Genomic DNA, 128,805 nt, shown 5'->3' with positions numbered 1-128,805 from the left:
ATATATATATAGAGAGAGAGAGAGAGAGAGAGAGAGAGAGAGAGAGAGAGAGAGATTATCTAACATTAAATTAGTTGGGTTTGACATTAGTTACACCCAATCATATTAAAATGACTAAAATCTCTTAAAGGGATGGCATTTTTTAGAATGCATGTTTGCTTTTTTGGGCAAAATGTCTTTTTGAACTTAGAGAAAAATGAAAAGTCAAATACCTTTTTCAAAAAAGTAACTTTATGAATATATCATAGTTACATTCTTGACTTCAAAAGTAATTATACATTTCAAAAAATGTCAATTTTAAGGATATTTTAGTTACTTTAAATAACAGAGGTTCCAAAAATCCAAACTTCTGGAAAGGAAAATGGTTTGGCTTTTTTACTCTGCTACAACTCCCCGTCATTGCTCTGGTAATTCATTCAGTGTTTGTACTTATGTAAGGGGTGAAAACAACACTCCAGTAGGAATAAAATGACAAAGTACATGTATATGAAATCAAACATACAAGAAACATCATTTTTCAAACGTAAACAAAAATCATAACATTGATAAACCACAAACCCATTAAAAAACTATATTCAATACTTATGCATTATCAAGCATGTTATGCATGACCTATCAATGCAGTAGAGTATCTATCTATGACATGAGTGACTTAAAATTCTTTCATTTAGGTGATCTTTCTTAAATGATGCATGCTATGCTTTCACAAAATGTGCAATACACTTTTGTTCTTCTTGTTAACAATCTCTATGGGTACGATAGAGACAATATCTGGATTGGAGACATGATCAAGGGGTACATTCAAACAATTTGTGTCTTATTATCTTGGCCTTGCACACCTTTTGCGGCCCTAGATGAGGGGTGAAACTTATCGAGAGAGAAATCCCAACAACCTCAACCTGTCTAATGTTAAATACACTTAGTTTTAAGTTAGTGAACACACACACACATATATATATACATGGTAATGCATCCTTACTAAATGAAATATGTTAAATAGTTTTTTGGTTTTTATTTTTTGTTGAGCATGGTCGATTTACTAGGGATCCACACCTAGATCATGTGTTTTTGATGAAAAAATGATATTTGGAGCTTCAAAAATTTATAAAGATTTTGAAAAATTAATTTTTGAACATTATAAAAAACCACTCATATGTTGGAATCTGACCCTTTGAGAGCTGATCCTTATAAAATCAAGTACATAGATCACATTTGTATGCTCAAAGTTTATAAATAAAATAAAAAATGCTCAAAAAAATAATTTAGCTGGTGCACACACACACACACACGCACACACACACACACATATATATATATATAGGGCAATAAAAACCTCCACAATGAAAATGATCCCAAACCTACCCAATGAAAAATTATAGTGTATTTTTGGTAATTGTCTCAAAATTCTACCATGCAGATGTGATCTATATGCTTGTTTTTATAGGAATAACTTCTTGAAGCATTTATTTATGATGCATGGATAGGTTTTTATGAGGTTTCAAAAATCAATGACATACAATTTTCATAAAATTTTGAAGCTCCCAATACCATTTTTTCTATCCAAAATTCATGATCCAAGTATCTATTTTTAGTAAATCAATCATGCTGAACACATCTGTGAAGTAAGAATTAAAAAAACAGCAAAAATCCAATAAAATTTTCCATTGGGTAGGTCCAGGACCGTTTTCATTGGGAAGGTCTTCAAAATTCTATATATAAGAGAGAGAGAGAGAGAGAGAGAGAGAGAGAGAGAGAGAGAGAGAGAGAGTAAAGGGTAGGTGCTTGACGCTTTTTGTGCCTACCGTGTGCCTACCGAGCTTTGAAAAGATTGTTTCTATTTTTTTAAAAAATCTGACCGCATAGATGTGATCTACATGCTTGATTTTATGGGAATCAACTTTTGGATCATCCTATTCCAACAACAAGTTAGGTTTTTATATGATTAAAAAATCAATGGGGTATAATTTTAAAAATCATTCAATGCTTAAAATTTATTTTTTTTCTCAAAAAAACATAAACCAAGTGGGATTTCCTAGCAAATCGATCATGCAAGGTCAGATTTTTGAAAACAACCTTAAAACTGATATCAATTGGTGGTAGGCATGCGATAGGCACAAAAAGCATCAGGCATCTACCCATTTCTCTCTCTCTCTCTCTCTCTATATATATATATATAAATATATATATATATATATATATATATGGGTTTAGACTAGCTACAATCGTTTGTAGTTGCAGACAACCTAGCAAATGGGGTGAAACCTCCTTGTTTGTTTGTTTGGTTTTTTCTCACATCTAACATGATCTACAAGTTTTGTTTAGTGGGAGTCCCAAAGGGGTTTGGCATAGTGGGATGGGACCTAGAATGCTAGGTAGATGGTCTAGGTTAAAATCCCATGGGTGCCACCCTTTACACAAGCCAAAGCGTGGAGACTCCTTGGCGGAAAAAGCTAACCCCATGAAGTTTTATGCTGTCAGGATAACGACTGTAAGTACGACAAGTAGAGCCAACTTGGTTAGGTCTCTTATCTTGGGGTTGGTTTGTCCGTGTAAATATAAAAAAAGGTTTTGTTTAGTGGGAATTGGCTTTGGGATCGTCGGGATCCAACTTGTATGTAGGTTTTCTCGGTGATCCAAAAATCAATAGCTATGAAGGCATCAATTTTTCTTGACTCATTAAAACATGTTTTTCATCGAAAAACAAGAACCAAGAGTCTATTCTTACTAAATCAAGCATGTTGAACACATTTATGGGGTTAGTTTGTGCCAAAACAACTTGCATCATGATATTCAAACTAGATTATAGGTATAATCATTTGTACTATATATATATATATATATATAGGGAAGGAGATCATCCAACTAAAGGAAGGTCTAAAATCTCTAACTAATGACGATCAAACGACTCCCCTTCTATAATGCTTGAGTATCTCATCGGTTGAACTTCATATATTTGTTCTTTATAATTTTTTTAGTAAGAAATATTCTCTCTCTATTCTCCACCCTTGTATAGGACAATTCTCCTCTATTCTCCACACTCTTTCTCTCCATCTCGCCACTGCTACTACATGTAGCTGCGTCTCTAGCTTTCTCTAGCTGAGCGTTGAGGTTAGCAACAATCTCAGAGTGAGCCAGTGGCTCAAACTTCTTCACCACTGAACCCCTTTCACTACAAGAAACCTGTGGATTAGCGACAACCTAAATTCGTCGGTAATCCGACACTAAGTACCGACAAAACTTATTCGTCGCTACTTTCATCATGAATTTGTGATGGATTAGCGACAGATATGATCTGTTGCGAGTTTGTTGCTATTTTAAATTAACGACGGATAATATCTGTTGCTAAATTTAAAAAAAAAAATTTGCTCTCTGTCGGGCGGTATTCCGGCAGCAATAGGCCAGACTTGTACCGCACCACACATGCGTTGCACCCGAGCGGCCCAGCCCGCCACTGCGGGGTCTTTTGCATAAAACCGATGCACTCTCGGACGCGTTCTCCGACCTCCATCGAAATCTTCAAAGGCTTCCTCTTATTTTTATTTTCATGAGTTCCCAATGCTCCCTGCTAAGATCCACCATCACTTCATGCATAAGCCATTAATGCATCAACTTGTTGAGAGCTCTGAGTAGATCCTGTCTCCCCACAATCGCGTTCCTCTGCGAACTAAAGCCAAGAATCATTTAGCTCATCCTCAACATGTGCAGAGGCCATGGCTAATCCAAAGAAAAAATTGTTTTCTTCAACTGAATAACATTGAAAAAAGGAAGCACATAAAGAAGTACCATACAAAAACTAAGAAGGAACTAAATTGATCGAAGTTTGAATTTTCGCTTCTTGTTGTTACCTTTAGAGTTAATATAAAAAACGGCGAGCGTATTAGACGATTCATTAAACGATGGTCGGATTTGTCGGCGATACCATTTTCGGTAACGCCAAAATGACAGGATGTTGGCTGCCACAGTGATGGTGACCAAGACTCCGGCAAGCTTCATCGCAGAGAGGATTAAGCCAAGCACGGACTTCGGCATGCTTCATCGCAGAGAGGATTAAGCCAAGCACAACCATGAGAGAGAGAGAGAGAGAGAGAGAGAGAGAGAGAGAGAGAGAGAGAGAGAGAGAGAGAGAGAGAGAGCAGTAGAGCCCGTTATGGGACGGTTTAAATTTCTAACGGGGAGAGAGGAAAAATTTTGCGCCTTTGATGAGACTGTTTAAATCGAAAATTAGCGACGGAATCAGCGAGGAAATTTTTCCATCGCTAATTAGCGGCAGATTAGCGACAAAAAAATTTTCTCATTAATTTTGTCATTAATTGGCATTTTTCTTGTAGTGTTTGGAGATGAAAAAATTTCCTCGCTAATTCTATCGCTGATTAGCGACGGATTTAGCGAGAGAGATATTTTCGTCGCTAATTTTGCAAATATATCAAATGTTAGCGATAGAGAGTTTTCTCTCGTTAATCCATCACAAATTTGCGATGAAAAAAATCCGTCGCTAATTATCATTTTTCTTGTAGTGTTTTTCCTCTTTAGATGCTTCAGGGATGAGTGGCAAGAATTGATTTGTAATCTCATCAACCTTTTTTGCACCTTCAACCTTATATTTGGAAGACATTGAAAGTCTTTGTGAAAGTGTTAGGTACTGCGAGCTTGAGCATAGATTTCTAAGTCTTAGCTTTGTGATGCTGCATTTTCTGCGAAAAATGTCTGACACCCAAATTTGCGACCATAGAGTAGGCTCTTGTCCATTTTGGTTGATGCTTTAACATAGGAAACATCACCCAATTTGTATTATCTCCTCTTTGGCTTTTGTTGTTGTATTCCAATAATAGTCGATGGTGTGGGTGTGCCCCCCTCTGAGACAGTCTTCTCAGTCACCATTTTGTAATAAACAAATCAGAATTTTCTACAATAACAAATTGAGGAATATAAGTAAACAAATAAACAACAGCGATAGAGAATAGGCTATTGAAAAAGCATTATAAAAACAAAAAAAGAAGCTATTGACAATGCCAAAAAAACTTTAAAATGATGCAAGTGTTCCTTACTCATGATTATAATACAAGATACACAATAGATAAACAACCAATCATTAAGAGAATAAAGCGACAAATAGACACTCACATGCAAATATTTTAAATAAAGAAAAAATGGATTATGGTGTTTAACATGCACAGATAGCTTAAAAACCATGCAAAGTAACTGGCTCATGCCAATGTTTAAAAAAAAAACTTTAAAATGATGCAAGTGTTCCTTACTCATGATTATAATACAATATACACAATAGATAAACAACCAATCATTAAGAAAATAAAGCGACAAATAGACACTCACATGCAAATATTTTAAATAAAGAAAAAATGGATTATGGTGTTTAACATGCACAGATAGCTTAAAAACCATGCAAAGTAACTGGCTCATGCCAATGTTTAAAAAAAAAACTAATTCATAACAGTGTTTCAAAAAATAACTGATTTAACTATTAAAAATGTTTTCACTGAAAAAACTTATCATCGATGATTCTCAAAACTTATCATCATCGATGAAGGGACTTCGGTGAAGTAACACCAATGATTTGCTAAAAATAGTCATCGAGAACAGATGCCATTTTTTTTTGAGGAGAACGTTGGAGACCAAAACAAAACCTAGTTTATGTGAAAATAGCCTTGGGCAGAGAAGAGGTTTTAAAAAGGATGCTTCACATTTAATGCTCATACAAAATTTTGCATAAGAAAGAGAATTCTACAATTCCTTATTCCTAACATTTGTGAAATTCTGCAAAGTCCACAAATTAGTCATCAATTCTGCATATACAGAGTACAATCATAATTCAAACGTGAAACTCATACAATATATGCAAATTTAGTGAAATATTTGCGATGTTACAATTTCAGTTACAAGAAGTCCACAAATTTGGTTATGCGAATTTTGTACTATATATGTGAATTTAGTGAAATATTTGCAATGTTATGATTTCAGTTACAAAAAGATCATGAATTTAGTTACACAAACTTTGTACTATATATGTGAGACAAGTTTTAGTTATAGAAAGTTTGCAAATTTAGTTATACAAAATTCCTATTATATATGTGAATTTAGTGAAATATTTTTGATTTTACAACATGTGTTAGTTATAAAAAGTTCACAAATTTGGTCATGCGAACTTTGTACTATATATGCTAATTTAGTAAAATATTTGTGAAGTTACGATGAGTTTTAATTACAGAAAGTTCACAAATTTGGTTATGCGGACTTCATACTATATATGCAAATTTAGTAAAATATTTGAGAAGTTACATGTTTCAGTTAGAAAAAGTTTATAAATTTAGTTATATGAACTGCGTACTATATATGCAAATTTAGTACAAATATTTGGGAAGTTACGATAGGTTTTAGTTACAAGAAGTTCACAGATTTGGTTATGCGAAATTCATGCTATATATAAGAATTTAGTGAAATATTTGAGAAGTTTCAATATGTTGCAGTTACAAGAAGTTTACAGATTTGGTTATGAAAACTTCGTACTATATATGTGAATTTAGTAAAATATTTGCAAAATTTTGATAGGTTTCAGTTACAAAAAGTTTACAAATTCAATTATATGAATTTCAAAAAACATGTGAATCTACTTTTTATTGAGAGTTTGTGATACTCACATAGCGTATCGATATATCACACAAACTTTAAAAGATTTGCTCGTGCGAAGTTTAAAATGATTACAAAATAGTAACATGGGGAGGATTTCGAAAATTGTGGGACATTTCCAAAAAATACATCATTTTTGTTGTACACTATGATCATTTTCCGAAAGAAATTTTGAATTGTATATGTTTATATCATGGTACTTATTGATATCAGATGGGCTCATCTGACCATCTTGCAATACATCCAGCCGTAACATAGAATTTATATCGAGATTTAGCTAGATAGGGAGTTCAATTAAAGGCTTGATTCAGAGATTGGTCAGGTGCAGGTAGTATTGATTCCCAAACAAGCTCATCGGACCTGATCAGATGATCCAAATATAAAGGGAAGTGTTATCAATTGATTTAGCTAAAATACCTAATTCCTTGTTTTTTTTTTTGGGTGTATTCATATTGAAATTAGGATTTCGGATGTCAACTTCTAAATCTGAATTTGACCCGTTTGGTTACTCAGGTATGAATCCCTCCCTGAATCTGATTAGATGGCAATAGTCAGTCTGATATCTGAACCAAGAGCCAATAAGTATGGTTGGGAAACCAGATGAGTAGCTCAACAGCTCGGAAATTGAGCTTGATGATTTTAGGTAAATGAGCACGAACATGTCTCGGCTCGTTTTACATATTATATATTTTATAGATATATTATATGCCTTTTAAACATTTGTTTATATATATATATATATATATATATATATATATATATATATATATATATTATCGAGCTTAGAAAACACTTAAAAACAAATATTTTTTTATCAAAACAAGCCCGCTCGTGATCGTCTCACAAAGCTCAGCTTATAACGAGCTCGGAACGAGACCGATATGTCCCTATTAAATTTTAAATTCGAGCCTGGACCTGCTATGATCCGCGATAATTTGATCCGTTCCTAAGAGCATCACAGTACTTTCAAAAGGTCATGGGATACGATGTAGTTTTCTACAAGAGAATAGCATATAAGGAGACACGATACGACCGTAAGTTGAAGTGTCCCATGACATGGACGTATGGATTGGCAGTGGACCGGGATTGGGGACAAGGTCTCCACCTCTGCCCCGTCTTAAGATCCCCACCTCTAGGTATGGCAGTGGGGCGGGGCGGGGGACAAGGTCTCCACCCCCGCCCCACCTCAAGATTTTATCCTCCACCCCCTCCTCCATCCCGGATGGGGAATGAATTTTATCCTCCATCCCCGTTTCATGTCCTCCATCCCCAGTTCAAACGGAGATGAGGCGGGGCGGGGATATTGCGGGGAAAAGTGGTCAGGGCGGGGATGAGGCGGTGATCGTGGCGGTGATGGGGCGGGGCGGGGAAAAGTGCGCGTCCATCCCCGCCTCCATCCCCGTTTCATACCCTTCATCCCCGGTCCACTGCCATCCCTACCCGGCTCCGTTCCCGTGCAGGTTTTGATTTTAACTTCCATTTGGCTTTCATTCTTGTTGCATGTCCTTCATCCCTGGTTCAAACTGGGCTAGGTGAGGCAGGTCCCATTTTTCCTCGATCCACTGTCATCTCTAAAAAAAGATCGAGGACAGGGCGGGACAGGGCAAGACAGGAATTGGGGGCGGGGCGGGGCCGGGAAAAGCCTAAGTCGATCCTCTCCTCCATCTCCGCATAGGGTTTGATTTTAACCTCCATCCCCGTTTCATGTCCTTCATCATCGATCCAAACGGGGCAAGTAGGGCGGGGCCCCGTTTCCCCCGGTCCACTGCCATCCCTACTTGGACGGGACGGGAAGGGAAGGGACGGGACGGGACGCTAGGGTTTGACGCGGATTTCTGAGCGAAGTGTGGGACTTTGGGACTGTTGTCTCTCGCGTGTGAGCGGCTGCAAGTCGAAGACATTGCCCTCCACCTCCTCGGCGGTTGCAGAGAAAAAAAAATGGTAGCTATTCCTCTCGCTTTGGATATCTTCCTCTCCACATTTCATTTCCATTACTCTGATTCCGTTTCTCAAATTTTCTCCGATATTTTTTTTTCATGTTGATTTTTTCAGTATCTGCTTCTTTCTTTTTTCTCTATATTCTGGAGTGTAATTGCTCAAGTTCTTGATTTTCTTGGATGATTTTTCTCTTTGTATTCTTTGCTTTGACAGACGAGGGTTTGAGGATTTTCCTTTTTCTTTTTTGTTTTAGTACATTTTCCAGGTTGAATCTGAGAGTCGAGTGCTTGCTTGTTTGATGATTGCCTTTATAGGAGGAGACCAATTGGGTTTTCTGTTTTAGGCATAGTTAAAACCCTAGGCAACTATTTTTGGGTTGTCCTTTTCTGCAGTTTTTTTTTGTTTAGAAGTTGTTTTTGTGGAGCTGTGAATCATGTTCATGGATCCTTTGCGTTGCGTTCTTGTAGCGTGATGTCGTAGCCGTCGTTTAGGGGGTCTATTGGGCTTCTGACGCGTAATTCGTTGGTTATCCATCGTGGTCTACTACGTATGGTCTTCTCCTTTTCTGTTCAGTTCTGTAGTTGGCAAGGTTGCTGGATTGTGGCCATTCTTTCCAGAAGTGTTTATGTGGAGTTTTTGTTTTCATCTTCATTTTTTCTTTCTTTCTTTTTGGTTTAAGCCCCATCTGTGCGGAAAATTGGATAAGCTTAGGTGTTCTACAGTGGATCATATGCATTTTCCTGTCTCATCCAATCCTTTTGCAGACACAATCATGGTTTTCAACTATTGGTTGAGATGAAGTTGTAATTTGCATGTTTGCAGCTGTTTTTTCTATATTGTGGAGTGTATGTATGCATGTGAATGCTTTCGTGTCAGTTTCAGTTTCGTATTTCATTTTGGTTTGACGATGACCTTGTCTATTGAGTTTTTGGCCCCCGTGATTTTGGCATAGGCATCCTATGAGCTCGATATATTGGTGACATTTGCAGTCTACATTTGTTAGTATATATTTTGTGGCCACTGACAACTTTTGTAACAGATAACTTATTTTCTGCTGGTTAAATTTTCGAGTACACAAAATAGTGTTTGAGGCAATCATATGCTGATTTTGTGTTTACTTTGAATTATGAACAGTTGTAGTTTTTTGGGTCACATGGACTTTAGGTTTTTAGTTTTGAATGTTTAGCATTGGATACACTGTAATTGTTCAATGTTCAGTTGGTTTAATTTGTCGAATTTCTTCCTGGCACAAGGCATTCTCACAATGATGTCGAAGTGCCTCCTGGGCAGCGTAGTCAAATGATGCCTTTCAAGTCTAACTATTCTGCCTCTCACATATTCTTCGTCTTTTAATTCTCTCCTTTTTTGTTCTTCTTCTGTTACCATCATTATCATCACAGAGTATAAATGGGATATGCTATGGAATAGCTAGCATTTTTCTGGATGTAGCCTCATGTAATTTAGATTAGTTGGTCATCTTTTAAATGTGTCCCAGATTCATGTTAACTTTCCATTATGATAAGGAGTGTTCTTAGACAGTTGTTCTTCTCTTTCAGAATAGCAAAATTAGGAACGATTTTTCAGTTAGCCCTTATCTTAGTCTCATGGTGATCTTGATGGCTCGTCCAGTTTGTAGTCTCAAGATTACCTGGTCAGGCTAGTATTCAACTGTTGTTTTTAAGACTTTTCATATCAAAATTACACTCTCTAGGATTGACTAGTATAATGAGTAATTGTTAGGTTGAATTACTACGGCGTCACATTATAGGAATTCCTTTCTTGTTCTGTTAACTTTTTAAATTTTCATTTGTATTAATAAAAATTTGTTTTTTTTTTGTTTCATTTTGTTCTTTTAGCTTCTTTGTCTCTAATGTTCAACTTGCTATGTAAAGTTTGTTCCTGGTGCTTTCTTTTTTTCTTTTTAGTATGTATGGCTATGAATTTGAGGTGCATGTGCTTATTTCAGGCCTTCGTTAAAGCTCAGAAGACAAAATCCTATTTCAAGCGATTTCAAGTGAAGTTCAAACGTAGGAGAGGTATTTAGCTTCCCTTACAAAAGAAGTTATTATGTTGAATTTTCATTTATTTAAGAAAAATTAATGTGTAATGTGTGTTGGTATTGACTTTATCCACGTTATTGGTTGTTGTATCACAGAGGGAAAGACAGACTATCGTGCTAGGATTCGGCTTATTAACCAGGATAAGAACAAGTACAATGCACCTAAATATCGTTTTGTTGTTCGTTTTGTATCTTGTGATACTGATATTGTCCTAGCACTGTTTGTTTCTCAGTGTCTCTGTACTCACTTAGAATTTACATGATGGATATCGGATTATACCACAGTTGCTAAATATCATGATATTTTGTATTTAACTCATATTCAAATATTTTTTCTTGAAAAAAATAAACACCAAAATGTCATGATAATTTAAGTTTAGAAAATGAAACTATGATTATTTCCACCAAGAAATTTAGCTCTTTTTTATCATTATTGTTTGAAAATTCCCTCAGATTTTCCTGATTTTTTTGAGAAAACCCACTCTTTTTAATTTTCTTGAGGAAATCTCTTGCATATATTACAGTGAGGCTGATATTGGGGACTATAGTCTATACATATCAGTAACATATATCTATAGCGTTGGCTCTTTCTTTTTCCATGTGGAATGTTGGGGTTACCATTGTAAGATATAAATGGAGCTAATCATAATTTCTGATTCTTATGTCACTCAAGCATCTTCAATCGTTGTCAACTTAACTGCAAGTCTAAATTAGACCAACAAAGATGTTATAGCACAAGTCATATCTGCAAGCATTGCTGGAGATTTGGTGCTAGCTTCAGCATATTCTCATGAGCTGCCGCGTTATGGACTTGAAGTAGGCTTGACCAATTATGCTGCCGGTAATGTGGTTGCTGGTTGATTGTGTTGCACACACCTATGTATGTAGTATTCTAACAAACTTGGTTGCTATTAATGTTAGCCTACTGCACTGGACTCCTGTTGGCTCGCCGAGTCCTGAAAATGTTGGAAATGGATGAAGAATATCAGGGTAACGTGGAGGTAAGTTTTTAATTTTTATTTGCTATTTCATTTATGTGTTAAACATTATGAATGTTTCCCAAATCTTGAACACATGCTTTTAACATAAATACATGCTATGTGTTTATTGGTGGAGTTCGTGACTTCAAGATGTTCAATGTCAATTTTGCAACTGGATTTTGGTTCAGATACAGCTTTTTGGTGTTCAAAACTTAAAATTAACTGCCTTTTCATGTATAGTCACGACTTGATTTTATTGTACTTGTTATTAGGCAACTGGGGAGGATTTTTCTGTGGAGCCAGCTGAGAGTAGGAGGCCTTTCCGTGCTCTGTTGGATGTTGGTCTTGTGAGGACAACAACCGGCAACCGCGTATTTGGTTCCCTTAAGGTATGACTTAGTCAAAGCTTCTTGTGATTCATGACAAGTTGGAATGGAGCCGAGCTGAGAAGCAACAGCTGTTTTCTTTATTTTATTTTATTGTTCATCTATCTCTCGGTCATGCATCCCATTCTTCAGTTACTTGGTCGATTATCACTTCAGTTTTTCTTTATGGTATGATGTGCTGTTCTATGGCTTTCTTTTCAAACTCCCAAGTATTATTTTTCTCAAGTTAAAAAAGCTGCTCCATGACCCCAATATGCATATCCTTTTATCTGTATCTTTTTTGGAAACCATGTATTATTTGTTTAAGATGTAGCTTAATGCCTTATTTCCAAGTGGTGAAAGTTTTCTTAGAAAAGTTGAATATTGGTAGCATATGAAAAGCATGGGATGCATGGCTATGCAAGTTTTGACCACCATTTCACCTCCTCTTGAAATGGGGAAGTTTTTCATAAGCACAGCTGGTGCAATTGGTATGAAAATATGAAAAAGATTTCTGTATAAAAGTGTTCTCTTGTTTGAAAGTACATGGGAAACTTCCCGAAGCCAGGCGACTCCCTGGGTGCAAGGGGGTGCACACAGGTTTACACTGTCGGGAAGGCAATGTAAGTGTGTCAGGCTGAGCCAGCGCAACTAGGTCTTTGATCCCCAGGGTGGTTTTCCTATCCTTCATGGAAAAAAAAAAATTTTACTGGACTTGTTTTGACTGTAGAGATTAGGACTCAGCAGTCTTAATCACATGGTCTAAACAGAATATTCTGTCTAAGTTAGCAAAAGTTATTTTTTTCCCTGTGAAGTCATTTCGGCTATTTTGTTATATTTGAATTACTATTAATGTACTTCAAATTTGCAGGGTGCGCTTGATGGAGGACTTGACATTCCTCACAGTGATAAAAGGTTTGCTGGATTCAACAAGGAAGAGAAGCGTCTTGATGCTGATATCCACCGTAAATACATTTTTGGTGGGCATGTAGCCTCTTACATGAAGGTGTGTCTCGGAACTCTCCCTTGTTCTTTTGATTGACATTTCGCTTAGAATACTTATTATCTTGCAGACGTTGATGGAGGATGAGCCTGAGAAGTATCAGTCGCATTTCAGTGAGTACATTAAGAGAGGATTAGAACCTGATGACATTGAGGAAATGTATAAGAAGGTGCATGCTGCCATCCGTGCTGATCCCTCTTTTGTGAAGTCTGAAAAACAACCTCCGAAGACACACAAGAGGTACTAAGTCTTATTAATGGATGCTCTCTGGCTCTACTCAAATTCTCTTGGTATGGTGGATGTCACCATTCTGATTTCTAGGTTCCATCTTTTCTCAAATTTCTTTGCATAGATAATAGAAAAAAGCTACAAACTTTCAGTAGGTTGTCTTTTCCATAACATATTGCATGATCATGCGTGTCGGTCTTTGGTTTCTATCTGTACGATTTATCCAAGTGGTCTTCTTTCAAGCTATAGAGATCGACTTCTATTTTCATTATTTAATGGAAGACCAGAGGTCTCGTACGCTATTTGGTTGTTATCTTTCTAGTGTTTATGGTTTTTGCATTCGATGCAAGGTAGCCTCATGCCAGTATGTACTAAAAAATAGTTTCATGCCCATGTGCGCTTTTGTAGGTTCAACTTGAAGAAGCTTACATATGAGGAGAGGAAAACCAAACTGATTGAGAGGTTGAACGCTCTCAACTCTACTGCAGGAGAAGAGGATGAAGATGACGATTGAGGGGGAAGGAGGTCAAGATCTTTCTTACTCTAATGTCTATTAAAGATCTTTGATTGGTTTGCCCTTTTTTAATTTTACCAATTTTGTCAGGTGATAGTTAAATTTTTTGGTTTATAACTTGGTCGAGAGTTAGGTTCCCAGATCTGGATTTGTATTGAATTAAATTTCTTTTTGGTGTTTTTTGATATATTAATTCATGCCAGTATTCTAGGATGGTATGATCATGATAATGACTTGGCTACTTGGCCAATGCTTGGTTGGGCTGGGAACTCGTGTGAAGCAAGACGCTTGCTGTCAGGTAGAAATCTCCTACTCCGTTAACTTTACAGAGCTATAGTTTTGTCACGGGGATCTGATCAGATTGTCTGTGGGTGTTATTAAAGTGTTCACATTATATGCAGCTTTGCAGCATGGGGGGCATACCGCAGCCTGCTTGACAGCCACCCATCTTGGCATTTCTCGAGATGGGTGCGGTGTCCATCTCGAAAAATGCTGAGATGGATAGTGGAGCTGCAGCACCATTGCATAGAAGTGACCTCATCGACAAGAGCTCGAGACTTTTTAAGTGAAACTCGTACTTTCATGACATCGTGATACGTAGATACAGAGAGAATCTCCCAACCGTTTTAACTGGTTGTGAAAATCAATGTTTGAGCTGTTCGCTTTATTTGAAACGAAAAACTTGTATTAACCAACGGGGCCTCCGCTTGTCTGTCTGTCTAGATCTGTTAGTGCACGTCACCTTGTGTTGGGACGCTGCAGGTTCGAATCCCATTGGTATTAGTTGTATAACTGGTAGGGGTCTGCCTAACCCCAGCTTTCTCTTACAAAAAGAAAAAGAAAAACTTGTATTAGATTCCATATTTTCATGTTCAGATGTCCTTTGAGAGTGAAATTCGATGGCTTGTATTGTATTAAAATTCTTGGGAAATTTTCAAAAACAGGTGGTATGCGTTGGGCATAGTAAGACTATGTGACAAAAAACGATATTGGCGTTGGTGCGTGGCACACACATGGTGCGATGTTTTGCGTTATATTGGGCCAACAGATTAGAGGATGCCTAAGTATCTTTTAAGATTATCCCACATGTAATGTTGGGTACACAGCGTGTGGATTAAGGATAATTCTCTTGAGGATCAGGTGGTCCCAGTGAATGATTTGGATAGTGTTGCTCACTAAGACAAATAAATATTAATTGGCCTCAAGGTTGGGGTTTGGCAATTGACCCCAAGGCTAAGCTAGGTCTAATTCTCTCTAATATCATATGAGGTGGTTTCAACCATTCATGGCGGCACTGGGCTAGGCAAGTGAGTGTCTCGGCATTGGTGAGTGATTTGGGTAGCATTGTTCACTAAAATGTACAATTATCAACTGACCACAAAGTTGGATGTTTGCAACGACCATTTCCCAGTTGCGAAGTACCCAAAAGTATCTTGGGTGACATTTTCAAGAGACTAAATTGCTACTTTGGTGGTGCGATGTTGTTGAATTTTGTTATTAGTTTGGAGGGGCGTGAACATCATCCCTTATTTGAAACTCAAATGATAATTGCTTCTGTACATTCATGAAGAATACTATGACCTTGTGCATAAGGTGGTGCGCGAAGCCATCACTTGGACTAGGTCACTGCGCATGAGGTGGTGCATAGGGCCTAACATTCCTCTAGGCAGCTGCACATGGGATGATGTGTAGTGCCAACAATCGTTTCCACAGTTGCACATGAGGTGATGTGGGTCTAAGGCTGGCTAGGTTGGGTTTGCCTGATGCCACACGGGCTCGCGAAGAATTAGCCCGTGACCCTAGCTACCCCTTTCAAGTTAAAAGTTACATGGAGCCCGAGCATATGTAATCTGGCGAGATTCGGGGTGCACTCAGATGAATGCATAATGAACACATCAGCATCTCTATCTTAACGTTTGTTCCTTGGGGCAATTTTTCAGAGCCAAATCTAGAAGATACGGGGACATGGCCTTAGGCAAATTGGACCACAACCGTCTGGGTGGCATCCCAATATGGACAGCCCTCTGAATATCAAAACCTTATCCACTATCATGTATGGGCCAATAGGAAGCAAGTCATAGAGTCATACCTTCCATGACACTTAAAGACCATTTATCCACAACACATCAGCTGCATAGCACCCAAGAAATGGGAGCCATGGCACATGCAACACTGGCTTCATCAACAATGACAGCATCCCCATTCTCAACCAAGAAGCACACAAGACCAATGGCTCCAGGTTCTAGCAGAATTCAGTGTGCTCAGAGTCTCCATCCCCATTGCCTCGCTGATGACAACACCGCTCCATATAGAAGGCATGTATGCATCATGATGACCTTTCACTGGATTTCATGCCTATGTATCATCCCTTGCATATTTATAATTTCACGGCATATGTCTGTATGTGCACATCAATGCATTTCTACGGACATACCCAAGCCAAACCCTTTTCTTGGTTTTGCATGTTTTCATTCCCTAAGTATTAAACCCCTTGCACTACTACTATGGGCAAGGAATAAGTCCTTGCTCAGCCAACTCCCTGGGAGCAAGGGGTGTGCCATGGGTTTACACCACCGTAAGTATGACAGACTTTGCCAGCACGACTAGGTCTGATCCCGATGGCAGTTTCCCTGCCCTTCATGGAAAAAAAAAATTATTGACAAAGTTTACAAAAATGCTCTGGTTTCTTACTAAGGGAGACTGGGTTTATCGTTTGACATGGGATGGCCACAAGGCACGCCCTTTGCCACAAGGTTGAAGCTAGGTGCATTCTCTGTTGTCCAGGGAAGACCTTAAAGGATTTACCAACCGAAAGCTTGCAAATGTGTGATCGGTGATGGGGGAAGAGAGGGTTTGCCTTGGCCTAACACCCAAAAAAATACTGACAATGGTGATTCTGAATCATAATAGCGTAAGGTGCTATACTCTTTTGTTTATATAGATCTAGTTGAATGCAATTGATGAAGAGCGCCATAATCAAGCCCTGCACTTGGCTGAACATATGGTCCATAGTGTCATTCTTTTGCAGTCGAGTTGTTCCAAGAAGGCTATTTTGATATAAGATGTGATCAATCAAAACAAGTTATAAAGTGCCTTTGATGGTGGTGCAGGGGTTTGACTTGGGGACTGGTTGGAACCTTGCTGAGCCTCTCAATGAGCCCTCATGCTAATGCAGCTAAGAGGCGGCCCCCACCTCAAGAAGAGACGACACCAAAGAACGACCCCAATGTGAGTGGCGTACAAGCCAAAGTTCTTGCTAGCATCAAGAGAAAAGAAGCCATGAAGGAGGCCATGGCTAAGCTCAGAGAGAGAGGGAAGCCCATCAACCAACCACCTCCAACAGCCGAGCAACCCCAACAATGAGACGGTGTTGGTCGCTCAAGCAATTAAGACTACCCATCTCAGTATTCAGCATTTTTCCATAAAATAACAAGCAATCAAGACTACCTCATCCCCACCCTTTCTTTCTTTTTTTTTTCCTTTTTTTTTTGTGGCTGTTCTTCTTGTGCAAGACAACGTATTTGTTTCTTCCATTGTTGCGGTGGTTACTAGGGGTGTAATTCTGGCAGTGTACCCGACGTTACCCAATCTTTGGGACATGTTAGTCTGAATTGCAAAGCAGATCAGGGCCGAACACCTAACAAGGTGCTCAGCCCAACTGACTGACAACACTATTATCTGTGAACTACTGTACACTAATATGTGATCGGCAGAAAAATTGAGAGAAACTAATAGAGAGTAAAGGAAATAGTTGCCAGTAATTAATTACAAACCCCTGAACCTTTCACAAAGTATTTACAAACAACTATTTATAGGAGAAGGAAACGTTTATTCCAATATGAATCTGAAAAATGGTCCAATGTCCAAACTAAATCTAAATACAGAAAACAAGATGCATTTTCTCGCATGCAAGACAACATGTTCCTTTGGATAGTTGACTCATCTTTTCATAAAAGAGATAGTGAGATTGCACGAAGTGCCGGACTCCATTGTTTCTGATAGAGATTCAAAATTTACCTCCAAGTTTTGGCAAAGCTTTCAAGAAGCAATGAGAACTCAGTTGAAAATGAGCATAACTTTCCACCCACCGACGGATGGGCAGTCAGAAAGAACCATTCAGACACTGAAGGATATGTTGCGAGCCTGTACACTGGAGTATCGTAACTCATTGCACAAAATTTTTCCGCTAATTGAATTTGCCTATAATAACAACTTCCAAGCCAGTATTGGAATGACTCCTTATGAAGCCTTATATGAGGGACATTGTAGAACGCCTCTGTGTTGGGACTAAGTTGGTGAAAGAAAAACCTTAGGACCTGAGTTGGTTCGACAAATAGAGGAGCAGATCAGATTCATCTATGAAAGACTCCAAGCAACTCAGAGTCGTCAGAAAAGTTATGCAAATAAGAGAAGATGTGAGTTGGAGTTCGAGCTAGGTGATCACGTCTTCTTGAAGATATCACCGTTTAAAGGGGTAATGAGGTTCAAAAAGAAGGGAAAACTAAGTCCAAGATATATCGGCCCATTCAAGATTTAAAAAAAAAATAGCCTCTACAGCCTATCAGTTGGCATTACCCCCATCGCTTTTCAGGATACATAACGTATTTCATGTATCTATATTAAGAAAGTATGTGTCAGATCCTTCACATATACTGGATACAATGGAATTAATGTTAGACATCCAAGAAGATTTAAGCATTCGGAAAGAACCAATTGAAGCAATTGAATTTAAGAAGCACAAGTTCAGAAACAAGGTTATCTGAATGGTCGTGATGAAATGGAAGCATCATAGTAAGGATGAAGCTACATAAAAGAACGAGGCAGATATGCACGCACAATTTCCATAATTATTTTTTAGAAAGATTCAGGACGAATCTTTGTGTAAAGAGGGTAGAATTGTAACGCACCCCCCATCGTGGGGGGTTATGGAAGGAGGAGAAAACAATGCCCTTTCCTGTCCCATAAATCAGATCGTGAGAGAGGAAGAGGGGTGCCCCCATTTAATTCAGGAGGAGGGGAAAATGACACCCCATGGCTATAAAAGTCATGGGGGGGGGGGGGGGGGAGGGCTCCTCCGCTTTCCCAACTCAAGCACGAGAGGAGTAGAGAGGGAGCGAGAAGGGAGAAGCAGGAGAGGACCCACCACCGGTCACTGACAGGTAAGTCTACTCTTCCTCTCGTTGTTTTTAATATAGAGGTCGCCGACAACCTCACGGTTGCCGATGAGTTGTAGCAAAATGAGGACAGTGAAAACCCTGTCTCTGCATTATAGTTGAAGAAAGGGGGCAACAGAGGGTTCTCCCTCTGTTATTGCCACCCGTTCCCTCTGTTATTGCCACCCGTTGGTGACGAAAACAGGAAAGGAGGACCAACTACTGTGAGGAGGCAGGAGGTTTGGCCGCTGCCCTCATCATTGTAGGCACCGCAAAAAAAGGGGGGGGGGGGATGGTTGTCGCAGGCGATCAACGATCACTAGCGACACCGCCCCATCTACAGAAACTGCAACAGTTCGACAACAATGGTGTTGTTGAAACTGTTGCAAAAAAAAGTGCAAGGCAGACTCGGTCTGCGTTTCCTGCCGATCAAGTTAGCCACACTGCTCGCCTTGTGCATGACATAGACTGAGCCAGGTCAACACAAACCGAGTCATGAGTGCTTTGACAAACCGACTCAATGGACTAAGTCGGGTCTGTATACCGTGACAGACATACTCGATCTGTTAGAACCGGTTCGGGTCTTGTTGGACATAGCAGATCGACTCGGTCTGGACAAACCGAGATAGGGTTTATTTTCTTGATAACTCGGTATGGACAGACCGAGCCCTAATGATACTAAGGGTAGACCAACGTGGTCAAGACCAAGTCGGCCCTCGATATTGGTCAAATCAAAATTTGATTTTGGTATGTGTATATATACACATGTATGTGTGTATATAAATGTGGATCCTCATGAGTGGGCAAGTGCAGTAGAAAAATCAAGATAGTAAAGAGTCTAAAGATCTCAATTTTCCAATACGTACCAATTTCAACTTGCAAAATGCAAATTGGACTGCGGATACCCAAATGGATCAAAAAATAAGTGAACTTAGTAGAGTTAGTCCAAAATCCACGAATGTCCAACACGAATGTTATGCTTATGCCAAACCATCACAAACAAGTTTGGATCAATCATATTGGATCCAGGGTCCAAATCAGAATTTGGATATAAATTTTAAGATGACATAGCACCAATATGACAAAGATGTAGTTATGAATGGTTGAAAGAGTAAAAAGATCACTTTACCCTTGGTATGCCTACATAATAGATAAGGTATAATTTGGTACCCTGAAGTTGGATTCAGATGCTTTTGGAGTCCTTGGATTCTACTGCTTGAGTAGAATCCATTAGTAGGGAATGTAAGGACAAACTCTGAAAGAATAGAGATAGAGTTTAACATTTAAGTCTAAGAGTATTTTGGTAATATAAGGTATTTATTGATTTCAGATCAAAAGTTGTGTAAAACTAAGAATTTGAAATTTAAGCATTCCAGGTAAGTGAACATTTACAAATTCCTTCTTAGTTAATTAAAACACATGCTAGCTGGTTTAAGCATTCTTCAATATGATTTCAATGCTTCAAGTATACTAGTTTTGTTATTGTGAATAAACACTATTTTGCATACTTAAGAATCTATAAAATTTAAGTGTAATGCTTAAACCTGATCATGCATATTTTCTAAGTTATGAAATAAATGTAGCATGACATGATTGCATGTATGAGATTGATGTGTTACGTGAAAATTGAGGATAGAGTTCCAGAGTCTCAGGGTAGGTATTACCTTGGAGAATGTCATGCTTATGTCTTGGGAGGGGCATTGTAAGTGTCGTGAATTAATCTGTTATGGGTTGCCATCATTAACAATTCAGAGATGTGAACATGCGTTAAAAAGTAGTTAGTGAACATACATTGATGATTATATAATGCACTGACTTCAAGATGCGAATATTAAAAGAAAGTTGTGTATAGAATGACCACACAGAATATGATGGAAAAATCTATTAGGAGGCATGGTCTTGGGAAATGTTGAGGTGTGTACCTCTTGAGCAACTTGGAAATACCTTAAATGTTCCTAGGTGACCCTTAGGGGTTAAAACATTGCCCACTAGACACATGTAAGATGTAACATGAACTACAAAACCTTGGGGGCAGGTATAACTCATTGTGACACCTTGGGGGCAGAGATAGCTCCTTAAGACACCTTGGGGCAGGTATAGCCACCCTGGCTCTTCGACTAACTACTGTTTGAGTTCCTTCGCTCTTGGCTTGCAACTGGTGAGATGCTGTAATACCTTTGTTCGTAGTCTGGGCCGGTTTGGACTACGCTGTTATGAGTGGTTCATATGTCTGGCCAATATCGTAGACTCTGAGTTGTCTACATGGGTTGCTACGCCCGAGGAGGCTATGTCTGGAATAGCCGATTAGAGTAGAAGATGTGTTTGAGAATGATAATAGAGATGCTGTAAAGGGGGTAAAACTCATAAATAACATGTGTGCATAAGTAGCAAACTAAACTAAGACTAGGAGCTTAGAGTTCACTACAGTTGCAACGGTCGTGTCTACTTGTAAATGGAATCTTACTGTGTTGTAGACTCACCCCCTTCTTTTGGTTGCAACTGTAGGTTCAGGGACTGTTGCCATCACTCACAGAACTTAGTACGACTCAGCCACATCAAAGTATGGTTTGCCTCTACTCTTTTATTCTGTTTATGCATTTGGATGGTTATTAAAAAAAATGTATGTATGGATGTTTAATTATTAAATAAAAAATTTTTGGCATGATTTGGAGTTGTTTTTTAGATTATTGAGTAATTTCCTTCTGGGAACGAACGTCCATGAACTCGGGCTCGAGAGGCCCCGGATCAGGTCGTTACAGCCACAGAAAGCATTACCTGCAAGGCTAAGAACACAAAGCAAGGAGAAGTTGGTGACTTGTGGTGCAAGAGTTCCTTGCAAGGACATGCCTGTGAGGTTTAGAGCAACAACTCTCTACCTTCCTATGTCGCATAAAACCCCATTCCACCTGCACAAGGAGATGTTGGCGTTCCAATTTGACAATGCACTGTTGGGGTCTTTGGTAACCAACGAAGGAGATCAAGGATGACTTTGTTGGGTTTAGTGTGCGTATCATAGGAAGCTCAAGTCGAAGAGGAGAAGGGAAGAGGAAGCTTAAGTCGAAGAGAAAGGAATTGAGATTTTTGGTTAACGACTTGCTTCAAAGAGATTTTCTCGATTCGTTGATCGGGCACTCTTAGTCACGAAGAGGTTGGGATACTTGATGCTTTCTTAGGTAGTGGTTGCCTAGCCATAACTGTCTTATTGAAAACTCAATCATAATGTAATCCAATGTGATATGAGGCCTACTACTAAGCTCACAACGTAAATGACTTATTGAATTATTGGCTCACTATTCTGGATTTAATACTTAGATTCATATTTTAGATTCAATACTTGAATGTGTGAGACCCAATGATCACACTGGATTCATACCAGAATCCAACATCTCTCGCTTAGTTATATGGGATAAACAACTATATTTTATTATAATCGCTATATCATGTATCACACTTCTTTCACATAATTATATGAGTTTTGCCATGACATCATGAGGTTTTACATACACTAGTTGGATTTCTTTCTCATAATATATCCATATCATGAGGCTATTCATAAATTAAATTATTTTTTCATCATATTATATTCACTGCATATTGAGCCATGTAGTTTATAGTTCTAAAAAAAAGTGAATACATCATAATGTGGGTCTCATATAGTAATGAAGTTCTTGTAGCTCTTATATGACCATATCATAGGACATCATCATGTTCACATGCATATTAGTAGAGTACTATAAAATTTATTAATTCATAAATCCATGATTTTTCAAACATAGCAAATACTTTTACTTTTTAAACTTTTACCATTGTTTATACTCTCACTATCCATGTGCATTATCACATGTTGATTGTCACCTAATCATTTTAGATCAGCATATTCAGATCCAAATAGTCATAAATGTGACTGACTAACACTATGTTGCATTTTATATATAATTTTTTAAAGCATGAAAAAATATTTTTTCATGCATTCATACAAGCATACCATAGAGAGCATAATATATGATAACTATTTATCATCATATACAAATAAGCAATATTGTATTCATGTCTTTATATGACATACTGGATCAAAATATAATATGATCCGAAACATGAACAAAATATTAAAGTACACAAAAAATAATATGCAAACACAATATTTCAGGATCAAAGTCAGATGCATGTTAAAACCAACATCTCCCATATCAGGGTGGAGATCCAAAACATATTATAACTAGGTCTAAAAGAAATTTACCGAATCCAACCAGGTTTATAAGAAACTACATGTGCCAAATTGATCCAATTTAGATTCAAACTTATCTGGATAAAGTTCTGGAAGGTATTCCGCTAACCAGAGGCACTTTTCTGCAAAATCAGGAAAGTCAATAGGTAGTTCTGTATGAAACCAACAAACCTAAACCCTAAAATAGAATATTCAGTTTTTTTTAACTTAAATAAAAAAATTCAAGGAGTTTTATGAAAATTTAGAAAGATTGAAAATCTGTTTTGAGAAAAAGCAATACTAAGAACTTGTCTAGAGTATTTTCTAGAGAACAAGCCTTTTTTTAAATTACCCAAAAAATAGAGGCCTTGTTTTGAAAAGTAGGACACATGCGTAATATAAAATTACTCAAAATAGATTGGTAGACCTACCTTTCTCATTCTTCATTTTTTAATGTTTTTATTTTCTTTCCTTAATCTTGTTCCTCCCCCCCCTCAATTTTTTTCTTATTTCTTAAATTTTTTTTTTCCTTTTCCCTTTCTTTTCTTTGCTTTTTTTTTTCCTTTTCATTTTTTTTTTCACCGTCTCCCGTAAGAGGGAGGCATTTAGGATTTCCCCCTTTTATCAAAGGAAAAAAAAACTTAGAGGAGAATCGGGAAGATGGGGGCGACCACTGTCATCGATGCCTTCGTCACAAGTTCCAACAACTGTTCAACGGTTTTGACTGCTGCCTCCGGCAACTCTATTGCCTTCCCCGTTCATGGGAAGCAGAGGGTTCTCCTCCTCCCCTCACTTGAGTGCCACCACTTTCGGTGGGTCTTCTCCATCTTTGAATCAACATCACCTTCATCATCAACACCGAAATCGTCCTCCAGATCAAGGATGACATCCTCTTCCTTCCTGTCTTGGTCTCCTTCCTCCTCTTGGTCAAACATCTCTTCGACCCAGTAGTCACAAAACTAGGCAGAGGATTGGATGAGGTCCCATCACTGCTTGGAGAAGTCCTCCATTGCCCTGTACGCCCATAACATGGACAACAATGCATTCGGGTTTAGCGAAGACACTGTCGGCCTCTGTATCACCCTTGATCTAATCCCATAACATAGACATGCCCATGGTGCTCTCGCCAGCCAGGCTCGACGCCTACATCATTGTGCACAACATCTCCAAGTACATTAGTGGCGATGCAAATGTGATCATCAGGGCCGACCCAGCTCATCAACTCCTAGATGGACCTCCACCATGGGGCACTCTGATGGGCTTTTTTTTTTTTTTTGCAACTTCTTTCATCGTTGCCTCTATTCCGGCAACAACTCCGGTATGATGTTGGGCACCAATGACCGACAGACGGGTGGTGCCTCCTCCTCACTCTGTCCTCTCAAGAGAAACATGATGCCGAGAATGGCAGTCATAACGTTTTGCAGAAGTGCATGGATGGTGAACTCGACAACCTCTAGAATAGTTTTCTTGGATTGAGAAGCAGGGTTCTTATGTGCTACAATAGGGGCTCTGTCTTCAGATAGAGTGGGGAGGACCTAGTCCCTATCGACGAGGGCACAGGAGGGGGCCCACTCGAGGGCCCCCATGGACTCCCTTATGGCGTCCACCGCCACCATCACCTTCCTCGACATTTTGGCAGAGACTCGGGTGCCGTCACCAAGGTTTGATTGCTTGACGGTGATCGAACGACTGAGGAAGTCCAACAAGTTGAGGACAATGTTGATTGCGGCATCAATATTGTTTCTGGCGAGCTTGAGCACCTAAAAAAATATCAGATTCAGGTGAAAATGAACTGAGAATGGCGTGTATCGCTTCTATCCCTTCTGGGCTGCATCCCTCCGTTCTTTCTTTTTTGTTTTAAGAACAAAGCATAAGCAATTGGGTTCTGCCCCTCCACCTTGCTCGTCGTCACCACGTATGTAATAATGTGCGTCTCGCATTCTCATGTTTGTCAGCATTAATTAGCATTGGAGTTTGATGCGATTGCAAAGACTTAAGTACCCTCTCTTCCATTGGTGCAAAAAAAAATGCCGATTCTTGAAAAAGAGTGTTTGTAAAGACTTAAGTGCCCCGAAGATGATTATTTAAGACACATCTGAGAAAGAAACTTCCCTTGGAGGAGGCCATGAACATCAACCCTCTCTCTCCCTCTCTCTCTCTTCTCTTTCTGCTTCTATGCACATCCAACAGAAGATCTTACATTGCTCCATCAAGCACCAACTGACCTGCACATTGACTGTTGTGGAGTCTGATTCAGAGTTTTTACCCTTACAGGAAGAGGGTTTGGGGGCTCCTCCCAACGTAGGTAGCATCATTCAACTAAATGAGTTGTAGATCCTGATTCAGAGTTTTTACCCTTACAGGAGGAGGGTTTGGGGGCTCCTCCCAGCGTGGGTAGCATCATTCAACTTGATTCGTTGTGGAGCCTGATTCAGAGTTTTTGCCATTACAGGAGAGAGGTCTCGGGGTCTCCTCCCAACGTTGGTAGCATCATTCAACTTGAAGAGTTGTGGAGTCTGATTCAGAGTTTTTACCCTTACAGAAAGGGGGGTCTGAGGGCTCCTCCCAGCGTGGGTGGCATCATTCAACTTGATGAGTTGTGGAGTTTGATTCAGAGTTTTTGCCCTTATAGGAGGGGGGTTTGGGGGCTCCTCCCAGCGTGGATAGCATCGTTCAACTTGATACATTGTGGAGCTTGATTTAAAGTTTTTGCCCTTATAGGAGGAGGGTTTGGGGGCTCCTCCCAGCGTGGGTAGCATCGTTCAACTTGATTCGTTGTGGAGCCTGATTTAGAGTTTTTGCCCTTACAGGAGGGGGGTCCGGAGGCTCCCCCGGGCATGGGTCCCGGGTGTCGTGGTCAAAAAATGCACAGGGTATTGTGGTGAGAAAGACATATTTTTGTTCTAAGCAAGGTTGGAAGAAATCAATGGAAAATCCAACAAGGAGCATGCCAGAATCAAGATGTGGATGTCAAGCGAGAATGGTGTTGTGCAACTCAAATAACACAAAATAATAGGGGTCTGGTTTTTAGTTAAAATGAGGAATGAAATGACAATAGAAATCGCTAAAAATTTACAAAAATAAACTAGACTCAATAACGAAGACATCACTTTTTACGAATTTGGAATATGACCTCCGGTTAGGGAGATATGACCCTGACAAGTTTGTCCTAATTTGGGTAGCGATTTACAGCGATTTGTTTACTGAATAACACTACAAATCGCTATAGTGATTTGCGGAAGACACTACAAATCGCTATAGCGATTTGCGGAAGAATCTACAAATCGCTATAGCGATTTGCGAAAGACACTACAAATCGCTATAGCGATTTGCGGATGACACTACAAATCGCTATAGTGATTTGTAGTGTCTTCCGCAAATCACTATAGCGTTTCGTTGGAGACCCGAAAATACTACAAATTGTTGTAGGAAAGCCCGATAATACTACAAATCATTGTTGAAAAGCCCAAAAAAAATTGGTCCGAAGGGCGCTGCCCCCCGAGCCCCCCCCCCGCCAGGGGCGGCCCCCGTAGACCCTCGTCCGCTGACCGCGCAGCGGGATCCGCGCCGGAGGGGAGCCCCCGGACCCCCCTTCTGTAAGGGCAAAAACTCTAAATCAGACACAGAAGTAGAGAGAGAAGGGAGAGAGAGTGAGAGGGTTGATGTTCATGGCCTTCTCCAGGGAGAACTCTTTGCCTCCCTTGATTTCTTCTCTAGAGAGAGAGAGGGTTTTGCAGTGTTTTACGAAGAAGGAAGAAAAAAAAGATGACGATGGAGCAATGTAGGATCGTCTGTTGGATGTGCACAGAAGTAGAGAGATAAGGGAGAGAAAGTGAGAGGGTTGATGTTCATGGTCTTCTCAAGGGAGAACTCTTTGCCTCCCTTGATTTCTTCTCTAGAGAGAGAGAGAGGGTTTTACAGTGTTTTACGGAGAAAGAAGAAGAAGACTTTGAAGAGTCAACATCATCCTCCACTTTCTGGATGGAGGACATGTTTGTCCTTTTTTTCAACGGAGAAAGAAGAAGAAGACTTTGAAGAGTCAACATCATCCTCGACTTTCTGGATGGAGGACATGTTATCCTTTTTTTGAACTGTTTGTTGTTTCTTTTTTGAATGAAGGACATTTTTGTCATTTTCTCAAACCATCACTTTATGAGAAGAATAGCAAGAAAGGGTACTTAAGTCTTTGCAACAACACTAGAGTCCGATGCAAAGTTATGTCAACATACACGGGAATACGAGCCCCATGTGCTTGTATACGTGGTGCTCATTCAAAGCCCCGAACACAGACGTGGGATTCAGTGAATCATCGGGGGCGAACATACACCACCCTCTCGGAGAAGGGAATTGAGATTTTGGTTAACGGTCTGCTTTAAGAGGGATTTTTTTGGTTCGTGGATGGAGCTCTCTTCATCCTATAGAGGCAGAGGCTAGAATACTTATCCTCCCCTGTCGTTACCTAGCTATAACTGTCATATTGAATTCCTAAATATGCTGGAATCCAATGTGATATGGAGCCAACCACTATCTTAATGGTTCATAACTCAATAGCCCACTACATAAGTTATCAGATCCAACACCTGGATCCATCTTTGACTTATGGGTTCTATGTGTTAGACCCAATGGCCATAATGGATCCATACTAGGATCCAACACTGCCATTGCTTAGATACACAACCTCAGGTAACAATGATACACTCTCACCAGTAATGAAGAGAATGGCACAACAACACATGCCATACAACAGAGGCAAAGGAAAGGTGGCCATTAATCCTTTGAGTAAAGAGGCGATGCGAGTAGAATTCGAATATAGAGCGAATGCTAAAAAAAATGATGAGCCAGTGGCAAAAAGCACTCAACAGCTCCCCCCATCCCAAAGGGTTTTGCACAATGGGGGAAGGCCTTGCTTGTTACAGTCAATATTAACTCCAAGACTAAAATAAGAGTCGTTAAGCAATGGCGTTCTTTGCATGTGAAAACTATTGGGAGTATATTAATTTTGATAAAGTGTTTGGCTGGGATTTGAAAATTGCCCTAAATAATGGTCAATAATGATTTTATTTCTCATTTGTCTTAAAAGTTTGTAAATGTGATACTCAATTTTTTTCTAAAATTTATTTGAATATTTAATATTTCTTTTTTCAAAAAATAAGCAATCAAAGATTTTTCCTTTTACAAATTTTTTTTTGAAACAAGAGTTTCAAATCAGGACTTCAATTATTTAAATACTTTGCACATCTTTGCAAAATCATCATTTTCTTTATGTACTATTATGACACCGGTTATAGGCTATTACTATTTTCACAAGTACCATTTTGGCACCAACCTTAAGTCATTCTTAACATATCATTCCAGCACAGAGTCAATACCCAAGATACATTCATTCATTTTATAATGTATATGATTATAAAATACATCATCTGTTCACAGTAGAGTACCACAAATTAAAACAACTCCAAGAAGCAAGCACAGGTCCAAATACACAGATGCCATTGAGTCCAGCATGTTGTACCATCCGTCCGCCTAGTACTGAGCTCTTGAAAAATAATTCAAGTAGTAAGGTAAGACTACGTGTCTTAGTATGGTTCAACACTCAACATGAAACACAAAACTAGCATAATAAGCATTTACTGTTGGAAGTCCATCATGGCCAAAACTCAAACCTAACATTGGAAGAGTCGACTTTTCACTCTCAGGAGTCAACTTTCAATCACATTCAATATATCAAGAAAACATAAGAGGTGTTGACCCTACCATCCAAAAGGTCGATCCTTACTAAGGAGTCAAACGTGCAATTATACTAGGAGGAGTCTACTCTACACTCCCATCAAGACAAACCACCAATCCAAACAAGGAGATGTTGATTCCCAACCTCAATTGAGTCAACTCTTAGGTGCCTAATGCACCTGACTCATGGACTCATGCCGTGTCTAACAACGCTCATGAATATACTTGTGTAAGATGGCTCAACAACTTTCATAAGCTTAACCACAGTGCATCTTGTCACAACCCAGTGTATCATCATGGTACTGACATCCAAACAACATAAAACATAACCTATTAGGTACTAACATCAAGCTAAAATACAACATATCATCACAACTCTGATGTAAAGTCAAACTTGCATTATACCACAATGGCATCAGCATATAGCCAAAACACAATGTACTGTCATGGCACTGACATGAAGCCAAGTCACAACATACCACTATGGCACCAACACAAAGCCAACACACACACCATCCTCTTAAACCAACTGCATAAATCCAACACTCAAGGATATAAATATGAAGAGGCAACCCTAAAGTTGTAGGGGTCGACACATAAGAGGATCCTACAACTTGAAAACATAAGGGAGGAGTTGACCCTACCGACCTAAGGGTCAACCTTCAACTAAATAGGCAAAACAAAGAAATTAAGAAGGTGTCAACCGCCACAGTCTTAGGAGTCAACCCTCAACATGGTTAAACCTCTCTAAAAGAATAGGGAAAAAAGTGTCAACCCTCAGAACAGAACACAAAATAGAAGAGTAGTTGACCCTCCCAACTCAGGTGTTGACCCTAAGGACCAAAATGAATTTCACTAGAAGTCGACTATCTCACATTAGTATCGACCCTAGACTATAAAAAACTCCAAATCCTTCATGGTTAAACTCAGAGGTGTCGACCTCTAGGTGCCCAATGCACCAAGCCCACAAACTCATGTTATGTCTATTTACATGCATGAATATTTTATTAAGTTTTTTTATTTAATTATTGTTGCATTATATGTACATTTATTGTTATGATCTTGATTAACATCATAGGGGCACCACTCCTCTGACAACTATGGGAATCTCTGGCTCATCCAAGGGAGTGTTCATGTATTCATTTTCTTGTGTCTTTTAACCTTTAGAGGACATCAAAACACTTGCACCAGAGTTCAGGATCCTTCATCAAGGCTAACACTCTCCCTGAGACCATGAGTCTGTAACACATCATCCCTCTTCATGTAGTCATTGTAGTGCACTATAGGCATACTACAACAGTTCCACCTCTGCCTCGAGTATCAGAGTCTAGTGTTTCCTAAGCTACCATGGTGGACAACAAATCTCTATGATCTAGAAGATAGAAACTCAATCCACTGTTTAACAACACCCACGGAGTTGGTGTATGCTTGTTCACATCTGACAAGGCAAGCTAAAATAATAATTTAGTGTAACTTATTATTTAGTTTTAATGCTTATGTATCAAACAATACCCTCTTAGTACCATGAATCAACACCCATATAAGCCACACTCAAGGTCAACACCCAAAATCTGACATTCATGCTCATGTCTTATGCAATCCTCTATGTATTTCCAACCTTGTAATATAATATCAAAAATATGTACTCACATAGGGACCACAGTTATGTATTGTCACACTTGCAATGTGAACATCAAACAAATAAATTCTCATGCATACTCAAACTACATATTGCCATATTTGCAATGCGAGCATAAACTTAAACATTAATCATGTTATTCATTCAAGCATGCCTCATGCATTCATATCTCATTGCTATACTTGCAACTTATCTTATGAACAACAAAAAATTCTATGTAGCATGAGTTATATGCATCAAGCCAAAGATACCACAAACCACACAACAGGTATATTATGCTCTCATGCACAAACCAGCCCCTCAGACCACCATAACAACTTTTCATGCATTATCAAAACAACTAAAAACCAAAGTTCCATCACAAGAAAACCAAGTTTTGCATCTCTAAGAGTCAACATCTGCATTACAGGAGTTGATCCTCAGCCTAAGAAGAGTTAGCCTCCAGCTCTCAGAGTCGACGCTTAAGTTCTCAGAAATGAACCCAGAAAACAAAGAGTCGACCCCTGCACTACAGGAGTCAACCCTTGACGCTCAATCGTTCGGTCTTGAGGTCAAAAACTCAAAGACATCTCAATTCATTGCCAACATTCCTAGGGGTGACTTAAAATGACCCAACACAGTTTTCCTTAGATTTTCATGGATTTAACACATCTTAAGCATGTTATTTTTCAAAATCGACATCCTCTGGACATGGTTCTTTAATCTTAAGTATAATATCTCCTCACATGCTACATGCTAGCAAGAAAATCATAGAATTTTGGACCATAGCTCTATACATAAGAATTCTAAGATAAATATATGAAAACTTCTCTAAAACCGGCACCTAGACATAATCCTACATCCAAAAATCGCACTCCTCCCAATCGGCTACTCCAACACAGCAACTCCGTCAAAAATTTGCTCCACCACATCAAAAAAACTCCTCTAGCAGAACTCCACTCAAGACTACCCTCTTCTAAAAGAGAGAAAAGATGAGGAAGGCGAGGGTGAGGGTGTGTGGTTGAGGGAGCATAAGAGAGAGAAGGGAGGTGAGAGGGGGAGAGAGAGAGGGTTAAGGGAAAATAACCTCATTAAGATCATGATTATGGGGGTTAACGTGGCTAAACAAGAAAAAGTGTGGAGTCCACTTGGTACCCATCCATGACAGCTGTCAATGGTGAAAGACTTCAATGCCCCTATAGCCAAAAGTAATACCTACCATGTCCTATCCATAACAAAAATGCCCTTCATGGCAACCAAAATAATAAGTCTGCCATTCTACTACAACCAAGTCCCTTTTCAACAATAACAAGCATATCTCCATGCAAAAAACATTCATGATTATTAGGAAACTTGCATTACCATAATTAGCAAGACGTCTCATCTCTCGGGAAACTTGCCCTACCATAATTAGCAAGACTTCCGATATCTCTCTCTTCAATGATTAGCTTGGTAGGGAAACATGTTGGTTGGGTCAAGTGGACCAGTTTTTTGAAAAATAGGTCCTATGGGGAATTTGGTTTTTCATATTCAAATATTTAGGATCTCGTCACCATATTAGTCAATCTGGTATTGGATCCATTGAAAATATGTAAATCTATTGATTTCTATGTGAAAAAGGTAAAATGGGTTAGATTCAATCCAAGTTCAACTTAGATCCGGTTACATCCTTTTTGCTAGATTTTGACCCAAATTCATCCAACCCCAAACATATTTTTTCACAATCTGGTATGGATTTGGATATACAGTATCTAGATATGACAATATAGATCAGACCTAGTTGAAACTGACAAAGAATCTGAGCCATTTTGCATTTCTAATACCCAACCCCAAAACATGCTTCATATCAGTTCAGGTTTTTTTGGGTCTAATTTAAATGTAATTTGAAAAATGGGTCTCATTAAAACTCAATCCATTAAATATGTCAAAATCATACCAAAGATGAGCTTAAGTCCAACTTGTGTTGAGGTTTTTGTGTAGTTTTTGAACCTGGTTTAGGTATGAGTTTGATGAGATCTGCCTATAAATAATAAAGTCGAAAATAGGCTGGAATCTAAGTCAGGTCAGGATAGACTCAGTAATGGTTCCAACTTTTGACAATAATGCTCCATAATCAAGTAAAAAATGGAACCCTATATTACAAAATCCATCTTGAGTTTGAACCCCTTATGTAATCCAAAACCGTCCATGTATGATTATATGATTCTAACTAAGATATGAATAGACCCCGAAATTCTCTCTTCTGGATCTGAACTATATATATATATATATATATATATATATATATATATATATATATATATATATATTTCTCTGGATTAGATAGTGAGTCAAATCCGATATGAACTGGGTCAAAATTCTCACCCCTTTTCATTCCTAATAAATAGGGCAGCAATGAATGGTAAATGTGAATATGTGATGCAGCCAAGCAAGAAAGTTTTATTTAGTTAGTCCGCACCAGTTATTATTCAACGTACTACTCGGGTTTTGAATGTGCAACATTGGGAGATGTGCACTGACAGCTCCTATCAACTTCGGGACACAGGAACCAATGCTTGCAAGCAATATGTTGACTTCTTACTTGACAAATTGTTTCCTGAATCGTTAAAGTCTCTTATATATATATATATATATATATAGAGAGAGAGAGAGAGAGAGAGAGAGCATTCAACATTATCAAAATACATCCAACAGAATATTGGATGAGAGAAGAACATAGGAGTAAGACATCCACAATCTAGATGGTGACTGTGCACAATTCATAGTACAAGCTGATCAAACCCCCGTCTCTACTATATAATTGAAAAGTCAGATACACATCAGACATAACCCGTTGTCAAACCCTTCCAAATCGAATTTGATGCTCCTAAAGAAGATGTCGTTTCTTTCAGTCCATATCACCCACCATGCTGAAAACAACCAAACCCACCCCAATAATCTCCCTTTTTTCGTACCGTAAAATCATGAGACCGAGCAAGAGGTTCCGAATAACAAAACTCGGATGAATTTGAACAGACGGTACATCCCAAGTTTGAAAAATAGGTCTAGAACGACCTGGCAAAACCAAAATAGGTGAGTCGTGTCCTCTTCTGCCTTCTCGTAAAGAACACACATGCTGAGAAATTGAAGCCCATGTTTCCTGACATTAGTCTAGGTTTGAACACAATCCAGAGCCATTAGCCACACCAAGTCTTTGGCCCTTGGGACGGGCTCCTTACCTCACATACAATCAATGGGAAACCAGTCCATCCTGGAAGGCAACAAGGAATGGTAGACTTGCTTAATGGAGAACCTATCTCCACTCACAATGGCTCAGTGAAGCCACAGACATGCCTAAGATCCCTACCACTGAAGGAGCAAAGTGTCTTCCGCCACTCTAGCCAGATGGACAAATGGCACATTGAACTGAGCGTTGAAAAAAGGGAGTCAGGTAGACTACCATATTTTTGCCTAATAAACGTAGCCCAAGGAGATGGAGATGTGGAAGCGACCCAGGCCCACTTCAAGACTAAAACAATACTTCTCTTTCTCAAAGCCAGAATCATTAAGCCGCCTCACTGCCTCGGGAGAACAATCTCTTGCCAAGAAACAAGCAGGGTCTTTTTGTGAGATGTATTCCCAGACCAAAGGAAGTGTGAGAGCAAACGATTAATCGTCTGTTCTACTGGCGTTGGTATAATGGACATGCTCATACAAAAAACTGATAATCGGGCCAAAACATGGTGTATTAGCATCAATCGGCCCACAAAAGATAAATATCAGGCGTTCCAAGACTGTAATCTCCCTTGCACCCGCTCTATAGTAGACATCCAAAATGAAATTCCTGACGGTTGCAGTGAGTGAGTGAGAGAGAGAGAGAGAGAGAGAGAGAGAGCAAATAAAGTTTGTAGAAATGGGTGGTAAGTATGATCATTCTTATGCACCCACTTCTACTAAACCAAAATTATGGAGTTTTATTCACTCGGTCCACACAACCCTTTAGTTTTCATGCACTTAAATATTTAGGCCCACCATATTCCCTCTTTCCTCCTTGAACCCTCGTTTCCTATGTGCATCCCCATTCTCGTTCTCCTTTCCTCCTTGAGCTCTCGTTTTCTCCACAAAACCCTCGTTCTCATCTGTAGAAAGATGAAACCCTAGCTCATCTGAAGCTACAAACCCTGACAAGCTCATTTGCAACCCTTGTTCATCTAGAACCCTAGTGTGCGCATTAGAAGTAGATCTGGCCCCGACATAGAAAACAAACTTTTTTCCTGGTCCTAGAAAATTTGATATGGTTTAGGGGTCAAAACATTGCAAAAATGAAGGACATATGAAATGGATCTTGATATAAAGTAAGAAAAAAAACACACACAAAAAACACATTTTCATAATTTAACCTGACTATCAGGATTATTTGATTGATCTTTGGCAATTATGAAATGCCCAGTTAGATCCAACATGACTTATCATTGATGACATTACTTGTTTATGGTTCTCATTTCCATTGTTGGTGCTTTAATGAAAGCCTAAAATTTCGGTCTCATTAATAAATTTTTTTATGCTAAATATACATTAAGATGGGAACTTGAACATTTGGCATATTTCATAGTGTTCTTAATAAGTTGGAGAAGAGTGCCCACAATGGAGATTGAGAAGAAAGGATATGGATATGTTGTAAGGAATTGCTGATGATTGTTCATAAACTGATATAAACTTTGTATGTATCTTGGAAATGTGCATGCTTCAATTGATCTTTTGATGCCTCGAATAATTTATACTTTGTGTTTGATATAAACTTTGTACGCTTATTGTTGGATTTTGTCTTTGTGCATAGGGCATGTATTGTGGTGCAACAAGAATATGCTAAAATCATCTTACATGTGTATATTTCAATGAGTATATATATACACTTTGTTGAAACTGAATACCTCAATGTTTGTGTCATTATTGGGGTGTTGCACAAAGCAACGTGCAACCCATAGAGTTGCACCACCCGAGTGTCCAATCTAATTTGGGTTTGTCAGGGTATTGCTTTTTAGTTTTCGCAAATCGGGTCACCAAATTTCATTTTGATTTTTATCGTTCATGTGCGAAAGTGTATTAAAATAAAAGTTATTATGGTTTGTGCAGTATTTTAGCGCTCTCTCATTGCGAGAGGGATGAGTAGATCACGTCATGTGGCATTGCACTGGACCTTTAGGATCCCGAGTTTCGTTTTACTTTTCGTCGAATCGAAAAGGTAGGATTTCTAAACTAAAATTTTAGAATGTTATTCATGTTGTATGATAGAATCTAAAAGTTAGTTAATATGCACACCGAGTTTTTAGCACAGTCACATTGCTAGCAAATGTTAAAAATGTATTGTATTGTCTGTATAATTGTGCATTGCAGGTGCGTAGCTGAGCTAATTGCGCGATGCATAGTGCTAAGCATTTTTATACGATTAAAAATGCCATGCCAAAAAAAAGAAATAAGAAAAATGCAAATATAAAAGCATGCAAATCGGGTAACTACCCGTGGTAAGTAAGTAGTGCAAGCGCACCATAGGTTAATTACTTTCTTGAATGCAACACTCTCCTGCTCACACACTCACTTAGTTGTGGATATCTAGGACTATTGACAATTGTAGTTCAGAGACCATGCTGGACATGGTTGTAGTTAGCAGGATATTGGAGTGTGTTTGTTGTAGGTATATGTTTGACATTGTTGTGAAATGAATGGTTGACTGTATTAATGTACTTGAATTGACTGCATCACATGCTTGCATGACATTAATTTTTATTGAGCTTGCCATGCATGTGAAATTTGTATCATGAAAACATGCCTCAAATTAATGTATCATGCTTGTGATGATGATTGTATTTTTTGAGTATCCTGTTAATGTGTGCAAGTATGATGTGATGTATTTTGCGCATGAAATAGTAGAATTATTTATGCATGTATAATAGCTCATGTGAGTGTATCTTGTGTTAAGCATGTTAAGATTAAATCATGCATAAAATTGTGTTAGAATTGAATCATGCATGTGAGCATGTATAGTTGAATCATGACATGATAGGGTCATGCATGAAAGTGAATACAAATTTGTTATAAACATGCAAGAGAGCCTATAAATTTGGATTATGCAAGTGACATAACCTTTGATATTATGCATGAGAGCATATAAATTTGAATTATGCAAGTGGCATAGATTTTTATATCATGCATGAGAGCATGTAAATTTGAATTATGCAAGTGGCATAGATTTTTATTTCATGCATGAGAGCATGTAAATTTGAGTTATGCAAGTGGCATAGACTTGTAAATTCATGCATGAGGGCATGAGAGGGTTATCTTGTGATAATATAATGTTTGGTTCTGACCTATGACTTAATAATAAAGATAACCCTGGATAATGGGTCCATTTGAGGCGCTAGCAAGGCTGGGCTCTCTGATATAGCTAAATCCATTCTGATCTCGTGTCCTCCCGAGAGAGGAAAGGGCGGTACAAGTCTCGTGAGATATGTTGTATTTTAAGGGCTGAAGGCACCTCTTCTTCCCGTCCCACAGAGGTTAGGGGACAGGTCTACTAATGAGTCCTAGGTGATAGGACCACAACTCTACAGAGTTAGGGATGCATGCCCGATTTTTTACCGGCGACTTTGGTTTGGCACAGGCCAGGACCTGAGACCATGGGTCCGTTCTTCCAACCGCTGCATTGCAGGGTTGAATCGCTCAGAAAAGAACCAGTTAAGCCATAAAAGGGCAATAAAAATACATAGAATAATGAATATTTTTATGATTGTTTCTGGATGTCTATACCCTCTTTTGTACCAAATAGGTTTGAATAACAAGAGAAATAATTAATTAAAATTTTAGAATAATTGCTTCCATATGCATAATCATATATTGTGAGCATGTAGAGACTTATAAGGTTTTGCATGATTATTGCATATAAATTGTTACATGTCAATGAAAAAGACATGTTTATGATTGGTCATGTGATTGTGACCTATTGTTGCAAGCCAAGGGCTTGGTTGATGCACATGAGGTGCTTGTGTGTGTGAGGCACACGAGAAGGGTCAAGATAGGACATGATCCATTATTATATTTGAATGCAAAGTACATAAATATTCTGATAAATGATATGTGAATTTGTAATTGAAATATTGCATGCCTTAGTCATAAGTTGGATATGAGCATGTTTTCTCTTGAGCATAAAGAAAGTGAATGAGAGCATTACATGATAGATTGCATTTTTTCTTCACTTTAGAGTACACTATGAATTATTAGTTTCATACATGCATGCAAATGATCATTTTGTATATGAATGGTTATGAAATTAAATATCATGAATTAACATGAGAATAATTTTTAGTTTCCATGCATACAAGTGATGTAATTATGAATGCCATAAAATGAATGATGTTTTATGTTATTGAATATCATGTTCTTATTATGATGTGGATTCCCTTGACTCTCATTTCTAAAATGATGAGAATTACACTTAATTGCATCATTTCAACTTGAATTGCATTTTTTAAGTTTAGTTTTGGTTTTCTACGGGCATGTGGTTGATGCTCTATAATATTTACATATAACCTCATAGAGGATTGAAGCGAAGCGCAAGTTGCTGCGTGGTCAAAGGCTCTACTCTTACCTACTACGATTCCTGAAGGGATCAAGCAAAAGTTTTGAGATAGTTAAAAGCTTATGTATATTTTACTTTTTGTTTGAATCCTTACATTTAAAGAAGTATAATATTTTAGAATAAGAACATTTTTAAATTCTGTCATTTCATTTCTGTTATGTTCTTGTATATGGTTTAGAATTTTAAATCTTTACGTAACTCCTCAATTATCTTAAATCTTGATACGTTTTGTCTTCCGCATCTCTTTTTCACATGTGAGAAACATTTAGAATAATAGTCTCAATCAAGTTGTGTCTACGGATGATTCTTTAGTGGATCTGATACTGGGAGGCTAGCATACACTCGCACTTGCACTCAGGTGGGTCGTCTAGTATTTAGAACAGTTAGAATGTAGTCATAGATGAACTTGTTGGCATATTACTTTCGAAAACCATGTGAATTATTTATATAATTAAAAATTTTAATTTTTTCTCAAAATGTTGGGTTTGAGAAAGTTTTAAAAAAGTTGAATTTTTTAGGGATGTTATACTGATCATTGGAAGACGACATCCAAACAATGTCATCCACTTTTTGTGTGAAGGAAATCGAAATTAAATCGGCCATGAGGGTAGTTCATTGCTTAAATGCTACGTCCGATGGGTTTCTTCTCAAAATGATGCCCCATTTGCTTGAAGTTGGCATCCAAACGTCATGAACCCTACAAAATTTTCTTTGAGTAGCATGATATAATTCGAGAAACTCCTCTTGAAGAGACCGTTCACCCCGCCACTTGTCCTACCGGAAGAAAGTATGCTTACTGTCACCAACGCATACCCTTAGGAATTGACAAAACTCATTCACCACCACAGTCCACCCCTTCCAAATACCCAACCCCTCATTTCATTTGTGATTCACCGTCCAATTCCAAGGCCAATTGGATAATTCTTATTTTTCAAAAAATATTGTAGACAACTTTTCTTCCTTCTTGCAAATCAACCACAACCATTTTGCAAGGACGGCCATATTAAAACGGTGGACATTGTGTAAACCCAACCCACCATACTCCAATGGTAGAGAGATTACCTTCCAACCCACCAAGGGCCTAAAACTTCCTTCCAAGTTGTCTCAAATAAAATTTTGAAACATTCTTACCAACTTCTTTTCCACTTTTTTAGGCATTTTAAAAAACTGTAAGAAATGTAAAATCATGGTAGAGATTATATAACTAAACAAATTTAATTAACCCATCCTAGATAAAAGGCACGCTGCACAAGATTGTGTTCTCGCACGACGTCCACTCTACTCCAATGCATTCCACCTTTTATATATATATATATATAAACCTTATAGGTATATTATGCTAATTCAATTGATTAAAATGATAAAAACACCTCTAAAAGCACTACTGTTATTGAAATATATGATAACTTCGCTTTTAAATTCAAAAAATTTAAGAGCACATTGTCATGAAAGATGCGTTTAATTTTCCGTTTTGCTATTATTTTGATCCCAGTGTTAAAACATAGTCTCATTTGCCCTAAGAGTAGTGATAACTGATTCAAACAGAATCTTATGTCCAAGCCATCAACAAAGCATTCACAGATGTACAAGATGAACCATAATTACTGGAAGCTTCTAAAATCCGAAAGCATTCTCATATGTACAAAGCATTTGAGGCACGAAAGCACTGGCTTCTTTGCGCTTTCAAGACTTTATGGAAAAATTTGCTGTCAAAAATCAAAAGCTCGTTTTTTCAATATGAAATTTAATTTTTTTGATGTTTGCGATGCATTTAAATGTTAAAAGAGTTGTATTTTCTTTTTAAAATTACATTTTTATTACAAACCTGTATATGGTATTAGGTAAAATGACTAAATGTATATCTTTATCTTATCTTAAATTGTATAAAAGCAGAAACAGTAGTGGAGGTCAAAAAGTTCTCTTTATAACTTTTTGTCTAATGACATTTTTTTTTGGAATGAAATTTTAAATTTTTTGGACACTTTTTTTTTTTAAAAAACCAAGTCTGTAACTTACATAGCACTTTATAATTTTGTGTGTTTTTTTTTTTTTGAGAATGGCACTTTATAATTTTGACACATAATAAATAAATACAAGATTAATTAGGCAATCTTTGAGATAATTAATTGTTGTGGTAGACTCCTATCCTTACAAATTATGATTTTGCTTTAGGCCTCATTATTGCTAAAGAAAAGTATTTACTCACGTGCCCACATTCAAGGGGTGCCTCAAGAAGCTTTAATTATTTTTTATTTTATTTTACATAAAATATTTTAAAATTTTAGAAGACACATCCCTTCCCATTTTCTCAATTTTTGTTCTCAAAAGGTTTGCTAACATTTCTCAAATAATGCCATCATCTTTCTTGTTTTTACGATAATCTCTCTCTCTCTCTCTCTCTCTCTCTCTCTCTCTCTCTCTCTCTCTCTCGTAGCAAGCTGGGGTTAGTCATCTTGGTGAATTCCTCGTCAAGAAAAAGAAAAAATAGGACTTGTTGAGCAGAACCCTTCCAGTACAGCTAAGAAAAATACATGAAGAGCTGCACATCATGACATTGAGGGAACCAATCAACACAAAACTCAATGTAGTTTGTAAACAGTAATTTCTTGACCTAGTGACGGCCTGAAACTCCTGCCACGTGCCATGTAACAAAAACTCGTCAAAAAAAGCATCTTTTAGGTTGATCATAGAAATAACATGGCGTCACTATCAATTTCGATTTAAAGATGCAAGAATATAATCATGAATCAGCTGTCAGCTTATAATCTAATTTAGAGGAGAGAATCACATGTTCCCCATGGACACTCATCTATCGGGCTGCCATCCCAAATATGGATCTATTTGGGTCCCATATTTCAATCATTTAGGATGTGCCAAATTGCTTGGATCTCAGATCCGAGTGGTTGGGTCATATTTTAGTTGAAAATTCAAGCATCTCTAGCCCACATGCGAAGTCATGTCCAAAAGCTCATCCTATTATGCACGTGAAGCATCAAAGATGCAACGACATCTGAAATATCTCCAAGTGGTGATAGACTTCAACTTTCGAATATGTCAAGTGCATAATATGGTAATGTCGGAATATGTTCATGTTTCCTTGATGAACAAATAAATAAATACAGCTTTATTGTCTCTTGTTAAAACAAGCCTCGTTAGAACTCTACATGATTTATCTGTTCCACCACAACAAGAAGCAGAGATGGGAGTCTACAAGCGAGGGGAAAAAAAATCTCTTCACCAGAAACTATATAATTCGGAGAACAAACTAACCCTGCAAAAAGCTTGCATACTTTGCACCAAGGAAAAGTCTCTGGACACAGAGAAGAGCATTCTTGCTCACCTCTGAACTTTCATGATCCATGAGCTTCATCACCCGTTCTTTCACTTTTAGATCAGTCACAATTCCTCTACCAGCTGGATGATACTGGATAAACTGTGATATATCATGACATGCAACAGCAAGAGCCCTTGGATCCAAAGATGTATCAAGTATTGTAATGAGCACACGTAGTATCTGCAATTTGGAAATAAGTACAAACGTTGTAAAAAATGAAACAGTGGAAAGAAAACCAAACAGAATGGAGATAATTGCAGTGTTTCACTTGTGGCCAGTCTAAAACTAGGAAGTGTAGTGATAAAGACAATCGACTTCAGCAAAAGCATGAACAGGGTGTCTAGACAAGCTGGTTTGATACAAAGTCAAATCTTTTACATAACCAGCTGATGTTGAGATTCATGTACTTTGGATTCTTGACATCTGCAAAAGTTAATTTTCCAAGTCCCAGTATATTTGAATTTAACAGTCCTAGAAGTTTCCAAAAAAAAATCCAGATTCTTATTTCTGATACACGTTTCTTTCTTTTTTGTTTTATTGTAATATCGAGTTAGAAATTATGACAATTCACATTACTACAGAATTCCTCAACAAAGTTAGGTTGGACAAATTCTAAATAACAGGAGTACAAATGGAGACGAAAGCCAAGAACTGATCTTCAGAAGTATGTTTACTGATATACATCAACATATATCAATGAATATATCATTCAAGATGAGTTACAGTTTCCAGAGAAGTAATATAAATGGCATCTGGTCTCTGAATTGACCAAAATGCTCACCTTTGTTATATCATATATGCAATTCTCAGTAACAGCTATGTAAAGGTGATCTACCTTTTTCCAGAGCTTTGTGAAATTAGACAACAATTTTGCACTCTAGCAACTTCAGAAAAGCAAATAGAAAAGACACTTTTTTATCAGACTGGTTACAATTTTTATCAGATCCTTCTAAACTTTATTTAGAATAAAATCCTAAACCCGTCTAACAACAATTATATGCTTCACAACATGGCGATTGCAAAAAGAATGTAAGAGAAGCCTTGATTCAGTTTTTACTTTCTAGATATTAATACAAGCTTGAGCATCTGTTGTTAGCAAACCAACTTCTTAAATCATCAAATGAAATTTCACCAATGTATCACAAATGAAATTTTATATGATACTTGAAGGAAAAATAATACCTGAAAGTTGTTCTCTTCAAATTTCGTGATATTCTCACGCCAGAACACCGGATCTTTGTGCATAGGTGACCAATCCAGATGACCGAGAAGCACTTCCTGCTTATACTTGTCAAAAGAACTCAATTGCTTGATATTATCCTTAAGCCCTTCCTCCAGTTGGTTTAATGCATCCAAGAGATCCTACAAGAGAATTTGAAACCAATCAGAACAGGGCCCTGATCTGTCATTTTATTTCCAGATCATAGACAAGATAAAGTAATGACAAAAAGAAAATTCCCATACTTATATGTATGAGTCATGTCTCCCAAAATTGCACCAGAAAAATCTCAACTTCAAATTACAATCAGAATATACCCAAATTTAAGAGAAACAGCTAAAAATACAATATAGTTCTCTCAAGATTCAAGAATAACCACAAAGAGTTTGGCATAATAGTCCATACCAGCCTGACTGGCTAAGTAGGTAGGGATATTTTTTATTGGACCTGTGCCCAACACTTAGACTTGATGGATCAAGCCACACTTTAACCTTTGTTCTCTTCAGTAGGCGGGTGAACCTGCATGAAGATTACCAATCATTGGCCGAGATTGTGTTCAGGTTATGTTCAGCTTAAGCTTGTTGGACTGGATTTATTTCCAAGTTCTACATCTCACGCTACATGGTGATGGCATGGTTGCTTGCACCCACATTTTGGCTGCAACCTATAACCCGCAAACCAGCCTGTCACATGGACATGCCCAACAGGACATGGAACATGCATTTTTGTACAGTTTTCTGTTAATACTATAGAAAGGAACATGACAGGTGTAAATTGAAGTATCCCTGTAACATAGATCACAGTATACTATTTATAGAACTCACTCCAGCATACAAAGATATCTAGGCCCCTAGTGACCTTCGTTAAGATGCTTTTCTAGGCAAAAAGTGAAAAAAATAAAGAATAAAAAAACAAGGATCCTTTATTCTCTCTTTTGATTTTTATCTCTGATAAGATAATAGCTGATTACTTCATTCAGATTGAAATAATTTTCTAAGAAAGATGCATCTATGGGAAAAGCAACTTTCACCAGCTTCTAGTGCACCAACTATTTCGAGGATGCTGTTTTTGACATATTTTGTGCCAACATGAAGTGGTTGTAATTAAACAAGGAGTCTTCACACACCTCACTCAAGATGCACAAATCACACCCACAAATCGCCCAAAGCACAAAAACCACTAAGGACTTATGAAGAACGCAATCACAAAGTGCACATGTACAAGTCCACTATGGGACAATCCAAAAGGCACTAAGGCTTACACAAGCACAAGATTGCATAGAATATCAAAAGAGAGAACACTTAAAAATAATGAATTTATTCATTAAGGAGCTTCAAAGAAGCTTTCAAATACAAGGAGCCTTAAGCCCTTATTTATAGACAAGAAGAGGCCAAGAGGGAGCCTCCAAATAGACGTTGGGAGGCTCCCAACGGTCATATTTGTGACCATTAGAAGTACTCCCAACGACTATAAGAATGCATTTTATAAGAATGCCCTTACATAATGAGATAAAATATAAAAAAATAAAAGAATAATAAAGAAAAACCTATTTTCTAGCATGTACAAAATGACCAAAATGCCCCTGGTGGGCAACCCAAATTACATTATATATATATATATATATATATATATATATATATATATATATATATATATATATATATATATATATATATATATATATATATATATATATATATATATATATATATATATATATATATAACTTAACACCCCCCCTTCAAACTTGAGGTGATGTAACCGTAAATTTGCAAAAACAAAAGAACCCATGTATTTAAAAGTCTTCATAGTCTCCATCATGTTTCTTCATTAGTTCCTTCCATTGAAGGATGTATAGTCTTCAATATTTTTGTTCAATCATTTGCTAAAAAATAGCTCTTCAATACTTAGAAACCTGTAAATAGATCAGCAAACCAAATATCCTAACTATACAAAGGAACATATATATCATAAAAACAAATAACATTTTAAAATATTATTTGTTCAAAATATATTGATATTATGGAAGGAGGCATAAATCATTAATCACTTTAAACATTCATGAAAAACATTTATGGAAATATGCACAATACCCCAATACTTCAAAATGAGAAAGTAAAACCTACTAGAAAAACTTCAAAGTCATGCATACGACGTGAAAAACTCAAGAAACAACCAACACATAAAAAAGTTAACTTTAGGATAATCAACACATATATTTATCAAGAAAAGGCACATTAATGCATGCAAGACATGAAATAAGATTTGTTCAGTAATATTAATACCATGAATAAATGACTCACAAAAAGGTATTTAAATCATAAAATCCCACAAAGAAGAGTATTTGACTTATAAATAGATTTTCTTTTGAGAACAAGTCGTTTTTACACAACAGAAGATATAAGAAATAATTTAAATCATTCAATAAAGGTTAAGATAAGACAAATATAACAAACATGGATCAATCAAAAATTATGTTTTAGAAGCAATATTAATCATGCATATACGAATGAATCATGCAATAGTTTAGAACCAATGAAAGAGCGAATTATGGACCAATAAAAACTTTTTTAAGAGAAAGTAACTTATAAGAGATTTAAAATTTCACAAATCTCACGAAATAATATTTTTGCAAATAGTAATATATATGCAAAATATACAAAGCAGCCTATCATGAAACAAATTTAAAGTGTCCTTAATCATGCAATTAAAGCATATTCGATGCAAAATGCATGAAAATATTTCAATAACCATTTTTCATATAAGGATAAATGAGTAGTAAAAATTCAGAATTTTTGTGGAGAGATTTAAAAAATCTCATATAACACAATGAATGATGTTTGCAAATCTCAACAATAGTTTGGCCATCACAAGCAATCACCTCACTAAACCTCCAATCATCAAAATCAAGTGTACCAGCAACTAGAACAAGAGCATAAACATAAAGCCACTAAAGAACCAAAGACACACACGAAGATGTGTATAACCATCTTTTATCTTCATATAATGACACTCAAAACAAGTGTATCAGCGACTAGAACAAGAGCATGATCATAATGCCAACAATGGGCTAAAATCACACACGAAAGTGTGAGCAGACATCCCTTGTCTACATATAATGACACTTAAAAAATAAGTATATTAACGACTAGATCAAGAGTATAATCATAATGCCATCAATGGGCTAAAAAAACACATACGAAGGTGTGAACAAACATCTTGTGTCTACATATAATGATACTTAAATAAGATGCATAACAAGGAGAAGACAATCGAGGTAAGAAAGCTTGTAATGGAAACACATTAATGTCACAAAAAAAATGTCAATTTTAACAATGCTTCGAAACACCATGGTGATAAATAGAGTTATAAGTGTAATATCTCATAATTTTTCCTCTATTTTAAATTTTAAAACAACAACAACTACGCCTTCATCCCAAAATAATTGGGGTCGGCAATATAAACCAAATAAGAAAATCATTCTGGGTCTTCCACATGAATCCTTCTCCTCCAATAATTTTAAAAGTATAATTTTAATTAAATAATTACATTTGTTTGATCTTCGAAATTGAAAATAATATAAAAAGACACATATGTTAATACATGTGAGCTAACGTCAAATGGATCTAGACCTAGTCCAGGATCCATTGATTGAGATCTATATATATAGGGGCTAACGTCAATATAGATCTAGACATGGTCCAGGATCCATATTGACTAATACCCATGAACATATATATATATATATATATATATATATATGGGCTGAAATCCAAATGGATTTGGTCTTGTGTCATGGGTCCAGCCCAGACTCATAATCCATCCATAAACTTTTAAAATAAAGAGGAATTTAAAGCTTAAATTTAAAGAATATATATATATATTAAAAATAGTCATGATAGGGAAGAGTTCTACCTTTAGTAGAACTCTATCCCAAAACTATCTAGAGGGGTGAGTCACCCCATAAGAAGAAACCTCTTTCATTATAAAGAGAGAGGCTGAGCCTCTCTCTAAGAAACGTCTAGCTAGAAAAAAAATTAAGAGAGAAAGAGAGCTGAGCTGAAAGAGAAAGGAAGAGAGAGAGAAGGAAATTGTGTTCTCTTGCTTCGACACCTGTTCTGCCTTCTTTTCTTCCTCTTTTCGTGTTTTAGAAACAAAAAGGTACGGGTTCTTCTCTTTTTTCGATAGAATGAGGGTTTAGCATGGCGTAAATTGCATGGATTTAAGGGAAAATCATGTCTGCAATTTTTTGCATATATAATACATGTATTTTCAGTGTTCTTGATGCTTAAATCTAATTTTCTACATACCTGAAAATGTCTGCAATTTTCTGCATGTATTAAACATGTATTTTCAGCATTCTTGATGCTTAAATCTAATTTTCTGAATACCTGAACATGTTTGCAATTTTCTGCATACACAGAATATGTATTTTCTGTATTCTTGATGCTTTTCTTGATTTTCGGCATGTCTGCGATTTTCTGCATGCACAAAATATGTATTTTTTGTATTCTTTATGTTTTTCTTGATTTTCAGTATGCCGGTGATTTTCTGCATGCACCGCATATGTATTTTCTGTATTCTTGATGTTTATCTTGATTTTCAGCATGCCTGCGATTTTCTGCATGCACAGAATATGTATTTTCTGCATTCCTATGTCACATGGGTGCAGGTGCGGGTGCAGGGATGCGGCACTTCCAAAAAACCCGGGTGCGGGGGTGCGGCAAAAATATAAAAAATTATATATACATATACATTATATATATACACCAAAAGTTGGACATAAATGACCCTAGGTGCGTTGACTGCACCCAGGGTCAGGTTGACCACATCGGGTGCGGGTGCGGCACCTAGTTGGAGAATCCCTGTGACATATAGGGCAAAAAAAAATTTCTTGGCATTTTTTTGTCTTAAAAATTGGACAAAAATGACCCTGGGTGCGTTGGTCGGGTTGACCGCACCTGGTGCCGCACCCGCGACGCGTCGCATCGACGCGGGTGTGGCACCCTGCTAGCCGAATCTGTGACATAGCTGCATTCTTGTTTTTCTTGATTTTCAGCATGCTTGTGATTTCCTGCATACACAACATATGTATTTTCTGTATTCTTGATGTTTTTCTTGATTTTCAGCATGTCTGCGCTTTTCTGCATGCACATAATATGTATTTTCTGTATTCTTGATGCTTTTCTTGATTTTCTGCATGTGTTTTATACATTTTTGACAAATTTCAGCAGTATATATTTGTCTGCGTTCTTGGAATAGTTATGCAGCAGAATATATATACGTATATATATGATGTCTGCGATCTTGGATAAGATTCACAGCACAGAAAAAGTTATATATAGGTTGTCTCTGCTATTTGCTATATGTGTCATGTTGTCTGTGCTATTTGCTATCTGCATCATGTTGTCTATGCTATTCGCTATATGCGTCATGTTGTCTGTGTTATTTGTCATTTGTGTTACATACTGTCTGCGTTCTTAAGACAAATTAACAGCAGAATATTGAACTACCCAAGTATGAGCCTTGTGTAATGCATATAATTCTATTTTCATAGCTTCTACCAATTCTTTTATGTTTTTAGCTTCTTTGTAGTTAGATGGTTCATGATATGAATGAATTGCTAGAAGGCAAGCCCTATAGTTTGGAAAAAATGATTCATAAGAGACAAGCCTATTTGGAGGCTTATGCATTCGTTCAGATCTTCTAATACTAATTTCTTCAACATTTGTTGATTGATTGTACCTTTCAAAATCACATAGATGCTCCCCATTATCTCGTGTAGAGTATTGTAAGAGATTATGAGTTGGTTATCTTTCTTCACTTGAGTCATTAATAGACTCAAAAATATCAATATCATTATTATCAACACTTTCATTATTTGATTTAGGTAACAAATAAAATAAGAAGGCATACTCGGATTCTTCCTTAAGTTTTTCAAAATTAAATCCATTTTCATTTTCAAGAAATGTAACATTTCTAGAGACATAAAGTTTATCATTTGTTTGATCATAACGTCAATAGCCTTTTTTATTTTCGGCATATTCAAGAAAAACACATTTTATAGCTTTAGGAGAGAGTTTGTTATATTTTTCAAGAAGCACAAAACATTTACATCCAAATACCCTTTGCCTTTTTAAATCGGAAGAGATATTAAAAAGCTTTTTAATAGGGGATTTTCCAAAGTTTGAGAAGGCATTCTATTTATTAGATATATCGCGGTAAGAGCAGCTTCGGCCCAATTTTTTTTTGGAATTTCTTTAGAAATAAGTAGGATCCTAGTAGTTTCAATAATGTGGCGATGCTTTCTTTCGAAAATATCATTTTGTTGAGGGTTCTAGTACAAGATATTTGATGTAAAATACCATGAGTTTTTAGATATAGTTGAAATTTATTTGAAAGAAACTCTTCCCCTGAGTCGAAGCGGAAGACTTTAATATTTGTTTTAAATTGATTTTTAACTAAATTATAAAAAAAATTAAAACATGAAAAAAACTTCATATTTGAGTTTAAGTATATCCAAGTATGTCTACTAAAATCATCTATGAATGTAACATAATATGAATAGCAACCTTTTGACATAACAAAAGCGAGACCCCATACATCCGAGTGCACTAATTCAAAGATTTCATTAGTCAAGGAAGTTCTAGATCCAAAAGGCATCATTTGCATTTTTCCAAGTATACAATCTTCACATACAAAATCTTTATCTTTAAAAAAAATCAAAAATAAAAAATAAAATAATTTGGATATACTTGAGTGTCCTAATCATTTATGCCAAAGATCTAAATTAATGTCTTTGACATGATTACAAAAAGAGTTTTTGGGTAAACACAAGAAATCCATACAGTAAAGATCTCCTATTCTATGACATTGCTTAATTAGCTTCCCTGACTGAAAATCCTGCACCCAACAAGCCTTAGGCGAGAAGAATACTTTACACTCACAATCGAAAATTTGAGATACCTAAAAAAGGTTTAAACCTAATTTTGGAATTACCCTCACATTTAAAAAAAAAAAGTTTTTTGAAACATTGTTGAGGTTTTCTATACTTTTAACTTTTAAAGAAGTATCATTGGCGGTTGATACACATGAAAAATACGAATTAGTGCAATCGGATAATAGACTCATTATGAGTCATGTGAAAAGAGGCACTCGAATCCAAAATCCAAGAAGACTTACCTAAAAGAAAAAGAAGAGGAGATGGCGGCGCCGGATGTAGAAGAAGCGGCTTTAAGAATTTGTGAGACGGCCTTTGCTATTTGGGCAATCGTCAAATAATTGAAGTTGGACCCTTTCTTGGATTCTTGAGGTTCTTCACTTACAGCGGCCACTTTCTTGAACTTGAGACAATCCGGTTTCTTACAATGATGACAAATGATTTTACCTTTGTATCCTCCCCCATTATGTCCTTCTCCATTGATTTTTTTTTAAAGTGAGGTGGTTTATAAGTTTTTACAAAACTTTTAGGTCTCAATATAGCAAGAACCTCATCATTAGACTTGTGCATTTCAAGTCTTGTTTCTTCTTGGCAAATTTTAGCAAGAGCCTCACTTGTAGAAGGAGTCGAAGTCCTATGAAGCAAGGAGAACCTAACTTGCTCAAATTCCAGTCGGAGGCCATAAAGAAAAGAGAAAAGGTTTTCTCTTTCAACTTGCAATTTTCTCATTTCGATAGCCGAATCTTTCCATTTTGGTTCTAACATTGCTAGTTCATCCCAAATAGGAGATAAAATACCATAAAAATCTCTTACAATTTTATCTCCTTGTTTGGTATTACGCACCTTGTATTGAAGATAATATAGCCTAGCCATATCCTTTTGGATAGAGGTTCTCTTTAAAAAAAATCATGCATCACATGCCCTTTTAAATTTGATGATGTTGGTGGCGATTTTGAACTCCATGGTATTCATGAACCATGAGAGAACTTGAGCATTGCTAAATTCCCAATCCTCTAACTTGTTTTGATATTCTTGCAAAGCTTTCTCCTTTTCTTCTTCGGATAGAGTTTTGACTTGATCTCCTTCTCTTGTCAATTTAAGTTGAGGTTCATTAGTGGTTCCACTAACAAAACCCCAAAGCTTTTTACCTTTGATGTGATTCTCCATAACGGCCGCCCACATCAAATAGTTGTTTTCGTTGAGCTTGTAAGAGATGATGGACGCATAATCTCCACAAGGAGAGCAATCCCAAGATAGCTTTCACTATTTCAAGAACCTCGTTTTGATACCATGTAATGAAACAAGAGTGCACAATTACAATGCCAATGATGGGCTATACAAGTGCACAAGTATAATATTGTCTCTAATGGATCGATGACAATCTCATAAAAGAGATACACAAAAAGAACAAAATCCTCAAAGAGCACAAAGCTCACAAGAGCACAATAGAAAAAGATATTGTATTAAACACACCAAATGCTTTAGAAAAGCATAGCTATACAAAAAGAGGCGAGGCTTTATAGAGCCTCATTATGGCCATTGGGGGCAGTCCAATGACAGGTTGGACTGCCATCCCAACAATCCATATGGCTTTTCAGTAAAAAACAGAAAACTAAAAAAACAAAAAAAGACCTTACAGTCCCTAATGGACTTAAATAAAAATACATATTATGAAATGACCAAAATACCCCTGATATATGTATATTGTATAAATATACGTATATCAGATAGGTATAAATATATACACAATATTTTAACTGGAGGCTCCCAACGGTCATATTTGTGACCATTGGGAGTACTCCCAACGACTATAAGAAGGCATTTTACAAGAATGTCCATACATAATACGATAAAATACAAAAATTATATTATATTATTAATTATAGTTATATATACATATATCTTGAATATATATATATATAACTATCTATGAAATTATGCATATAACTTAACAGTGGTTTTATGGCAAATTTTACAACGATCTAGGGAGAAGCATAGCCACAAGCCATACATTTGAATGTTCAAAAAAGGAAAATCCATTTTGTGCATATGCCAGAAAAAATAGTTATTGCTATTCTTAACAATGGTTAAAACTTCAAAGTGGTTTATAAGCATACCTGAGATCTCTTCATCAATCAATTAGAATCAGGATTTTCTCCTCTTTCTCTTGGTGGATAGAAAAGTACAGTAATTTGGCGATCACTAAAGATAAAGAACACTGGACTATCTTACTAGACTTTAAGTTAAATATCGAGCTCGCAAATTACCTCATCACTCCAAGCTTGTGCTTTTAAACTCTGAACAACCTGTGGCAGTCCAAAATCTACCATCTGAGCCCCAAAAGTTCCCTTCGGCAGCAAATTCTTAAGGGTGAGGATAACAACCCTTACAACCTACACAAAAAATGATAATTTAGATGATCATAATCGAGTAAGAGACAGTCAATAATATTTCACGGTAAAGTTTAACATAATACAAAATCTCACCTTCTCCTTGGTGGAGCTTTTGGCGACTTCTACTAAACGTGGCAGTGACCTTGTGGTAGCTAGGAAGTCTACTGCTGCATCATAGTATGACAGGAGCCAAATACAGAGGCATGTTTCATATAGGAGCTACAGAAAACAATACGAAATTGTTGGTTTCATGATTAAACAAAGTGTATGAGATCATTAAATGAATAGATTCATGCATTCCTCCAAACTATTTCTCAAAGAAATAAGATCAGCATCAGCACCCCTTATTTATGAACTGGACAACCGAGGAGAGGATAATATATAAAACTAAAACCATTTATTTTATTTCTAAAAGATAAAGATTTCCAATTATAGAACAGTTCCAGGCTTCAAAAAGTTGAAGCATGAAACATGAAAACAACAATAAGCAACATAGAATAAGACTGAACCAACTATTAGTCCAGCCAAAATGTCTACTTCAAAAGAAAATGCCCCCACAGAAAAGAGATGCCAAATGTAAATGTTGTGCCACTTTCACATAATAGTTGACAGTCCTTGATTGATTAGTAGCGTTGTGAAGATCTTAACATGTCCAGCCAGGCAGCAAATCATCCTGCTGGACCCATGGGAGAATTTACAATCAGTTTTACAAGGGAAACCTTGCCATTGTCCACAAATTATGTTTTTAGCATTTATCTTGTAGCGGATTCAACATCTAAATTAGGAATGATGAAAGAGCAGCAACTTCTAAAAGCTAAATGGATTTGCTGTATAAATCAGTCTAATCCTATCCACCATGAAATTGTCCATTACTTTTCATCTTAAACATTTTTTTTGAGAGGCAAAATTTCTATTTATTCAGTACTTATCCGTTTTGTACATGATGCAGGGACCACCCTGTTACAATATTGTTACATTTTACATAGAGAGTTTGTGAACTCTCCAAACCTTCAACCGAGTTTACGTTACATTAGCCTTGGCTGCACTAAGGCCCAGCCATGCTCCTTGACGTTTCTCGTAGTTCTCTTGAGAATCAATTCTACCCTCAACAACCTGCATGTTTGGAGTAGCACCTTCAAAAATGACTTCATTTTGGTGCATCCAAAGCTGCCTCCAAGTAGCCAATACCCAACACCTCCATTCATGCCCCCCCCCCCCCCCCCCCCCCGCCCCCATTCATGGTTCCTTTCGCATAACCTGCATTTGCTCGCTAGACTGAATCCCAAAGTTTGCAAATGGCTCTGTTTTCACTTTGCCATGAAGCACCAGCCACTCAAGTAGTGAGGATCTTGGGGGCAATCCTTCCCCCCAAAGACTTTTCTTGGGCAGCCAAGTAACCATAGGCGTGCCCAGAGCCTCATAGCATGACACAACTGAAAACTGTCCTCTCCTATCGTGCACCCACCGTAACACGTCTTTGCTGCCCGTGAGTTGCACTCCTTCCAACATACTCATAAGGTCTTGTAGCTTCTGAATGGTGGTGCTACTGTGGCCACACCCTATGCTGATCTCCCAACCTCTTGCGCTCAACCATAAGTCGCCCACCATGGCCTCCATACCTCTACATATGTGAAAAAGCTCCCGGAATTTATGTCTTAGCGGAATCTCCATGATCTATGCATCCTGCCAAAAGCTTGTGTTGTTCCACCTACCTACCTCAACTCATACACATTGCATAAAACTATTCAGCCTTAGCCAACCCCTTCCAGAAACCCGACCCCAGCTTCGACTTGGAGTTTTCAACCCATTGCCATGGCCACCACCCAGGAATATAGTATTTACTCTAGCAAATTTTTAACTTGTCCTTCTTCCATAGCAACCAGCCACCACCATTTAATGAGCAGAGCATCATTAAAGCGCCCTAGATCTTTAATTCCAAGCCCTCCCCTCTGCGACCACCTCCCATCTTAAATATTAATAGACTCAAAAGCTAAAATTAACAAGCTACCACCATATAAGAATTAATAAAAGGATAACTCGAACCATGGACTCCATACACCTTCCTTTTAATTCTATTTTGGGGTTTGATGTGGATCCAAATTTTGAAGAACCTGTTCCGAATCCATTGCCCTAAGTCCTTGATGTGGACCAAATCACGGGTGAGCTCGATCCAGCTCCAAGGGTCCAAAATATGCAAACGGATCCTAGTATGACTGATCCGGGATCCAAGCTCTAGTTGCTTCGTGTGGGATCCACTTTGTGTCACGAAATGGTACGAATTACAATGCAATTGGTGAATAACTCGTCATAATGGACAGTAAAAATTAAAAGAAAAAATACATATAAACATCACTACAAATACACTCAACACACAAAACTAATACTACTCATCACTCTCACACACTTACACATGCACACATATCCAGAGGAAGAAGTAAAGGAAGAGAGGGAGGAAGCCCTCTCAAATAACCAAAGGGAGAGACCTCTCAATGGCTAGAATTCTAGCTGTAGTCCCCTATATATATTTATAATAAATAAATATATATAATATATTCAAATATATACATATAGTATGTATATAAAAATACATACATAAACATGTATATGTACAAACAATATACATATATATACAAAAGAGTACATTGATCTTAACACTCCCCCTCAAACTTACAGTGTAAGTTTGCAAATACAAACAAATAGCCCTTTACATAAAATATCATCATTTGTCTTCATCAAGATCTTCTATTCATTGCTTTCTTAAGGAGTGCTCTTGATCTTCAATCACATGCTCTAAACAGGTCTTTAGGATTTCCAATATCATCAAAGCTTGAAAACTTGTAAATAAAGCTCACAACAAAAAAATCCCAATTATACACATATATTTATATATCATAAGATTTCAAAAGATTAATAATTATATATTAAGGAGAGAGGATAGTCAAGCACATATACTGTATATAAAGTTATTTTAGCATCATTTAACATGCACAAATCACACGATAAACTTTTTATCGCTTTAATCATTCATGAGAATATGCATTATTTAAAGTAAATACACATATATTTATCATATAAAAGACATGATCATTAAAGAAATAACTCACAAAAGAGTTAAAATCACAAGATAGTTTTACACAACAGAAGACATACAAGAGTGCTAAAGAAACATTAATTTTTCAAAAGATAATACTAAGTGTCAAATACACACAATAGCCACTATGGGCATACACGAGATTTCACTAATGAAATGCTTGGAAAAGCATATAATGAAATATGTGGAATTACAAAAACAAAGTGAAAAGCACATACAAGTCCAAGCATGGACAACACAAAGACATAGAGGCACAATACAAGCACAAAAGTGCATAAGCACAAATCCCCTATGAGACAATACAAAGGGCAACAAAAGCAAAAAATATATATTTGGTTAATTGAATATATGCTTGAAAAAAATATAACCTTATGCAAATTATGCAAGACAATTAATCATGTAATAACTCATACAACTAAAGCATATACAATGAAAAATGTATGAAAATATTTCAACAACCATTTTTCATAAAAGAGCAAATGAGTTTAGAAAAATTACGAAGAGATTTTAAAAATCTCATACATCATAATGAATAAATTTTGCAAATTAAAACACTTGTTTGACCATCACAAGCAATCACCTCACTAGACCTACAAACCTCAAAATTTAAGTATATCAGCCACTAGAACAAGAGCGCAATTATAAATGTCAGCAACAATCATTTCTGTAACCATGCACAAGCAATACAGGGCTCCCTGACAATACACATTAAGAGATCAATAAAAAATGTCAACAACAATCATCTTTGTGATCATGCACATGCAATACAGGGCTCTCTGACAATACAAAACAGCTACAATCCACAAAAGGTATGGATAACTCACCTTACAAATGATTGTAAAATTGTAAACAACATCAGTTTCAACGGGTGCACATACTTTACCACACTGATAATCCAAAATTTCTTATAAACAACATCAGTTTCAACGGGTGCACATACCTCACCACACCGATAAACGTCTTTTATCTATATATAATGACACTTAGATAAGAGACATAACAAGGAGAAAATACTCGAGGTAAGAAAGCTTATAATGTAAACACACTAATGTTACCAATAAGAATATCAATTTTAACAATCTTTCGAAACATCATGGTTTTAAATAATAGATTGTCATTACAGATAAATAGAGTTATAAGCATCCATAATAATAACGATGACCAGATAACAAATGAGTAACATAACACACTCACAAATCCAAAGATTAAACAACCGTCATTTAGAACCAAACCACAAGTTGACAATCTAAATTGACATAAAACAAGGTGCACACAACTCACCCCAATAAACAACTTTGAATCAAATAACAAGGCCAAGAAAAATGATGCATTATATAAATTTATGTGATGGACAATTCGAAAGTCATAAAAAGGCAATACATAATCACATAATTCAATTTCCAAATTGGTGAGTTCATATCAAATATCTATTTGAAAAGACAAGTTTCAAATCAAATCCAATAAAGTTAGGTACAAACCTTAGCATAAGAATTGGTGCAATCATAAAAACAACAATATTTTAATTGATGCAATTATATGCAATACATAATGTCTTATGACAAGTGGACTAAGTACATCAAATACAAAAGATCAACAAGTCTCATTAAAGAGACAAGAACACATATGATAAAAAGCTAGAACTAAATCATCAATCTACTATGAAGCAATTGAAGACAATCACATGGAGATTCCCAAAGAGTTATATATATATAAAAACTTAAGTGCACTAGTGTACAAGCACACAAATACAAAGCCATTAGTGGGTGAGATACAAAGAGCCAACTAAGGGCTACATACAATCCTTACAAAGAGCAACAAGAGACATAAAAACAATATAGATGTTTTTTGATAAAATACTCCCAAAGAACCATAAAGATCCACATATATATGATCACACCAAACAATAAATTTTTCTCATAATGTAACATTCTTCAATAAGCATCATGTAGAATATCAATACGCAAGAGGGAAATCACAAAACACAATTTTTTTTATATGATAACAAGTCATGCTTATGTCATTCAATATAGTCTTCTTAAGGCATATACCAAAAAAAAGAAAATCTTAATCCAACACGTGTCATTTGAAAATAATCTTCACTTAATAGAGCAATATTGCTCAAATATTTATGAAATAACATATTAAAAAAGGCCTCATTAGAAATAGATCACGATAAAGGATCATGCTTGATCACATCAAAATATATTAAAATTTTCAAAGATAGTCTATATGAATTTTAGTTTTTTGCAAAACACATAATATTTTAAGAAGCCACATATTCAACTTGAGTGGATAACTACAAAGGTGTAAAGATTCAATCACGAACCACAAAATCCACCAATCTTCAACTTGAGTAGATAACAAAGGTGTTCTCTAAGGAACACACTTACACAACCCACAAAAGTGTTTTAAAAGAACACACTCACAAATCCCACAAAGGGGATACATAATAAGGCAAAATATATTTTATTCAATAGAATGAGTGTCTAAAAACATATATATCTTTGCAAAATATAGTTTTTCACTTCACATATTCATAATCTAAGGCATATTAAACCACAACAATTTCTTCATACTTCAACAAAATTATTTATTTTTAACATAACTCCTTTTTTAAAACTTACCATACATATGAAAAACAAGAAGCCAAACATACAGATCGGAATGTGAAATCCTTGAATCCATATAAACCTCACTAAAATATAAAAAGAAAAAAATACATATAAACCTCACTAAAATATAAAAAGAAAAAAATACATATAAACCTCACTACAAATACACTCAACACACAAACCTAATACTACACATCACTCTCACACACTAACACATGCACACACATCCCTTTTTATAGAGGAATGAAAGAAGTAAAGGAAGAGAGGGAGGAAGCCCTCTCAAATAACCAAAGGGAGAGACGTCCGAATGGCTAGAATTCTACCCGTTGGACTAAGTCAACTTATTTTACTTAGTCCCCTATATGTATATAATAAATAAATATATATATATATATAATATATATAATATATTCAAATATATACATGTAGTACACTAGGAGATACGTAAGAAGGTAAGTGTTGCACCCATTGAAAATAAGATGCGAGAGAATCGTTTACGGTGGTTTGGACATATTCGGCGAAGGCCTAATGATGCTCCAGATAGAAGGTTGGAGAAATGGGAAAATATATTAGTTAAAAGAGGTCGGGGTAGGCCTAGGAAGACTTGGATGGAGATGATAGGAAAGGATATGAATGCTTTGAACCTCACCGAGGACATGGCATTGGATAAAAATGATTGGAGGAAAAGGATTCATGTGGAAGACCCAAAATGAATTTCTTTTTTGGTTCATATCGCTGACCCCAATTGTTTTGGGATGAAGGCGTAGTTGTTGTTGTTGTTGTTGTTGTATACATGTAGTATGTATATATATATATAAAGATATATGCATAAACATGTATATATATATATATATATATATATTGATCTTAACACCCTGGAAACGCCACATCAACATTGCAGCCACCTCAGCCGTGTGGGACCCATCCTTGGGTGCCCTCTCATAATTAATGCAGATATTGAATGCAAGTGAGACCCACACGGGGCTTCCCCTCTAGAAGACTCCATGGAAGGACATGTGGGTCCCACTCACCTTGGCACCCCAAGGTATTTAAGTCCTCTAGGGGACTCATGCAGCCTCTTGGGGTCTCTCCTTAATGGATCTTGGAGGAGCCCAAGTGATCCTTGTGAATTGAGCTCTACAATGATGAGCCAAGGGAAGTTTGATCTAAGTAGCAGGTTTATTTAGAATTATTTTCTAATTTAATTTGCTTTGTTTATTGTGAAGCTTTTATGAGAGCTCCCTTTGCCTATAAAAGGGGCTCAATTTGGGTTTTTTGCAGGTTGGACTGGGTTTAGGGAAAACATATCCAGTCTGTAAAATTCATCTCCATACAGAGATATGATAAAATTGAGATTCTTAGAGGGTTTGAACTAGGGATCCTAAGGAAGCTTGGGTCAACCCGAATGATTTACGTTTTGGGTTGGGCGACTTTGACAAGTCTGATGAAATTTCAGCTCCGTCAGAAAACATGTTCTAAACAGACTTGGGTTTAGGGGGTTCCAAGCTTGGGAAAGGCTTAAGGATGGGGTTCTAACCAATGTTGTTTGTATCGTTACTTTTTAGAAAAATAATGCAATAAACACTCGTATCGATACAATATGAGTGTGTATCATATCCATATCGTATGATTCGAGCATGTATTCACATCGTACGATACAGTGTTGACGCACTTTAAAAAGAGCCAAAAAATAATTTCGCATTTTTGGGTTTTAGACACCTCTTGAAGGCCGACTCTCATTTGTATAGAGGTCATTAGAGAGGTACCCACATACCCTAAGAGCCATGAGAGCGATTTGGGGGTTGATTCGTGCACAATGAAGAGGGCTTTTGTGATTTCATCAAATAAGAATGCATTTCCACCATTTTTTCACTCAAGGAAGTGGGTTAAGGTAAAAAAAAAAAACTATTAATATTTTGCATTGTTCTTGTGAGATAGTTGATTATTGATGATGTCTTATGTAGCTCATAGAGACATAAATGCTTCAAATGTGATTTTATAGTTGCATTTTGTACATTTTATCATTTTTTTGTGTGTTATGATTTTTTAGAATTTTTGTAACTTTTTTTATTTTTTTAGAATTGTGTAATTTTTTTTTCAAAATTTATAAATTTTTACAGTACAATATGGTATGTATCTTATTTTGTGCCTGACCGATACAAGTTATGATACGATACTTACAGCCTTGGTTCTAACGACTTACAAGACTTAGTCCAGGTATGCTAAGGCTTGCCGAAGGTTTGGGTCATCCGGGGTTGGCCAGGGTTCCACAGTTTAGGCTGGGAAGGGTCAAATCCTCCAAGTTGCTAGCGCAATCCACACGAACTGATTGGAGTTGGTCGCTTGAACTTAGTCTTTAGGCAAATCAGACCCAATGGGGATCTAATCACCTTTAATTGACAAAGAAGAGCCCTTAGAAAGGGTGACACGAGTCCGGGGGCACGGACTTGCAAGGGGGTAAGATAGAGGGACATCCACTAAGAGACATGATAGAGAGAAGGAAGAGAGACAATTTTTAGAGAGGCTTCTATTTCATTTTCATAAAGCAGCTTTGTGTGGAGAACCACATGTCCAAGCTTGTGGAGAGCTTCCAACACATGTCGAACCTGTTGCAGCAAATGCAAGATAGCCTACAAGTTGCACAGTAGAAGCATCTCTGACCCGCTACCAAAAGTGGGGGTCTCGAGAAGCATGTTGATCCCCCGACATATGAATCGACTCCAATACCGCAACCCATCGACAAAACCGACGAGAGTGATCTAGACATCATCACCAAGGCAAAGGAGGCTCAAGAATCCGTGTGTGGATCGCGCAATCGGGCACGCGTGAAAACGACACATGCATGCGAATTCGTGTCACTTTGCTGCCGAGGATGGTGAAAACTTATTCTCCCATTCTCATGGAAAGGAACTCGCATGATGAGACATGAAAGGCCCAAAGGCCAAATGTAAACCAAGTGAATCCCTCTAAATTTAAAGTAGGGTGTGCCAAGGAACTCCTCAATGGAGAAGTTTTAAGGTGAGACAACAATGCCATAGGACACTAACTAAGGTCAATCTTGAAAAAGAAACCCTAAGAGAGTTTAGACCATCGATTTATAAAGACCCATATATCGAGAGCAAGGATTGCTCCAAAATTATCTTGGTAAAAGCAGTAGTGGGAGGAACTTGGGAGGAAATATGGAAGCAGTTCATGGATCGGGACTCTCAAACCCTAGAAGGTTATTTCGCAAATGATAGGGTAAAGGAGGAATGACTGAAAAAGTCATCCTTTGTAATGAGACCTAGTCGACCCCCTGATTGGCCAAATGACTGCAAATCGAACAAGGGAGAAGAAGCTAAATTTTGAGTCGGCTCCAAGGTGAAATCCAAATTCGCTTGGAGGACCCAAATGGCAGAAAGAGATGAAGTGGGGTCGGATAAAGCTCTTAGAATCTCTAGAGCTACGCAAGAGGCCCTATCTTGCGTAATCAATGCAAGGAGTCATTCGAGGGCCGAAAAGGTTGAGGTGGTTTTTCACGAAACGAATAAGATTCTCGTCAAGTTTGGGAACATGTGCACCTCCCTACACTCCCACGGTTTCCAAGAATCGCATATCCCTTGCGAAGAGCATAAGGTCATGGCCTTAGTCTTCTTGGGTTCCACTACAACTTAGGACACCCTATATCCTATCATGGCCATGTTGTGAACAAACAAGGCAAAGGTTATGACCTCTTAGTGTAAGACCGCACCTTTCGAGGCCTTGAGAAAAGACTTTGGATCCATCGTGGAAGGTCAAGGATGCGAAGTAGACAATGGAAACATTGTTGCCCCCTTGAAAGCAAGGTTGGAAGGGAACGCCTTTGCTTGGTCAAAAGGAGTCGAGCTCACTTTCGAAGAATTTAAGCAAGCCATGTGCGAGGCTCTGGTGCTTGCCTTGCCCAAAATTTTCAAGGTGTTTGTTGCGGAGTCCTATGTGTGTGACATTGAGAGAAGAGCCCATTTCATGCTAGAAGGCCACTCAATGGCTTTCGTAACCCTCGCCAACCATGCCAAAGCCTTGCCGATGTACGTGAAGAAAGTGATCAATTTGGCACTTAAAAAGAACGTATCTTCTTAGAAAGCACTTTATGGTCTGCATCGACCACAAAAGCATTAAGCAGACCATGAAGAAAGGTGTTACAACCCCTTGTCAGCAGAAATGGGTTGCCAAGATGATGACGTACGAGTTCGAACCTCAAGGCGAGAAGGGCCTAGAAATCTATATCACCAATGCCTTACCTCAACGAATTGAAAAGACCAGCTTGAATACAATGTTTGTAAATTATAACTTGGAGAGCAAGGCATGTAAGAAGAACTATAAAGAAAAATTGCAAGAGTGGAAGATGAGCATTGAGAAAGGTCCAGAAGCCCACCCCCAGTGTCAAGTGTCAGGTGAAGCAGTCTTCTATATAGGAAGATTCTTACTTCTCGGCGATGCCAAGATCGCCTACGATCTCCTCCACCACTTGGCCATTTTGGGTGGTCTCGAAGTGGGTTCAAAGACCCTACAAGGAGCCACGGGCAAGTTTAGCTAGCCCAAAAAAATGAACGATTAATGAAGGTGCTATGGGTCATAGACCCCGCCCATAATTGCCTTGGGTTGGACAAGGTTGAAGACTTATCCCAATCTGATGCTTGGAAGGGTCGTGTGATGGTGAAGGAATCCAAAGCTGCAAAAAGCTTGAAGGAAGTAATGAGAGATACGAGGAGTAACTAAAAAATATGAGAAAATAAAGATGGTAATAAGAGGTTGGTTCAACCATAGCCTCACTCCTCCAATTGAAAAAGCACGAGTTTGTATCTCAATGAAAGCACTGACAAGAAAAGGGTCAGCTCGATTGTGAGAATGCAACTCCTGTTACAAAACATGTGAGAAAAAAAAATGAAAGAGGACCCTTGAGGTCTTAAAACCTCCCATCCACTTCTCTCTCTCATTAAGCCATACGTGAATGGCAGTCTAATATAACTCCCTATCCACTACACTAAGGTGACTCTTGGGAAATGAAACCCCCAAGCTATCACTAACTCATCTTGTAACCTCCACCTTTTCCCTCTCTATTTAAAGCTACATGAGCTTTCATTTTTCCCATACTCTCCTATATCTCTCTCTAGTTTGCTATAGTTAGTTGGGCTAGTGGCCGACCACTAGAGTCCAACCGGCGCTACATCGATTTGAGGTAGGTACTTTGACTTAAGTATATGCATGTGAAAATATGGCTCCATAAAATGTCGATTTTCCATGTTAAATTCTGGAAATGTTCATTTCGATCAGCCACATTGTTGTTCGACATAAAAAGTTGGTTTGTGTTTGACGATTTCCTTTTCTATTATGAGTTTCCAAAAAATTTGTTTTGAACAACCATGTTAATTGACATTAAACGTTGAATTGATGTCTACCGATTTTTCCCGGTTGTATATGATTTTCATTTTCTTTGACAGCACATGTTATGTTGGGAATAAAAATGCTTAGTTAGTAATTTCTTTAAAATGATTTGTGATATCATTAATCGGTGAAGCAAGCACGCATTTAGATTTGCCTTATGCATGTAAGCATAGACTGCTTGATTGAAAGATTTTTTATGTGTTACTGGCATCTATGTGAATGCGAAAGAAAGAAAGAAAAAAAGAAACCGAATTATACTTAAATCATTTTTATTTATTTAGACATTTTTTTTGTGTAAAAATGGGATTTGGCGATATATGTGTAATCTGTGTTTTCTTGAACAATCCAGTCGTTGTTGGTTTGGTTTTAAAAAAAATTGTGTGTGTAAACCGTGATTATGTTTAAAATAACGATTTCATTAAATCGGGTTTATAAAAAAAAAACAGTCACGTATGATGCAACTTGTGTCTGAAGATTAAAATTTGAGTTCTAGCAAAATCAGATTGGGTTTAATGTTCATTTTAAATAAGTGACATCGTTCATGGTAGTTTATGAATATATATATATATATATATATATATATATATATATATATATATATATATACATTTAACGATATAGGTGTTTTATGAACTACATAGTGACCTGCGAGTTGAGATTTGTTTTTTGTTTTTTGGAAAATGATATCTATGTATGATTTCAAGCTTTTTAATCGGTGAATTTAAAGTATGGATTTATGAAAAATGATATGATAAATCAATAAATTAAATTATATATGATATGTTAACGAAGTAAGTTGGCTTAGAAAATAATCCCGACTTAATTTTGATTTTTTTTATATGTTGTAAGTTTTGATGAAATTTAGTAATATCTGTTTTGCCTATGTGATCTAAAGCTGCATATTTTCATTAAGTGAAAGATTAACGATTATGTTAGCTTCTTATATATGATATGCATTTTTGACCATGTGTGGATTTTTAAGACATATCATAAATATGATATGAAGAATATGAAACAAATACTATGTCTTATGGGATATTGCACTTATAAAAACAAGAAAAGTGATTTTTGTGATGCGTATGACGTGACAACCGAATGGGTGATCAGTGCATGATGAATGTGAATTGTTATAATCTATGTCACATGGGTGCGGGTGCGGGAGCGGGTGCGGGTGCGGGTGCGGGTGCGGGGATTCGGCACTTCCAAAAAACCCGGGTGCGGGGGTGCGGCAGGGGCAAAAATGTAAAAAAAAAAATTATATATATATATATATATAATTTTGAAGTTTTAACAGTTTAACATTTAACAGTAAACATTGTCATAAACTCATAATATGATTCATCATGCATGCAGTATATCAACCTAAATATCAAATTATCAATCAAATAAGTAAAGCAATTACATAAATCGACCTAAATATCAATCAAATAAGTATGCATAAAAGAACTAAATTACATACCAAAGTATATCCTGATGAATTAATGGATGCTAATAATTTTCTTCTTCATCATCAAATGCATCATTAGAAGGAATACTGGGCTCAGCTAAATCCATATTTGTTACGTTGAATTCATGTTCTCCCTCGAAGCCACACTCTTCTGGGTTTACATCCCAAAATTTGGATGTTCCTTGTCTGCATTATAAACCCAATTTGAAAATGATAAATACAATACAAGTATATTTAAATGAAAACTAAGAAATAATAAAATAACTAAGAGAGCAAATTAGTACCTGTATTCATCATTGCTTCGCGAAAGTAATCGAAGATTTGAATGAACATATACTAAATCCTCTGCACGCTTGCTGGTGAGTTTATTTCTCTTCATGTTGTGGATTTGAGAATATGTGCTCCAATTTCTTTCACAACAAAATGAACTAGCAGGCTGCGATAGCAATCTTAATGCAAGACGTTGCAGAAGAGGTGTTTCTGATCCAAATGTTGACCACCATGTGATAGGATCTATATTATCTTCTTCTCTCGCGAATAATGCCGGTGCATATAATCTCGAAGATGAAAATTTTCCAAACTCTTGTGTGACTTGATGTAGAAGATGTGCTTCTGGAAAAAGTCTTGTCATACACATATTTCTATATCTTGATAGCTCTGGGTCTAAATTTGGAGGGACACGACCAATACCACCAGCCCGCCACTTATTGGATAATATTTTGGATTAAGAGAATGTGCCATGCAATGCAAATGAGTGTTGCTCTTATCCCATCTTCTGACTAAAATTGAATGAATATGATTAAAAAAATCTGAATCATCCAATGCAGGATTTTTTTCTTCATGCATGAAAACTATAACTTGTATTTTTTCAATCATATTATCCCACATTTCATAAACTCTGTGAAGCATGGGCTCATCCTTATCAACTTCTCTTAATATTTCCCAAATAGGTTGCGTAAATTGAATGAAGTATACCACTCTGTCCCAAAACTCATCATCAAGAATGAATTTCTTAATTTCTTGAGCCTTCATATCATCATCAACACGATAGAATGTCCAATTTTCATCAGTCACCATGTTAATCAAAGCATTCTTCACTCTTTTAATCCTCTTCATCATCACAATGATGGGCGCAAAACGTGTTTCAGCGACCTTCAACAATTTCAAATCAGAATGCCTATTAAATATAGCATTAGCACGATGGTGGTTAACAACAAAATTCCTAATGCTTTTGACATTTCTTTCTAAATCTTCAATCCATGAACATAAAGCATATGCTTGTGAATTTTCTTCTTCTTTGGGGTTGCATATGCTCTTTAGGGCTAGATTTAAGTTGTGTGCTACACAGGGAGTCCAAAAAATATGAGGGTACTCACTCTCCAAACTCAACGCTGCACTTTTACAAACCGGAGCGTTGTCTGTAATGATTTGTACCACTTTCTGATCACCCACTTCTTTTATCACTTCTATAAACAATCCCTTCAAATACTCTGCATTTTTATATTCCCCAGATGCATCAACTGCTTTCAAGAATATTGGGCCACTAAGCGAACAAGCAATGAAATTGATTAATGGACGCCTTTGAATATCTGTCCATCCATCAGACACAATGGAAACTCCATTTTGCTCCCATGAATATTTTTTAATTTCTAGCAACCTCTCCACATTTGCCCTCTCTTCTGCAAGAAGTGTGGTTCGTATTTTTTCTGAACTTGGAGGCACATAACCACTCAAATTACAATTTGCCAAGGATGTTACTAAATCCTTCCAATAAGGATTTCTAGCCGCATTAAATGGGAGTGAACCAGAATAAAAATACCTCCCAACTTTTCTATCATATGTATTGAATGTTGCTTGTATCGTTCCTCTACCTCCTAGATTGACTTTTCTTTTTTTTTCAGCATCTTCTTGATGGCTTGCAAATGGCACACTGACTGCAGAAGAATCGGCCATTGCCTTTTTCTTCTCATATTCTTCTTGTATTTTCTTGTATTGCCTTCGCATTGCCTCATCAACTTTTCTGCAAGCTGAAATGCCATGTCCTGGTATCTTCAACAAATGAGCCTTCACTCTTGTGTAAGACCCAACAAAATCTTTTTCGCAGAGCTTGCATCGAAATCTTTTGTTTCTACCACCTCCTTCTCGAATTTTTGCAAGTTTATCTACATGTATCCATAGTGGCCCCACATCATCAATCCCACTGCAACTATCAGCAAAACTAGCAGCAGAACTCACATGTTGGGATGAGGATGACGCAAGTCCTTTCCCTTTATCCGTCATTTTTATCCTGAAAACACAAAAAAAAAATACATTACAATTTTCAATTCAATTCGAAAACACAGGGAGAAGGGGGGGCTCAGCCCCTCCCCTGCCAACCCAACAAGAGAGCGAGAGCGAGGGGGGCTCGGCCCCTCCCCTGTCGACCCAAAAAAAAAAACAGATGGGTGAGGGGCCCCCTGTCGACCCAAAGAAAAAAAACAGATGGGGCTCGGCCCCTCCCTTGTCGACCCAAAAAAAAAAACAGATGGGGGAGGGGCTCGGCCCCTCCCCTGTCGACCCAAAGAAAAAAACAGATGGGGGAGGGGCTCGGCCCCTCCCCTGTCGACCCAAAGAAAAAAACATATGGGGGAGGGGCTCGGTGTTAAAATGTAAAACTGTACATATATGTATATATAATAATATTATATTATTATATATATATAAATACATTTTTCATTTCTTTCATTTCTATAATTTTTTTCCTTTATTTTTATTTTTTGTCTTTATGTCATCTAGTTCAGTTTGAACTAGAATGACTGTTGCTAGTCAAGTCCTGTCCAGACTTGACTAGCAATAGAGCTGTTGGACTGTGCCCAACAGCTCTATTGAGTCCTCTTTCAGCTGTGTATATAAAGGGGTGCAGCCCCTCTTGTATTTTACTCCAATACTTCTTAAGCAATTGGTTTTTCATATCAATAAAGAATACATTTTTATTTTTATTTTGTTTCCAGTTATACCCTTTTTAAGGGTTATGCTTTAGTGTCATTCTTGACACTTGCTCTTGTTAATCTAAGCTCGTGTTTCGAAGATCCCCATTTCATTTCATGGTATCAGAGCCGCAGAAGTACTAAATCTTGAGGAAAAGCTGCCTCGGTTTCCGTGCCCGTTTGCAAAAGTGTTCGCCACTTGAAGAGAAGTGTTTTATCACTTCATTGGAGAGGATTTCACATCTTGTTGTATTGTTTTTTTTTCTTTCTTTTTCATTTTCCTTCTTGTTTCTCTTCTATCCCTATTCTTTCTCTCCTTGTAATCGATGGATGACAATGATAAAGTCACCATCATGCCTATGAAACTAAGTGATACGAACTATGTAACATGGGCTTCAATCATGAAGCACCATATATGGGGAAAAGGCTTATGGGGGATTGTGGATGGTTCTGATTCGGAACCTAAGCTATCTCTTACTAAAAAGGAGGGAGATAAAGAGGTCCCTCGATCGGAAGAAGAGAAAATCAAGGTTATTGCCTCATACGAGAAGAAATGGAAAGAATGGAGAATATCTCATGCGAAGATAATGTCATGGCTTATCAATAGCGTTGATAAGCCATGACATTATCCCAAACTTAAGGAGCTGAGAGAAAAAAGAGCTGCAATTGCTGGATCGGAGCCTAAAGATCAGGATGCACCAGTTTCCCTGGCCCAACTAATGGAGATTCTTCAGCCTCTCATCAAAGGTGCCTCTTCCTCATCTGAAGCTTCAACCGGCGCAGCAGCCTCATCTTTTTCTGATCTAGGTAAAATTTCTTGGCTTCTTGACTCTGATGCATCTTTTCATATGTCCCCAAATAATCAAAGTCTATCCAAATGTGTTAAAAATAAAACAAGTGTGTCAAAGGTCTTTACTGCTGATGGGACTTCTCTTGAAATAGAAGGAATAGGAAATTTTGAAAAAATTTATAAAACAAAAAAATTTTTTATTCCAGAAATTAGACATGTTCCCAAATTAAATTTAAATCTTTTATCTGTATCTCAAATTTCTGATTATGGGTGTAATATTTCTTTTTCTTCTCATGGTTGTTGGGTACAGGATCGCCAGTCAGGCAAGCTGATTGGGGAAGGCCATAGAGAAGGAGGACTCTATTACATGGATTTTTTGGAAATGCCGAAGAAAGCTTTTTGTTATAATATTCAAAAAATAGAGTTGGAACTGTGGCATAAGAGACTTGGTCACCCACAAATAGCCAAAATCCAACATTTTCCAAATCTAGGGAAATTTTGTAACTCTGAATCATTTGATTGTAAAGATTGTATTCTCGGCAAAATGAAAAGATTACCATTTCAGAACAGAACCTTTTTCTCTTCAAGACCACTTGAATTAATACACTCGGATGTTTGGGGTCCTGCACCAGTAATTTCTAAAGGAGGATTTGTTTACTATGTTATTTTTGTCGATGATTTCTCCCGACATACGTGGATGTATTTTCTCAAACATAAGTCTGAAGTATTTTCATACTTTCAAACTTTTCATAATATGGTTAAAAACAAGTTTCAAAATGATATTACTATTTTTCGCACAGATTCAGGGGAAGAGTTTTTATCCACAGATTTTCAAAATTATCTTAAATTGCATGGCATCACACATCAAAGATCTTGTCCTTATACACCTCAACAAAATGGACTGGCAGAACGAAAACATCGCCATATTATAGAAACCACTAGGACTTTATTAATAGCAAATCAAGTCCCGAAAGACTTTTGGGCAGAAGCTGCCTTAACTGCCACCTATCTCATTAATAGGATGTCATCTTCTTCGTTACAAAATATCACTCCCATTGAAAAACTTATGAACATTTCTCCAGACTACTCTAGACTAAGAATATTGGGGTGCAAATGTTTCATATTTACTGACAAAAATGATAAACTTTCCCCTCGTGCGATTCCCTGTGCCTTTTTAGGATATGCTGAAAACCAGAAAGGTTATAGATGTTTTGACTTCAAAAATAATAAACTATATGTGTCTAGAAATGTTTCCTTTCTTGAAAAGGAGAGCTTCTTTGATTTTAGAAAATTAAAAGACGTCACTGAGTACTCCTTTTTGCTAGATCTAACATCAACATCTGATGAATATGACCTTGACTGTAACTTTGATGATGATCAAAGAATTATTGATCTTAATGTTGAAAATGAAGAAGTTCATAAAGATACTAGTATTCAATATTCCAGGCGACAAGAGTCTAATCCTCCATGTGCACTTGAGAAATATTCTAACATTCCAACTAGACAATCAACCCGAATCTCGAGGCCTCCAGGAAAGTTTGTATCATACGAGTCTTTCTCACCCACATATAGGGCAGTTATTGCATTAATTCACTCATATGAAGAACCATCCACATATTTTCAAGCAAAAAATGATATCAAATGGATAGAAGCCATGAAAGCTGAATTAGATGCACTTGAAAAGGCTTCTACATGGAATATTCAAGATCTTCCTCCAGGGAAGAAAACTATAGGATGTCGATGGGTTTATAAAATTAAAACCAAGAGTGATGGTACTCTTGAAAGATATAAAGCCCGTTTAGTAGCCAAAGGTTATGCCCAAGAATATGGGATTGATTATGAAGAAACCTTTGCTCCGGTGGCTCGTATGACTATTGTCCGAACCTTAATTGCCTTAGCTTCTATCAAAAAATGGTCTATTTTTCAAATGGATGTCAAAAATGTTTTTTTAAATGGAAAGCTAGTTGAAGAAGTATATATGGAACCCCCTCCTGGTCTAAGTATTCCTAAGGGTAAAGTCCTTCGCTTAGAAAAAGCTCTTTATGGACTTAAACAAGCACCAAAAGCTTGGTATGATAGGTTTAGTCGTGTTATGATTGATATTGGTTTTCAATTCTGTTTAACTGACACTGCTTTGTTTATTAAGAATTCTGATGCAGGGATCATTGTGCTTCTTCTCTATGTGGATGATATGATCATCACCGGAAGCGATAAACAGGGAGTTGAAACAATCAAAACACTTCTTAAATCTCATTTTGAAATGATCCCCATTTCATTTCACTCGGCCCCTCCCCTGTCGACCCAAAAAAAAAAACAGATGGGGGAGGGGCTCGGCCCCTCCCCTGTCGACCCAAAGAAAAAAACATATGGGGGAGGGGCTCGGCCCCTCCCCTATCGACCCAAAAAAAAAAACAGATGGGGGAGGGGCTCGGCCCCTCCCCTGTCGACCCAAATAAAAAAACAAACAGATGGGGGAGGGGCTCGGCCCCTCCCCTGTCGACCCAAAGAAAAAAAAGATGGGGGAGGGTCTTGGCCCCTCCCCTGTCGACCCAAAGAAAAAAACAGATGGGGGAGGGGCTCGGCCCCTCCCCTGTCGACCCAAAGAAAAAAACATATGGGGGAGGGGCTCGGCCCCTCCCCTGTCGACCCCAAAAAAAAAAAACAGATGGGGGAGGGGCTCGGCCCCTCCCCTGTCGACCCAAAGAAAAAAATATATGGGGGAGGCTCGGCCCCTCCCCTATCGACCCAAAAAAAAAAAAAGATGGGGGAGGGGCTCGGCCCCTCCCCTGTCGACCCAAAAAAAAAAAACAGATGGGGGAGGGGCTCGGGCCCTCCCCTGTCGACCCAAAAAAAAAAAGATGGGGGAGGGGCTCGGCCCCTCCCCTGTCGACCCAAAAAAGAAAAACATATATTTGAGGGGCTCGGCCCCTCCCCTGTCGACCCAAAAAAAAGAGGTAGATGGGGGAGGGGCTCGGCCCCTCCTGTGCCGAAAAATGAGGGAGTAGGGGAGGCTCAGCCCCTCCCCTGCCGACCCAACAAGAGACCGAGAGAGGGGGGGGGGGTGCTCGGCCCCTCCCCAGCCGACCCAAGAAGACAGTGAGAGACATACCTACGAGCCGAGAGGAGGAGTCTGGGAGGCGGAGCTGGGGGCGGCGGCGCTGGGGGCGGCGACGCTGGGGGCGGCGGAGCTGGGGCGGCGATGGGAGAACTCGAGCTCAGGGGGAGAGAGAGGAGAGATTAGGGCAAAAAAATTTTTTTGCCCTAATCCTCCTCCTTTTCATCGGGGGGGGGGAATGTTTTTTTTCGCCCAAAAATTGGACAAAAATGACCGCACCCGGTGCCGCACCCGCACGCGATCCCGCATCGCGTCGCGTCGACGCGGGTGCGGCACCTGTTTTGCCGAGTCCCTGTGACATAGGTTATAATGTTAAATGCATCATGTAAAGAAATGTGAGATATATGCACATTAATTGATGAATGCAAAGAAAGTATGTGTTAATGAATTATATTGAAATTGACTCACAAGGCATTGACAAATGCTATATGTGCTTAGAATATATGAAATGGAATTGTATTGTTTGTACCCCAAAGTGGTGGCCAACGACTTTATGATGAGTCGAATGAAAATCATACGTGCTTGTGCCCTATGGAGGCCATTAAAAGTTTGCAAATAATGTTTAAATACGTATGTTATGAGGATTAACTAATTAAAAAAGTGAATGTTAGTTCTCATGTTGCTTACAATGAGAGAGTAAGCGGTACGATTGGCTCTGCGGGGTATTGTAAAGCATGGAAAGTTGCTTCTCCAACTACGGAGATAGGGGATAACTACCACCAGTGTCGCAGGGTGGTAGTGAAGAAGGCTTCAGCTAAAGGAAAAAACTAGTATATCTAGTTGAGGGTGTTGGAATTTCTCTTTCGATAAGTTTTGTCCCTCACCCAGGGCCAAAAAGGATGTGCAAGGCCAAGATAATAAGACACAAATTGTTTGAATGTATCACTTGGTTGTGTCTCCAATCCGGATATTGTCTCTATCGTATCGATAGAGATTGTCAACAAGAGGAATAAAAGTGTATTACGCATTTTGTGAAAGCATAGCATGCATCATTTAAGAAAGACCACCTAAATGAAAGAATTTTAAGCCACTCGTGTCATAGATGGATACTCTACTGCATTGATAGGTCATGCATAACATAATTGATCATGCATAAGTAATTGAATATAGTTTTGTTGTGGTTTTGTGATTTATCAATGCCATGATATTTGTTTACGTTTGAAAAATGATGTTTCTTGTATGCCTGCTTTCATATACATGTACTTTGTCATTGTATTCCTATTGAGGTGTTGTTTTGATCCCCAACACAATTACAAGCACCGAATGAATTACCAGGGCGATGACGGAGAGTTGTGGCGGAGTCAGGAAGCCAAACCATTTCTCTTTCCTGAAGATTGAATTTTTAGAACCTCTGTTATTGTGTTTTATGAACTTTAGTACAGTTTATTTGTCTATTGAAAAATACCCTGTGTGCTACAAATACATTCCTTTTTATAAACATCTAGTACTAGTTTGATTGACCGACCAGTAACTCGGCCAAGGTTTTTGATCCAAGATGTTGAAAAATGTTTTCGCTGATAAAAAAAATCTCAAATTTTTCGGGTTAAAAATCTTGGGGTGTTACAATAGTCGATTCTTGAAGAAGGAGCTCCACCATCCCGGATTGAAGAAGGTGTGCCCAAGAAGAAGCAGCTTCACCTAATTCGATTTTGGAGGCTCTCTTTCTCTCCCACACATCCACGATTTTTTTGGAGTTTCTCTATCTCCCACACATCCACTATTTTTCAGTCTCTCTATCTCCCACACATCCATGGTTTTTTAGGCACTCTCTTGCACAATTGTGGGAATTCTCTCTTGGTTTTTGTGAGAATTCAACAAGAGGTAGGGGATACTCTAACCTTCCATGGTTGTAAAGTTCCAAAGCATGCTAATCTATTTTAATTATATGTTAGAATTATAATTTCATGTTTATCTGAATTTTAATTCCATGTTAGCATGATAATTTACATGAATTAGATCATGTCCATAGGTAGGATTTAGGGGTTTTCCCAAGTCTGAATTTTGTATGCATGATTAACTATGTTTTTATGCAAAACTGATTTTTTATGAATGTAGGAATGTTAATTTTCATAAATTAGATCATGTACATGTATAGGATTTGGGGTTTTTTCCCAAATCTGTATGTTTTCATGCAAAACTGAATTTTTATGAATGCATGAATGTTAATTTTCATGAATTAGATCATGTACATGTGTAGGATTTGGAGGGTTTTCCCAAATCTGAATTTTATATGCATGATTAACTATGTTTTCGTACAAAACTGAATTTTATACGAATGTAAAAATGATACTTCCATGAATTAGATCATGTACATGTGTAGGATTTGGGGTTTTTCTCAAATCTGAATTTGGTACGCATGATTAACTATGTTTTCATGCAAAACTGAATTCTATATGAATGTAGGAATGCTATTTTTCATTAATTAGATTATGTATATGTGTAGGATTTAGTGGTTTTCCCAAATCTGAATTTTGTATGCATGATTAACTATGTTTTCATGCAAAACTGAATTTTTATGAATGTAAGAATGTTAATTTCCATGAATTAGATCATGTACATGTGTAGGATTTGAGGTTTTCCCAAATCTGAATTTTATATGCATGATCAAATATGTTTTCATGCAAAACTGAATTTTATATAAATGTAGAAATGATAATTCTCATGAATTAGATCATGTAAATGTGTAGGATTTGGGGGTTTTCCCAAATCTGAAATTTTATAAGCATGATTAACCATGTTTTCATGCAAAACTGAATTTTATATGAATGTATGAATGCTAACTTCCATGAATTAGATCATGTACATGTTAAGTTACATGTATAATTTTGTAGATAGTTATATATATTCAAGATATATGTATATATAACTATAATTAATAATGTAATTTTGGTTGCCCACTAGGGGCATTTTGGTCATTTTGTACATGTTAGAAAATAGGTTTTTCTTGTTCTTCTTTTAATTTTTTGTATTTTATCCCATTATGTAAGGGCATTCTTGTAAAATGTCTTCTTATAGTCGTTGAGAGTACTCCCAACGGTCACAAATATGACTGTTGGGAGCCTCCCAATGTCTATTTGGAGGCGCCCTCTTGGCCTCGTCTTGTCTATAAATAAGGGCTTAAGGCCTCTTATACCTATAAGCTTCTTTAAAGCTCCTTGATCAATAAATTCATTATTTTTAAGTGTTGTCGCTCTTTTTATACTGTATGCACTCTTGTGCTTGTGTAAGCCTTAGTGCTTTTTGGATTGTCCTATAGTGGACTTGTGCATGTGCACTTTGTGATTGCGTTCTTCATAAGCCCTTAGTGGTTTATATGCTTTGGACAATTTGTGGGTGTGATTTGTGCCTCTTGAGTGAGGTGTGTGAGACTCCTTGTTTCATTACAGTACATGTATAGGATTTGGGGGTTTTCCCAAATCTGAATTTTATATGCATGTTTAAGTATAGTTACATGTAAAACTGAATTTTTAAATGAAGGTAGAAATGTTATTTTACATGAATTAGAATGTGTTCATGTATTGGATTTGGGGGTTTTTCCCAAACCTGAATTATACAAGCATACTTAATGTGATTACATGCAAATCTGAAATTTTAACGTGTTGAAGGGACTAATTTATCTAAGACTAAACCATTATATGAAAGTGACGTGATTGCAAAATCTCATATTTTTTCCTTTTTTAGAACAAGGCAATTTAATTTCATAAGTCCATCTCCTTATAGTAGTAGCATCTCACAGAACTCATGTTTCCACGTGCAATTCCTCGATATTGCCTTGATACCCCATCTAATAGGATCCCTAGTCATTGCAAGTATTGTATCAGCAGTGAGTCTAGTTCCAAGAGACTTAGTCTCTAATGCAATTAACTATGCCAAGACTTCAGTCAAGGTAGAAAACTGTGCCCCATGGAGCATGGCACTTCTAAGTTCTAACATGATCAAACTCCAGCCTTAGAGCCTAACTTGTGCTTTATCAAATATTCTTACTCCTCCCTGCCTAACATATCTTGCATTCATCGCATCAAGTACAATCGAGCAAAGTATCCATACAACAAAGTCCCAAATCTGTTGTATTTTTGTGTAAAATGCTTTAATTTCCTGTCTAAGGCCTTTAAGTTCTTGCAGCAATTGGTACTCTCTAGCCCAACTGGCTTGTTGGTACACCTGGGCCAAGAAGTTCCAAGCACCTTTAGCATTCTCATACTTTACCAAATTGATCACTACATTTGGCACCACATACTCTAGCAGCCACAAATTGATTTTAGCATTGTTGATTTCCCATTCTTTAAGTTTTATTCATAGTTGACCTCCCCAATCCTTGGTGGTGCTTTAGGACCATCAAGATAGCCCACAAGTCTCTTCCCTTTATCAAGGTTTTCATAAAATGAGCCTAAAAAGTATAGTTTGTCCCATCAAGTTTTACAGCAAACCACTTGAATAAGGTCACTTCTAACCATCCCTTCCAAAATAATAATAGAAACTTAACAAGCAAACAAGATCCTTAATCAACACATTCAAGGGCAAGCTAGTCAAAACAAAGCTTCCACCCCCCCCCCCCATTCTGCAGCACAAAAAAACCTGAAAATTCCAAATAGAGGTGATTTCTTGCAAAATCAACAGTTTCCTAACCAGGATAATCCAATAGGACCTTGAAACAAGCAGCCAAGGCCCTTAATCAACTAATTTAAAGGTGTAACTAGCCCAAAGCAAGCCGCTGCCCCTTATTCTAATTTACAAAGATCCTCAAAGCTCCAAATATATGTCATTTCTTCATAAAGCAACAATTCTAACAGCTTTTTATATTAAAACTCTAATAGAAACAAATTAGGGACTCAAAAGAGATCCAAATCCACCAAAGAAATTTCAGTTCACTGTTTTGAGAAAATCACAAGAAAATTTGAAACTTGCTCCCCGAAACTCCAAACAACCTGGGATTTGTTTCTAAAATCCTATTTTCTAATTATCTTTCAACCCATAAAAATACTTCAAAATCTGCCCAAGTCAACGAGTCATCCATCTACATGGTGATGTCAGCTTCTCTTTCAGTGTTTTGACTGTTGGACAGCTTCAAGATGCTACAATGTTCCTCTTCTAACTAAAAAATCCTCTCCAAACTGACACTGATACCCTATAAATGCATACACGAGCCAAACTTCATACAAAATGACATTGAAACATGCAAAAAATTCAGCACGTTTCTTAGAACAGATCCTTGCAAATAGTAACTTTTTCATTCAAAGCTTTGGTCCAAAAGTGAAACTAGAAAAGTTGCCACCACAACAAAATAAATAACACCAAGTATCAAATTGAGCTTTAAGACACCCTCATCTAGGGCTGCACAACGAGCCGAGCTATTTCGAGCTCAGCTCGGGCTCCACTCATTTAAATCCATCTCGGACTCGTCCGAGTAAGTAAACGAGCCGAGCTTGATCAGGCATTCAGGCTTGATTAAGCTTGATTAGCCCGATTAAGCTCGTCTAATTGTGTCATATGGCGACTAATTTTAGGATATGTATTATTTTTGTTGACTTGTCATCATAACCTTCTTTTAGCTAAGTGGGTAACGTGCATACCGTGTATGCGTGAGGTCTTGGGTTCAAATCCCGCCCTCTATGCAATTAATTTTTTTTAAAATGTAAGTTAATGCATCTCGAGCCAAGCCGAGCCAGACTCGAGCCGAGTTTGTACACAACTTTTCAAGCTCGGCTCAATTCGAGCCGAGCTTTTTGAGCCCGAGCCCGGCTCGTGTGCACCCCTACCCTTGTCTATGTTTTAATAAAATCTTCTCCTTTGCTTAGAAAAAGAAAAAAAGAAAAAGGTTTTAAGATCAAACCTGGATGGACTGCTGGGTGGATGCTGGGGAGATCAACGGAATGAGCAGCTTCACGCCATCAGATTTAACAAACAAAGATCTCACCCATGGTTCCCTCAGCAGTGTCGCCAAACAACTAACTGCTGTAGGAACACCACGACTAGGATGTGAAGGATTCTTCAACTGCAAGAAGCATCTCAGTAAGACCACAACACACACATACACATGACAAGAACACATGCATGCAACGGCACACACATCAAGAACTTACTGCAAAGTATAAAGGTATGGCTAACCATTCAAATATGCAAACACACACGTGCTTGCACTAGGCTATATTTTATTTGCCGGAAATTTTCAAATACACACTTAAGGTATTGGCGATAATAAAAAACACACCTAAGTTTTGGATATTGTTAAAAACACACCTAAATTTATACTCCATTAATTAAAAACACAATTCTGTTGAATTAACCATGGTTATCATTAAATCTAGTTGAGTTAATAGGTTAAAATGACTAAAATGCCCTGAAAACATTTTTTCTCCTTACATTGAATTTACCACATTCTTCTTTCCCACCCACCTGTTCATCTCATCTTCTAGCGTTAGAGTTGCCTTCAGCAGGAGATGACTTCTCATTCCATCGCCCATCAAACTGTTATTCAAAAGTGAAAAAAATGCATCCCTCATATGGGCCATAACCCCTAACTGGGTATTGGGATTTGCTGATGCTCACTTAGGAGTGGGAATAGCATGATGGGGGTGGATAAAAACTGTGGTGACCTTGCTGAGATGAGTAAAGATGAGTTAGAGGCTTCCTTGGTTTCACTGCAAGCATGATGGGGAAAAGGGCAGCCATATTCTTTGTGACATTTGCTTCGAGGGCTTCCAAAGGGATTATAGGTGTAGATTGTTATAATTTGTAAGCATAGGTTCCATTCACAATATGTTGATTTCTGGCGGTTGAAGGCATCAATTTGTCCAATCTGCTGGAGGGAGCATCAACCTTAAGTCAATCAAGGTTTTGGAAGGCGGAGGCAGTCCTTTGAGTGGGGCTGATGAATTGGGGATTACTTAGCCTATTGTAGTTGAAAGTGCAATGAACATTGATCCATCAATATTGCTTGCTGGCCTTTCCATGGTTCTAAATGTAACAGCTGGTGAAATGGTTTCTGACATGAATTCTTAAAAATAATAAAAGTTCTTTCTGTGTAAAAAGGTAATTTTACTATGCATTTAACGGCACACTTGAGGGAAAGAAAGCCATGGACCTTTTTAATTAACCATGAAACTAGTTAGGTGTGTTTTTAACAATATTTAAAACTTGGATGCATTTTTAATTATTGCCAAAACTTTAGCTGTGTTTGAAAATTTCCCTTTATTTGCATTGCATGTGAACTGTGAGTACAAGTCTAACTTGTTTTGGTGTAACCATCATGTAAACAAGAGAAAGCAACCTTGATTTCTTATATTCAAGGTTAAGGTAGGATGCTTCAAAGAATAGCGTTTATGAAAAATCACAGCTTTCTATATTGAAATCCTGAACAGAAAGGACTACCTGAGAACAAAGCCATTCTACTAAGCCCTTCAGTACATCATCAATAGATGTAATCTTCTTCTTTGAGTTGGAGGCTTCTCCATTTGGAAGAGTTCCATCAGCTTTTGGCCGAGCACTAATAACAAGCAGCAGTATCAAACAGTTATACTCATCAAACGTCATGTACTCCACAATGCAAAATTCATAAGAAATGCATATACCTCACTATCAAAGCCAATATTTTACAGCTTTTCTCCTGCATGAACCAATTACCTTCCCAAAGCAACCTGAAAGTGTGAAGACAACGTCAGGAGAAATTTTTTCTCAGGTTCTGTGTTATTCTATATTCTTATTCTTTTCCTTTCCTCATTTAGTCACTGTTTTGCAGCCATATATGCATAATAGGAAATTGAGAAATATAACATAATAAAGGTAAATTTCCACTATCATAATCTACAAAGGTACCAGATCAAATAATTGCTACTGAGATATAGAAACAATTGTTTATCATGTAACTTTAAGAAGCCAATTACAAAAAGAAAAACACAACAAATTCAATTAGAGAGCCCTCAGAAATTGCAAAACCATGAGCATTTTAAATAAACAAGGAAAAGCAGAATATGAGACTAACATTCCAGATCCTAGTAACATGCAATGGCCAAAGCAGAGTTTCAGTAAGGCAAGCTATTATCAAATTTATCTTATATATATCATAATACTCGGAAATAAAAAGCATTGAAAAGCATATCAAACAAAGTTTGTAAATTTTAAAAAAGGTACAAAAAGGTAAGAGTCAAGAAATTTGCATATAACAGGGAGAAAGGCTCCTGATAATGGATATGGATCAGTATTAACTATTAAGGAATCAAAAGATTAAAGTATGCACTCTTACTATGAAAAGGAAAAGGAACATATAACTTTTGAAAAGCAAGAAAAGAAAATATTTTATTCAAATAGCATCAACTGAAGATGCACATAATATCTGAATAGAGTTGGCTCATCGAGAAAATCTCTGAATGTGACCAAGACTGATAATCTTATCCAAAAGTCAAACAGAGAAACCATGGCTAGCTCAAGGACAGAGATATTTCCTTATGAGCCATCACTCAACGTGAAGCCACTATGGCCAGATAAATCATTAAAATAGCCTGCAAGGAATCTTCATGGGAAATCTAAGAACCCAAACATAATTGAACAGGAATCAAAAGAAAGGATCATAGAGGAAAAGGGGACAATATAACTCATGCAACTGATGAATGGAACAAATACTAGCAATGTGAAACCATATGCCTGAAGGCTTTTGTAGGTCAGTGGTTTTCTATATTTGATCGAGGCCAACCATGAAAAATAATTAGCATCAAGGTTGGTCTCAGACCCCATATTCCAACAACAGGAAAGGTCATAATTGGACCACCTTTTTTACATGAGAAGCAGGGAAGTACAAGAGCTGGCTAAGAATGGGTGGCTCAGAACAATATGTGAGGGATAAGGATGCAAATCAACATTTGTGACTCGGGAAGAATGAAATCAATGAGGGTTGGTCCTCAATGAGAACTTGAGTAAGGAGTAGATCCTTGTGGGGGTTTTCTAGAGCAAAATTTGGAAGTTAGAACCCCTTTATTTGGTATAACTACTTAAGCCGGATGAGAGGAAACCTTCGCATCCGATTTTTATTGGGGGGGGGGATCCTATAGGAACCTATCCCAATTTTTCTTTTGCTAGGCCCATAGCTAAAAAACCTACTTTCTTATGATTACGAGGTTCATTCAAATATGAAATCCAATCCCGGAAATACAGAAGACTGGAAAGGAGGTTATAGCAATCAAAAACCCCAGATCCAGAAAGTCTTTCCTCAGGTGAAGGTTCCAATAAATTGCAAGCCTATTGTGAAGGTGGAAGGAGCTAATAGGACCATACATGTTATCTTAGGGAAGGGATGGGAGAAGCTTGATATGCTTGATAAATAGGTACTAAGGGGCCACACAAAAAGTAAACAGAACAACCCATGCATGCATGCGTGAGTGAACAATATATGCCAAAATTTCCTCATGCCATTATACAAGAAGTGATACATGCCCAGATAAGCCCATGGAGTGTTACGCTGCCAGGACAGCGACCGTAAGTACTGCAGGCAGAGCAAGACTGGCTAGGTCTCTGATCCTGGGTGTGGTTTCTCCATGTAAATATAAAAAAAAAAGGCCTCTAGCATTTTGTGCTGACAGTAGTACGAAAATAAGGGTTTCCTATTGAAAGAAAAAAGGTGGGACCGATCTTTGGGTTGGGGGAAGGGGTGGGGGAGGGGGCAAGGGAATGAGTACATTGCAAGAACTTGTCTCTTCAAACTGCAGCTGGGTCAACAAAACATATATTAAATCTAAAAAACTACAAAAAAACGACATTAAACTTCTAATAGGAAATTCAATGGCAAAAAAATCCAAAAAAAAAGGATATGATGATTCTGAATAGTATTTCCACACACACACACACACACACACACACACACACACACACATATATATATATTGAACTTTCAAAGATGAAAAGAGAAAATAACAACCTCTCTCTCTCTCTCTCTCTCTCTCTCTCTCTCTCTCTCTCTCTCTCTCTCTCTCTCTCTCACACACACACACACACACACACATATAGAAAAGCAGAGTTAGAAAAGTTGTATAAACTTAACTTAAGAAAGGTCCATAAGGATCTTCATTTGCAAGGGATGCATCATGGAATAACCTGGCACGCTTTGGGTTCGCTACAAATGTAAATGCAACACATAAAAATAAGATTAATCAGAGAACTAATGAAACTCTATCTATGTTAAACTAAAAAAGCCCAAGTTACCTGTAAGCATCTCATCAATAAGAGCAAGTACATATTCCACAGTTTCAACCTTGGATATATCCCGCAAAATGCTTACAAAGACACGAACATAGGCTGGCCCATCCTGTGTCAATTGTCATTTATGTCATTAACTGTAATAGATGATTGGATAATTTTTCTATGTATGCAGGCTGACTCATTAATCACTATGTGCACATCAAAACGTATAAGTACTTTGTAACAAAATTAAGGACATAGTCCAAGAACCAGAATACAAAGTGCAACTTATAAATAAGAAATTAAGTGGTAGAAAAAGTATATTGAAAAAGAAATTACATGCTTCTTTTATAACATGACTGGCATTGATATTTCCATAATCAAAACGTACTCCTAGCATGAATACAACCAACTGTATGCAGTACCATAATAATGAGAAGAAACAACCAGAATAGCTATGAATTAGAAGCATAAAAAAGTACCTATCAATTTCATACCAAGGATCCAGACAAGGTACAACTTGAGAAAAAAGGAACTATCAAGTTTCGGAAATCAAGATCTACTTTACAGACACAAGATAATAATGAAAAAGGGCCAAAGAGATAATTAAAAATTGGTAACATAAGAACACAAAACCAACATCATCCAGAAGCTGTGCACGGTAGCTTTCAGATCTGTTATCATAACGCCTGAGTAGCTGAAGGCATGTCCCAGTGATCAGCTTGGTTGTCATGTAAGTTTCCCATGGAATGTCCCTCTTAAGAACCTTAAGAAAGCACAAAAGGATCTGAGTTAGAAGAAGAATAGGTACAGATTCACACATCACAGTAAAATCTTTAGGATGAATCTGCTGTCTAAAATGAATTAGATACAAGTATGGGGCATCACTTATCTATTTTGATACTAAGATCCGGTAACCTTATTGATCTATTCAGAAAATGAAATTTGAAAAATGTATGCATCACTTAGCAACATGTGACAAAATCAAGTCAGTCAATAAAAATTAATTGCCATGTCCATGTTGCCTAAGAAGTACATCCATATCCCCATTCTTTTCCCCTTGTCATTCATTCCTCTGAATCATATGCAGACACTCATCTGGATACAACTTTTTTTAATTAGACACCATGCATTTTAAGATGATGCAAGGTATCAGCAAGTTAGATAGATGACAGCACAAACCATCCTGCGCAGTTGATTTCCCTCTCCACGTATGGTTCCGGTGCACGCATGTGCCTTTAGTGTTTACTGTTCTTGCTAAACAAAAGGCTTCTACAATCTAATAAGCATACACCATACTGATACAGACATAATTACTCCAGAATAAAAACCAAAAATATGATTGTTATATATAGAAAAAGTGGTAGTTGCCTACCACTTTTCTACACTACTGCGAGCAAATGGATGTTTTGGGTTGTTTTTTGCAAATCCAACCTCACAGAAGCATGGTTGATTTGCTAAGAAACGACATTTAGATCATGTTTTTCGACAAAAAATATGATTTATTAAGCCTTCAATATTTATGAAAATCGTAAACTGTCGATTTTGAAACCTTACAAAAACCTACCTGCATAAAATCAAGCATGTAGAACATATCTGCACAGTTAGATGTAAGAAAAACATGGAAGAAACCTTCAAAAGCCCAATAGGCTGGCGGCAGGCCAAAAAAGTGATAGGCGGCTACCACCTACTACTACTACACACACACACACACACACACACACACACACACACACACACACACACACACACACACACACACACACACACACACACACACACACACTAGTACAAAACCCATGCATTTGCTTGGGAAAGTAAAAGAAAATACAAGAGTTGTAATATTGAATTCTTACTAATAACAGGAAACCTAATTTTTTTAAATCATGCATGACAGAACCAAAATCCAGAACAGCAAGGATTTGCCTAAGACTTGAGAACAACTATGGCGATGTGTGTGGCACACGAATTGGTGGATGGACTCCGGGTTGAGACCCAGGAGCAAATGAAGGCTCTTGATGAGAAAACGGGCCCGATGAAAGGAGAATTCAAGGCAAAAATTCAAAACTTAACTCACATGATGGAGACCCTCTTCAGTCGGGGGTACCGAGCTACCTTTGCAATCTAACACCTCAAGTTCCTCCAACGACAATGCTAACTAGCCCAGGTGATTGAAGTGAGGCAAACATGCCTCAAATTTCCAACATTTGGTGGAGAAGATCCCAAAAGTTGGATCTTCAAGGTAGAGCAATACTTCAAAATTACTCAAATCCCTGATCACGAAAAAGTGAAGTTGGCAACTATGCATTTGGAAGATGAAGCAATCCATTGGTTTAGATGGTATGAGTCATATGTGGGAACACCATGTTGGGAATCATTTGCTAAGGCCCTTACACTAAGGTTTTGGACGACCACACCTCTGATCATTCAAAGTACACCTCCTATCTTTAAGGCAATGGATGAAAATGAGCTCCTTAAGAAGACTTTCACTTTAACACCTAGGATAAGTTTGGTTTGCTGGGTTACATGTGATTTCAAATGAAATTTGATTTGGAATTATATGAATCAGAATCACACGAGGCTCTTTGTGATTCTGATTCTCATTTAAATGAGAAAGCAACTCTCATTTGTAAAGGAAAATGCGAGTCCATTTCTCACCACTTATTTTCTGATGTTTGTTTGGCCAATGCCAATGAGATTAATTCTCTCATTTGTATGAGAGTTCAAAAAATCTCATGAGACAACCAAACATGCCCTTAATGTAAAGATAGAAGAAAATATACATGTAGAAATATTGTTTAGTGGGTGCAAACAAGAGCACACTAGCCAAGTAATATGTAATGTAAAAGAGCATGCAGCCATCCATGTAACCATGACATGTATAAAACTATAGCAGAAAACAAGAAAGCCAAGGAAAAAGAAAGTGAAAAAGAAGAGGAAGAGGAGGCACTACCAAGCTCTTTCTCCAATGCCGGAAAAGAACATGCACTCACTTGCGAAGTCTTAGATCAAATCATTGATAGTGCAAATCTAGCCACATTCTTTGTTGGAAGATGCACACAATGTACAGATATGGACCAAGTCTTAGTCCATGTAGATTTGGCTTCATTTTTCAATGAGAAGGAAGCATGTGTGAGCACATCAACATTGGAATGGCTCACACCAGAAACAAAAAAAATTGAAGGGGCTATTAGGCATGAAGCATTTTATGCTGAAGATATGGCCAAATTGGGGCAAAACATCCAAGGCCTATATTCTGTGAAAGGAGATCACAAAATAAAGTGGAGTACAAATTGAGTAAAATGAATGTTTACCCCTATGCTTTTCGTGGATTTTCACCTTGGAGGCAAGGTATGCATAAAGAGAAAGGGAATGTGACATTCCCAATTTTGAGGTGGATTGTGGCTAGTATACTAGTATAGTAGATACAGATCTTGTATAAGGAGTTGGATTTGAAGCTTTGCCTTGAGGACAAAGAAAATTCTAAGGGGTTTGGATTGTTACATACACAACCTTTGGAGGTCCAAATTGTAATTGGATTGGATCTTTATTTTAGGGTCTATGTCCCATATAAGGTCTATTGGAGATATTATGTTGTATTTTGGGTTTGGTTCTAGTATTTCAATCCAATGTTGTATGTATCATACGATACGAGATGAAACGTATCACCAGCAAGTGTGCAGAGGATTTAGTCTATGTTCATTCCAATATTCGATTGCTTTCGCGAACCAATGAGGAATACAGCTACTAATTGTTCTTTTAGTTATTCGACTATTTCTTAGTTTCTTCATTTAAATATGCAAGTATTTAACATTTTAAAATTAGGTTTATAATGCAGACAAGGATCATCCAAATTTTTTGATGTAACCCAGAGGAGTGTGACTTAGAGGGAGAGCATGATTTCAATATTATAAGCATGGTCTTATCTGAGTCGAGTCTTCCTTCTTACGATGAAGCGAAAAATTATTATGATCATTACCTCATTTTCATATACATTGTGTAGGATATACTTTTGGTATGTAATTATGCATTGTTTGCTTCTTTTATTAGTATAATTTATTTCTTTTCTACTTTACTTGTTTGATTGTTTTCATAATATATTTAGTTTGATTTAATTGTGGTGTTAGTTTTTATTGATGAAGAATAGAATTGTAGATTGTTATTTTGATTTATTACATGCATGATGAATTAATCTTTTTATTTCATTAGTGTTATTGTTAATTGTTAAAAATTATATATATACCCCCCTACACCCAAGTTTTTTTAAAGTGCTGCATCGCCGCACCCGCACCTATGTGACATAGGTTGTAAATGCATTCTGAGTCATTGATTTCTCACGTTTCGAAAAACATGCCTATGTGTCTTAAAGTCATCGTGTAAAGCATATTTCTTACTAAATAAATTATAAAAAACAAATATATGAGGTCTAATCGATGAGATGCTCAAGCATTAGAGAAGGAAAACTGTATGATCATCGTTGGTTGTAGATTTTGGACCTTCCTTTGTTTGGATGGTCCCCCTTCCCTATATATACATTTTTAGGTGTTTTACGTTAGATCTGAACCGTTAAATGTGCTTATCATTGCTTATTTACTAAGAAGCAAGATTTGTTCTAAATTGATTTGATGTAAAAATGTGAATATTTTATCATTAAATTTTAGTACAATATCAACCATTGATTTTGTTTACCTCTCTAAAATACACATCTGATCATAAAGATGCTTAATCCGAACATGTTTTCTATTGAATAAACAATGGTAAACACATCTAACAGTTCAGATCTAGCATAAAACACCTAAAAGTAAAACTACTGTTTTTCGAGGGTCCTAATGGTGAGGTGGTAGCACAATCCCCATCCATATATATATATATATATATATATATATATATATATATATATATATATATATATATATATATATATATATATAGAGAGAGAGAGAGAGAGAGAGAGAGAGAGCGCATTTGTCCATATAGTTGTCAAACTTATCAATCCAATAGATATGCAGATATGATTTTGTTTATTGACGTCTACCATCGAAACCTGAACAAAACCAGCATGCTTTAAAAAAGAAAAAAACAACTAAGTGCCAACCACAAACCAATTTACATCAGAAAACAACAATATTATCGAGTGATTTGACGAAAATGTCAGCATTCTGCTCGATATTTTTGAGAAACCAGATGACCTCATCTCAAATGCAAACGGAGGATGAATAAATAACAGAAATTGAAACACAACAAAGGTGGATTCCGCAAGTTCTGCAATATTATTCAACTAAATTTAGCTACTAAATTGGAAAAAAATGGAATTCTGCAACTTTTAAGCTTCAAATCGTGGTGCAAGCAGCAACTTTATTCTACCAATCAATTCAATTTGCAAAAAAAAAACAAAAAACCTATGCAAGGAAACGCAAACCCCTAGAAATCCCGTTGCGTTTGAAGAAAGAGAACCCGTTGCGGGTTTGCGATTCCTTACCTGCTCCGTCGTCAACTCGGCGCGATCCATGGTGATCGAAACCCCAACGAGCAGAGAAAATTCACGGCTTTGATGATGGATTCTAAAAGCCTAACTTCAAGCTACCGGTTTTCTCGATCTGGAGATCGATGAACGAACAAACGGAATCAATCATTGGGGAAAATTGCCGAGGATTTCTTCCACGAAATATAAGATGAACGCAAAATAAAATTAGGGGTTGGGGTTCCTTACCAGAGGAAAAGATGCAGATGATGGAGAAGAAAACAGACCTCCTGGAGAAAAGAAAAGAAAAGAAAAGAAAAAAGAGATGAAAAACAATGGCGGAAAACTTGCCTCGGATTTTCAAGTGGCTGTGTTGTATCGTAACATGTGATCTGAGCAGTATTTTTTTTGTTCCTTTTGTTTTACATTCTTAATTGTCTGCAGTGTTGTATTCTGAGTTTAGAAATGGTAGGTTGTTAATGTTGAAGCTATATATCAAGTCCATCCATGATCTGTAGCCATCTGTATTAAATAACAACGAACCGGTTCACCCCCTGAGTTGGCAATCCATTTACTCGGAACGAATCGCACGAATCCTCGGTGAATATCTTTTCAATCATTAACCGTGGGCGAGTAATTTACAAAAAGCAAAAATTATCAGCTATTTACGAAAAACTTTCTAGCATTTGCTGCCTTGTACTTTTATAATTTATGTTTCAAAAACATCATTTATTTTAGTGATTGGTTCCTCCAAACAGTAAGAGGGTGCCGAGTGCCAGCAGTCAAATTTTTTTTCTTTAGAATCTGACCTTACATGTATGATCTATGGCAGTAGGGTGGGGTGAGGGACAAGGTCTCCACCCCCGCCCCGCCTCAAGATTAGAACCTTCATCCCTGCCTCCATCCCCTGTTCAAACGGGGATGAGGCGGCACGGGGAAAAGTGGCAGGGACGGGGTGGGGCGGGGAAAAGTGTACGTCCATCCCGGAACGGGGATGGCTTTTAACTTTCGTCCCCACCTCCATCCCCGGTCCAAACGGGGTGAAGCAGGGCGGGGTGGGCCCCGCTTTCCCCTGGTCCACTGCCATCCCTAATCTACATGGTCTGTTTAATAGGAATAAGCTTTTGGATCATCTAATTATGTGAGCAAGTTGTTACAAGTCTTCAAAAATCACCAATTTAGAACTTTCATAAATTTAAAAGCTCATAAATCATATTTTTTCATTGAAAAAGCATGATCTAACCCTCAATTCTATGATGTGTGATTTGCCAAACCCAGTTTGAAACATCAGAAATCAGCATTGCCTACACCGTATGGACAATTAGAAGAAACCAAATTTCCATTTACTTAAAACGTTTTTCTAGTGAAACATTCAACCATCACTTTGAACTGAGGAGAAAAATAGCTTCCGCAACACCAGCTTGGCACAATCTTGGATGAGCTGGGCATCCGCTTCCTGCTCACTCTGGTTTCCAGTTCGCTGCATCATTTGGTAAACATGCTCATATCTGCCCCCAACAGAATTTCTATGTACCGAGCAGTGGCCTGATGAGACTCAAATTTACTTACTGTATACATGGGCAGAGTAATGAAATAACCTTCGTTGAGAACTCAGAGTTGATGGTGTTCCTAGGAACTAATTCTAGTTTTAGAGCTTTCTTGTACGTTTGATCAGCGTCAGAGTTCAACGACAGTGAGAGATCATTGTCAAAAGCAAGCCCCCCTACATCACTAAGGGTTACATTTGCCTTCATGTACCTTACAGTGCATACCTCAGTAGAAAACCAAGTTGCCAACGCTCAAAAAACACAAAAATCCAATAAAATATGAGAATTAGAGATAAACAGACACCAATACAATGAAAAAAAAAATAATAATCGCAATAAAATGAGGAGAAAGAGCTTACACGAGCTTAGGTAGCCCACCTATCACTACGAGGCGAATCTGACAGAGCTCACATAGGGCTTAAGACTCTAGGGATTCAGGTATGACAAAATGGACCCAATGAAGCTATGGATTTAAACCTAAAAGATGACTAATGGGTTCAGCCAGGTGAAGGCACCTAGGCTAGGAAGAACAACAATAATACTCTCATGGATAGTGTGGGCCTTTCGGACTTACCAATGCAAGGATCCAAATTTACTTGGTCCGACAAACATACCCCTCCAATATTTGCATAAATTGGATAGATTTTTTATTTCCTCGCCTATGCTGCAAGAGTTGCATGATATGTCGGCTTTCGCGGATCCTATATCCATGTCTGATCATGCTCCAATATCGTTATCGCGGGAAGTGATGGGAGATAATAGGAAGAAAAGGTTTTTGTATGGAGTTATGGTGGTTAAGGATCCCAAGCATCCTAAATCTTATCGATGAGTGGTGGGGATCGGCGCCAGCTTCGCGAAGATGGGTTGCTCAAAGATTGATTGCAAAACTTGCTTTTGTGTGAAACAAACTTATCGAGGGAAATAAAGAGAAAAATGCAGCAAAATTCAAGGAGTTAAATTAGTGGGAGGATCAATTGAGGTCTCTCCAATCAAGGGAGGAACTTGGTTGTGGTGTCTTGGAAGCCTTAGAATTGAAGCTTGTGCATGACGAGTTGGTTCAAAAAGTGAGTGAATGGCGAGTGCAGAAAAAGTATAAAATGGAGACAACGGACTAAGGCCCATTGGCTCCAATCGGAAGAGCTTAATATGAAATATTTTTGCATATGTGCTTCTATAAGGAGGAGAAAAAATAACTTTTTGTCTATGATTATTGATGGTCATCGATGTGAGGGCCCTAACATGCTTCATAAAACCACGGATTATTTCAAGAATCGCCTTTCCTCACATGTCATGGCAAAGTAAGATGCCTCGCATATGGCCTTTACTTCTATTAATGATGTTGGTTGAACAAGCATCGAGGCAAATTTCAGCATTGATTGAGGAGGTTAATTAAGCGCTTGGTTTGGTCCCTACCGAATGATAAATCTTTGGGGTTTGATGGGTTCAGCATCGAAATTTTTTAGAGAAAATTAGGATTGTGTGAAAGGGGACCTAGTACGATTGATGAATAAATTTTATGTCAATGCTAAGGCAAAGAAACTTGGTAAATTTAGACCTATTTCTTTGGTCAGCTCAATCTTTAAGATCATTACAAAAACCTTGGCATCTAGATTGAAGTTGCATATCAGGCATCTTATTTCTCCATTGCAGAGAGTGCTTTTATTTCGGGAAGGAGATTAAAAGAAGCATGCGTTTTAGCACATGAATCTAGTCATTCCATCAAGCAATTAGGTACACCTTAATTCATTTTAAATCTTGATCTTGAAAAAGCGTTTGATTTACTTGATTGAATTTTTTTGATAAGTTGTTTGAAAATTATGAAATTTGGTGATAAGTGGATTTTTTGGGTTGATGGGTTGCTTCATGAAACATCCATTGCGGGGGGAACTTTCAAACCAAAGAGAGGCTTAAGGCAAGGGAACCCTCTCTCAAACTCCTTTGTTTTTTTTATAGTGGCTATAAAGACATTGCTAGTTGTGATCAATTCAGCGGAGGAAGCAGGTAAGTTTCATGGTTGACAAGTCTCCAACACTACTTCTTTAACACATTTGATTTTTGCAGATGACTTATTAATGTTTGGAGAGGCTACCGAGGAAAATATGTGAATGGGTGATTTTAAGGTGGTTTGGGGAAATCTCAGAGTTGAAAATGAATGGAGGTAAGAGCCATGTTTTTGTTCTTAATGATACTATTGCAAAGAAGGGCATCATTTATTTTTTACTTGATATTGGTTCTCTACTTTTGTCCTACTTAGGCCTTCCCTTTCATTTGGGGGTTTCTCGTGAAATGCATTGGAGTAAGGTGAAAGATCGTATTCGGGCGAGAACACAATCTTGTGCAGCACACCTTTTATCTAGGGCAGGCCGATCTCTACCATGGTTTTACATTTTTTAAAATGCAAAAAAAAAGTGGGAAAGAGGTTTGCAAGAATGTTTCAAAAATTTATTTGGGGAGGCAACTTGGAAGGAAATTTCAGACCCTTGTTGGGTTGGAAGGTAATCTCTAAGTTGGGTTGGGTTTACACAATCTCCACTGTTTTAATATGGCCCTCCTTGTAAAATGGTTGTGGTTGATTTGTAAAAAAGAAGGAAAGTTGTTTACAATATTTTTTAAAAAATATGAATTATCAGATTAGCCTTGGAACTAGACAACGAATCACAAATGGAATGGGGGGTCGGGTATTTGGAAGCGGTGGGTTGTGGTGGTGAATGAGTATTGTCAATTCCTAAGGGTATGTGTTGGTGATGGTAAGCATACTTTCTTCTGTCAGACCAAGTGGTGGGGTGAACGATCTCTTCAAGAGGAGTTTCTTGAATTATATCATGTTGCTCTAAGGAAATTTTGTAGGGTTCATAATGTTTGGACGCTTACTTCAAGCGAATGGGACATTGTTTTGAGAACAAACCCATCCAACGTAGCATTTAAGCAATGGACTGCCACTACAAGAATTCTGCAGATTAGCGATGGATGCTATCTGACGATAATCTATCGCTAATCCGTTTAGCGGTGGATTGGTGATGGCTTAGCAATGGATAGCATCTGTAGCAATTTCCTGATCGCTAATTAGTGACAGATCTAATTTGTCGCTACTTTCATTGCTATTTAACGATGGATTAGCGAATGTCATGATCCATCGTTAATTTATCACTAAATAAAGACTGATTTGGTTTTGCGATAGATACATATCCGTCGCTAATCTATCGCTAAAATTTAACGACGAATATGTATCCATCTCTAATATCCATCGTCAATTTAACGACGGATTAGCGATGGATTATATTTCATCGCAAAACATCGACTGATTCAGTTTTTGAGACAAATAGATTCAGTTTTTGAGACAGACAAATATTTGTCCCTAATCCGTCGCTAAATTGGTGACGGATATTAGTGACGGATAATATCCATCGCTAATTCGTCACAAATTTAAAAAAAAAAATTTGTTTGAATTATAAATATCGAGAAAAAAATTATCATTATACAATTTATATAACTCGTATATAAAAAATAAAGTACACATAAAAATATATATATACAAAGCAGATGAAACAAATTTAACACAAGTTATAAGTGAAACAATAAATTTAACAACCCACTATAAATCTCGTCAAGTTCTAATTAGTTACAAGTGAATATATACAAAGAGTTTCGTTTGAAATAAGTACGTAAAACAAATTCAACATATGAATATAATTCTCGCCAAGATTCAGAGCATCATCCTCTTCATTGTCTCGATCTGCCCCTTCATTCATGCCTCCATCAGCTCCTCTACGTTGATCATCTCCAGTATCCTACAAGAGAACTGAAATGTTAGTATTGATAAACAAAATATAATAAAATAAATTATATGCAATGCACCTAATCTAAGGCAATCAAAGTAACATGGTTGAATGACACATAGACTAGCAATAAAGCGAAAGACATTAACAGAATTCAGATGTGTTTTAAGGCTGACAAAAAAAATTCATAGTGATTCAATCATGCAGATATGTGTTCTAATGTTGTCAAAAAATGTCATAGTGACTCAAGCATGCATATATGGTTTATAAGGTTGTCAAATAAATGTGTTATGTATCACAATCATGCATATATGTGTTATAAGGCAGTCAAAAAACTTTCATAGTGATGAAATCATGCTTATATGTGTTCTAAGGTTGTAAAAAAACTTTTATAGTGATTCAATCATGCATATATGTGTTACAAGGCAGTCAAAAAAATTTATAGTGATGAAATCATGCTTATATGTGTTCTAAGGTTGTCAAAAAACTTTCATAGTGATTCAATCATGAATATATGTGTTCTAAGGTTGTCAAAAAACTTTCATAGTGATTTAATCATGCATACATGTATTCTAAGGTTGTCAAAAAACTTTTATAGTGATTCAATCATGCATATATATGTTATAAGGCAGTCAAAAAATTTTATAGTGATGAAATCATGCTTATATGTGTTCTAAGGTTGTCAAAAAAAAATTATAGTGATGAAATCATGCTTATATGTGTTCTAAGGGTGTCATAAAAATTTTATAGTGATTTAATCATGCATATATGTGTTGTAAGGTTGTCAAAAAAAATCATAGTGATTCAATCATGCATATATGTGTTCTAAGATTCTCATAAAAAATGTATAGTGATTCAATCATGCATATATGTGTTCTAAAGGTGTCAAAAAATTTCATAGTGATTCAATCATGCATATATGTATTCAATCATGCATATAATATCTTGAAATCTAATGACATAAAACAAATGACATGAAACTTTATATCTGACAGGCACCGGAGCTCATGTTGAATGCAGACGAAGTTCTCTCATCCCCAAAAAAAGTTGCACAACTCATTATGGACAAGGTTGAGAATGACTTCATGTAAAAAGTCATGCATTGTGTCCTAAAGAAGCTGACGAACACCATCCCAAGAAATAGCAGGGTCAATCGAACGGTAGGAGTTGATGCTGACAGGAAAACTCTAAGAGCCCTGGCTGTAGGAAGCAACGACTAGTGTGATGTTCATATTACTCCCAAACCCGAATACATGACTCTTTTGGGGTTCACCGGTTGCAGTCACTCATGCTGCAGGATCAAAAGGTGGATGCTGAGTGGAAACATCGTCATATCGTTCTACCATCTGTTGCTCGTATGACTCATACAAAATAATGATTACAGTATGAATTAATAATTAAGAATTACAATGTTTATGATAATATAATTCATGGTAACTTGTATATTATAATGTTTATTAATACAATAAATATATATCATTGTCGCTCTCGTCTTCTCTGATACGAATTTTCCCGTGCTCTTACGTTTATGTGTTTCAACAAACACATCCTTGTAAGGCACAATGCCTCTTTTTTCGGCTTTCTGCAAGGTTAAATGATAAAAAAAGTTAATTAAAAAGTATGCAGAAATACTTATAAATTTGATTATATATATATATATATATATATATATATATATTGATGAGTTGTCATTTTCTTCTGGTGGCTCTCAAAAGTCCTAGATTCACCTGTGTGTAGATGGGCGTCGGGCATCTTTGCTCGGTTTTGTGCAGCCTTTGCTGAGCGGTTTCGAAATTCATGACTTGCCCACTTGTCGCACATTGCATCTCAATAATCTTTCCTGGTAGTAGAAGGGTCATGGCCCTTTCACTACAGTGAATCATCTATCATACTAGTTGCTTTTATTACTGCAATTTTCATATTGTGCAGCATGTCGGCAAATCGACTGACAGTCACCTTCTGCCACACTAGCCTCGCATCCTCCTCCTCTTTCACAGTCGCGAAGCAATTCAAAACCTATAAATAATTTCAAAAAGTTAGTACACATGACTATAACAAAAAATTAAATATGAAACACATTAGCTATGATAAACGGTTGTATACCATGAATGAGAACCATAATCTATCTAACACCTCCTTCGGGTACTCTTTCTATTGAGTGACCAATCCTGAAAGATGCTGAACTAGTAACTTTCTAATTTCTCATATTACTTCTTGTGGCTCAAACCTCGTGTTGCACATGAATTGGTACACATTAACAATCGACTATTGATATACACTATTTATAAGATAAGTATTGAACAAGTGACAATGAAATACTTACGGTGACTTGTAATTCAAAATTTTCATGAGAAACATATTTATAATGTGATCGGTTGAGTGAAAAGCCTATGTCCAAAGACACAAGAATCTTTTCGGCATGAAACATTGCTAGGGCACTTTCAATAATATGGTGATGTTTTCTTTCTGTAAGGTCATTTTGTTGGGTTGTGTAAGGGCAAGATACTCTTACGATGATTTCATTATTTTCAAGATAAGTAATGAATTTCTTCGCAAAAGTACTTGCCTTCACCATCACACTGGAAATAAGGACATGCATAGAGAATTGATGACTAACATATAAAAATTTGTGAATATATTGAACACTTCATGTTTATGCTCCGTAAAATATATTCATGTATAATGGAAAAAACTATCAATAAAGGAAACATAATAACGACTACGAGAAGAAGAAGCATTGGGTGTTGGCCACCATACATCAAAATGCACAATTTGAAAAGGTTTTGAAGATCTTTCATTCAAAGAATGAAAAGAACTTACCCTCATCACTTGTAATATAGTTGGCAACTCAAGAATCAAGATATCATACCCCTTGGTCATTTTGCTTTAAATTGAGTCATGTAAGAGCAGCAAGTAGTAATTGCTTGTTCATTGAAAGTTGACTCTCTCCATTGTTTTATTTGTTACTTTGACCTCCAAATTGGTTATTGCCTTGATTTTTGTTTTGTGTTGTCCCTTATTATATACGGGGTCATCCTTGAACCAACAATTCACTTTGATATAACTTGGTTTCTTGCATATGAAGCAAGTAGGAATAGGGTGATGCCCTTGGGCAATAGTATTAGGGGGAATATTTGGTGTGGGCAGAATGCCTTGGCCTCTTTGATTGCCTCCACGACCACATCTTCTACCCCCTCTAAAATAGTCACCTCTTCCATGGCCTCATGAGACATTAGTGACCAAAACTTCTTGAGCATCATTAGAGGCATCATCATCAGTAGTAAGGGTCAACTCATAGTGTAATAATTTAGCTCTTAAATTCTCAAATGTGAGAAGCAAATTCGACTACTGCAAGATGGCAGAGAGGACTTGATAGTCAAGACCAAGACCATTAAGAGCCTGTTGAACCATATCCTTATTTGATATTTCATACCCCACAATTGCAAGTTGATTAATGATGTTCTTAGTCTTATTAAGATATTACATGACTGTCATGAAACCTTTCTTTAAATGTTGGAACTCCTTCAAAAACATTACGTTGGATTCTAAGATCTGAGAATCTAGTCCAAAGTTGAATAGTTGTGTAATCATCGAGCACCCCAATGAGTATTTCTTGTGATAAAGTGGAAATAATATAGGCAACCAATACTGAATCTCTCTTTATCCACAAAATAAAATCTAGATTTCTGACATGAACAAAAGAAATTAGAACCCCTTTATCACGTTTTTCCTCTTTGATAACATATTTTGGCAGAAGGGCAATGGACTCATCAAGGTGTTCAGAGAAATCTTGACTCCTAATAAAAGGAGCTATTTGCCTCTTCCAAGTCAGGAAATTGGAGTTATTCAATTTTTTCATAAACTATTTGGGGTAAGAAGGTAGAATATGAGGACAACGAAGAATTCAGATCCATGAATGAGAATGATAAGAAGAACAGTGGAAGCAAAAATATTTAGCATATCAAGTCAGTATCAAGCACAAAACTTAAAAGTTGTTGATATCTCTTAATAGGGGAGAGAGAGAGAGGAAAATACTCTTTGAGGGTAAAACAGTAATTAAAACACACATTTGATGATAACCTCGACAGAAGAAAACTATGGTCCTATGTCACAAGGACATGCCATCTTGGTTGTGTCCCTAGTGACACAAGCAAACATGCTGACTTGGACATTGACACACACAACATTAAAATATATTTTTTAGTATATTTTAATTTTATTTTAATAAAAACCCATTTTTAATGATAAATTATTCAAAATAGTTTTTTATTGATTAAAAAATTAAAATTTTTGCATGTCCTTATGTACCACTTTTGAAAAAAAATTATCTAACTTTCGATGCGAATCCAAAATTCGGAATCGTGTGTCATTGAGTCCCCAAATCATTATGACATAGCTCTAGTCTTTTTAATTGGCCATGAAAATATTTAGGTTTGTTGTTAACATTTTCTAAAACTTAGGTATGTTTTTTATTATTTCAAAAAAGTTAGGTGCATTTTTTAAAATCATATTATCCCATAATCTAAAAAAAATAACTTCCAAATAGTGTTATACTTATAGGGATAGTATTTGCTACCCTCATGGGTAAGGAATCCCTTAGTTGGAACCATTGTCACAGCTATCACCAATATTTTGAAGATATCGTCGATATTACTTTTTTAAAATTGTTAGTGTATGGTTATTTGGGGATTTTTCAAAAAAAGGGACACATATGTCGTTATTCATTTTTTAACAGGTTAGTTTTGGTATAAAATTTCTAACTTTTTGGTTTAGGGTTTACCTTTTAAGTCTTTTAAGTAACGTGAGGAGGTCTTTTGACCTTGACCCCCGATAATCTTGACACTCAGCCTGCGACAACAGGGAAAGAAAGAAGGAAGAGAAAGAAGAAGGAAAGGAAGCAAAGAAAGAAGGAAGGAAAGAAAGAGGAAAGGGAGAAAAGAAAGAAGAGAAAGGGGGGTTGTCGGTGACTCGATGGCTGCCCTACGAAAGGGAAAGAAAGAAGGAAAAAAAAGAAGGAAAGGAAGAAAAGAAATAAGGAAGGAAGGAAAGAAAGGTGAAGGGAAGGAAGGAAATAAAGAAAGGTGAAGGGAAGGAAGGAAAGAAAGAGCAAGGAAAAGAGGGTTGTTGTTGGTTGCCCCAACAAGGGAAGAAAGAAGGAAGAGAAGAAGGAAGGAAGGAAAGAAAGAGGAAGGGAAAGAAGAAAAGAAGGAATGTCGGTGGCTCCTTTGCTTTAGATGTATTTTTTTTCTTTTCTTTTTAATTTTTTGTTGTTTCATTTTTTAAATCCCGAGATTTTTTTGAGATTTATTGGAAAACCTATAATATCCAGATATTATACCTCACCGAGATATAGGCGATATTGATATTTGTGACTATGGTTGGGAGTCATTGGAGGAGGTTGTTTTGGCCAAATCTGACCTAATGAATGTGTTCAACATGGTCAAAGTAGTAGGATTCTACCCTTGGATCATGATTTTTTTATGTAAAAATATGTTTTTTGAGGTTTGAAATTTTGGTACATTGTAGGCCATTGATTTTTCAACCCTCGTAAGATCTGACATATACGTCAAAAGAACATGATCCAAAGGTCAATTTCTACTAAACTTAATATGTAGATCACATCTGGAGGGTCAAATGTGCACAAAACATGAAAAAATAAAAATGCTAAAATTTTTACCCCATACTTATACCATTATTCTTTACAAAAAAAACTAACATTTAAATACTATCATGTTTGGGGAATGGGATTCCCAACCACTTCCAGTTCCTACAACCAATATTCCTACTTACTCTAAGCCTAAGCGCTTCCAATAACTATGATTTAACCTAGTACTTGATGTGGTATTTAATTTACACTTACTCACATAGAGTTTCATATATGGTATGACACGTTTCTTCTATTATATTTGTTAATTATGGTTGTTTGCATCGTTGATTTATTTGCTAGTTCTTACATATAAACAGTCTGAAGTCTGCCAAATGTTGTAATTTTATTCTTTCGATGTGTTTTCTCTTAATTTTCTTATTTTGCATTCACGTAGTTTGTCTGATAATCTTTTTTTCCATTTTTTTAGATTCTTATCTTACAAGATAATACAATATAAATATTATATAATAAATAGGTTGATATGCGTTTGACAAAAGATTTAAACACTTGCAAAAACTAAACAAACTATCCATGAATATGACTAAGTTTACAACCATGACATCTTTGCTCTAAAACAGAGAATATGCCAATAGTGGAAGTCATTTGTTGACGTTGTGGAGTGAAACGTGATTGGATCTGTTGATTCATTCATGGAAGTTTTTGTTCTAGGAAAATGGATCTTTTGTGTTGTTCACTATTATCTTTTTGGGTATGCAGTGCACTTGAATTGAAGTTATATATTAGAAAATGAACTTGTCTTGAAAAGGCAAAAGGAAAATAAAAAGAAAAAGCATGCACCTAAACAGCAGAACGTAAGAAAAATGAAACTTTGTTTAAGCATTCAAGCACAACAGTCAGAAAACCGACAAACTATCCCAAGGAGATAGCAGAAGCAATCTTCAACCAGGAAAAAGAACAATGAAGCGAATAAAAATCCAAATCATGAGGGCAATTCAGTAAATAAGTTCATCGATTTCCACCAACAAAGCATCGCCGGAACCACAAATTCAACATTTCCCATTAGCCTAGGGTTTCCCTTCACCCCTTACATCCATCAATTTCAAAAAAAAAAACCATTCAATTCCACCGGTATACATTATTTTCCAACAGAACAAGAAACCGAAAACCCCAACCACAAGATGCAATTTCGCGCATGTGCCCGTGCGCATGAGAGAGAGAGAGAGAGGCATCAGAATCCCATCAAGGAGAAGAAGAAAGGCCATAACCCTAACCCTAACCCTAACCGAGAAGAGAAAGAAGGATCGGGGGACGATCCTCCTCTGCGTCTCAGATGCCGGTGCGCCAGGGCTTGGGCTCGAGGACGGCGACAACCATACCTTGGAGGCCGTGGTCGAGGAGGACCTGGCGGCCGAGCCTGGCATGCTTGCTGAGGATGCCGCGATGGGCATTCTTGCGGAGGGTGTAGCTCTCGTCGTAGCTGGACTGCGGCAGCCGATCGAACCACTCCTGGGTGACGTGCACCTCGCACTCGGCGGAGCAGGCGTCGAGATCCTCGTGGCCGTGCGACTCCGGGTCGACGAGGCCGAAGTTGGAGAGCGCCTTCAGGAGGCTCTGTCCCGACAGCCCCATCACCTCGTGCTTCCGCCCCTCCGGATCGATCGCGAAGATCTTCACGATCCGATCGGCCACCTTCCACGATGGCGAAGACGACGGCGAAGGCAACGACGACCAGGATTTGGAGAGGAGAAAGGAGGGGAGAGGGGGGAAGAGTTTGGATTAGAGCCTGCGGGCGCAGAGGGAGATTGCCATCGCTCTCTCTCAGTTCTCTCCTTCCTTCCCTTTTGTGTACTTCCGTGAGTAGCCGGGTTTTTGTAAATAGCTCATACCTCGGGTACCATTTGTAAATACCCGATAAGTTGGCGTCTTGAAGAGTGAATCACTGAAAGCATGCCAAATTATCATTTATTTACATGCCAGAACTAAACTTTCAGTTATTACACCTAGCTGCTTATGTTTTCCCAACTGTTCCGGAAACAGTTTTGACTTGTCTTTTTTGCAAACCCTGATTAGTCGCTCACAAAAAGCTTCACATACAAGGGTATCAATGGGTCGGATCTGGTTCTGACTCAGGTAGGGGTCCGAACCAGAAACTAACTTCGAGGTGTGGGTGCAGATACGGGTCTGGATCTAAGTTTGATCAGGTCCATTATAAGAAAAAACATACCCAGGTCGTGTAAGGATTACATGAACCAAACCCAGTCCATAATAAGACTCTTTTAACAACTACAAACACATAATAAATGAATTTTTTTTTTTTACAAAAACACAATTTTTGGCATCAATAGAAAACACATCTAAGTTTTAATATTGTTAAATGCACATATATATAAACATTTTTATGGTAAATAAAAAAAACTAAGGTTTACTTCCATCAAAGTTTTCGTCAAACGTGTATTATACTTTCCAAAGTTTAGATGCACTCTTTATTATTGATAAAATGTTAGATTATGTTATTGAATTTTTTTCATAAAATTTCCTTTTAAAGATGAATCAGTAACTTTATCCTATTTAACTTAACTTAGGTTAAAGATAAGTCAAGTTAAATTGACATAAGTGTTTTAGATTTAACGGAAATAAAATTTTAGGTGTGTTTTTAAATAATATAAAAAATTTAGGTATGTTTTTTTGTTATCACCTAGCACTTTAGCTATCGCAAGTAACCACAAACTCCTTTTGATAGATCCTCAAATCCTTAATGACATTTTCTTATCCATAGCATATTTTTAAATATATTTCTCGTCATAAAACAAAGCTTCTTAACTTCTTTAGTTTGAGATATTTGTAATTTCAAAAGTTACATGTTGACCCTAAGTCTTTCATGTAAAAAGATTTGCTCAAATCATGCTTTAATTTGTCAATCAAATATGTATCTTTACCAATAATTAACATCAAAGTAAAGGCATATGATAATGAAATTATCGTTGTAGTATTTTTTGGTATATAAACAATGATCTACCAATGATTTATGGCAGCTATACTCTACCATGAATGAGTCAAACTTATTATATCATTGCCTTGGTACTTGTTTCAGAGTTAATGAAAAAATCTTAAGTTAAGCCCTTTTTTAAAACCAAAATAGGTATATAAGTTGAAATATGGTCAAATTGACACAAACACTACAAGGCAAAGCTAGTGGTGAATGATTTCAAGCAAATGGAAGAAATTGGTTTCAATGAGATTTTCTCACCCACTATAAAGATGTCATCAATTAGTGTGGTGCTAAGTCTTGCTACAAGCCCAAATATAGAGTTGAAGCAACTAGATGCGGTGATTTGAACAAGAAGATCTGCATGGAGTATGAACAGACTCAAAGCTCCATGGCTTATATGAAGTGAACAACTATGCCATACGACATGATAAAAAGCATGAGTCAACAAACCAATCCATGTTGTAAACCAATCCCTGTTGTTTACAACATTGAGACAATCAATTTTCTTTTCTATTGTAAGTAGGGAACCATTGTTAGCTATATTAGTCATGATATCACCTTCTTTCTCCTTGGGTTTTTTTTTTTATTATTATCTTTGTTAAACTTTCTACATTGTTTTTCAAACACCCATTACCACCACAACAATGACAAGTAATCTTGCATATAGAATTTGATCTAGACTTGGACTTTCCTCAAACATGTGGTTCTTGGTTGTGCTTTATCTTTATTTGCCAAAATTTATGGCTAGAGGCATTTGTTGATTTTATTCTAACTTCTTCATTAATCAAATAACTAGTCATGTGACTTATGCTTGGCACTCTATTTTGGTTCTAAATTACTCAAGTAAGCCACCGATGCCATAACTTTTCAGTAAAAAAAACTAAACAACAAAATTTGCTTGCATCATCAGCCAATTTGATATTTATAGATGCCAATTGATTCACAATATTCTTCATCTTATTAAGATATTCTGCCCCTCAAAAATCCATCTTTGAACTTTATGCTCACCAGTGGCCGAATGAGACACTTTATTTGTTAGTCTTCATCTCATATAAATTATATAACTTTTATACTTTGCGATAGGCTTATTAGACACATGATGAAACACCATATCATCCAAACATTGGCGAATAGTGACTATAACTTACTATCAATTTTTTTTAATCATCATTTAAGGTGATTTTGAGTTTGTCTTCTTAAATAGGAGCATGTCTTCCATCTGAACCTTCTATATTAGTCATTTTTTTTATTGACCATCCTTTGCATTGTTTTTTCATCTTAATTCATACAAATATTAAACAAAAAAGAAAAATCAGAAATTATCACTTGTTGAATAAAAACCAAGAGTAGCAAAATCAAGTGGAAGCGCATTTTTTTATGTGGGTCTCATAGGAAATTCAACAAACACTTGGCAGAAACAATCAACATAAACATGCAATGCAATATAAATAATAAAGGACCAAAGAAATCAAAGCAAAGGAAAGGAAATAATGCACTAATTTACATGAAACACCTTCTCCAAAAAAAAACTACGGAACTGCTGCAACAAATCTACACAGATAATTTGAGTTTTACTGGCGCACCTAAAAAATAGCGCCAGTGTAAAATGAATTTTACAAGTACAAAAGTATTGTTTTACTGGCGCAGCTATTATCTGCGCCAGTAAACAGTCTTCCTCTCTTTTCCTTTTCGTTCCCTCCCTTTTCTTTTTCTTTTTAGGACGCCCTTTGCGGGCGTTTCTTTGCTCCTCGTTTCGAGTTGGCTCTCGAAAACTCTTGAGCGACGATCCCCTCGTCGTCGACCTCCTCCGATCTGTCGTCGCTCCGCCCTCATGGAGGTTCCTCTTTTGAGCGCCACTATTGCCTATTGAGGTCATTTGTGGACAAAATTAAGTCTAAACTGCAATCATGGCGGGCTAAATTGTTGGGGGTGGAGGTTTCACCGCCGGTACGGAGTCGTCGGCCCCTCAGCCACCAGCCGGTCGGAGCCCCTGCAAAAGCAAAACACATAGAATGCATACCTGAGGCGACCATTGCTGGAGGGCAGAGGATGTTGCCAGAGAGGGGTTTCCTTCAACTCAGCCGGTCTGCAACCACCACAAGCGCAGGCCTCCGAAAGCCACTGGTGAGTCGACCCTATTCCCTCTTTCACTGTGTTTTTCAATGTATACACAATTTTGTTTTCCACACCTATTCTGCCGTATGAGGTTGCTCATGAAACCTCCTTCTTATAATCACCGAATGAGAATGGTTGAGCAACCATTCCTCCTTCTATTCGGTGATGAGATTAACGGAAGGAGCACTTTATGTGGGGAAACGTTACCCACATCATGGGTAACCACACCAACGTGGTGGTTTAACCCAACATAAATATCTATTCTTCTTTGGTCGTATCACTATAATCAAAATGCTCTTATCTTTGATCCCCATCTATATGTTTTTCATCTTTCATATCCCGATGAGTGTGGAAAGGTATTTTTTGTGGAATGGTCCTGAGCAATTTTTTTTTTTTAAAGAAAATGGCATTTTATCAATTGGGATACAGTCACTAAGCCACTGGATAGAGGTGGTCTTGGTGTTTGTTCGTTGCGCAATATGGTGGTGGTTGCTTGTCACATCTCACATCTGACATTGACTGCTTAATGGTGCATCTCATCCTGATTAAATACGATCTTCAACATCGTCACCATCGTGCAGTCACCATCGTGCAGGGGCAGCAGGATTCTAACCTAGGGTGGACACAAATTACAAGTAAAAAAATAAAATAATTACTAATAAATTATATTAAAAAAACAAATCAAAACTCTAACCTTACAAGCTTCATAAATTATGCCTTTATGCTAACTGATAAAAAAACCTTAATATTATAACCAAAATCAAATTAAGCAATATTCATGGATTCATGCCTATGGTGATTAAGAAAAACCTAAAATCACAACTAAACATTTATGTCATTTTAAAAAAGCTAAATCAAAATCTTAATTTCTAAAAACATGGCTAATTTAAAAAAAAAAACCTGAAAGCAAAACTTACCAAGCCTTTCAAGAAAAAGGTTTGAATAGGATGAGGATACTCGATGTCTCAGCCACCATGGCTAGGGCTATGCACTGGAAAGGCCAATGGATGGCAGACAGCCGAACCCAATCTGGCAAATAGGGATGGCACTAGAGAGAAACATAGCCCTACCCCACCTTGCTCGTGTTTGGACCCGGGATAGAGGACATGAAACAGGGAATGGACTAGGGATGGAAGTTAAAATTAAAACCCATGCGGGGATGAAGATGGGGATGAACTTATCCTTGCCCCCCATCCCACTGATCTCATTTAAGAAAATCACTATTATACCCTTATATATATATATTACTAACCTTAACATAAAACCCTTTCTCGAATCTCTATCTCTACTTCATCTCCTTTCACTAATAAGCCGTGCGAGCTGCCATTTCTCTCTTCTTTCTCTAATGGGAAAAGGCGGCAACGGTAAAAATATCGGAGAAACGAGCACCCGCTCCTCCTCACCTCGTTTGGACCAGGGATGGGAAACAGATTGACGTCAGGAAAAATCATAAGGTGGAGAGAGAGAGAGTCATGGTCGAGGATGTGAGAATGGGAAGGGTGTCAGTCTAGTATAGTTGTACCCAACCTTATAAAGAGGACTGCCCATCCTGATCCCAACCCTTAATGGGAAAAATTTTGGGTCAAGGTGGACACATGCCCACCCTGGTCCCAATGTAGCTCTGCCTCTGGGTATAATTGTGCCTACCCTGACCCGACCTTACAAAGAGTCAGGATGGGCACTGCCGACCCTGATCTGCCTATTAGGAAAAAATTTAGGTCAGGGTAGGCACGTGCCCACCCTGGTCTCAATGTGACTCTGCCTCTGCCACCGTGCTAGGTCCACCACCTATAGTATGCTTTGGATCAAGGTAAAGGATCATGTACAAGGAAGGTGATAAGACTTTCTCAGTGTTTTCATGCTCTCTCTCTCCGACTTGGGCATGGCACTTTTACCCACTAAAATGCCTTTGGCTTTGGGGATCAGGGTCAACCCATAGATCCCAAGCTTTTACTTGGTTACTGCTTCATAACAGAGTCCAAACACATGAACTCCTAAAGAAATGGGGGCTACATATTGATAGTCAGTGCAATCTTTTTCACCCTTACTAGGAGACTGGCTACCATATCTTCTAGGAATGCAGATTTTTTCAACACTTTTTCTCCTCCTCTTGGGAGCTATCCCACCAGTGGTTAGAAAGGATTCTTGGGTCAGAGACTTTGTTCATGGGCCCTGCTTCTTTTAGATGAAGGTGAGAATGGCCGAGCGGGAGCCAACCCGGCCAATTCCTGACTGACTGATGGCCGGAAAATGGCCAAAATTTTGAAAAGCAAAAAATAAATAAAAAAAATAACAAATAAAGAAACTGATCAGCCACCGATTGAGAAATGGCCGAGCTATTGTCTCTCAGCAAGGATAGCACCAACTCGACCATCTCTCGGTCGGTGGTTAGCTAAAAAATGACAAGATGTAACATTAAACAAATTTCAAAAAAAGAAAAAAATGGCCAGACCATTTTCTAGGCAGCCACTGACCGGAGGCACCAGACAAAGAAGTTTCCAGTTCAGCCATTTTTTGGCTGGTGGATGGTTGGAAAATAGCCAAATACCATAAAATAAAAATGTTAAAAAATGCTACAAAATATTGGGAAAAAATCACTAGGCCATTTTTTTTGCTAGCCAATGGCTGGAAAATGGTTGGACTGGTGCCACCGGCTTGGGAGGCACTACTTCGGCCATTTTCCAAGCTGGTGGTTGGCTGGAAAATGGCCGGATATCATAAAAAAAAAACATTGAAAACAGTGAAAAAATACTGAAAAGAAACAATCACCAAGCCATTTTCTAGTCTAAAAACGGTAGGGCTGATGCCACCCAACAAGAGAGGCATCTATCTGGCCATTTTCCGGTCAATGGATGGTCGGAAAATGGCCAGACAGCCTAAAAAAAGGTAAAAATATTAAAAAAATGGCCAGGCCATTTTTTGGCCAGCCACGACCTGGAAAATGGTTGGGCTGGTGTCGCCCTTGTTTGGGTGCACCATTCGGACCATTTTTGGGTCGCTGGCTCGCCAGAAAATGGCCACATATGTATAAAAAAATAAAAATCAAAATCAAAATTTTGGCTATTTTCCGATCGATCACAAGTAAAAAAAAATGTTTGGTTAGACTTGCCCTCATTAGGCGGTATTAGCCTGACCATTTTCGGGCAGGTCATCGATCGGAAATGGCCAGCCTGAGTTTTTTCAAGAGGGAAAGCATCAGAAATGAGGGGTGGGAGGGTGGAGAGGGGCGAAGAAAAGGTTGTGGGGAGAGGGGTAAACCGATAAACCAGGTTTACCCTTGAAAAAAAATTGGGGGCACCCAATTTTTTCAAAACCTGTTTTAAACCAGGTTTCGCCAAACCTGATTTTCATGAAAACCACGTTTGGTGTCATCCAAACTTGGTTTTCATTCTAAAACCAGGTTTACACCCGAAAACCCGGTTTCAAACCTGATTTCGAGTGTCACGTAAACGAGGCCTTAGTTTAGGTTTTATGCAAGATGGAGACGTGGTTGTGTGATTGGGTGTTTGGCCTTGTGAAGAGGGGGGAGGGAGGCATGGGGCCCCCTCTTAAAAGGAGGGGGACAACCTCTACGTGTCAGTTGGAGGTTGTGTCTAAACACTGTATAACTCTCTCTCTATGAAATTAGAGCTGATCAGGACGAATATTTGTTGCAGTTCACTCGTGTGATGAACCAATGATCAATCGAAAGATGATCATACTGTATAACAAAAATGTTGTGTTTTTTAAAAATACCTCACAATTTATCAAATTTGTCAAATGGGCAATTCCAAAGGTTCTCATTTTTTTTTCATGCTTTTAACCCTCGCAGCTGCGAATTTTTTATTTTCGCTGGCCACAATGTTGAAAATGAATGAACTCACAAAACGCGTCAACAAAATCGCATCTTAGGTTGCGATAATCCAAAAAAGACTGTGAAATTTTAAAACACTTGTGAAAATCATGACGAGTATAGCAAAGCATGTTTCCTTTAAGTGTTGCGAAAGTTTGTACCTTATGAAATTTTAAAAGAGCATCGCAGGGTATTGCAAAATTATTTTTTCTTGTGAAATTTTGTTCTATATAAATGACCTTTCGTGTAATGACCCCAACTTATCCTCATAAAAAGAGAAACTTTTTTTAACTTATGACGTTATTATCAAAGTTGCTTTTGCATGCATGTTCCTATTAAATGCACACAATTTTAATTTTCACTTTTTTTTAAACCCACAAATACTCAAAACATGCACAATATTTTTGAAGTCCTTTCTTTAGCATAACACAATTTGTATTTTATTACTGGGTTTTACACTTGCGATAACAGGAATCCTCACCTTTTATAAAAAAATTAGGAACCCTTACCTAATGTAGGGACATCAATGAAAATCCTCAACCATTGACGTTACTTTCTTGGTATATCAATAACTACAGCTGAATCAACATCACTCACAAAAAAAGTAGTTGAAAGCTTCCTAAAACTGTGACCCGATGGTAAACCACCATATCGGGTTCACAGGCACAATCTCACATAGAGTTTTAGTATCCTCACGGTCCCACAAGACCGCTATCCAAGATTTTTACACTATGAAAGGGACACCAAGAAAGAGATTAATTACATTGTTTGATCTCTTTTATCATTTTAAACAATTTCAAGTTCTTTTCACAATAATCATTTTTGCAAATCCACATGCAAACTCCAATTCGAGCCCTCGCCCGCCACATTTTTAACAGTGCAATTAATTTTGGAAAACCAATAATTTTAAAAATAAATTTTGCAATGCATAAATTTAAATCAACAACATTAGAGCAACACATGCTCCTAGCCCACATGGTCTGCAATGGTTCACATCTGACCACAAAAGTATCTCAAGTGATTTATGCATCTTTTTGCAAAATCTCAGTGAACATGCAACACACTTATTTCAAAATATATCCACAATGCACATTCAATCATACAACATGAATGCATATGAAAGTGATTTGCATACACATGTGAATAAATGCTTGCAACACACGTTATCATGATCCAGTTTATGCATAAACTCCCAAACATGCACGTGATCATATTTATGCAAATATCAAAATAAATTCAAAAATTCTATAAGTATGATATGCATATTTGCAACATAATAATTGAATGCATGCACAATTAAATCCAACACATCTAAAGCACCCTGTAGTCCACATGAATGCAGGTCTGAACATAGCATCACTGTTCAAAAAAATAACATACCAAACACTGTCAATCTAATCAAAATCCATATGCCACAAACCATGAAAATCTAATCAAATTGCATAAAACTTACCATTCGACAAATCTAATCGGATTACACATGTGCAAAAAGTGTCAAAATCGATCAGATTGCCTATGCATAGAAAGGGCACAAATCTAGTTAGATTGTACACACGCAAAGAGTGTCCAAAAATTGATTTTTTTTTTATCATCCTTCACAAAGTTTTGTTGTGAACAATATGTCACAACACTGCCAATTGTGCACAATAGCGCGCTGTCAACAACATGCTATTATCAAGCCATGTTGTTGATAGCATGTTGTTGTTGCAGTAACATGCACAATAGTCTGCTATGAACAACATGATAAGGTTGCACACAGGTGCAACATGGCTGCCCATAACAGCTCGCCAAAAATAAGCTATATGCAGTCAATAACGATCTATAACATGACCAAAATAAATTCAGATTTATTGACTGCCATCAATCATGTATATAGAACTTATCCGAACAACCAACATAGTAAGGTATACTCAAGTTTGGTAACAATTGACGTAACAACATAAAAAGAATCAGAGTTTATGACGATCAACATAGTAGTGTCAAAAATAGATTTTTATAAGGCAAATTTAAACTGATGACAATCACATAGTAATGTCAAAACAAATTTTATAAAGCAAATTCAAACTGATGACAAACAAATATTAATGACAGTCAGCCAAAAAATTAGATTTGATATAATCTGAGCAAATCTGATTTCAGCCAATGATATGACCAAAAAAATAACTTCAATAACAGTCCACGGTGTAGTATATTCAATCTGATTATCAGTTAATGATATGACTAGAAAAAAATAAGTTCAATAATAGTTTTGATATGCATAACAACATTAAGACAATGTATACTTAGCCTACTAACAACCATCGCAATATCGGTTTTGAAACCACAAAAACATGGCTGCTAACAATCTAAACAGTACAGGTAAATTCAATTTTTTTTTATAACAGCTCGTAAATTTAGCCAGTGAACTATTATGATATTCATCATAAAAAAAATATATTTACATCTATCACACAATTCAAATTTGATCAACATAATAGCATGACACAGATTTAATGACAATTATCTGAAATACTTAGTAAAATATGATGATAGTCATCAAGACATAATCGGATTTTTTTTAAGACAATAACCATGTATATGCTAAAAAAGAAAATCGCAGAGCTTGTTTTCGATGCATAAACACTAACTCGACAACTACATGATTTACATGCATATTCTCATGAGCATGAACAAAAATATCAAAATTTATCTACATGCTTTCTTTTCTTCTTCTCATATGAAAATAAAATCATAAGTATCGACAAATCTGGAAATATGTTGACATGAACTTCCGGATTTGTATACACAAGAAAATCGATTATCACTAAGGAATCAACCAATATATATGTATATAATCGACAATATATATATATGTATTTAATTTCATATTTTACTTTTTCCCTCTAATACGTATACATCAAATCAGATTTACACTTATTTCTTACCGTAGTACTTAGATAGAAACTTGTACCTTAGTTTGAAAGTGAAAAGAGGCCAAAAAAATGGTGGATGTTTGACATGAGAGGTGGATTTTTCCTACTTTCCTCTTCTTCCTCTCTTTCTTTTTTTTCTCTCTCCCACGAGTTGGGCTCTCTCTCTCTCTCTCTCTAGAATCACGATACTAGAAAGGGGGGGATCCAACCATTTTTATATATTTTTTTAAAATTTTATTTTTCTTATTTTTTTCTCTAACTAATCCTCTTATCTAGAGGACTCCTCTAGAGGGTGATGTCACCTCTAGAGGGCTCTCTTTCATAGAGGGTAGAGTTCTACCTCTCTAAACACTCTCCCTTATCCTCTTATAGTTTATTTTTATTTAATTTTTTTATTAAAGGTTTATCTAAAGGGTGACGCCCCCTCTTGAGAACCCATTTGGGTAGAGTTCTACACAGTAGAACTCCACCTTATCTAATAAAAAAAATCAAAATTTATTTAATTATTATATTTTATTAATTATTTGATATTTAATTATTAAATAATTTATTTTAAGAATATCCTAGAGGGTGTTGCCCTCCTCTGGAAGTCCTCTTATAGTAGGATTATATTCAATTTAACCTTTAATTTGATTTTAAGTTTTAAATTATTTAGACTTGGATTTCAGATCCAGATCTAAGATCCAAATCCATATCCATATCCATATCCATATCCAAAATTTATATGAATCCAACCTAGACCAGATCCTAGTTAATATGGGTCATGGACTCGGTCCAGATCCATATCAACTTGGATCAAACAGATCGAATATAGTCAGATCCAATCTAGAAAAAGTCAAAATATAGGAGAGTCATTTTTGAAAAGCATAATTTTCGAGCCAACCGTAACCCGATTTTAGAAAAATGAAGCATCAATGTTCTCTAAATTATGAGATGCATCTAACAATATACTTATCAGTTTTTTGCCTGAGTTTAACTTGAAATTTGCTCAAATTTTAGTCAAATTTAAAGGTTAAAAATGAAGTCTTACAAATATTAACCATCTTGTTTTGGTCTTGTCAGTAGGCCTTAGGCCATGCCCAGACCTAGCTGATGTCACCTATATTGTAGGATATTTTCATGATTTTTATCATATTCACTAAAGTACTTAGTCAAAATTTCATAGGTTTTGAATTTAAAAACCATAAAAAAATGCATGATTTTACACTTCATTTTTGAACCCCTTATTTGCATCCAAATGCCCTATTTTCACAACCCTAGGGTTCTTTTGGTCCTCAGCGAGTGGTTTCCAATCCTTTCGACGATCTTCTGATGACATTTCAGTGGTATTGTGATGATATCCAGGCTTTATGAAAATCCCTTATCAATGGTTTACCGACAATGGTAAACTCCAAAAGCATGGGCGACACTTCATCAACTATGATTTTTTTTTTGTAAAAGCATGGGTGACATTTCATTGACGGTGAGTTTTTCTGATAAAAGCATGTGCAACACTTCATCGATGGTGTTTTTTTCCGCCAAAAACATCAGTGATGAGAAGATTGGCGTTACTTCATCGATAATGAGTTTTTTTGATAAAAGCATCGGTGGTGAGAAGATCGATGACACTTCATCGACGGTGAGTTTTTTTGGTAAAAGTATTGTCTGTGAAAAGATCAACGACACTTTATCAACAATGGTTTTTTTTTATAAAAGCAATGATGATGAGATTTTATGGTATGGGTAGGATAGAGAACCAAAAGTTCACAAGTTGTTCGTGAGAGCTGCATTCTCATAATAGAGAACTTAAAGAATGATGATGCAGAAGACATCCGCTATAACGAATTGTGATAGCCGAAAAAATGTGTTGGACAATGATGTTGTAGAGTTGATATATCTCACAGTTAGCGTTCGTTCGATCACATGGTATGGGTGGGATAAGAAAAATCAAGAGAATAACATAGAATGTAGAATCAATGATGGTACCTGTGTATATATTGTATTTTTTTTCTATCAAAGATGCAGTGATATGCAACATTTTTTAGGCCTAAGAGATGAAGGTATCTTTGTACATAGTCTGTTTTCTTTCCCATCAAAGAGACAATGAGAAACAACATTCTTATGAAAGAATGAAATTAATACAATGCATGAGCGACTTCATTTTATGAAAAAATGAAATGAATGCAATGTATGAGTAGCTTTACTTTGTGAAATTAATGCATTGTATGCAAATCTTCATTTTGTGAAAGAATGATGCTTCCTTTCTTAACCCTTTTTTTTTGCATCCGGATGCTTTATTTTCGCAAACCCCAAATTTTGACCCCCTTTCAATGATTTTTTTTGGTGAATTTCTTGTGAATGGTAGAGGCGAATAAGAAATTTTGCAAGAAAAAGAAATTTTGCAACCCCCGTGCAAAAATTTTCACAATTTTTGCATCTATAGTAAAAAAATTGTAACACTACTTGTAAAGTTTGTCAAGAGTTTCACGTTATTGGTTGCAAAATTCTTGAAAAGTTTACGAAATTCTTGAAATGTTTGCGAAATTTATGAAGTTTCACATGTAGTGGTGCAAAATTCTTTTCTGCATGCTAAATTACTACCACATTAAATGCAATGTTTAATTTTTGATGACGGTTTCTAGCGAAACACACATCGAGGATACTTCAGTAGCAGTACTTTATCTTGTCATTGATTTTTGAATAAAAATAAAAGAATCAAATAGAGATTCTAGACGAAAATATATTTCTAACGATATTTTATTCACTGAAAATGATGAATGGGTGTTGAGATACAATTCGGAGAACGTTCTTAAAATAGAAGATAAACATACACAATTATGCCTATCCCAGTGATTATATGGTATTTTTTGGCCACCTATGCTGCTAATTCAGGAAAATAAAAAAAATAACAGAGGAAGATCAAGAAGTTAGCTTTTCAACGGTACAAAGATCACATCGATCTGATCAACTATTGAAAAGAAACACTTTTTGGAACACAGACTATTCGATTGTAACAATATGCAAAATAATTTTTTGTTCTGGTTTTAGATCTAAAAAATGAGAAGCCTAGAAGGGTTTTCGGTTCTGACTTAAAATGGAAAAGTTAGAGATATGTGTCTAAGCTTTCTCAGCTTTCCAACAGCTATAATAATATAGGTTTTCACTATTGAATGACTGAGACATAAATATAAGAACAAAGGTTGTTATGCATATTTTTGAGAAAATTCGCATGGGATTACAAAATTTGTGAGGTTCACACGTGAGAATGGTAAAAAGGTTCTTAAAAAATTAAGAACATACAGAATGGTTCATTTGACGAATTTGGTAAACTGTGAAGCATTTTTGAAAACCAATCATTTTTTTTCATACAATACAATCATTTTTCGATGACCAATTTCTCAAACACTATAAATGGACTCCATACCATTTATATGAGTTGTATATTGGGTATCTATGACGAGACTGAGAGTTTTATCTAGTAGGTAGGGCTGGTACACAAGTTGAACGAGACGAGCATGAAGTGTTTAAAGCTCAGCTCATTCTTATGGTGAGCCAAGCCAAGTTCAAGCACATAATATGTTGGAGTTAAACAGGCCAAGTTAGAGCTGGCTTGTTTATACTCAAAATACATTGCTTTAGAGGTGCAATAAATAGGATTATATAAAAATATATGTAAAATATATTTTTAACTACCTAACGTGCTTGTCCAAGTTGAGCCGAGCCCACTTCCATTCATATTCAGCTTGCTGAGTTTATTATATGAGTTTGAACGAGCTTTTTATGTGCCACATGAGCTGAGCTACAAGGGCTTGTTTTCCAGCCCTACTCCCAGGGAGGCCAGCACATTAAGTCACCCGGTTCTTGGCTAGGTTCCTCTTGATGTTACTTTAAATAATAAAAAAAAAACACTTAAACATTGTACGGTTGAAAAAACACCTAAACAGCAAGAGTCAAGACGCTCGTGCGATTGGATCAGTGGGGATCAGAGGGAGTCCCTGTCTCTCCAAGACACCGGAGGCATGCAATCATTTATTAAAATCTTATACCCTCATTGGTCATAAAAAGTATTGGAGTTCTGACAGTTTCCCTCCAACCACAACCAGCATGATTGCTTCCGAATGACCAACGGAACAATGATATTTTTCTTCTTTTTTCTTTTTGATTTAGCCTCATTTTTTTCAAAAGCAACAGCTTCAGATAGTTTTCACTTCCAATGTACTCTCTCTCTCTCTTTGTGTTACATGCTTTTTTTTTTCTTCTCCCCAATTCGTTCCACCAAAAATAAGATTATCAGCAGTATAGAGGTATGTGGTACTTTTAGTTGTCATCTCTATCATCATCAACGGGGAGTGCAGTGACTCCTTGTCGGTGTTTCCATATCATCCAAATAAGCACCATGGTTCACCAATACCACCAACTTCATCAATTATCGTTTTTGATGGCTGTGGGTTTTTGGCATCTACTCAAGTAGTCATTCTTCTTTAGTGGTTTGGAGATGTTTGGCTATTACCATTCTGATTTTACTGGCTTAGTGTCACGAAGATGGTTGCTTTCATTTCCCGTCTTTTTCTTCGTTAGAAAAAACGAAAAACAAAATGGGAAATCGATGACCAACTTCTCAATAGTTGTATTTTCCCTGTATTTTTGTGTGTGAAAAAGGACATCAACCAACTTCGCAATTTTAAGAGAGCCGGTTTTAAATTGAGAAGTTGGTGAGTTTTGATCAATACCCATTCGAGAATATCTGTTTAATCATTTTTGAGTTCAGTTTGATGGTGCTTCGGTGAATCTCGAGTTCAAAACTTTTGTCGTTGAATCTAGAGTTCAAAACCTTCCTCATTGTTACTCCTTCCTTATGATATTGGAAAATTTTTATTTGTCCTCTTTTCTAGGTATTATTTCTCATTGGAAAATATGATGGCAGGAAAAAAATATTAGCTGTGGTCTTTTTATCCGGTTTAAGTTTATGCTTTTCGGTATTTCTTTGTGTTTCACTTAGATGGGTATCACTGTTTTGAAGTATTTTTGAGCTTTTGGTGTCTATTATTGGTGGTGTTCTGTTTTACAAAATGATGCAAGGGGATCACTTGCTGTGACCCTAATTCAACTTCAAGTTCATCTGAGCCTTTTCCACTAGACCTGGTTTTGGGTTTTGGTTGTGGGATCTGTGCAGAGTATTTTAAGTTTTTTCTGAAAAAGGAAAAATCAACAGCTTATCATTTGGTATTGGTTCTTGAAAGTCCGAAATTTACCAACTTTCTGTTCTTGAAAGTCAAGCTGCAAGTGCCTTTGCCTCGTGTTTATCTTGTTTCTGGCCTAAGCCTACAGAAATCACATAATACTTCATTTCCTTTATTTACTGTGGAATGTGGACTCATACACTATGCTTGAACAGTGACTCTAAATTCAGTTTCACTAGCAATGCTTGCTCACTTTTGTTAAATTTAGTGCTTCCATTCTTTTCATGCTTGAAGTGAAGCGGTATGAGTGTTATCAGTATCATATCATATTGTACGATACAATACGGTGTATCGGAGTATCGTTGGTCCATGTGATATGATATAACCCCCTGAATCAGAAAATGCAGTGTATCAGACCATATCATACGATACATGCTGTATCGTAAGGTACGGCAACTCTTTCACTTTTTTGTGTTGAAAATTTTCAAGCAATTTATTTTGGATTCCTTTTCAGTGTTTTCACTTTTAATGACAACTTTGACATAAATGAGACTTTAATAGATCCCTCTTCACTTATTTCATAAGCTATGTGAACAAAAAAATAGAAGTTTCTACTTAATTTATTGTGACTAGTGAAGACAAGAAAGAGAAATAGAAATATTATTATGGAAAAGCACACATTATTCAACTCTTGTGCTTATTAATGAAGATATTATGAAACTTCTCTTATTAATGCTTACTACTTAGAAGTGTCATTACTTTTTTTTTACTTTCCTCTTTTGATGTATGTATTGGATACATTGTTATAACATCACAATTATAGTTTTTATATTTGATAATTGTTACATATTTATTCATGTGCAATTTTCATAATTAAGTCTACTTGATATTGTAGTTTGACTACTTAAATGTGTTTTAATTATCTTTCTGGTCATATTTTTTAAAACTTTTAGTTATTTAAGATTTTATTTATTTTTATATTATGTGGTTGTTATGATTTGTTTACTCAAAATGTTTTCTTTTGTTTGTTATCTAATGTTTTATTCTATGATTTTTCTAAATTTTTCTATTTTTTGTGTATTCAGGTTTTTTTCCGTATCTTACGATACAATATGATACACCTGTATCTTCATCACTTTTGATACAGGTTCCAATACAATAATTACAACATTGAATGATATTCAGCCTGTTTGATGGTGACTTTTAGGGCCGTTTGGATTTTTCTTTTTGTTTTCTAATAGGTGCATTTTGTTTAACGTATTCTTCAGCAATGTTGATATTCATCTTTTATTCAGATCACGATTGACAATGAATATCTCTGTATGCGCTTGCTTACCAATACAGTGGGAGTAAGCTCATGGGACACAGGAAAGATGACTCTTATCTTAATCTCCCATGTAAAGAACTTCAAGGTTTATGCAAGAAACATGGCCTATCTGCAAATAATACAAAGTATCGGCTATCATTTTTCAAGGTTCTTTTCAAATTCTAAGTGGTTAAAGTTCATATCTTTGCAACCATGAAGTGCCACCAAATTGGAATAGTAATGCTAGCTTTATTGCATGAATCTTCAATCCTACTAATTCTATTTAATTTCAAAATTTGGTGCAGGGGAAAGGACAGAATAAGCTTCTGTCAGCTCCAGCTAGAGGTTTTGTTGAGAAGCTTTCAGGTTCTTGCATTAAGAAATTGTTTAAGAAAAACACAACACTAACACCTTCAGCAGATAGACTTGATGGTGGTGGTGGGATCTCTCTTCCTGGACTGCTAACATCAGACATGAAAACCAAATCCAATTCTATAAAGGAAAAGAAACACGGTATGCTTAAGCCAGTCTTCACTTGGAAGCATGTTAGGATCATTATCATCTGTTTCATTGTTGTATTATTTTTGCAGTTAATTCTCAAAGAGTTCTTGGAAAAGACTTGGCACCAACAAATAAGAGAGCAATAGATTTCACAGACTGTAATTTAGATAAGGTACAACTTTCAATATATAGTCCTTTTGAGAAAGTAATCATGTATTAGATGCAAATTATGTCGCTACTATTTCCTTTATTCATGGTATTATGCTCTATATAACAGAATGTTAGCAGATGATTTTTAATAGATTCATGCAAGTTTTCCCCATGGCATTGATTTTTACCATGTTTACGGCTTCCAAGTATGAGTGCATATGATAATATACGATGGTGAGGGCCATATTCAAACCTTGCCTCAACTGGAACTTTGAGGGTTACTGAGCCAGATTAAACCACTAATGGACGGAGCCATCAGGTAGGAGGATTTGATGACTCAAACCAGATTTACCATGTGCAGATTTGGCTGAGGCAATAATAGTGAACTTGGAACAAGGTGCCTAAGACTTGATATTTTATGACTTATAGATTGACCAACTTAAGGGTAGATTTTGAGTTTATAGAAATGTTGTATCGTACCGTATCATACGAAACATATTATTACTATGGGAGATAACAATACAATAGTAACAATACATACTCTATCACGATATGAGCATGTTTCATATATGTATCGTATGTATTGTACAATATCGTATTGTACAATCCAAGGTGTATCATATGATACACCTTCGGCACACTTTAAAAAGGGCTGAATCATATTTTTTTTGTGTTTTAAAGACCTCTTGAGGGCCGACTCCCTCATTTTGTGTAGAGACCATTAGAGGGGTATCCACACACCTTAGGAGTCATGAGAGCAATTTGGGGGTACGATACAGGGCATGTTCTTGTTATTGTTTACGATACAAGGAAAGTAATTTGGTTATTTAACTATTAAGTATTCATAAACTTGGTTATTTTGTTTTTGTTATGTAATATGAAAGTATGAGTCTTGTGGCATGTTCTTAATTGCAAGATATTTAATATTTTGCATTGTTCATGTGAAATAGTTGATGTTTGATGATGTCTTATGTCACTCATAGAGACATAAATGCTTCATATGTGATTTTATGGTTGTATTTTGTGCAATTCATCATTGTTTCATGTGTTATGATTTTTTGCTGATTTTTGCTGATTTTTTAAATTTTTTGGTACAATACGATACAATATGTATCTTATTTTGGGCCCGACCGATACGGGTAATGATATCATACTTACAACCTTAGTTTATAGTATACATTGACTCTGGGCTGTCGGGTGTTTAATACCACTCACCATTTAGATTACTAGTTTTCTCCATCTCACAGACTTTTTTTTCCTTTAAAAATATATCTCATACTTCTTTGTATATATCCAAGTTGGTGGATCATTTTTCCATAATGCAGTTATGCTCAATTAAATGCTTGTATGATTATGACAGTGCTTAACTGATCAAAGGATGTAAATCAATACTGAGTTATTTAGGATTGTTACTTGGCATTTGATGGAGCCATATAGTTAATGACTTGGACAATTTAACCCTGTCAATGCAGGTACAAGATGGTACTCAAAACCTGATTCATGTCGGTCCTGCTGGTAAAACTTCTCCTATAAGCTTTGGCAGTCATTTACCTGAACCAAAATTTCTAGAATCACATTGTAATCCTATTAATTGTAACCGACACCACAAGAATAAAATTTCCCCTGGATCTATAGAAAACTTTGGTTCAAATTCACGAAGTTGCAGCACCACAGGTAGACATAAGAACACACAAGTGGTTCGAGAAAGAAAAGGAAAAAACAATGAACGCCTTGTCAGGTGCCGTTCTATTAATTTAAGTGAGAACTCCACCGCAGCATCTACTTGCTCCTTTCAGTTCTTTGTCAGTTGTGAGGAGGGAATTAATCTTTATGTTGATTTGGATGGGAACTCATCAGACTGGATTAAGGATTTGGAGGCTCAAGTTTGTATTGATAAGCAAGAAAGGAATGTAAAGCCCAATCTTATTCAGCATTTGACTAGTAGGTCAACGGATTCGAACAAACAACTGGATGCTTCACCAGCTGACTTGCTGGAACAAGGTTTACGAGATCCACACCAATGCAATAATATTGGTTCAATGTTATCTGCTGCTGATTTTCATGGAGAAAATGCTGTTTTCCCTTCAGTTGCAGGATGTGGACAAACTGTAGATCAAGTTTTGGTTGCTCCTACAAAAGCTTACATCAGTTCTGCCTCATCATTTGATTCTTGCATGAGCAGGAACTCAAACACAAATTCATCTTGTAAAACGCTCCTGCTCAATGAATCAGGGTGTCCTGCAACTATGGAGTGTGTCTCCTCCAAAGTTGGAGAGACCTATGTAGTAAATGCTGAAGCGAGCTGCATGTGTATTTCTGGTGTGTCTAAGAGTCCTGAGAAAGGAGGTTTTCCATTTTCAGCTGAAATGCGTTACTCCATGCAAGGCAGTGATGATTATCTTCAAGAAAATAACGACTTATGTGATGACTTGTCATCAAATAGCTCTATAAGAAAGATTTCATTCACAGAAGCCGTAAAACACAGGGAAGAAACTTCGAATTTTCCTCCTCTTTCAGGGTTGCACTTTGCTACAACTGTTGAACAGCAAGAGAGCATATACATGGTGCAGCAGCAGCCAAATCTAGATTCAAGCAGTGACTGTGGAATATCACTTGCTGGGAATCCCATGCTTGAGTTCTCTATGAAGAAGGTATGACAGTATAAACATTGTTGATATTTCACATCTTGCTCAAAATAATCTTGTCATGAATGAATTTTGGACTATCAGCTACTATTTTTGGTTTTAAAGTGGCATTTTACAAATAAAATTGGTTATCTTGTGACAAACCATAAACTGGTGAATAGCAACAGTTAGTGCATCAAATAGCTTGGACTAGGCACCACGAAAAGATTCTTTTTTCCATCAATTCAATATGTTTTCATATCTAATATCTTCAAATAGATGCAAACTGGGAAACAACTACCACCATGAAAATTTCACTTTTCAATGAAGAGAATTAAGAAAAGAATGAATTGATTCATTTTAGGGCAACAGGCCTGGAAGGCAGGAGGACAGGGTGCCTCAAGAAAAAGAGGTGTGTATGGGTCTTTTCTAGTTCCACTGACTATTGTAGTAAACTGGTGGAAGCCGCCGGGATGGTTTCCTTGCAGACTCCTTCCGCTGTCCCAAGTGATGTTTGGAGTGCTTTACCAGGATCCAATAAGTGAGTAAGCCTTGTTTACAGTCTTTCTATTGAAGGCTTTGATTAGTTTCTTCCTATGCAGAACACTAACCAAGCATGTGATTTTGGAAAAGACGTTTTTTATTGTGTTGGAAGTGTTGGCCTGATGGCTAGCTGTGCTGGGGCGTATTTCTTCGTTTTGACCATCATCCAGTCCACTATAATCTAATTATCGACTCTTTCATCTTGAAAAGAAAATACATCAAATGGGCGGACAACAATGTTCATTTTGAAACAGAATACTATAAAGGCCTTTGGATGATGAAATTAATAGTTTAAAAACTGCTAACACGCTTATCCTCTCCATATTTCTCACCTCCTGCTTGTCTTCCAGTATTCTGCATCGATCTTCTTGTATCCTTTAAACCATCTCAAACTTTAAATAAAAACCATGGTGAGGACTTTGAAAAGGATTTTTTCTCATCCTCATTCATGTATAGATCATGTTTGGATTATGAGAGACCTTGAAAACATGCTTTTGTCAGGTAACTGCTACTGGTGCTTTATTTGGTAATTATATTCCACCATGCCTTGACGGAATGCTACTTACATTTCTTTGGTTCATAAGAAACCAACTTTTATTATATCATTCTGAAGATGCATTTTTCAATGACTTATCCACTGATCTAAATTTTCATATGTATTGTTGTTCACTTAACAGATGGTTTGTTCACTTAACAGATGGTTTTGAGTCCGTAGCTATAGTATCTGCCCATAATTGGAAATATTGTGAGCTAGTGATTATGCTATGAAATTAACATAGTGCTTCCTTACCTAAATTTTAAACACATCAATACTGTTTAGAGTGCATGTGACTTGCAATTACACTATAATTTAAGATCTTGCAGTTATTGTATCTGTAAATATATTTTAAATCACACTTATGATATTTTTATTTTCATGCTTCTATGGTTGGCTAACAGTTATGGTAATGAAAGTATGATGCCTGGAGTGTGTAATGTGCGTAACCTACCATATGTGTGTAAAAGTATCTTTAACAAGATACTATGATCAAGACCTTAATATTCTTGATGATAAACTAGTGCACACATGCACAATAAGTACTCTTAGAATACTTGTGCACAAAAGCACAACTCACTAAATCTCACAACTGCACAAAGGCATAAAAGAATAAAAAACTTTATTATGAAACACTTGGACTTTGCCCCAAAGCCTTACGGAAACTCAAGGGGGAACACCCCTATTTATACACAATAAGAGGCCATGGAGGGGCTCCCAATATGATCGTTGGGACCCCTCCAACGGTTACGTTGGAGGGTCCAACGATCATGTTGGGTGGGCCCCTTCGTGTGCTAAAAGATGAAAGAATAAAAAGAGAAAAAAAGAAAGAAAGAAAAAGAAATAAAAAAGAAGAATTACATACCTATTCTCAAAAAAGAATATGGGTAAAATGATGGATATACCCTTATGGCTAAATATATATTATATATATATATATATAATAGATAGATACATATACATATATTATATATATGTATATGTATTACCTTATATATAATAAATAGATACATATACATATATTATATATATGTATTACCTTATATATATATAAAATATATATTGAATTACAGTTGTTGATTATATAATTTAACACCCCCCCTCAAACTTAGGGCAGGATGACCAAAAGTTTGTCAAGGAAGAAATTGAACCGTGGAGCACACAAAGCTTTGGTGAAGAAATCTGCCAATTGATATTTTAAAGTTACATATGGAAGATCTGTAACTCCTTTCAGATACGCTTCCCAAACATAGTGATAGTCCATCTCAATGTGTTTAGTTTGCTTATAAAAAGTATGATTTTTGGCAATGTATATTACACTCTTGTTATCACAGCATAGCTTGGTGGACTCTTCTATTATGATCCCCATGTCTTCTAATAGCTGATGAATCCATACAATTTTCATGGTAGTAGTTGTCATAACACGATATTCAACTTCTGTTGAGGATATAAACACTTTTTACTGCTGCTTACATCTCCATGAGATCTGCGAGTCTCCTAAAAACACACAAAAACCAGTGGTGGAGTGACGGTTATTTGGGTCATCTCTCTAGTCAGAGTCAGTATAAACAATTAATTTTAATTCAGAAGAGGAGGATAAGAATACTCTCTTATTTAAAATACCCTTTATATATCTTACGACCCGAAGAATTGCACTCATGTGAACCGATGTTAGTGCATGTTGAAACTGACTTGCAGTATGAACTGCATGAGAAATATCTGGTCTAGTAATACTCAAATACATCAATGATCCCACAAGCTGTCTGTAGGGGGTGGGATCAGAGAGAGGAATACCATCATCAATCTTCATTTTGGCTCCCACTATAGCAGGAGTTTCACAAACCTTATCATCCGTAATACCTGACCTGTCAATAATCTCAGAGGCAAGCTTAGTTTGAGATAAAAAATACCCTCTATGAGAGTATGCTACTACTTCAATACCCAAAAAATAAATTAGGAATCCCAAATCAGACATTTTGAATCTATCCTTCAAAATTGATTTTATGCTTTTAACCCCTTTAGAATTACTTTCGGTTATAAGCATATCATCCACATATAAAAGCAGAATGACAATCCCTACATTGGTTTTCTAACAAATAAGGCAGTGTCAGTGAAACAGGATGAAAAAACATTTTCTAACATTACAGAGTTAAACCTATCATACCAAGCCTTGGGGGCTTGCTTTAAACCATAAAGTGCTTTGCGAAGGCGAAACACTTTCCCTTTGGGAGTCTCCATTTCTGGTGGAACATCCATATATACTTCTTCATTCAGATCACCATTTAGGAAGGCGTTTTTAACATCCATTTGATAACTGTTCCATTTGTTGATTGAGGCAACGGTGATGAGACATCAGACAATGACCATTTGGGCCACATGGGCAAAAGTTTCTTCATAATCAATCTCATATTCTTGACTATATCCTTTAGCAACTGATCTCGCCTTATATTTCTCAAGAGATCCATCGCTTTTAGTTTTTACTTTAAATATCCATCTATATTCTATTATTTTCTTACCCTTAGGAAGATCTTGAAATTCCCAAGTCTTGGCTCTTCTTAGAGCACCAAGTTCATTCTCTATAGCTTCTACCCATTCATAACATTTTCGTGCTTCCTCAAAATTTTTAGGTTCTATGTAAGAATGAATGACACTAAGACAAGCCCTATATTTAGGTGAAAAAGAGTCATGTGAGATAAACCTAAAGGGAGTTTTTCTATGTCTTTCGGTCCTTCGCAGGTTCTCCTCTCTTGGAGAGACAGTCCTACTGGTGTCATCATATCTTTCAAGAGCACTTTTGAATGTGTTTTTATCTCTATGGACATAGGTGATAGGCTCTCTAGATGATCCCTCATCGATATGTTGATGAGGAAGAGAGAGCAGAGAGGTGATAGTTTCCTCGATTTTATTATCGCTTGAGTTATTCTGAGACGACTCATCATCACTTGTATCATCATCTTTAGCTAACATTTCAAATAGAAAGGAATAATCCACATTCTCATAATGAGATATAAGACTTTCGAAACCACTAAGATTTTTCAAAAAACTCACATTTCTGGAGGCATACAATTTGTCATTTTTAACATCATAATACCGAAAACCCTTTTGGGTTTCCGAATAACCAAGAAAGGCGCAAGGAATGGCCTTTGGGAAAAGTTTATCATTTTTATCCGTATGGACAAAACATTTACATCCAAACACCCTTAACCTATTGTAGTCAGGTTCCTTCTCGTATAATTTTTCAAAAGAAAAAAATTTGTTCAAATTTTTTGATGGAAGTCTATTTATGAGATAGACCGATGTAAGGGCTGTCTCAGCCCAGAGTTTTTTTAGAATGTTTTGCGAAATAAGCAAAGTTCGAGTTGTTTCAATAATATGCCTATGATTTCGTTCGGGTAATCCATTTTGTTGAGGGGTTTTTGGACAAGATTTTTGATGGAGAATACCATAACTTTCAAGATAACTCTTGAATTCATTTGATAGGTATTCTCCTCCAGAGCCGGATCTAAGGATTTTTAAGTTCTCATTGAATTGATTTAAGATCATCATATGAAAAGTTTTGAAAGTAAAAAAAACTTCATGCTTATGTTTGAGACAATATATCCAATAATACCTAGTGTAATCATCAACAAAAATCACATAATATGAGAATCCTCCTTTAGATATCATAGGAGCCGGACCCCATACATGGGAATAAACAATTTCAAAGGGTTTTGTTGTAAACATGGATCTTTGATAAAAGGGTAAACTTTTCATTTTTTCAAGAATATATTAATTACATGTAAAATCTCTTTTACAAAGATGTTTAACAAAAGGTAAATATGAAATTTTAACAATATTGGGATGTCCAAGTTTCTTATGCCACACATGAATATCTTTATTTTGGAGAACATTACAAAATTGATTCTTGGGAACTTGGAGAAAATCGACATAGTAGAAATCTTCTTTCCTAGAGCCTTCCCCAATCAACCTCCTGGACCGTCGATCCTGTATTCAACATTTATTAGAAGGAAATTTTATATCGCAACCATGGTTCGAGAGTTGAAAAACCGAAAGCAAATTCAAATTTAGTTTTGATATGAATCTAATTTTTAGAATAAAAAAAACTTGTTTTTTAAAATTGCTTATTCCTTTCATTTCAAGGGATGTTCCATCTGCCGTTGAGACAAAAGATGAAAAATAATTTTTAGAGTATTCGGAAAGAGAACAAGCACTTGGGGTCATATGAAATGATGCCCCAGAATCTAAGAGCCAAGATGTCTTACCGAGAGGGGAAGATGTTGACATAGCGGCCCCGGAAATTCCTCCCTTGAGAAGAGGTTGAAGAGCTTCCATAATTTGTTGTAGAGAGAGATCCATTTCAAGAGGATGGCCATTCTTCCGGTTGAGTGGTGGTGGCCATTGCAAGCAATTTCTTCTATTTTGGGCAAATTGGTTTGATATGCTCCGGTTCTTTACAAAAATGACAAGTTAATTTGCTATAGTCTCTTTTTCCATTTTCCCAATTTCCTCTTTGATTTTGATTCTTAAAATGAGGAGGTTTGTAAGTCCTCATATTGTTACCCGGTCTTGAAACAACGTACACCCCTTCACTTTCTTCTTGAATAGAGGAGGTTGCAAGGATGCTAGGACAGAGTTACCAGAAGCTTCTTAGATAGGTGGGAAGCTCGCTTCCCGGAAACTCGCTTCGGAAGCGCAATACTACTCGCTTTCGAAACTTGATGAGAACCTCGATTCCCCCATGCTTTTCCTACGCTTTACACACGCTTCATTTATTCTTATTATATGTTCTCTTACTCAACTTTTCATGCTTTTTATGTGTTTTCAGTGACTCTTCTCACTCATTTCCATGGGGTTTCGCTAAATCGGTAGTCATCATTTTTAGATTTTGTTAAAAATTTAATTCTTACACTAAATAATCATGAAATTTAATATTAGTCACTTTTATTTTAGTTTTTATTTGTGTTTTATTTTGATTCTCATTCAATTCTTAAATTTCTTTTTTTTAATTCCTCGCTTCTCGCTTCCTATATATTTTAAAATGCATCGCTTCTCGCTTTCACTTCCCGTATCGTTTTTCGCTTCTGCTTCCTAGTTTGGCAACCTTGTACTAGGATTGCTTTTACTAATGTCCATACGGGTTTTTTCCCCACTCAATTTGGTAATAACATCTTCAATGGCGGGAGATGTGAAAGAAGAAAGAAGAAAGAAGAAGAAGAAAGAAGAAAAAACCAAATTTGTTCAAATTCGGGTCTAAGACCATTTAGGAAGTTAAAAAAGCGATCTTCCTCAAGTTGTTTGTGTCTAAACTCGATAGCTGCACTACTTCATTTGGGTTCAAGCATAGCAAACTCGTCCCAAATGAAAGACAATTCGGCAAAGTATTCCCGAATAATAATCTCATTTTGTTGCAAGGTCAAAGTCCTCTTTTGAAGGTAGTATTTGTGTGATAAATCTCTTGAAGTATACATTTTTTCAAGATATAGCCAAACTTCAGAAGCTTTCTTGAATTTGATGATGTTGACATTGATCTTAGTTTCAACGGATGAAAAAAACCAAGATAAGATCTTGAAGTTTTTCATTTCTCATTCGTCATGTTTCTTTGAATAATCTTCAAGAGCTTTTTGCCTTTCTTCTCTTTTAAGAATCTTTATATCTCCTTTTTTCATAATGGTATTTTTTGGTTCGGGTTCCGGTATCGAACCTTAAACATACCCCTAAAGCCTCTTCCCTTTAATATGGGCTTCCATATTATCGGCCCAAACATGATAGTTTGAACCATTGAGTTTAAACTCGAGGGAGAAGTAAGAGTCTTTTTCGCCCATTAGAGAGGATATAAATAAAAAAGGAACACGTACCTCAATAGATTTTTAAGTCTTTCTTGACAAAGAAGACTTCTAAAATATTGGCCGAAGGAAATGATCCACTCCACTCTTCAATAGCTTGAAGGCACGTTTTTTGAGGCACCCAAGAATGTGGAGAAATACACGATCTTCCTTCCTCAAATCTTAGCTCTGATACCATGTAAACGTATCTTTAACAAGATACTATGATTAAGACCTTAATATTATTGATGATAAACACATGCACAATAAGCACTCTTAGAACACGTGCACAAAAGCATAACTCACTAAATCTCACAAATGCACAAAGTCATAAAAGAATAAAAAACTTTATTATGAAACACTTGGGCTTTGTCTCAAAGCCTTACGGAAACTCAAAGGGGAACACCCTTATTTATACACAATGAGAGGCCATGGAGGGGCTCTCAATATGATCATTGGGACAGCTCCGGTTATAATTATAACCGTTGGAGGGTCCAACGATCATGTTGGGTGGGCCCCTCCATGTGCTAAAAGATGAAAGAATAAAAAGAGAAAAAAGAAAAAGAAATAAAAAAGAAGAATTACATACATATTCTCAAAAAAGAATGTGTAAAATGATGGATATACCCTTACGGCTAAATATATATTTTATATATATAATAGATAGATACATATACATATATTATATACATGTATTACCTTATATATATAAAATATATATTGGATTACAGGATTTAACAATGTGCACTAACAAAACCTCCATTTTTTTATTTTTATTTTTTGTCGTATAGATGTATCATGGTGGTGTTCCTCCGAAAATGTTTTCAGGCAGATCATTTTTTGTATTGGTTCTAATTGAAAAACAGATCATTCTTCACCAGAACTAAGTGATGGTTCTTTACAAGTTTCTTATGTTCAAAACTCATTGTCTTTTCGTCTTCACAAGTGTAATGCAATTACTATCTTGAACTCAGAAATTTGACTTTTTGTATGTAACCCTTTCTTTTGGTTTCATTTATTTATTTTTATCAAGATATAAAGATTTTAGTTTATGTGACTGTCTCCATATTTTAAACATGTGAGAATAGCTTCATTATGTTTCATTTGTACAGGCTGCTGGGTCTCTTACTGGCGCTGAGAAGTCAGAGTAAGGCTTGACCTTAGATGAAGTTTCAGTGTTTTCATCTTGTTCTTTGTGTCATGTCCATTTTAATATGGGTTGTTTGTTGGTTTGACAGTGTTATACAGGTGAACAACTGTTCACACAAGACACACAAGAGGTCTCATAGTTCAGAATCTTCTGAAGAATTCCCAATCAAAAGGCAGAGGAGCGGTGTTCAATTTCACAATGGCAAAAAAGAGTCTGCCCCTGTTAAGAATTTAAGAAGTGCTAAGGATATATCTAGGGAATCAAATCGAAGCATGATGACCTTTCCAAGGAGAAGATCCATGCAGTTGGTGGCTGTGGTTTGATGCCTTCTTTGAAAGTTCATTCTAGATTATTTGCACTATTTTTTTCTGTTCTATTTGTTTTTATAATGAAATACAAAAGAGATTCAAGTGTCACTTATGGACATACACAAATCACGACTACTTATGGGTCAATTACATAAACACAAAAACCACAAAAATCAGCTACTTTGGAATAGTATTGAGAAAATGCTCTTGAGCAAAAGTGTAGATAGTGTGGGATTTCAACCCCGTTATATACACAAAGGAGACAAGGGTTAGCCGTTGGGACCTCCACAAAGGAGACAAAGGTTAGCCGTTGGGACCTCCACAAAGGAGACAAGGAAATCCCATGGTCAAAAGCCTATAAGCCCTTCCCTATTCTAGAATTTACAAGAATAAAAATAAAAATAAAATAAAATAGAAAAAGGGTGTATAATGACCACAATAATCTTTTTGTACAAAAGATTAAAATACCCTTATGTATATGCATTGATACTCCCCCTCAAACTTGTGGTGTGATCATTAAAAGTTTGCCTAACAAGAAATGAAATCTAGGAGAAGGAAGGGTTTTGATATTTTGATGACATGTGGCAGCGAAATCCTCTACAAAAATTCTTTTCTGACATAATGGCAGTTTATCTCGATGTGCTTAGTGTGCTCATGAAATATGATTCCCAACAATATATATGGCACTTTTGTTATCGTAGTATAACCTGAATGGTGTTGGTAGTCCCATGTCTGCCAGTAAGCTCATTAACCAAACAATCTTTGATGTTGTGGTGGCCATAGCTCGATATTCGACTTCTGTGGAGGATAGAGACACCTTTTGTTCTTTTTTGCATTTTCAGGACACTATGAGTCTCTTACAAAAACACATTAATCAATGATTGAGCGTCTATCATTTGAATCTCTTCTTCAGTCAGAGTCAATATGCAACTACTTCAAGAGGAGTGGAG

General features: G+C 36.8%; 3 protein-coding genes across 3 annotated transcripts; 1 reads left to right on the top strand and 2 right to left on the bottom strand.

Annotated features, from left to right (window-relative positions):
• The first annotated feature begins 8,496 nt into the window (after positions 1-8,496).
• On the top strand, positions 8,497-14,568 carry LOC149840912 (large ribosomal subunit protein uL18-like). The gene is made up of 9 exons (XM_090003456.1): positions 8,497-8,583; positions 10,547-10,616; positions 10,736-10,827; positions 11,354-11,480; positions 11,561-11,640; positions 11,892-12,008; positions 12,856-12,990; positions 13,058-13,227; positions 13,624-14,568. The coding sequence occupies exons 1-9, from the start codon at positions 8,581-8,583 to the stop codon at positions 13,727-13,729; spliced, it is 900 nt and encodes a 299-aa protein (XP_089859582.1). The 5' UTR covers positions 8,497-8,580; the 3' UTR covers positions 13,730-14,568.
• A 26,491-nt stretch (positions 14,569-41,059) lies between these two features.
• LOC149840911 (putative V-type proton ATPase subunit H) lies at positions 41,060-87,376 on the bottom strand. Its single transcript, XM_090004587.1, has 12 exons — positions 87,228-87,376; positions 86,997-87,114; positions 82,158-82,283; positions 81,542-81,644; positions 81,382-81,452; positions 78,922-78,989; positions 78,722-78,836; positions 77,184-77,345; positions 52,023-52,148; positions 51,804-51,929; positions 42,560-42,739; positions 41,060-41,557 (listed from the first exon to the last, which is right to left on the bottom strand). The coding sequence occupies exons 2-12, from the start codon at positions 87,024-87,026 to the stop codon at positions 41,309-41,311; spliced, it is 1,356 nt and encodes a 451-aa protein (XP_089860713.1). The 5' UTR covers positions 87,027-87,114; positions 87,228-87,376; the 3' UTR covers positions 41,060-41,308.
• An 11,504-nt stretch (positions 87,377-98,880) lies between these two features.
• LOC149840910 (uncharacterized) lies at positions 98,881-99,709 on the bottom strand. Its single transcript, XM_090004586.1, has one exon. It carries the CDS (start codon positions 99,536-99,538, stop codon positions 99,236-99,238), a length of 303 nt encoding a protein of 100 aa, XP_089860712.1. The 5' UTR covers positions 99,539-99,709; the 3' UTR covers positions 98,881-99,235.
• Positions 99,710-128,805: the final 29,096 nt, after the last annotated feature.

This window comes from Nuphar pumila, chromosome 4 (genome assembly GCF_984573655.1).
Source record: "Nuphar pumila chromosome 4, dmNupPumi1.hap1.1, whole genome shotgun sequence".
Taxonomy (NCBI): domain Eukaryota; kingdom Viridiplantae; phylum Streptophyta; class Magnoliopsida; order Nymphaeales; family Nymphaeaceae; genus Nuphar; species Nuphar pumila.
The sequence above is the reverse complement of the archived record's forward strand: the minus strand, read 5'-3'. Positions and strand labels throughout refer to the sequence as shown.

Excerpts from the sequence above, each read along its gene's own strand:
- LOC149840912 (XM_090003456.1), top strand. Across the intron at positions 10,828-11,353 it reads ATCGTTTTGTTGTTCGTTTT|ACCAACAAAGATGTTATAGC; the intron begins GTATCTTGTGAT and ends AGTCTAAATTAG. Across the intron at positions 13,228-13,623 it reads CCTCCGAAGACACACAAGAG|GTTCAACTTGAAGAAGCTTA; the intron begins GTACTAAGTCTT and ends GCGCTTTTGTAG.
- LOC149840911 (XM_090004587.1), bottom strand. The coding sequence starts at position 87,026 with ATGGATCGCGCCGAGTTGACGACGGAGCAG. Across the intron at positions 52,149-77,183 it reads CCACCCAGCAGTCCATCCAG|CTCCTATATGAAACATGCCT; the intron begins GTTTGATCTTAA and ends TGTTTTCTGTAG. Across the intron at positions 42,740-51,803 it reads CACAAGCTTGGAGTGATGAG|GATCTCTTGGATGCATTAAA; the intron begins GTAATTTGCGAG and ends ATTCTCTTGTAG.
- LOC149840910 (XM_090004586.1), bottom strand. The coding sequence starts at position 99,538 with ATGGGGCTGTCGGGACAGAGCCTCCTGAAGGCGCTCTCCAACTTCGGC.